The following is a 144,179-nucleotide window of genomic DNA, read 5'->3' as shown; positions in this document are numbered from 1 at the left end:
AACAATTTTATTTCTTGATTTTAGAGAGAAAAGAGAGAGAGAGAAAAGTGGCAGTGGGGAAAGAAATGGGAAGTACCAACTCATAGTAATTGCTTCTTGTATGTGGCTTGATCCAGCAAGCCCCGGGGTTTTTGAACCAGTGACCTCAGCATTCCAGGTCAATGCTTTACCCACTGCACCACCACAAGGTCAGGCTGTATTTTAAATTAATTTTGGAAAATTCTTAGTTATGATCTCTTAAAAAAATTTTCTACTCTTCTCTCACTCTCTTTTTCTGGGACTCCAATTCCATGTATATTAGTTTGTTATTATCCCACAGGTGTTCTTTTTTCCCTTTGTTTTTAATTTGTATGGTTCCTATTAGCTTATTTTCGAGTCCACTAATTCTTCTGTGGTTTCTAGGCTTCTATAAGCTCATTGAAAGAACAATTCATCTCTAGTCTTATGTTTATTAGTTGTAGCATTTCCACTTAACTGTTTCATGGTTTCTGCTTTTCTAATGACATTAACTTTCTGTTAATGCTCATTGTTCACTTATTTCACTAGATCTTTTAGCATTTTAATTATGGTTATATAAAATTCTCTGTCTATTCCAACATCTTGGTTATCTCTGAGTCTGGACTTATTGCATGTTTTATTTTTTTGAAGGTGGGTTGATTTTTCTTAGTATTTGTAGAATTCTGTAAATCTATGGTGAGATTTAAATCCATCTAGGTTAGCTAACAGGAAATAAGAGCTCACCAAGAAGGAAGAGATACTCTGTACTGGGGCCTCAGTTTTCACAGAAAAGCTTGGATGTCTTGGGTCAAGAGCTGTGTCTGCTCTAATATACAACAGACAGAAAGAGCCTCTGAAACCAAGGCGCACAGAGAAGACAGTCAGACTTTAGGGGAAAAGCTAAGTGTGTGAATATAAAAAATTTAAAACACCCAAAATAAAATGTCAAGTCTAAGACACTCTGCAGCCTACAAAAGGATTCAGACATGTAGCAATATCACAAGTCACAAGGATACATCTGGCTGTATAGAAAGAGTTTTTTGTTTGTCAGATTTCATTTTTAGGACATGTTGAGTTTATAAAAAAAATTGAGCAGAAAGTACAGAGAGTTCACGTATATCCCCTCTCCTCACAGTTTGTCCTATTATTAACATCCTGAATTGATGTGGTATGTTAGTCATAATTGATGAGCTAATATTGATGCACTGTTATTTTAAGAAATAATATTAACTAAGTCACTGTAAAAGGGAGTTGGAGCTACCATTCTAAAGAAACTACTTTGCATATCATACCCCTTAAACCTTTGGAATGTTGAAGCTGGGCAAAATAACCTTTGCACTGGGCTTAAAGCAGCATAGTATTCCACAGAACTATTTGCAAAGCTAACAGAAAAGCAGATATGACCATGGGCCTGAAAATCTTAAATATTCTTAAGAATTGCATTGCTATGTTATCTTATCTGAACCCACAGACATTCCTTTCTTCTACTCACATAATTATTCCCTTTCCCTTTCTTACAAATACCCCTTTGCCTTCACCTACTAACTGGAAAACTATTTGGGTTTCTGCTTGAATCAGCACTTCCCAAATTCTTTTGACTCTCCAATAAATACTTGCTGCCTCTCCCTTTGGCCTTTTATTTTTAAGTTAACATTATTCATTACAGTTCAAAGCTTACATTGGGATTCACCCTTTGTGCCATGCAGTTCTATGAGTTTTGATGAAGCATAATGCCATACGCCATAGACCCATCATTACAGAATCAGATGGATTAGTTTCATTGCCCTAAAAATCCCTCCAGCTCCTGCTCCACCTATTCATTACTGCCTCCCCTACAAATCCCTGGCCACCATTGATCTTTTTATTGCCTCCATAGGTTCTCTTTTTCCAGAATTTCATAGAATTAAAACCATATAGTATGTAGCCTTTTCAGATTGGCTTCTTTCACTTACAATATGCATTTCAGATTTCTCCATATTTTTGCATAACTTAATAACTCACCTCTTCATTGTGTCGATGTTGTGAAGGTTAATTTCATGTGTCAACTTGACTGACAAGGTGTCAGATACTTTCACTTAATTCTGGATGTGTCTGTGAGAATGTTTGTAGATGAAATTAAAAATTGAATAAATAAAATGAGTAAAGTTGATAACCTTCCCTATTGTAGGCAAGTCTTTTCTGGTCCATAAATGCCAGAATAGAACAAACAATTGAGTAAAAGAACATTTACTTTTTCTGCCTGAAGATCTCCAAGTACTTTTTAGTCTTAGGACTCAGTGTGGAACTTACACCACCAGCTCTTTTGGTTGTGTTTCTGAAGAAAACTGATAATACAAATGGACCACAGTTTGTTTATTCATTCACTTGTGCAAGAACATTTTAGTTGTTTCCAATTTTAAGCAATTATGAATAAAACTACTATAAATATTTGTGTTCCAGTTTTTGTGTGGACACATTTTTAACTCATTTGGAAAAATACACAAATGCATGATTATTGGATAATATGGTAGACTATATTTAGCTTTATGATTATTAGATAATATGGTAGATTATATTTATTTAGGCAAATGGTCTTCCAGAGTAACTGTACCATTTTGCATTCTCATCAAAAGTTCCTGTTTTTCCACATTCCCATCAGCTGAAATCAGTTTTTAATAGTGCTATAATGAATAACAATGATGTTTTAAAACTAGAATCCACTGGTAAACAAGTGGGTTTTTGTATTTGTCTTTCTGTATGGCATTTGTAGACAAGACTAACCCCTTTGGATTAAGTGGGTCCTTTGAGTTCTTATATCTTGTTGATGAGAAGAACTTACAATAGGATACTGGACGTCCTTCTATTTTAGACAGGTGGTCACTTGAGTAATTAATTGAGGATATAAAAGTGATATTGGCATAACTGTACCTCAAACAAGTAAAGGAGTAATGTGTCAAGAGGACTTACTTGGAAAGAGATTTTATATATGCTACTAAAATTCTCTCCTTTAAGAACTTAACTGAAACTTGAAGGTTTAGGCATCTGACTGCCAAGTGAAGCCGTGGTTACCTTCCATTTGCCTTCTGGCCCTCCAAGCCCCACCCTTCCTTTCCCAGTTGGCAACTGTCTTATAATAACTCCAATACTTAGCTGTTTATGACTAATTATAAATACTGACTCACCCTAGATTTTGGATTTTTAACTTAAGAAAATTTTAAACTGAGCTTCAAAACTCTCTATTTTTGCCATTTATTCCCTAAAAACAGGAGAAAAAATACCTTAGCAATGTTCATTACTTTTAGATAGGTGAATATAAATAATGTCTCCCCCAAATCTTTGAGCAAGTTAACGATGACGTTTAAATTTCAAGCTAAGAATAGATAACTTAGGGTAGAGGGATAACGGGTATGCAGAGTTTCTTCCCTTTTTTTCAAAATTTCTACATAGAATCTGTGTATCTCCAGGTTACACTTGCCTGGGAACTCAGTAGACAAACAGTAACTGTAACAAAACAGTGTTTTCCTGGTTTATATTCTACCCTGGAAATTATGGGTTTTCCTAATTCATCCTCCAACGTCATCCTCCCAACTCCACAAACCTCAAATTTCTCCCAACTTTACTTACTTTGTGTTCTAGACACTAAGTTGGACAATTAGAAAAGGCATTGATGAGATATCTGGAAATAAAAGTGGGATATGTGCCAGTTATAGTCAGTAAGGTAACCAGCTTTTGTACAATGAAAAGGACGACAAAAATAAATTGAAGAAAACAATATCGTAAATAAAAAATATTTTATTCATTGCAACAATAATACACTTGACTATATATGATAAATGCATAATAAAAACATTTTTAATATTTTATATTGTAATTATGCTTACATGCCTATTAATTTGTAATAATTGTAAGAAAAAAATGAGTACTAAATGAGTACTTTTCCATTGGATGAATATTTTTGTCAATGTATCATAACAATCTGAACAAGAAATATTCTTCATATTGAATTTTATGTGAATTGTGCTTACCTGTCTATGATTGAATATTCCCTGAGAAAGAAATAATCATGAGTCTACAATGTTGTATGTGCTGTGTTGTGTTTCAGTAAGAAGTACACAAAGCCATTTGCGTCTCGGTATATCACGCATTCTCTCAAGGTCTTCCATGCAGAGCGCATGAATCTCATAATCACGTCTGGCCGCACTGTACGAATCATGTCAAATACAAACACGTCACATCACACTCAATGGATTGACTTTGCATTGATCAAATATGGACATTTACAGATTAGTCTTTCAATATCAAAAAGGAGGACATGTAGGAGGACATTTTTCAAGGGAGGACAGAACTTACAAAAAAAGGACTGTCCTCCCTAAGGAGGATGATTGGTCACCTTAGGTCTCAAGGGTTAGGGAGCACTGCTTGTCATTTGCCTTCAGTTCTTTTCCAGCTCCTATATGGACTTGTGGATATCTGGTTTCCTGGTTGTCTCATACGGAGGAAGGAGGTTAGTCTTGCTCCCTAGACAGGCAGCTTTGTCCTTCTCTCACTGTAGTTTCTGTCAATCTTTGATCTGTTCTGCAAGGTTGGCTAACCTCCACCCATATTTTTACCAAAACTATTCACAAGATAGAAAGCTGTCCCACCTTGTGTTTCCAATATCTATTAGACAATCTTTCTATCTGGCTAAAGAGCAGGATCTTCTCTGCTAAGAATTTTGATTAAGACCCTCAAAGATGGGATCAAAGAACAGTTTGCTTTTGAGTGTATGAGCTTCTATCTACTCTGTCATTAATATTTCCCAGAGGTTTCTCAGTCCTACATTCAAACTGATCCCTACTGATCTATCCTAACACTACTCACATGGCCAAGTACATAACGTACATTTTCTATTCCACTTTTGTTCTGATAATAGAACTCAACCTTTCCCTTAGGAGTTATGTCTTTCCATTTAACCTATATACTTCACAGAGGCTGCTTCCATTAATGGTTTCTGTAGTAGATTAAAAGTGGCTATTATTTCCAGGTGAGAGACATGAAGGCTAATTCTTTTCCTGTTTAGTCTGGACTGTCTTATTGACTTGTTTGACCAATAGAATGTGATACAGCCTGACCAGGAAGTGGCACAGTGGATAGAGCATTGAACTAGGATGCAGAGGGCCCAGGTTCGAAACCCCAAGGTCACTGGCTTGAGCGCAGGCTCATCTGGTTTGAGCACAGCTCACCAGCTAGAACTCAAGGTCGCTGGCTTAAGCAAGGGGTCGCTCGGTCTGCTGTTGCTTCCTGGTCAAGGCACATATGAGAAATCAATCAATGAACAACTAAGGTGCCGCAACAAAGAATTGATGCTTCTCATCTCTCTCTTCCTTATTCTTTATCCTTCATTCTTCTAGCAACATCCAGAAATAGTGTGTCTTTTTATCTTCTCAAATATAAAAATTGAGGATAGTTTGATTTCCCTCCTCCTGGTATCTAAGAATCTCCTGTGTAAAGATCATTTATAATTTAAGTTCCATTTTGTTATCTTAAAGCTTTGGATATTTTCACATCATACACCAATAGTTAGAATTAAATACATATTTTGCTAGTATTACTCATCACTCTTTTTAATATTCCACATTTATATCTCACTATTTTAGAGTAATTGTTAAAGTTGTTTTAATATACATATTCTCAAACAAGTCTTTAAAAAAAAAGATGTGTAGATGTGGCCTTAGCTTGTTTATCTTTCAATGCTTTTCAGTTTTTCCAGAAGTCAGCCACCTGAAGGATTCCTGGCTTATCTCACTGCAGTTTCCACACTCAGTGTTTTACCCGTGAGGGGGCTGTGACTGCCCTTTGTCTACACGGGAGGAAGGCAAGGGAGAGCAGGAAGTGTGCGTGCTCTGTGTCCCCATGAATACTTCTGGCAAACACCCTAGTGCTTCTCCCTTGCTTGTTTAATTATTCGGGCTTGGGGTTTCTGTGAAATGTGTAGGCCTTCAAATTAGAAATCTGCATATCTTTTGGGCTAAAATATCCTCTGTAATTTTTTTTTTCTGGTGGGGCAAAAAGCCATCTCAGCACCTCTGCCCATTACTATGGTGCTTCCGAGTGTCCCAAGGGAGGAGTCTGTTTACCTAGGACCTGCTTCTGTGGGCTCACAGCAGCAGAGGACGTGCCCAGAGCAGTTGAGTCAGATATGGCTTTGGTGAGTTGCTTCTGAAGCAGAAAAGTTAAACAGTGTCTTGTTTTCATAGTGGCCTCATGTGCTATGTTGATGTAATAGACAAAATAATGACTTTCCAAAGATTTCCATGTACATACTAATCCCCAGAATTTGTGATTATGTTCATTTACATGGCACAAAGGTTTTGCAGATGTGATTAAGTTAAGGATCATGAGGTGGGAAGATTATTCTGAATTATTAATGTCCACATAAGAAAGAGCCAAATCTGCAGAGAATTTATATGAATTTGAGCCAAAACTGACAACATTGCCAGGAAGCAATGTCTCAAATGCTTCAAGAATGGCAGTTTTTGCAGTTTCTTTTATTCATTTGAAATTAAGGAGGGAAGTAAGGAAGATTAAGTGAAGCTAGGAGAAAGTAAAGCCAAGTCAGGGATTGGATTATAGAATAATGATGATTAAATTGCTCTCTTGAGGGTGGTTACGACTTCAAGAGGTATTACTTCTGACATTTTAACCTAGATGCACAGCAATGGACAGGGCTTGCTTAAAAACTTTTCACTAAAGAAGTTATAGACCTGAGATATGACTGCCCACCATGACCTGCCCAGTTTGGAATTTATGATTTATTGCAGCACTCTTTTTTCAGCACCAAAGTGGGCCCAGTGTAACCACAATGGTCCTTATATGGAAGAGAAAAAAGGGTTAGAGTTAGAGAAGTAGATGCGGTCGCAGAAGCAGAGTTCGGAGTGATGCTCCTTGAGGATGGAGGAAGTGCTCATGAGGCGAGGAAGGCAGGCAGCTTTAAAAAGACAAGGAAGGCCCTGGCTGTTTGGCTCAGTGGTAGAGCATCGGCCTGGCATGCAGGAGTCCCGGGTTCGATTCCTGGCCAGGGAAAACAGGAGAAGCACCCATATGCTTCTCCACCCCTCCCGCTCTCCTTCCTCTCTGTCTCTCTTTTCCCCTCCTGCAGCCGGGGCTCCATTGGAGCAAAGTTGGCCCGAGCGCTGAGAATGGCTCTGTGGCCTCTGCCTCAGGCACTAGAATGACTCTAGTTGCAACAGAGTGACGCCCCAGGTGGGCATGCCAGGTGGATCCCGGTCAGGCGCATGCAGGAGTCTGACTGCCTCCCCGTTTCCAACTTCAGAAAAAATACTAAATAAATAAATAAATAAATAAATAAATAAATAAAAAGACAAGGAAATGAATTCTCCCCTAGAGCTTCCAGAGCGAACAAAACTACTCCACCTCCTTGAGTTTGGTGCATAGACCCATTTTTTTGTTTTACCTCTGACCTCCATAGCTGTAAGATAAGAAATTTGTGCTGTCTTAAGGAAGTAAGGTTGTTGTATTCTGTTATAGCAGCAATAGGAAACTAATACAGATGGAATCTTGCTCCAGTTACAGTGATTCTCTTTTGGGTGTGGGTTACACATTCCCTACACTGTCTTCAATGAAGGGTGGTCTCAGCCAAACCAGATCTCATTGGCTGCTGGAAAGGCAGAATGGTCCAAGCATATTATGAGAACTGGTGAACAATGAAATACTGTCCCGGAATGTGGGGGGAAAGAAACTAGCAAAAGGAGAGTCATCTGCTGAAAGCTGGGTGGAAGGCATGTACCTACTGGCTAAGTCCTCCGCCCTGTTTGCTCCCCTAAAGAGATCCATGGCTGTGGGTTATTAGGGAAGTAAATTTCCAAGCTATGTCCTTGCAGTTCTGCACTCCTATTCTGATATCTAGGAACACCCTACCCTTTCAGATGTGCAGGAATTTCCAAAGCACAAGTTGACTTCTGGAGACTGGGCCAGGTCCAGTCCCAGGACACAACATCACAGGACCCAGATACACCCATCCTTCACTTCTCTCTCAGACTTAGTATCAGAGCTGACCTACCCTCTAACTTTACAATAACTCTACTTCAGGGACCCCATTTCCTACACCTAGCCCTGAAAATTTATCTTGATCACCCTTGTTAATTATGGAAGATCTCCATAACTTCAAATCTTAGAGAACAAAGATTAGATTACAGCTTGCTTTCCTCCAAGATGTCTCTGAGTTCTTTGAGGGAATTGGCCCCTATTCCTTCCCAGAATAAAAGAATCTGCTTCAAGGTGATTTTTTTCTGTTCCCAGGTATGATTGTGAAGCAAGTGGCAATATTGTTATACAGAGATAAAGTAAACAATTGTAATTTTTGGTGGTGTACTCTGAGTAGAGCACCCTTCCATAACTGGACTTGAATCCATGTCCTATTATTTACATGAATTCTTTTTTAACTTTTGAAAAATTACTTATTGATTGATTGATTTGAGAGAGAGAGAGAGAGAGAGAGAGAGAGAGAGAGAGATGCACTGATTTGTTGTTCCACTTAGATGTTCATTCATTGGTCGCTTCCCGTATGTGCCCCGACTGGGATCGAACACGCAACCTTGGTGTTTCAGGATGACATTCTAATGAAATGAGCTACCTAGCCAGGCCCTATACCATGAATTCCTAAGTCTAACTTTACACATCATATTGTCATATATCTTTAATGGTAGAAATCGAATTTCACTTATTTTTGACACAGTTCCTGGTACATTAAAAATGCTCAAGACATATTAAACATTTTGAAATAACACTGGCAAACAATGCTGATTGCCTCACAGTATTCATTCTCCCTTCTTTAATAATGGAACTCAGCAAATGTGCTTGGCTACAGAACAGTATTTCTTAGACCCTCTGCAACTAGATTTTACCAATGAGATACAATTTAAGCATTCTCTGAAGCTTCTAAGAAGGCTTCATAAAAGAGGAGGATTTTTGCCTTTCTGCCCATCTGCTCTTCCTCCTTCCTGCTGCCTGGAATGTGGATGTGATGGCTGGGACAGAGCAGGAATTTTACATCATGAGATGGTCTTACTTCCAGACTTCTTTCATGTGAGAAAAATTAATATCTATTATGTTTAAGCCATTTATTTTAGGTTTCTGTGTGCAACTGAAGACTATCATAACTAAATCAATTATCTTTTCTTTGCTTGTACAAAGAAAAAAAAAAGAAAGAAAAGAAATATAAAGAGAAGATTGAGGAAGTGGGGTCGGGAAAGCAAATCACAACAGTGGTAGGATTCTAGGGGTGGTGTATTCATTCCCTAAAGTCTTTCAGAGAACAGAGCCTAAGGTCTGTTCTGCTGTCCTATGTGTTTCAGCAATGTGAATTAGCTCAGACACTATTAATAAATGAGGAATAATATCAGGGTAATAATGCTGAAATTGTATTGGCAAATACACAATTTTTCTCATCATGTGATTTTCAAGAAATTAGGAGCAAATTTTCTCCACAATTCAAGAAAAAGCCTTAACACCTTAAGAAAGAGGTCCTACAGAGTTGACTTCCTTTGGAGAAAGGAAAGGCTGGGTTAGCGGTTTCAAGAAGAGCCATGCATTTACTGGCATTATGCTGTCTGGTGGAGCTGTAAAGACAGATAAGGAAGTTGCAAAAGATTACTTCTGTGCTTAAAAAAATGATGAAGGTGCCTGAATCAGATTTTAAATTTTGATAAATCTGGTCCTTTGGATGTAAATGCTCCTAGATCTCAAAGAAGAAATGTGCAAACCCAATGTCAAGAGCTACTAGTGGAGGAAAAGAAAAATAGATGTTTATTGTTTTTGTTAGTGCTCTTACTATAAAGTTGAGCAGCGTGGTATGTCCCAACCTATTTACTCAATATGCCTTGTTATTTTTAGTGCAAGCTTTTGTAGAGCACAATGCTTTAAATGAATTCATGCACGATGTTATAAAGAACTGACTGTACCAAGAAAATAATACCTTCAGAGCAAATTCTAACTAATAAAATATTTCTCTTTTACATCTTTACACCCATTCTTCAGTCACACTTGGCTTTCTAATCCTCTTTCTTCCATAATTTTATTTTCTTTCATCATCTTGAATAAAATCTTCAGAAACACCAAGCCTTAAACATTTTACTTTTAGTGATCCTTTTCTCTGGCAGCTACACGACTAGAAGGTGTGCTTTTCCAGAATGAGAGAGTGAGTGAGGCGATGCAGGAGTTGAGACTCAGCCAAGAACGGTGGGTTAAGTTTGAGGACAGAGACAGTGAAATGATGAAACATCCTGGAAAGGTTCTACGGTGGCCAGAAGAGCAAACTGCTCAGACAAAGCTCCGAGGAGGTTCCCGGGGAGCGGCACTGGGGGAATATGCTTGAGTGCACAGAAAAGTAACATTGAAAGGTATTCCACACACCTTTGGGGGACACCAGAAAGATTTAGCTATAAGATCATAGTGTTGGTCAAATAAGTTTGTAAATATGATATATATGTTTGCTCGCTTGTGACTTATATTGGGTGTGGGGGACAGGCTATAAGCAGGCCAGGTCATTGTAGCCTGGGGTTTGGTTTGGGGACTAAGCTTTTCCCCACACCCTTGACTGATTGTATGATCTGGGTGGTGCACTCTCATGAGGAATCCAATTATGCCTTGGATAAGTGACTTTGTATCGGGGACTTCCTTGTTTGTATATTGGATTAAGGGATTTTGGTTTTCTACACTATAAAGTGGGACAGACCAGGAGCTTGGACACACAGTTCCTGCTATCACAATTGCAGGGGCTTCCCTGATCCCTGGCCCTTCATGGGAAGAGCTGGTTTTCTGCTTTTCCCTTGTCTTCTTTTGTGGTTTGCCTGTCTTGGTGAGACACCAATAAATAGGATGGCCCCCCATCCTCTGACTCCGCCATTTCTTTATCGTCTGCCCGAATCCAATGGGAACCTGCATGTGAATGGCCACGATGGCGGCTCCTGGCCTTACACATAGAGAGCCAGTTCTAACTTGATTTGAGACGCAACAGATAGGACAGTGTTTGTCCTTTCTTCTATGGACAGATTACACATCCCACATTGGCTTTTAAGTTTTAAGAACTAAAAAGTGGGCATTATCCTGTTATTTTTCAAGAGTTCCAGTAATATCCCTATAACTTTCAATAGGAGATTCACTTATACTGAGCACACTGAGTACTTTCTGCTTTTGTGCCAGTGGCAAAGCTCAGAGAGCTGGTTGCTGTACCTCCCAAAATTCTGGCCAGCAAGCTTCATCTCTACACCCCTCGCACAGGCATACAATTCTGGTTGTCCATGCTGTTCTTCTTGAGTATCCTTATCTAGACCTTTGGCTTCCAATAACAACAGTATACCTATTTCTCCTAATTTCCTATGTCCAGCCTAGATTTTGGACCTAGAAGATTTCCCCTGCTCATTTTATACAGCTGTTTAACAGATGTTAGGTTTATTGTGATGTCAGCCTCCTTTGCAGAGGGTGGGGCCTTCGCAGAGTCAATCACTGGAGAAAAGACTAATCGTGAGAGAGGAAACTAGACCTCCTAAAACATGTGCATGATGAGATAAGGAAATCCAGTCTCTCTCTGGTCTTGTTTTGCTGTCTTTAGTTGTATAGGCAATCTGCTTCATACCTAGTGGTTTTGAATTACTCCATTATGTAATCTTTTTGAAGACATTTTCAGTGACAACAGGAATTTTAACTCAAGTTAAAAATGTAGCAGTTAGAAGTGCTATGAATGCAAATGGTGTAACTAAATGACAGTCCGTTCAAGGGGTAGTCTTTGAGTATGGCTACAGAGGATAGATGAGCCGGTAAAGAAAACTGTCTCAACTTACTCTTAGGTCTGCAGCTGAAATAATCTGTTAACATTGATTATGACAGAAGGCTTAAGTTCTAAATAGTTAAAATGTGAAAAATAATGTGAGTCCTAGAAACAAGATAATACTGTAATTCTTGAATTCTGAAAATCTTTTTTGTTCCTCAGGCAATGTGCCAGGCATTAAAGACCATTGAAAGCATAGCCTCAGCCCTCAGGAAGTTTCTATAAGATGAAGTAATGATTAATACAGAAGAAACAACAGAGACAAAAAGCAAAGAAAAACCATTTCTTCTTACATGTAAATTTTTATGGTAAAGACAAAAACAAGACCTGAAGGATGAGGGTGGGGATCCAAAGGTCACTTTAATGTAGTCACCCCATCACCCACACAACAAGAAACTGAATGAATAAAAGGAACTATAGTAATTTTCTATATTAATACAATTCAGAAATTATGCATTTTCTGGCTGGGTAAATACAATTAATATAGTTGATTCTGAACATCTGGAACACTTTTGGCCATGTGTAATTTGGACAGAGCATTTGGCATCCTTTTTAAGGGTGTGTGTATTCACACCTTAGGGAAAAATCCCAAATAAAATTCCACAGTTAAAAGCAAATAAAATTTCCAACATACTGAAAGAGTACTGTCCTATGCGGTAGGGAACACCAGCCTATAAATTTTAGAAGCCACGGCAACCCAAATGTCAATGTTGTGCATCTCTGGTGGAAGGTACGTGTATTCAGAGGTCAATGATTTACTTTCTTAACAATATCCAGATGTTCTTAAATATTCCAGAGAATATTAAAAATTAAACTTAATATAACTGGCCACAAAATATTGTAGTTTGTGTTCCTATAACAATCATTTTGAATCCTGATGTAGAAAGAGCTGTATCTTTTTACCAACATGGCTATTTCAATTCTACTAGAGTATTTCATGTATATTATCAATCACTCTTTATATTTTCTGTTAGAAGGATCCTGCATCAAGTAGGCTAACATATACTTAAATTTCTCTCCTTATAAGTATCAACTGACGGCATTGGTATCAATTTAACACCAACAAGAATTCCCAATTGTGCTGAAAACAGCTTAACTGTGAAGAGGCTTTAGGGCTAGATGACCCTTAGGCCAGGTCCCTGTCTGGCTAGACAGGTGTGCTCTACTCCCCACTGGTCTGCCTTGCTGAGCCCTGGTCTGCACTGGTCTGCACTGATCTGGTTATTCTGCTTTGCTCTGCACTGCTCTTCTCTGCTTCTGTGAGACATCTTGGGTGTTTCAGCTTTAGCATGGGAAAATGCACTCTTCACTCCTGCCTGGAAATGGAAAGTGCACTCAAAGCCAGAGGGGAACGTATACAGACAGAAGTTCCTGCCCCCTGGTCCCTGATTGGTCTGGACTCATGCAAATGAGAACTCCAAGTCCTTGCAGTTTGATTGGTCCAAAAGGCACTGTCCAGATTGGTCAAAATGGAACTGTTTTGATTGGTTGGTTTAGAAGCTGATGGGACTATACCTGTGGCAGTTCCAGCTGGATGGGGAAAGCCTCAGCCTTATTGGGTGAAATAATATTCCAGGAGCTCTGTAATAAGGGCTGGCTCAGATGGTAGAAACACAGCAGAGGCAGGCAGTGCAGTGCAGACTTCTCTTTGAGGTGCAGTTTGCATGAGTGGCAACCTGTGTAGAAATGGCTGCTAGGCTCTGTTTTTGTTTTTGGTTTTTAAATTTCAGCCCAGTTAGCCACCAGGACCCCTCCTTAAAAGGTATCTTCTTTCTTAGGGTTCGCATAAGTGTTATTCATCATGGCCAGTGCAAGGAAGGAGAAAACAGAGGTTTAAAACAAAATAATTACTCAATTGACAATTGAAAGTCCCTTTTTAAAAAAAAAAAAATTGTAAGTCACTTTACATTTGCTTTAAAATCTTTTGATAAGCCCACAAAATATTTTCTTTTGTGGGGGAAAGAATTTTCTAATTATGGTATAATGTATTTTAATTGTTTAGGAAAGTAGGATTGAACACACACCTTTGAAAGAGAAGCCCAATGCCACACTATAAATTAACTTATATTTACAACTTATATTTAACTTATTGGTATGTCAACCAACCATATGTTTACCAACTGTCAAAGGTGAGGCTCATGGTTGTGATGGAATGTTTAGTACAGATGACCACTTCACTATGGCAAGCCATCTATGATGAAATAACGTAAAAATAGCTTTGTAGACATTGTAAATACATGGGGAAATGGTAATTTAGAAACAGAGACTATTATTATTTACAAAGGAACGTTCTATTGTAAAATAAGCAGCGACACATATCCAAACTGAAAAAGTGATTTTTACTAAAGAATTACTTATATATTATTTACTCTCACAAATGTCTAGGTTTTACAAAATAATTTATTTCAATGTTCTTTTTAAATAGAGAGCACCCCTTGTAGATCTAAAAAGTGATTGAACTGACAAAATATAAATTGCAGTTCATAATTTTTCAGAAACATGTTCTCTTTTAAGTGAGAGTCTCCAGAATGTGCATAAACCAGTTGGTTCCAGGAAAGTCAGCTGCAGAGTGTGTTAAGTGGTGGTTTCATTGTTTAACAAAACATTGTTTGTAATCTTGTTGATAAAAACCCTAGGAGAGAAATATGTTCCGGAATAAAGGCTAACATTATAAGAAGTTCAGGGCAATTGGGTTTGCCATGTGGCTGAGATTTCTAAGAGGGAGTGGAAGTTACATAATTCGATTGAGCAAGTGACCTGCAAATGATCTCTTTTTTTGTCTTTATATTAAAATTAAATCTTTAGAAATAACAGTGCTAATTGTGATAATACTATTCACTATTAATGTTTTAGGAAGCTTAAAAGGACAAAATTCTCAGTTCTGAAAATGAAATAAAAATATAATTATTTTCATCTTTACTCTTACCTATAAGCAACATTTTAAACCAGATACAATGAGACATCCTTTTAAATAAGAGCACTGTACTTCGGGCATAGCACAGCATATTAAAGAGATTTTAATATTTAATTCTCTAATAAAAAGATAATTAATATAATCTTTGGTTAGTTATAACCTACCATGGTAATTGTTAGAGTGTATTTATATTTGTAGATCTATTTTTGTATCAGACCACTGAAAATCCTAAAGAAAGTAACATGTTCTGGAAAATAACTACATTAGCATCTGTAGTTAAACTAAACTAATATGTTGATCTAATTATGCCTACATAAGTATTATTAAAAGATGAGTCATCTAGAGTGATATAATTACATTTCTTTTTGGTCAGTTTGCCTCAGGTTTTTTTTTACTGCTCTTTAGTCTAATTTCTTTTTTGTTAAAGCTTTTATTTATGCATTTCAGAGAGAGGAGAGAGAGAGAGGGAGAGAGAAGGGGTGAAAGAGCAGGAAGCATCAACTCCCATATGTGCCTTGACCAGGCAAGCCCAAGGTTCTGACCCAGCAATCTCATTGTTTTATGTCGACGCTTTATCCACTGCAACAGCACAGGTCAGGCTAGTCTAATTTCTTATCATTAATTCATCTCCTCACCAGCAGGAGCAAGAATTTTCCTCTATTTTCAAATATATTACTTTTCTTGGAGATATCCCTCCTAGAACTCTTTATCATCGAATTTCAAATGGGACTGCTGTTTTCCAGGTTTCTTGGGTAGCTGTCATCTTTTTTTTTTTTTTTTTTTCAGAGACAGAGAGAGTCAGAGAGAGGGATAGACAGGGACAGACAGACAGGAACGGAGAGATGAGAAGCATCAATCATTAGTGTTTTGTTGCGCGTTGCAACACCTTAATTGTTCATTGATTGCTTTCTGATACGTGCCTTGACCGGGGGCCTTCAGCAGACCTAGTAACCCCTTGCTCGAGCCAGCGACCTTGGGCTCAAGCTGGTGAGCTTTGCTCAAACCAGATGAGCCCTCGCTCAAGCTGGAGACCTTGAGGTTTCAAACCTGGGTCTTCCGCATCCCAGTCCGACACTCTATCCACTGCGCTACTGCCCCATCAGGTAGTAGCTGTCATCTTGTTACCTGATAGGGAGTGGGAACAGAGCAGGTCTGCCTGGGCCTGCAGATAGTGTGCAGGTTCTTGACTTTATGTAGGAAAGATTTCACAACACGAGTCCAGGTGATTTTGAGAGTACGTTTATTAAAGCTGCGGACAATGTAATAAAGGAAGGATTAAGCTAGAAGAATCAACAGGAGAGCACCTAGGTGGAAATGTTTTGGCTCTCTGGAAAGTTAGAGAAAAAGGGGACTTTTGAGACAGGTTCAGAGGGTGTAAAGCCAGTAGCCACGGCCACCATCACAGCCGCCTGGCCCGTGCAGGTTCGCATTTGATTGGGACAGATGATAATGAAACAACAGAGTCAAGAACTGGTGGGCGCCAGGACATGGAAACAACCAAAAAGCCCATCAATAGATGACTGGATAAAGAAGATGTGGCGCATATACACTATGGAATACTACTCAGCCATAAGAAATGATGACATCGGATCATTTACAGCAAAATGGTGGGATCTTGATAACATTATACGAAGTGAAATAAGTAAATCAGGAAAAACCAGGAACTGCATTATTCCATACATAGGTGGGACATAAAAGTGAGACTAAGAGACATTGATAAGAGTGTGGTGGTTACAGGGGGGAGGGGGGAGAGAGAGAGGGAAAGGGGGAGGAGGAGGAGGGGCACAAAGAAAACTAGATAGGAGGTGACAGAGGACAATCTGACTTTGGGTGATGGGTATGCAACATAATTGAACGACAAGATAACCTGGACATGTTATCTTTGAATATATGTATCCTGATTTATTGATGTTGCCCCATTAAAAAAATAAAATTATATAACAAAAAACAAACAAACAAAAAAGAACTGGTGGGCCATTAGCTTTAATCCTAACTCGCACTCGGTGGCCAAGAAATACACACAGTGGGGAAACACTTCCCTTTCCATTCAGGGCTCCCAAAGCCACTGACTCATCCGAGTTTCCTAGAATCAAAGTTTTCTACCTCATCAGCCTTATTAACCTCTGTTCCCCATCTCCTTCTCTCTTCACAAACTCTCTTCTCCTTCAACACTCCGCCATCTTGGCTGCTTCTTCTCTCCTCCATGTGGCCTTTCTCTGCTTTCCTCTAGCATGGGCTCCTCTGCTCCATGTTATAGTGTAGAAATCAAAACCTTTAATCCAATATCCAAACAAGGAAGTCTCTGAAACAAAGTCATTTATCTGAGGCATAATGGGATTCCTCATGAGAGTGCACCACCCCACATCATGCAACAGTCAAGGGCATGGGGAAAAGCTTAGTTTTGAAACTAAGCCAGGGGTCCCCAAACTACGGCCCGCGGGCCACATGTGGCCCCCTGAGGCCATTTATCTGGCCCCTGCCGCACTTCTGGAAGGGGCACCTGTTTCATTGGTGGTCAGTGAGAGGAGCATAGTTCCCATTGAAATACTGGTCAGTTTGTTGATTTAAATTTACTTGTTCTTTATTTTAAATATTGTATTTGTTCCCGTTTTGTTTTTTTACTTAAAAATAAGAAATGTGCAGTGTGCATAGGGATTTGTCCATAGTTTTTTTTATACTCCGGCCCTCCAACGGTCTGAGGGACAGAGAACTGGCCCCCTATGTAAAAAGTTTGGGGACCCCTGAACTAAGCCTTAGGCTATAACGACCCTGCTTGCTTAGTCTGTCCCCCACACCCAATGCAAACTATAAGCGAGCAAACATATACATCATATTTGCAAACTTATTTGACCAACAGGCATGCTTTAGAGCAGTGGTCCCCAATCTTTTTTGGGCCATGGACTGGTTTAATGTCAGAAAATATTTTCACGGACCAGCCTTTAGGGTGGGATGGATAAATGTATCATGTGACCGAGACAAGCATCAAGAATGAGTCTTAGACGGATGTAACAGAGGGAATCTGGTCATTTAAAAAAAATAAAACATTGTTCAGACTTAAATATAAATAAAACGGAAATAATGTAAGTTATTTATTCTTTCTCTGCGGACCGGTACCAAATGGCCCAGGGACCAGTACCAGTCCGTGGCCCGGAGTTGGGGACCACTGCTTTAGAGTGTGCCACTAGGTCCTTTGCCTTGAAGTTTTTTATCTTCCTTTTGCCGCTGGGTATCCTAGGGGAGACTGAAGGGCACAGCCTTAGCAGAATGTTCATTAGCTTTCTAGGTGTGTCATTCAATATGTTGATTCATAAGAATGTGCGAAAACAAGTATTAGAGTTATCTATTTTCTAGTTAGTTTTATCTAAAGAGCATGATTGAAGAGGAACCAGGACTTAGGCCAGCCTATTCTTGGACAGTCTTTGTGTGTAAACTATTTGCTCCTAAGTGTCCTTGGTTAGAAAAGATAAAACTATGTGACTCATTAACTGGCTGTAAATTCTCAGATTGGCCTTGTTTCTCTTATTTCACATGTGAAGGAATTTACCTAGCTTCTTATTATCCTGCCTCATTCCCCAGATCTCCCTTCAACATCATTCTTCCACTATTTTTGCCTCTCTTGTGCTAAAGCCTCTGTGTTATAAGAACTTTCCCACCCCGTTTTTTTCTTGTTGTATTCTTACTTTGTGCAGAGACTACACATTTACCTAGTCATTGTTTCCTGACAAAGAGAGCATAAGAGATATACTTTTTGATTCCTTGTGTATATAAAAATATCCTCATTCTATCACACTTGAATGATATAGATAAACTTCTAATATAGACTTCAGTATAGACACCTAACTTAGAAATCACTCGGCCTTATAATTTTTTTTATATTTATTTATTAAATTTAATGCAGTGACACTGATAAATCAGGGTACATATGTTGAGAGAAAACATCTCTAGATTATTTTGACATTTGATTGTGCTGTATACTCCTCCCCCAAAGTTAAATTGTCTTCTGTCACCTTCTATCTGGTTTTCTTTGTGCCCCTCCCCTCCCCCAACCCCTCTCTCCTTCTTCACCCCATCCCCCCTCCCCCCACCCCTGTTGCCATCACATTCTTGTTCGTGTCTCTGAGTCTCATTTTTATGTCCCTTCTATGTATGGATTCATGTAGTTCTTAGTTTTTTTTCTGATTTACTTATTTCACTCCGTATAATGTTATCAAGGTCCATCCATGTTATTGTAAATGATCCGATGTCATCATTTCTTATGGCTGAGTAGTATTCCGCTGAGTAGTATTCCATAGTATATATGTACCAAAGCTTTTTAATCCACTCGTCCTCTGACGGACACTTGGGTTGTTTCCAGATCTTCGCTATTGTGAACAATGCTGCCACAAACATGGGGGTGCATTTCTCCTTTTCGAGCCATTCTATGGTGTCCTTGGGGTATATTCCTAAAAGTGGGATAGCTGGGTCAAAAGGCAGTTCGATTTTCAGTTTTTTGAGGAATCTCCATACTGTTTTCCACAGAGGCTGCATCAGTCTGCATTCCCACCAGCAGTGCAGGAGGGTTCCCTTTTCTCCACATCCTCGCCAGCACTTATTCTGTGTTGTTTTGTTGATGAGCACCATTCTGGCTGGTGTGAGGTGATATCTCATTGTGGTTTTAATTTGCATTTCTCTAATGATTAGTGATGTTGAGCATTTTTTCATATGCCTGTTGGCCATCTGTATGTCCTCTTTGGAGAAGTGTCTATTCATCTCTTTTGCCCATTTTTGGATTAGATTGTTTGTCTTCCTGGTGTTGAGATTTACGAGTTCTTTATAAATTTTGGTTATTAACCCCTTATCAGACGTATTGTCAAATATGTTCTCCCATTGTGTAGTTTGTCTTTTTATTCTGTTCTTATTGTCTTTGGCCGTGCAAAAGCTTTTTAGTTTGATATAGTCCCATTTTTTTATCCTATCTTTTATTTCACTTCCCCGTGGAGATAAATCAGCAAATATATTGCTCTGAGAGATGTCCGAGAGCTTACTGCCTATGTTTTCTTCTAAGATGCTTATGGTTTCATGGCCTACATTTAAGTCTTTTATCCATTTTGAGTTTATTTTTGTGAGTGGTGTAAGCTGGTGATCTAGTTTCATTTTTTTGCAGGTAGCTGTCCAATTTTCCCAACACCATTTGTTAAAGAGGCTGTCTTTACTCCATTGTATTTCCTTGCCTCCTTTGTCAAATATCAGTTGTCCATAGAACTGTGGGTTTATTTCTGGGTTCTCTGTTCTGTTCCATTGATCTATATGCCTGTTCTTATGCCAGTACCAGGCTGTTTTGAGTACAATGGCCTTGTAGTATAACTTGATATCAGGGAGTGTGATAACTCCCACTTTATTCTTCTTTTTTAAGATTGCTGAGGCTATTCGTGTTCTCTTTTGGTTCCATATAAATTTTTGGAATATGTGTTCTATATCTTTGAAGTATGTCATTGGTATTTTAATTGGTATTGCATTGAATTTGTAGATTGCTTTGGGTAATATAGACATTTTAATGATGTTTATTCTTCCTAACCATGAGCACGGTATATGCTTCCACTTGTTTGTATCTTCCTTGATTTCTTTTATCAATGCTTTGTAATTTTCCGAGTACAAGTCTTTAGTCTCCTTGATTAAGTTTATTCGTAGGTACATTATTTTTTTGGTTGTAATTGTGAAGGGGATTGTTTCCTTAATTTCTCTTTCTGACTGTTCATTGTTGGTGTATAAAAATGCCTCTGATTTCTGAGTATTGATTTTATATCCTGCCACTTTGCTGAATTCATTTATCAGGTCCAGTAGCTTTTTGACTGAGACTTTAGGGTTTTCTATATACAATATCATATCATCTGCAAATAATGATAGTTTTACTTCTTCTTTTCCCACTTGAATTCCTTTTATTTCTTCTTCTTGTCTGATAGCTGTGGCTAGGACTTCCAGGACCATGTTAAATAAGAGTGGTAAAAGGGGGCACCCCTGCCTTGTTCCTGATCTTAAGGGTATTGCTTTTAATTTTTGCCCATTGAGTATGATGTTGGCTGTGGGTTTCTCATAGATGGCTTTTATCATGTTGAGGTATGTTCCCTGTATTCCCACTTTGCTGAGAGTTTTGATCATGAATGGGTGCTGGATTTTATCAAATGCTTTTTCTGCATCTATTGAAATTATCATATGGTTTTTCTCCTTCTTTTGTTTATGTGATGAATCACATTGATTGATTTACGAATATTGTACCATCCTTGCCTCCCCAGAATAAATCCCACTTGATCATGGTGTATGATTTTTTCCATATATTGTTGGATCCGGTTTGCTAATATTTTGTTGAAGATTTTAGCATCTATATTCATCAGAGATATTGACCTATAATTTTCTTTCTTTGTGTTGTCTTTGCCTGGTTTTGGAATCAGAATTATGCTCGCCTCATAAAAGGAGCTTGGAAGTCTTCCTTCCTCTTGAATTTTTTGAAATAGTTTGAGAAAGATAGGAGTTAGTTCTTCTTTGAATATTTGGTAGAATTCTGTTGTGAAGCCATCGGGCCCTGGACTTTTCTTTGTTGGGAGTTTTTTGATAACTGTTTCAATCTCCTTTGTTGTAATTGGTCTGTTTAGGTTTTCTGATTCTTCCAGATTGATTTTTGGAAGATTGTATGTTTCAAGGAATTTGTCCATTTCATCTAGGTTGTCTAGTTTTTTGGCATACAGTTCTTCATAGTATTTTCTTACAATATTTTGTATTTCTGTTGTGTCAGTTGTTATTTCTCCTCTCTCATTTCTAATTTTATTTATTTGAATCCTCTCTCTCTTTTTCTTGGTGAGTCTAGTTAAAGGTTCATCAATCTTGTTTACCTTTTCAAAGAACCAGCTCCTAGTTTCATTGATCTTCTGTATTGTTTCTTTAGCCTCTATGTCATTTATTTCTGCTCTGATCTTTATTATTTCCTTCCTTCTACTACATTTGGGCTTTACTTGCTGTTCTTTTTCTAATTCTTTTAGATGCAGGGTTAAGTTGTTTATTTGAGCTTTTTCGAGCTTCTGAAAGTGTGCCTGTAGTGCTATGAACTTCCCTCTCAGCACTGCTTTCGCTGTGTCCCATAAATTTTGAGTTGTTGTATGCTCATTGTCATTCGTTTACTAGGAATTTTTTTATTTCTTCTTTGATCTGATTCTTAATCCATTCATTATTTAACAACCTGCTATTTAGTTTCCATGTGTTTGAGAATTTTTGAGCTTTTCTGTTGTGACTCATTTCTAGTTTCATGCTGTTGTGATTGGAGAAAGTGCTTGATATGATTTCAGTCTTCTTAAATTTGTTGAGAGCACTTTTGTGCCCTAACATGTGGTCTATCCTAGAGAATGTACCATGAGCACTTGAAAAGAATGTATATTCTGCTGCTTTAGGGTGAAAGATTCTGAAGATATCTATTAAATCGAGTTGATCTAGTGTTTCCAATAAGTCTGCTGTTTCTTTGTTAATTTTCTTTCTTGAAGATCTATCTAGTGATGTTAGTGGGGTATTGAAATCCCCTACTATTATAGTATTGCTGTTGATCTCACCCTTTAAATCCATCAAAGTCTGCTTTATATATTTAGATGCTCCTATATTAGGTGCATAGATATTTATAATAGTTATATCTTCCTGTTGGATTACTCCCTTTATCATTATGTAGTGGCCTTCTTTATCTCTTACTATATCCTTTGTTTTAAAGTCCAATTTGTCTGATATAAGTATTGCTACCCCAGCTTTTTTTCATTTCTGTTTGCATGAAACGTTTTTTTTTTCATCCTTTTACCTTCAATCTATGTGTGTCTTTTGTTCTAAGGTGTGTCTCTTGTAGACAACATATGTATGGGTCCTGTTTTCTTATCCACGCAGCTGCCCTATGTCTTTTGATTGGATCATTTAATCCATTTACATTTAAGGTTATTATTGATATATAGTTGCTTATTGCCATTTTCTTCTTTAAAGGTGTATTTCTTTTTTTTTGCTGTATTCTTTTCCCACTTTGATCTGTTTACACCAGGCCCCTTAACATTTCCTGCAGCATTGGTTTGGTTGTAATGAATTCCTTGAGTTGTTTTTTGTCTGGAAAGCTTTTTATTTCTCCTTCGATTTTAAACGATAGCCTTGATGGATAAAGTAGTCTTGGTTATAGGTTCTTGTTCTGCATTACTTTGAATATTTCTTGCCATTCCCTTCTGGCCTCAAGTGTTTCTGTTGAGAAGTCAGATGTCATCCTTATGGGGGCTCCTTTGTAGGTGATAGCTTTTTTTTCTCTTGCAGCTTTTAATATTTTCTCTTTATTACTTAGCTTTGGTATTTTAATTATGATGTGTCTTGGTGTAGGTTTCTTTGGGTTTCTCTTTAATGGAGTCTTCTGTGCTTCTTGGATTTGTGAGAGTTTCTCTTGCATTAATATAGGGAAGTTTTCAGCTATGATATGATTGAACAAAGTCTCTATCCCTTGTTCTTTTTCTTCTTCTTCAGGAACCCCTATGATGCGGATGTTATTTCTCTTCATGTTGTCACAAGGCTCTCTAAGAGTTTCCTCTGACTTTTTGAGTCTCTTTTCTCTTTTCTTCTCTGCTTTCATGCCTTCATTCCAGTTGTCCTCTAACTTGCTGATTCGATCCTCTGCTCTATCTATCCTGTTTTTAATTCCTTCCATTGTGGTCTTTATTTCTGATATTGTATTTGTCATCTGATTCTTTTTTATACTTGCTATTTCTTTATTTAGGTTTTCATACTGACCCTCCGTTGTTGTTCTAAGATCCCTAAGCATCCTTACAATCATTATTTTGAACTCCGCATCTGGAAGTTTGATTATTTCCATATCACTCAGTTCATCTCTCTAAGGTGTCTCTTGTGGTTTCATTTGGATTGCACTCCTTTGTCTTCTCATCCTCTTTTTTTTGTTTGTTTTATTTGTAGAGTTGGTTGAGTCTAGGCTTGGTGTTGTCTGCCTCCAGTTTTCAGTTGTGTTATTTGTAGGTCTTCTTGGGTTGGTATCAGCTGTTATCTGTAATCCACTTTCGGATTTGGGCAGCTTTGAAGTCTTGATTTGTTTGTTTTCTTAACAGGTGATAGTCTTGTTTACTGATCTCAGCAGGGGGCTTCCTTGAAACTGTATCCAGGAATGCGATGGGTGTAACCTGAGACTCTGAAGGCCTCTTTAGCCAGCTAATCTCACTGGGGGCAGGGTGTTTTCTCAGCTTCAGTAGGGGGAAGTGTATCTCAGATCTCCATGGAGACCTGAGTTACTGCCCCTCCTCCCCACTTCTTGTTTTCAACTGTGTCTTGTTGCGCTGATTGGAGCTGGAGAGATGTCCGGAGATCTCAGATCTGGAAGCACTTCAGCTCTGTTTTGTGAAGGGTTCCGTCCCTCCCCCAGCTATGGCCGCCTCCAGCACGGATGAGTCAGCCCTTTTAGCTCGTCTCCTGCATTCCTTATCCCCTCACAGTCTGTCCCTCTCCCTGTTCTCTCCACCTGGGAGATAAGCTGGTCCTTTCAACGCACCTCGCTCCCTGGTCGCCAGGCAAGTGGCTGTGAGCAGTTGTTTCTGTTCCCCTCCCTCCGAGATCCTCTCTGGGCTCTCAGCCTCACCACCCCCCTTTGTTCCAGCAAGCAGAGGAGGTTCAGGCACTCCCTACCAGGACTCCTGTGGTTTCTTCTTTGCTCCTTGGTTTTTGAGAGCCGTTCTTGCAGTTCAGAGTTGGTTTTTCATGCTGATTTTTCCTAAATTGATTTGTATTCCAGTTTGGTTGTGAGAGCTGGGTGTCTGTGCATCCGCCTACTCCACTGCCATCTTTTTCTCTGGCCTTATAATTTTAAAAGGCACTGTTCCATTGTCGTCCAGCCCAAGCATTTCTTTTATCTATTTCTAAAAAAAGTTTCTTTTCCTTCTGTTCCTCTCTCCCTCCCTCCCTCTTTTCTTCCCTCCCTCCTTTCTTTTCTTAAATAATTTTTCAAAGACTTTATTTTTATTTATTCAATTTTTAGAAAGGAGAGAGAGAGAGAGAGAGAGAGAGAGACAGAGAGAGAGGAGAAGGGGGAGGAGCAGGAAGCATTAACTCCCATATGTGTCTTGACCAGGCAAGCCCAGGGTTTCGAACTGGCAACCTCAGTGTTCCAGGTCAATGCTTTATCCCACTGCACCACCACAGGCATTTTCTTTTTTCTTTTCTTTTCTTTCCTTTTTTTTCTTTTCTTTTTTTCTTTTCTTTCTTTCTTTTTCTTTCTTTCTTAGCTTCAAGCATTTCTGTTGAGAATTGCAATGCATTCTAATTCTCAGTCATGGTTTTATGATTTATTATATTTATTCTGTATGGCAACTTTGAGGATCCACTCTAATATTCTAAAATTTTACAGGGATGTGTTATGGTGTGAATCTTTTCTAAAATTAATTGTTCTGGGCATTCAGTGGGTCCTATTAACCTGGAAACAGCTGTTCTTTGGTTCTGGTACTCTTCTTGCATTAGTTGTTTGATAATATCCTTCTTTCATTTTTATCTCTGAAACTTTTAGTATTTGAAGGTTGGATTTCTTGGACAATTCTTGGTCTTATCATTTCTCTTCTATTTAATATTTTTTTGTAATTTTAGTTCTTTCTGGAAGATATCACTGACTTTTTATTCTAAACCTAGAGTTTTTTAATGTTTTTTTTTCAAAATACATTTTAATTTCAAAGATCTCCTTTTCACAATGTAACATTTTGACTATTCCTTAAAAATATCACTGTTTTCCTTTTATTAATGCAATAATTTGTTGATCTCTCTAAAAAGATTAATGATGAATTTTTAATATTTTTGGCACTGCTTCCTCCCATTTCCTTTTCTTTCTGTTTGTTTCTTCATAGTAGAAGCTTCTTCAGACCTTTGGAAATCTTCAGTATCTGCTTATTTTTTATATGTGAACTAAAAACAAAGATGTGCATGTTAAGTGAAAGACTTCATTACAGGGTGATTAGGTCAACTGTCAGAATCTTCAGGTTTTTTTCACTTGAGTTTCTCTGGAGAGGTATCTTTCAATCTGCTGCCTGTACAGGGGCAAGGAATGGCTACAACCCTGACCATGAGCTTCCTTGAAGCCAATGAACAGATGAAAAAAAGGGACCAGGGGTTCATTGTACAGATTTTCACTCACACTCCATTTGCCAGGGAGTAAGTCTACTGTGTACTGAGACATAGGTGATGGGCACTGTAAAGCCAGTTGCCGCGGCCACCATCACAGTCTCCTGGCCCACTTAGGTTCGCATTTGATTCAGACATACAGTAATGAAACAATGGAGTCAAGAACTGGTGGGCCATTAGCTTTAATCCTAGCTCGTACCCGACGGGCAAGAAATACACACAGTGGGAAAACACTTCCCTTTCCATTCAGGGCTCCCAAAGTCACTGACTTATCCAAGTTTCCTAGAATCAAAGGTTTCTAGCTCACCAGTCTAATTAACCTCTGTTCCTCATCTCCTCCTTTCTGCACAAACTGGCTTCTCCTTCAACACTCCGCCATCTCAGCTGCTTCTCCTCTCCTCCACGTGGCCTTTCTCTGCTCTCCTCCATCATGGGCTCCTCTACCTCATTTTATAGTGTAGAAATCAAAACTTCTAATCCAATATCCAAACAAGGAAGTCTCTGAAACAAAGTCATTTATCTGAGGCATACTGGGATTCCTCATGAGAGTGTACCACCCCACATCATGCAACAGTCAAGGGCATGGGGAAAAGCTTAGTTTTGAAACTAAGCCTTAGGCTATAATGACCCTGCCTGCTTAGCCTGTCCTCCACACCCAGTGCAAACTATAAGCGAGCAAACACATATCATATTTACAAACTTATTTGACCAACAGGCACATCAAGGCGTTCCTGCATTTTAAGATGTTGACAGGGCTCTTTCTTTTTGGAGTTTCCAGAATATAATCTGTTTCTTATCTTGTCCAACTTCTAGACTCTGTCTACATCCTTTGGCTTATGGCTACATCATTTTCAATCTTTGCTTACTTCCTTACATTTTCTACTACTAACTTTAATCCTCTAGCTTCTTTCTCTCTCTCAAGGCCCTTGTAATTGCATCACGCTCAGCTGGATAATCCAGAACAATCTCCCAACTCAAAATCCTTAACTTAATCACATCTATAAACTCCTATTTACCTTATAGATTTTGAAGATTAGAACATGGGCATCTAGTGGCCACAACTGGTAACTAACATGCCACTTCAAATATTCTAAAAACAATTTTCTAATCTTTTGACCTCCTTTCTAATCTTTTGGCACAGTGGATAGAGAGTTGAACCAGAATGCTGAGGTCCTTGATTAGAAACCCTGAGGTCGCCAGCTTGAGCATGGGCTCATCAGCTTGAGAACAGGTTGCTGGCTTGAGTGTGGGATCAAAATGATCCCAAGGCTTGAGCCCAAAGTGGCTTGCTTGAATCCAAGGTTGCTGGCTTGAGCCCAAGGTCACTGGCTTGGGCAAGTGGTCACTGGTTCAGCTTGGGCTTCTCGGTCAAGGCACATATGAGAGGCAATCAATGAACAGCTAAAGTGAAACAACTACAAGTTGTTTCTCATCTCTTCTCCTCCCTCTCTATCTGTCCCCTTCTTCTTCTTCTTCTTCTTCTTCTTCTATCTCTCTCATAAAATAAAATAAACAAAAATAATCTACCTACCTCCTATGTCTGCTCATCTTAGTGTACCTCCACATCAGCATGTGTGCCAATAGCTACCTATTTGCTCATGCAAGAAACCTGGTGCTTATCTTAGGTACCTCCCTGAATTTAATTCATATTCTACCAACCACTAAGCACTCCTCACTTTTTTTTAATTGATTCATTTTAGAGAGAGATAGAGAGAAACATTGACTTGTTATTTCATTTGTCTATGCATTTATTGGCTGATTCTTATATGTTTCCTGACTAAGGACCAAACCCGCAACCTTGGCGCATTGAAGATAATATTCTAATCCAGTGGTTTTCAACCCCTGCTCTGCCAGAAATTTTGTGTTGGTCCATGAAAGAGTGAAGAACTCTGATGTTGTATGAAGATTATTGACCCCATGAGTTAACCACCCTGATGCTGTATGAAAATTATAAACTGGTGTATAATCTTCATACAGCACCAGAGTGGTTAACTTTTTTGTGGACAGGCACAAAATTTTTGGCCCACCGGCACCGGTCAGCTGATCAGAGGTTGAAAACCACTGCTACCTGGCCAAGGAAAACCTTCATGATTGTTTATCCTAATGTTTGTTTTGGGGGGTGTGGGTGGATTTTTCTTAGTTTCTCCATTTTTACTGTAGTAGTCTCCTGTTATATCTCTACATCCCAGACATCTAAACATTCAATCTGTCTTCCAAGCAGTAACCAGAGTAATCATTTAAAATGCAAATCTAATCATATTACTCTTTTCAGTTAACTCTGTAGAGACCTGACTACTTTTCTAGCTTTGTCTTAGCTAATCCTCCAACAAATGTGTTCTGGCCAAAATGTGCTTCCAGCCCTGAAATGCATCAAGCTTTTGCATTTGTTATTCTTTTTGCCTGAAATGCTTTTTCTCCATTTGTCACTTGGCCAATTCTTACTCTTCAGCTTGAAAGCCTCATGTTCAAGGAACCTTTCCTTAAACTCCTAGACAAATTTTGGTTCTTATAATATCTTTCCAAAGTCTCCTGAATATTTCTTCAATCACCTATCACAGTTCTTCTTGTATATTCATTATATTTTTAATTAATAGGTTTTATTTTTTTTATTTATTCATTTTAGAGAGGAGAGAGAGAGAGAGAGAGAGAGAGAAGGGGGGGAGGAGCTGGAAACATCAACTCCCATATGTACCTTGACCAGGCAAGCCCAGGGTTTCAAACCGGCGACCTTAGCATTTCCAGGCCGACACTTTATCCACTGCGCCACCACAGGTCAGGCCTAGGCTTTATTTTTTAAAACAGTTTTAGGTTTATGGAATAATTGAGCAAATAGTACAGTTCTTATGTATTCCTATCTCCCCAAACACAATTTAACCTATTCTTAATGTCTTTAAAGTTTTTTTTTTTTAACATTGATTTTGGACAAAGAGGAAAAGAAAGAGAAATTAGCTTATTGTTCCACTTTTATGCATTCATTGGTTGATTCTTGCATGTGCCCTGACCAGAGATCAAACTCACAATCTTGGTGTATCAGGACAATGCTCTAACCAGCTTAGCTATCTGGTCTGGGCTATTTTAATATGTTGTATCACTTTGTACATTTGTTCTAATTGATGAGCCAATATTAATATGTTATTATTAACTGAAGTCACAGTTTACTTCAGGGTTCAGTCTTGGTGTTGTACAGTGTATTCAATTCCATGAACAATTCTTTGACACCAGCTGGATGTTCTACAATTCAATTCAATTTTGACACTAACAATCCCAAGTTAGCATCGGATGCCACAAGTTATTGACAATATCTCTAAAAAACAACTCTCACTTTAGACAAGTGGCAAATGGGGTCCTCGTGATATGTGCATTTCTAAGTGGGCTACAAATTTGGTTGTTCCAAAAATTCCCAAGTTTTATAATTAGCTGGAATGACTAACACTATTCATGAAATCACTCTGTTTACAATTATAATTTTATTATAAAGAATACAAACAAACTGCCAGCTAAAGAAGTACATAGGGCAAGGTCTGGAAGAGTTCCAGGTGAAGAAGTCTCCATCCCCACAGAGTCAGGGGTGTGTTAGTTTCCTGGTACATTGACATATTCAGCAAGCTCCATCAAGCCTTGGTGTTCATAGTTTTTATTTGAGTTTTATTTATTTTTTCCCTTTTTGTTTTTTTTTCAGAGAGAGGGATAGACAGGGACAGGCAGACAGAAATGGAGAGATGAGAAGCATCAATCATTAGTTTCTCATTGCAACACCTTAGTTGTTCATTGATTGCTTTCTCATATGTGCCTTGACCGTGGGCCTTTAGCAGACCGAATAACCCCTTGCTCGACCTAGTGACCTTGGGTCCAAGCTGATGAGCTTTTGCTCAAACCAGATGAGCCTGCACTCAAGCTGGCAACCTCGGGGTCTTGAACCTGGGTCCTTGGCATCCCAGTCCAATGCTCTATCCACTACATCACTGCCTGGTCAAACTTTTATTTGGGTTTTAATTACATAAGTCCAATTGATTAAATGAATAATCCCATGCATAAACTCAGTCTCCAGTACCCTGGGTCTGAAACTACCAACCCTCTAATTACATGCTTGGTCTTTCTAGTTATAAGCCTCCTAACTTGAAGCCGCCTCATTAACATAACAAGGATATATCTATCATTCCTGAAACACCAAGGGTTTTTGAAACTCTGATCCAGGAACAAGGAATAAAGGATAAATATATATATTTATTTATATCACGTACTGTATTAGGGCTTTTGACAAATACATAATGCAATGTATGTGCCATTAGTGTTATACAGTATAGCTTCATCACACTAAAAAATCCCTGTGTTTCATTTATTTATTCTTCCTCATATTCTCCAAACCCCTGTCTACCATTGATCTTTTGACTGCCTCTATAATTTTACTTTTTCCAGAATGTCATAACATTAAAATCATACAGTATGTAGCCTTTTTAGACTGGCTTATATCACATAGCACTATGCACTTAAAGTTCCTCTATGTTTTTGCATGACCAAATAATTCATTTCTTTTTATTGCTAAATTACATTCTAGTGTATGGATGTACCACCATTTATTTACCCACTTACATATGCAAAGATATCAGGCTTGCTACTGGTTTTGGGTAATTAAATAGAATTGCTATAAATATTCATGTGCAAGGGTTTGTGTGGACATAATTTTGAAACAAATTGAGCAAATATCCACAAGCTTGATGACTGGTTCACATGGCAAGACTATGTTGAGTTTTGTAAGAACTTCCAAATTGCTTTTGAACGTTGCTCTACCATTTTTCATTTCCACTAGTGATGAGTGGGAGTTCCTGTTGCCACACATCCTTATTGACGTTTGATGTTGTCAGTGTTTTGGATTTTAGTCACTCTGATAGGTGTGTAGTGGTATCTCATTATTGTTTTAATTTACTTTGGAGACTTTTTCAATACATTTATTAGACATTTGTATATCTTCTTTGGTGAAGAAGATCTTTTGCCCAGTTTTAAATTGGGTTGTTTTCTTATTGTTGAGGTTTAGTTGTTCTTCGAGTCCTTTGTTGTATACAAGTCCTTTGTGAGATATGTATTTTGCAAGTACGTCTAGTTTGTGGCTTGGATTTTTATTTTCGAAACAGTACCTTTTGCATGGCAGAAATTCTGCATTTTAATGAAGTCTAACTTAGTTTTTTCTTTCACTGTGTTTTTAGTGTTATATCTAAAATTTATGGACCAAAGCAAAGACCATCTAGATTATTTCTTACGTTATCTTCCAGAAGTATTCTTTTTCATTCATCTGTTTGTCTAGTCTTTGGTGTCCCAGTAGAGCCCAAGCTCTATGTCGATCAGGCGTCCTTGATTCGACTTCCACGAGCAGTGGGACACTCCTGCTTATTAGCAGAGCTGGCAGCCTCTTCGAGACTACTCTTTTTTTGTTTGTTTTTTTGTTTTGTTTTGTATTTTTCTGAAGCTAGAAACTGGGAGAGACAGTCTGACAGACTCCCGCATGCGCCCGACCGGGATCCACGCGGCACGCCCACCAGGGGGCGACGTCGAGACTACTCTTGAGGCAGCTATGAGGATGCTACTGTTAAATGCCACAGAAGGAAAGACACGACCGACACACAAATTAGTTGCAATAATCACACAGGCAATTTATTACTCACAAATCCTTTTGGCGTGCCTGGGTACAGCTTAAGGGGGCCCCGTCAGCGTGCTCCTCTCGGCTGGCTTTGGTCAGAGCTCAGAGTGGCGTGGAGACAGTCCACATCAACGTTGGAGTCTGGGCAACTACTGCAGCAGGGGGCCCCTCAGCTTTAGTACCCTTTCTGACCAACGCCTTCTAACAGGTGTAGATCTACAGGATTATCACCTCAAACCACCTTTTTGGGAGTTCCTCGCAGGGAACCCCCTTTATGTCAATCTACTGAAATGTTTACATTAAACCACTTTTTAAGATGTTCTTATTTTCATTAATTTACAAAGTTAATGTAAATAACACCAAGCCACTTCTTATCTATGTATAACTTCACACACATACTAACTGGGCTCCGCTTCAAAGTAAGACTCTGTTTATCACATTACAGAGTTATGGCACCAAGTTACTTCTTATCTATGTATAACTTCACACACATACTAACTGGGCTCTGCTTGTAAGTCAGTCTGTTTATCACATTACAGAGTTATGGCACTAAGCCACTATATTAATTCCTACCCAATTGGCATAACTTTACTTAGTTTTAATAATTATTTTTAATATCCTTTTAATTACTTTTATATATCTTCCATATTTTTATATTTCTATATATTTAATTACTATAACCTTATATTACTACAACATTTTGCCAAATCCATACTGTGTTTATCATTGTTATTTTTTAGTAAGTTTTGGTGTTGGGCATTGTCAGACCTGTAACTTGGTTCCTTTTCTTCGATATTGTATTAGTTCTTTTGTGACTTTTGTATTTTCATATAAACTTTTGTCTTTAGTGTTTTGATTGAAATTGTGTCAAATTTATCAAGTTAGGAAGAACTGACATCTTGATAATATTGAGTCATCCTATCCATGATCATGGAATATCTCTCCATTTATTTGGACCTTTTGATTTCTTTCATCAGTACTTTATTTTTTCTCATATAAATCTTGTATACATTTTGTTACATTTAAATTTAAGTATTTTTGTGCTAATATAAGTGATATTGTGTCCTTAATTCAAATTCAAAGGTTCATTGCTGTTATACAGAAAAACAGTAGGTTTATGTATATCAAATTAGTATCCAGCAACTTATTATAATTGCTTAGTAGTTTTAGGGTTGTTTTGTTTTTTTTTTTGGTCTATTCTTTGGGATTGTCTGCATAATCATGTCACCTGCAAACAAAAACAGTTCATTTCCTTGTTCCCAATCTGTTGTGTAATTATTTTTAAAAGCTTTTTTTATTGGCTAGAGCTGCTAGACCATAAGCTCTTATAGTCATCTCTTTTCTGTTACATTTTTATTAGTTTTATCAGAGAATAAATTATTGTAGTACTAAATAACTTAGCTAGAAATAAAATGCTTCTAAGTCAAGCTATTTTATATTCCATGCTACTCCATGGTAACTACGATAAACAGGTAACTTAAACTGTGCCTCAGTTTGTGTGCTAATGCAGATGTATCTCTATCTTTTAGATTGATGTTAAGGACCAACGTAGACTATACATATCAGGGTCATAGGTTAGTGCCTGGAAAATAATTAGCCCTCAAGAAATACAATTTTTCAGTTTTTGTATTAGGACACAGCTATTACTTTTGTACAATGCTACATAAAATCTTCAACAGCCAATCAATGTTCGTTCAGATGTACAAAGAGCGATAAAAAGACAAAGAAAGGAGTTATAGCACAAAGAAGGCAGAAGTTGAGAAGGATTAGTAGGAGGAATATTTCGGGGCCTGTGAGTGGAGAGAGTATGACTACAGTGGTGGAAGTCCAAGTCTGGTGGAGGAAATCTCCAAAAGACAAATTCTTAGGAGTTCTTGTATTGGAGGTGATGGGATCCACGTGACCCTAAGCTCGGGCCAACACAGCAGTGAGCAAGTGGCACCAGGACCTTAGGCACGAACTGCTGGCAGGGTGGACAAGGTGGTGAGCAAAACCGGTGGCAGCGTGGGTAGCTCTACGTTCTCCAGTCCTGGGAGAAGCCGGAGTGATCCCGCACACTGCACTCACATCCCATTCCCATCCCGCTGCCCTGTTACCATGGGAACGGACCACCTGACCGGACGCCGTGCGCCTGCGCGGGCGTGGGGCGGGGGCGGGGCCGTGACGCGCCTCCAGGGCGGTCCTTCGGTGCGCGCCGCTTTCTTCGGCTAGGGTCTCGGAAGTCCGTGCTAGTGACCGGAGGCAGCGGCCGTGGCAGCGGTTACCTGCGGCCTAGGTAGGCAGCGCTGGGGTGGGGGCAAGGGGGACGCTCCCGCCGCGGCCTGGGCGCGGGGACGAGGGCCGAGGCGTGGGAGCCCCAGGTCACTTAGCGGCGAACGTCTAAGCGGTGGTAACGGTTTTGGGGATGTGGCGGCGGCGACGCCCTCTCCTCAGTGGGCTCTGCGCCCCTCTGTGCGCTCAGCCGGGCCCGCGGTGCAAGTTGGCGCGAGCGGCGCGCCCTGCCGGCGACCCCGCGGGTTCGTGGTGCTGACCCGGCCGGGTCGGGGGATGCGGCTGGGGACGGAACCCTGAGGCCGGGCCGGGGCGCCGCCGTCAGCCCCGCCGCGGCTCTGGGACTTGCTCGTTCCGGTTCTTCCCGACCCTTTTTGTTCCTCTTGCGGAAGAAGGTCCGCTGGCTGCGGTTCACCGCGGAGCCCCGCATTCCTGGGGCTGTGCTTAGTCACCTTCCCCGGCGGCGGATCGGGACGTCCCGGATTCGGTAGGAGGAGGAGGTGTTTGTAGAGTGGGCGCAGCCTGGACTTTCTGGAGGGGGTGGGGGAGAGCGGTTCGCTGCGCTTGTTGCTGGAGAAGTTGGAGGGACGGGAGAAACGTTTCCAGCAGGGTGTGTTCAGAAGGAAACGTCCCTTGAGATCTCATGACTCAGAGCTTTCGTTTAAGGATTTCCTGGTATTAATGGGAAAGTGGAGGCATATGGACGTAAAAAGTTTTTCTTTTCGCTAAGTGGAATTATTTAATAATCGAGTCTGATAACGTGCCAATTTTTTTTTGAAAGGAATTGCTAGGTTCTCTAGTCTGTAAATATTACGTGCATACACATTTACTGTTACAATTTTCCATTATGTAGGTCCATTACTTAGAAAGTACATTTGGCTTACCAAACTCTTAACATGCACTAGCTTCAAAGGAGAAAAATTGAAAAGGAAAATGACATTGAGAAATAGTTGCAGTCTGTTAGCTTTATTTTCCATATATACAATTGATTAATTTAAACTTAAATTTGTCCAGTCTTTAGATTTTCTATTTGCAGTTGTGGATTAGGAGTAAAACAAAAAAGAGTTTTCTTTTACATTTTCTCAGTTACCAACTTGGTTGTATAAACTTTTGTGCTTTGAATGCTATGTAACTAGGATAGATCAAATGATTTATGCCCCAGACTAAAAAGGAAGTGGACTTTCTTTTTAAAAGTTCAGGAAATAGTCACTGCATTTATCTAAATACAGCTTTGGCAATATTAACTTTTAGTTATGTTTGTACATTAGAAGAAAGGATATAAAGATCATGACCAAGAAGAAGAATTTTCAAATAATTGGTGTTTGAGTGTGTAATGTTCAATTAAAAAAAAACAACCACTTCCTTAAACTGGGCGTGACTCAACTATTTTTCCTGTTTTTGCCAGCTTTAGTTACCTTTTTTAGGTACTAAATGTTAGAGTTCCTAAAAAGAAAGATTCCCCCAAACAACTTATTATTATTGTTTTTATTGATTGATTTTAGAGAGAGAGAAAGGATGGAGAGAAAGAGGAAAGGAAGGGAGGGAGGGAGGGGAGAGGAAGGAAGAAAGGGAGAGAGAGAGAGAAAGAATCGACTTATTGTCCCACTTATTTAAGCATTCATTGGTTGATTCTTGCATGTGTCCTGACAGGGTTTGGAACCTGCAACCTTGGTGAATCAGTACTACATTAACCAACTGAGCTATCTGGCCAGGGCATTTTTCTTTTCTCCTTTCTTCCTCCCCCTCCCCCTCCTTTTTATTGATAGCAGGTATTCTTGTTGGTGTGAGGTGGTATATCCCGCTTTTGATTTTATTTCCATAATGATTGGTGACGTTGAGTGTCTTCCTGAGCTTGTTGGCTATTTTTCTATCTTGTTGAGAGAAGTGTTTATTGAAGTTCTTTGCCAATTTTTTGTTGTTGTTGAGTTTTAGGAATTTTCTAAATATTCTGTTTATTGATCCCCCTTATATTATATGATTGCAGATATTTTTTTCCCATTCTTTGGGTTGCCATTTTATTCTGTTGATAGGCCTTTTGCTGCACAAAATTAAAAAATTTTCATGAAGTACAATATGCTTACATTTTCTTTTATTACCTATGCATTTGGTGTCATAGACAATAAATCATTGCCAAATACAACGTTGTGAATCTTTTGTCCTATGTTTTCTTCTAAGGGTTTTATTGTTGTCTTACATTTAGGTTATTGATGCATTTTGAATTAATTTTTTTATATGGTGTTAGGTAAGGGTCCGTACAAGGTCATTGTTTTGCATGTATATTCAATTTTCCTAGCATCTTTTGTTGAAAAGACTACCATATATCTGCAGGCTTATCTCCAGGCTCTCTATTCAATTGGTCTATATGTCTTTATGCCAATTCCAGTACTTATTTATCTTATAACTGGAATTTTTCACCTTTTGATCCCCTTCACCCATTTTTTCCATCTCTTGCCCCTGTCTCTGGCAACCACCGGTCTATTCTTTGTATTTATAAATTCAGTTCTTTTTTTGTCCTCGTTGATGTTTATTTTTCACATATAAATGTGAGATCATATGGTATTTGTTTTCACATGATTGATTTCATTCATGTTGTAAATGGCATGATTTCCTTTTTATGGCTGAATAGTACTCCATTTTATCCACATTTTCTTTCCTCATTCATGTATCAGTGGAAACTTAGGTTGCTTCCATGCTATTGGAATTTCTATAGAGATTGCATTAACTCTGTAGATTGTTTTGGGCAGTATGGCCATTTTAATAATACTAATTACTCAAATCCATAAGCATGTGATATCTAACGATTTATTTGTGTCTTTAGTTTCTTTCATCTGTGTCTTACATTTTCACTGTATAGGTTTTTTACCTCCTTGGTTAAATTTATTCCTAGGTATTTTATTCTTTTAGATGCAATTATAAATGGAATTGTTTCCTTAATTTCTCTTTCTCATACTTTATTAGTGTATGGAAATGTAACTGATTTATGTATAGTAGCCCCCCACCCACCACCCTGCCCTTTATCCATATTGTTCCAAGACATACAGTGGATGCATGAAACTGAATAGAGCTGAATCCTAGATATATCCTATGGTTTTTCCTATTGGTATATACATATGGTAAAGTTTAATTTAAAAATATGGCAATGTAAGAGATTAACAATACCTAATAATAAAGTAGAAAAATAATCACAATATACTGTAATAAAAGTTACGTTTTATTGATCTTTCTCTTGTCTCAGAATATCTTCCTATACTCACTATTGTTATGCCGTGAGGTGATATATGCCTTTTAAGTTGAGAATTTTCACTTATAAAGCATGCACCTTACGGCTTCTCTTTGATATATCCAAATTACCAGCATCGCTACTCTAGTACTTTGGGGCCATTAAGTAAAATAAAAGTTACTTGAACACAAGCAGTTCGATAATTCAGCAGTCAGTTTGATAACTGAGATGGCTATTAAATGACTAAAGGGTGGGTATATAGTGTGGATGTACTAGACGGATGGGTCAGATCCCAGGCAGAGTGGAGTAGGACAGTGTGACATTTCCAGCAGCACACAGTTTAAAATGGTGATGGAAGAAGACTTGATTTGGGGTAATGAGCATCCAATACAATATACAGATGATGTGTTAAATTGTACAACTGAAACCTACATAATTTTATTAACCAATGTCACCCCCATAAATTCAATAAAACATCTTTATAAATAAAAGTAAAAGAAATACAATGGAATGAAACTGTAACTTTTTGAAAATTAATGAGTTTATTATGATACTAAAAAAATAATTTGTCACCAGTAAAAGAAGTTATTGCATCAAATGTTTACACTAAAAAGAGTAGTAATTAAAGGGAAATAATTTATTCTGACCTAGTCAGTGAGGGAAAGAAACTCTTCTGTACAGAAGAACACCAGCTCAAAAATGTTAAAAGAAGGATAGTATTAGAATTTTGCAACCCCAGATGAAATAGTGACTCAGGCTACAATACAATCATCAGTGGATGCTGAAACTGTAGCATGCACTGGGTACAATAACAGACGTCAGAGACTTTCAGGAATATAGATGTTTCTTTATTGGCCAGTTTAACCTGCGCAGGGGTGAATTCCCAGGTGTCCGGAGACACCTTACTCACAAGGAGCCACAAACTGGAATCGCACCTGGCGCTTACAGCTAGTTCCTTATATATCCTAAGTCAGCAAGCATATACAGAAGCAGATGTGGCGGTTACCTATTCGCTAAGGGGGCTGCACATAGTATAGCAACAGGGGCTGGGTCTAGCTCATTAGCGAATTCCAAACATAAACTTCTGATAAGGGTCTTTAACCAATGGAATGCAAACGTTTGTCTTTCTTTGTTCTCAGCCTCACAGGGTCCCTATCTGTCTCTGCTTCTTGAAGGACCTTGGGCATGGTATTCCTAACAGAACAGGAGCAGGACTTGCCTGTAACCCTTAAGTTCCCTGTTCCATCAGTGCCCTGCCTATATCCTATTATTTTAGATATTCTGATCTTCTCTTGGTCCTTACAGAAACCACGGGGTGAAAGGTTCAAGGAAGACTGGGTAATCACGTGTGGCAAATTATTAGCCCATAGAGAACTTCTTAACTGGTTATAAGAAAAGAAATGACTTCACAGTGGAGAGGTCAGGATGTCACCACTGTTGAACCCACTTCACTAATGAGTCAACCAGTCATAAACCTCTGGTTTGATGTAGTAGAACACTCACAGCACCATCTGGGAGGAATTTTTGCCAAAAATGTTCAGCTAAAATCATATCAAACCTTTAGATCTATCTTCTAGTTTACAGGAAATACAGGAGATTTAAGGACATGTTAAATAGACCACAAGGAAGCAGTCAGACAAAGTCAAGAAAACAGCATTCTACCAGTAAGTCAATGACTTTGGTTTCTTTAATAAGTCAATTACTTGGAAAAAAGGGAGAAGGAATGAGATGAGAGGTAGTTCTGGACTTAAAAGAGACTTATGAGATGTGATCACATATAACTTGTAGACTTGATTGGGTCCTATTTTGAAGCAAATATAAAAAACATTTTGGAAGCAATTAGAGTCATGTGCATATGAAAGAATTCAATGACAATAGATTTGAGGTTCATTTTGTTAAATGTTATAATGGCATTGTGGCTAAGTAAAGTCTTTTTTTTAAGGATGTGTACTGAAGTATTTAGAAATAAAATGCCATGTTGACTAACAGCTAAAAAAAGAAAAAGTAGATGAACAAATATGGCAAGATGTTCACAATTATATCTAAATTATGTGTTATGGATGTTCATTATATGATTTTCTCTGAAAAAAATTATGAGTTGTTTATTTCTGTGTAATATTTCTGGACCATAGTTGACTGATTATGGAAAACTCACAAAGTGAAATCTTCAAATAGGTGGGGAGAATACTGTATATTATTTTTCTTATCCTGAAACATTACTGAATTCATTTATTCTAACAGCTTTTGGTGGAGTCTTTAGGATTTTCTATAAATAATTTGTCACCTGCAAATGGAGACAGTTTTACCTATTTGCAATTTGGATGCCTTTTATTTATTTTTTGCCTAATGGTGTGGCTAGAACTTTTCAGTACTATGTTGGATAAAAGTGGTGAGAACGCATTTTTGTCTCTACATTTTAATCTCTCACATTTTATGTTTTTGATATCACAATTTATATTTTTTTGTTATATGTATTCCTTAACAAATTATTGTAGTTATAATTATTTTTACTTTTGTCTTTTATCCTTCATACTAGCCTTATAAGTGATTAATCTACCACCTTTACAGCATTAGATTATTTTGAATTTTACTATATATTCCTGTTACTAATTAGTATCCTTTTTATTTTAATATCAGAGTCCCTTTAACATTTTTTGAAAGGCTGGTCTAGTGTTGATGAACTCCATTAACTTTTGAGTGTCTATAAAACTGTCCTTCATTTTTGAAAGACAGCTTCACTGTAAAGTTATAGAGTGCTTTTGGTGACAGTTTTTCGTTTTTATTGTTACTTTTTTTTTTTTTTTTAGCATTTTGAATATATTATGCCATTCCCTTCTGGCTTGAAAACTTTCTGATGAAAAAATCTTGTCTTATGGGGCTTCCCTTGTATGTAAGTATTGTTTTTCTCTAGCTGCTTTTAAGATCCTCCCGATATCTTTAACTTTTGGCCTTGTAATTACAATGTGGCTTTGTCTGGGTCTCTGGATTTATCTTATTTGGAACTTCCTGGATTTTCTGGATCTGGATGTCTGTTTCCTTCCCCAGGTTAGGGGAATTCTCAGCCATTATTTTTTCAAGTAACTTTTCAGCCCTTTATTCTCTTTCTGGGACCCTTATAATTGTGAATGTTGTTCTGCTTGATGTTGGTTCATGAGTCCCTTGAGCTGAATTCACATTTTTAATTCTTTTTTCTTTTTGTGGTGCTAATTGGATGAGTTTCAGGGTCCTGTCTTCAGGTTCACTGATCCTTTCTTCTGCTTCATCTACTTTGATATTGAACCCTTCTATTGTGTTTTCCTGTTAAATTATAGTATTCATTGGCATTGTGACTTCTATTTGGTATTTTAAAAATATTTTCTCTATTTTTTGAAATTCTCACTTTATTCTCTTCTTGTTCTCCTAAGCTTGGTGTGAGAAACTTTATAAGTTATTTTGAACTTTTATCAGCTAAATCTCATACCTTGGTTTCATTAATATTTTTTACTGAGGTTTCATCTTGGAACATATTCCTCTATTTCTTAATTTTCCTTGGACTCTGAATTGATTTCAGTGATTAGATGAAAGAGCCACCTCTCTTAGCCTTGAATCTTAGTTTCTTGTAGGAAATAAACCTGAACCATCCAACCTACCCTCTCTTGGTTGTCTCATACATTTTTAGTTATCCCAGCAGACTGCTTTATTCCTCCTGGCTCCCAGTGCTTGAGGGTGTGCCGAGACCTGTCAGTGTCTCAGCTGAGATCATCTCAGTCAGCATATAAACTCAATCTGACTGGAGGCAGACCTGCAGGCAGCAGCTTTGAGAGGATGCTAATATATATAGTTCTTTCAGAGGAAGACTGGGAGATGGGCTTTTCTGTCTACTCCCTCTACCCTGAACCCTGGGATAATAGGCAGTTAAATGTTTGTTTCTTTGCTACTGCCCTGCTGCACCTGGAAACACAAGCTGGCTGCCAGAGCCAAACTATCAAGGAACATGCCCTGTGGGTGGCTACCACTACAGCCAGAGTTCCATATGTGTACACTCGCTCCTTTCTCAGAGACATTGGTGACCTGGGGGAATGCTACAGCCTTTCCCCTGGATCAGGCTGAGGGAGAATGCAAAGATGGTACCCGCTGATCTTGCCTTCTCTGGAGAGAATTGTAGTCAGCCCAGTGTGTGTTTAATTAGAAAACTACCCTGCAGGCCACAGCTTTTAAGATAAGTTAATAGGTCTCTTTCACAGAGAGTTTTTAATTTTTAAAGATCAGTGATTTTGTAGTCCTAAATTTTCATCATCCCAGTATTTCTTTTTAACTGCTTAGGTTAAACAAACAGACAAACAAACATTATTTAAACTTAAACAGTCACATCATTTTATAAAAGTTGTTGGTGGTTTAAGAGAAGGAGTGAGGTCAGCAACTCAGAAAATGATGAATATTGACATTTTAGTTGATATTATCTGGAAAACTTGACTAGTATGTTTCCTACATCATTAATCATAGTGTCTCAGCTAGAGATCAAATTAATTAGATGTTTCAAAATATCACGTACAGTATTTGAGTTCTGGAGGCCTTTGGTCTGTGCACATATTTAAAGACTTCAAGGAAGTATCCCTGCCATTGCTCTGAGGGTGTGGAGGGTCGGATGGGAAACTTGGTACTGATGCGGAATAGTCAGGTATATTTTATCCTTAGATGTTCTAAAGAAACCTGAAAACTACTCCAAGCACTAAGAAACTTCTTAGTAGAAATGAAGGCATGAAAAAAAGAGGATTTTGAAATACTTTTGTTTAATAATTAACTTTTCTAGAATGAGAATATTTTAGCATGAGCATGTGTTATTAGATAACTAAAGGAGATCCTGTAATGACTAATGTTTCTGCTGTAGCTAAATTGTTAGTTTTATATTAAGTTCATGAATAAACAGTTTCTAGGTCAGCAATTTCCTGGGGAAAAAAAAAGGAAAGAAAATCAAGGTGGTTGCAGAAAGCTATAGTGTACCAAACTTGATTTAGGGGTAAATGTAGAGCACTTCTCCCACCCCCCACCTCCCAGGAATTAGACCAATGAAACAAAGCTGTTAAAGTCAGGAACGTAGTGCTCCAATTGTGGTAGAGTGATGATGGCAAGATGTTTTGCCTACTGATCTCAGTAATACAGTGTTTGATGGGAGTTTTAAGTGAAGGTAAAATAAGAATTTGCACACTGACCTAATAGAATTATTTCCACAATCGCCTTAAATCTCATTGAAATTCCAACCATATTGAAAGGATAATTCAAGAGTAGCTTTGTGGTTCTTTAGAGGAGCTAAATATTTTTGACTCTTAGCATAAGATGAAAGATTTACATATAATATACGAGTGAGCTAATGGAACCCTTCAGAAAAATAATACAAGAATTTATTATTTTCTTAGAAAGCTTTTAATAGTGCTGTGTTCAAAATCATACACCTTGAAAATAATACATTTTGAACTTTTTTTTTTTAATCTTTTTTTTTTTTTTTTTTTTTTACAGAGACAGAGCGTGAGTCAGAGAGAGGGATAGGTAGGGACAGACAGACAGGAACGCAGAGAGATGAGAAGCATCAATCATCAGTTTTTTGTTGTGGCACTTTAGTTCATTGATTGCTTTCTCATATGTGCCTTGACCGTGGGGCTATAGCAGACCGAATGACCCCTTACTCAAGCCAGCAACTTTGGGACCAAGCTGGTGAGCTTTTTCTTTTTCTGCTCAAGCCAGATGAACCCGCGCTCAAGTTGGCGACCTCAGGGTCTCGAACCTGGGTCCTCCGCATCCCAGTCTGATGCTCTATCCACTGCGCCACGGCCTGGTCAGGCCATTTTGAACTTTTTGACAAATGTTTTTAAAATGTCTTGTTTATTGTTATTTCAATAATATTACTCAAAATACTTAATAAACATTTGATTTCTTTTGGGATAAGGCATTGTTTTAGATAAATAAAAAATTAAATGTTGGCTCTGTCCTCAAGTAACAGATAAACATAAATTAACTGTAACATAAGGCAGAGTAAAACTGCTGAATTGAAAAATATAGTATTAAACTGAGGTCATTAAAGATGCCCTCACACAGATGTGTCTATTGACTAGATTTTGATGGAGAAGTCCTTAAAGGACATATTCCAGGAAGAGTAAGCAGTTTTTGCAAAGATAATAGACTACAGAAGCTTCTTGACCTGGGTGGGAAAGAATGAGTAGTTTGTGGCTAGAAAACTATAATGCTTGAGAAGAAATGGAATGAAATGAGGCTAAGAAAATAGTTTGAAGTAAAATCATTGGGGAATTCTTTGTATTTTAAAAGAGAATTAATTAAGGTTAACCTATATAGAGAGCAATCCTGAAACTAAATTTTTAAGAAAGTGTAAGATAGGATAATATTTATTATTATTAAAGAATTCTGTGAGACCCAAGATAGCGACAGAGTAGGTGGAAGCTACACTCACCTCTTCCCAGGACCAAACTGGAATTACAACTAAAATATAGAGCAATCAACTTGAATAACTAACCAAAGACTACCTGAAGAGAAGTTTTGTAACCAAGGATTTATAAACGCCACATCGAGACTGGTGATAAGAAGGGCAGAGGTGTGAAAAGGACTGGCCCCACACCCACGGGCAGCTGCTGAGATTCTGGACAGATACCTCAGCTGCCGAGTTTCTTCCAGAGAAGTGTGGGGTCTCAACCCAAGCCAGATTCCCCAGCCCAGAGCACCAGAGCTGGGAAGAGGTGCCCACAAACCATTTGTCTATGAAAATTGGCAGGGATTCTGTCTACCAGAGAGAGAGAGTAATCTGTTAGGTACTCTCTTAAAGGGCCAACACATAAAATCCCTTTCATGGCCACACCCTGGGCTCAAGCAGAGATAGGACAGAATGGACCAGAGTGATGTGAGGAGAGACTGGGTTTCGTGGCTCTGGGGAGAGAGCTAAAGATAGAGTTTCCAGGATCCCTGTGCAAAGTCATTCACACATGCTGCAGATGCCATTTTTTTTGGGGGTAGAGTACTCCCCATATGGTATCAGCCTGGGGGAATGCAGTCGCCACACCTGCTGGGCTCCTTGTCCCCTACCATGTTGAACTTGCCCCTGCTGAGGAGTCAGCTGTCTGGAAGGGGTGTAAAGGTCTGGAAAGACTCAGTGGGTGTCATTGACTTGAGTTGTGTGGCTTTGGGGCCAAGGCCACAAACCTGAATGGTACTTTCCCCCATGGGAAGTCTGCTAGCTCCATTCTCCCAGGCTCCTGGAGACCCCACCTCCACACAACTGGTTGGCTCCACCCTACCAAGGTCTGGGCAGAATCTGGGACAGACTGAGTTGTGTGGCTCAGTGGATGGGGGCCAGGTTTTCCCTCAAACCTGACAGGTCCCTCCCCCTCACAGAAGATCTGGTATCCTTATTCTCCTGACTTCTGGTGCCCCACCCTGCTGTGACTGGGCTCTAGGGAGAATCTGGGACAGATTGTGTTGTGTGGCTCTAAATGGGGGCTATTTTTCCCTTGCATGCTTGACATGTGTAGTGCTGTCCCTTCACATGAACACATCTTGGTCTGTTTGGGCCTGGTAAACTCTGCTGGCCTCACCCTGATGACTCACTGAGACCCTTATCCCACCACAAAGGTTTGTGAGCACCCAGTGGGTGGCAGCTAGACTGGGTACTACCAGGGAAATATTATCCTAATTCCAAAACCAGATAAAGACACTACAAAAAAGAAAATTATAGGCCAGTATTCCTGATGAACATAGATGCTAAAATCTTCAACAAAATATTAGGAAACCAGATCCAACAATACATAACAACAAAATCTGAAAAGCCCATTTCTAGACTTGAATATATGAGTGTTAACTCAGTTGTTTAGACAACTTCAGTTAATATAAATATTTGTTTGAAAAAAAAGCTTCTATGGGGCAAAATTTAGAAACTTACTCATTGTATTTTGAAATGAGCCACTCATACAATTAATTTTTTTTAAATGGAAATGGGGTTTTGTGGCAGAACTAAAACCGGAAATGGTACTAGGTTACCAGCCAATATTTGTTTTAGTGAATTTAAAGTGACTTTTTTTCATGATGTTGATAAAACAGTTGAAAGTTTAAATAAAATGTTTTTAAAGGGAAAGCTTATTCACCAAAAGCAGAGCTGACCCATTAAGAGACGGAAAAGTACTGAATTTTGTTTTCCTAGGTTAATAGGATTAAGCCATGTTTGAGTGTGCTTTCTCAAGAATTTGCATTTCATTCACTAACATCGTTTGTATTTTCCCCTTAAAAACTATATCAGTCCACTTCTATTTAGCACTTTTTTTTTTTTTTTTTTTTTTACAGAGCCAGAGAAAGAGAGTCAAAGAGGGATAGATAGGGACAGATAGGAACGGAGAGAGATGAGAAGCATCAATCATCAGTTTCTCATTGTGGTACTTTAGTTGTTCATTGATTGCTTTCTCATATGTGCCTTGAGCAGCAGACTAAGTAACCCCTTACTCAAGCCAGCGACCTTGGGTCCAAGCTCATGAGCTTTTGCTCGAACAAGATGAGCCTGCACTCAAGTTGGCGACCTCAGGGTCTCGAACCTGGGTCCTTCTCATTCCAGTCCGATGCTCTATCCACTGCGCCACCACCTGGTCAGGCCTATTTAGCATTTTTTTGGAGTTTCTAGCCCAGGTCAATTAGGCAAGAAAAAGAAATAACATAAGCAAAGAATTTTAGTGGACATTTCTCTACAGAAGATATGGCACGTGGAAAGATGCTTGATATTATCAGTCTTTAGGGAAATACAAATCAAAACTATAGATTCTGCTTCACATCAATTAGGATGGCTGTAATATGTAAAAATGACAGGTAATAGCAAGTATTGGCGAGGAGAAATTATTCAATAGAACCTTCCCTCATGTTGCTAGTGGGAATGTAAAACATGAAAATGTTAACAAACTTAGTAGCCAGTTTGGTAGTTCCTTAGAAAGTTAAATATAGTTATTGTGTCACCAGCAATTATATTGCTAGCTGAATATCAGGAGAATTAAACATGTTTACACAAAACTTGGAGATATATGTTTATTTCCATTGTTAGCAACATTATTCATAATAGTCAAAAAGTGTACAACAACTAAAGTGTCATTAACTGATGAAACCAAAATGAGGGATATCTATACAACAGAATATTATTTAACCATAAAAAGGAATGAAGTGCTGGCACCTGCTACAACATGGATGAACCTGAAAGCAGTATACTAAGTGAAAGAAATCAGGCACAAAAGGCCACAGGGTCTGTGATTATGGGTTAAATGTCCAGAATAGATAAATTGAGAGGCAGAAATTATATTTGTGTTTGCCTGGAGCTGGAGAGAGGGAAGAATAGGTAGGCATGGTGTTTCTTTTTGGGGTGTGGATAGTGTTTTACTATTAGATGATAGGGATGGTTGCACAACTTTGACTTTAAAAAGAACAATTCAATTGTATACTTTAAAAGAATTTTATGGTTTGTGAAGTATATGAACTTAAAAATGTTATTTGGCATTAAACCAAGAGACAGAAACCATACAGTAATTTGAAAAGGGAAAGCTTAATGTATAGAATTAACTATAACATGATTGAAGAAACAAGATTGGCTAGTAGGAGTAAAAAGAACTTGAATGAATACGGTAGAGCAGATTTAATAAGTATTTTAGTAGACAGGACTGAGACAGAGTATTCCAGCCCAGGAAGAGGCTGCTGCCTTGCTGTGTCTGAGATCCAGGCCTTGGAGAGAGTGTACTCGTCACTCAGTGGATGGTCAAGTTGCTGAGTTACTAAGCTTATTGGAAATTCTCCTTTTGCGGTACTGGGCAGGCCTTTCACAGGGTGGTGCTGCAAGCCACGTGAAGGTATGTACTAGGGCAAGCTATTCGCGGGGAAGTGCTTTGCTGATGGCACCATGCTGGAAGCTACTGAGCACTGAGTGCTGGGTCAGGGGGCTTCTGTGCACTGCGGGAACTAAGCTGCTCCCTGCAGGAGAAAGGTGGTAGAGAAGCAGCTGCATACTGCAGAAGCCTGGCTGAAGAATAATCTCTCCTCCAGTGTACCTCCATCTCCCTTTACTGACAACAATTAACACCCTGCTAGCTGGCAAAACAGCAATATGTCAAGGGCCCATTTTCACACGGCAGCCAATAATGGGTAGATTTGGATGTGAGAGGTGACAAACTGATAACCGGCTCAAGAAACAGTATTAAGTCCTATACAGTTTAGAATACATTGTTATGTTGGGTTTAAAGAAAGTACCAGATATTCATCTCAAAATAGCTAAACAAAATTTTGATGTATATATCCTTGTAATACTTTTAGAAAGTTGTTTTAAACTACAGAAAGCAATTCATGGTTATTAAAAAATACTGAACAATATAGAAATGTTTAAAATGTAAACATTTTTCTTATCCCTCAGGCCCTTACTATCTATTTTGTTCATATCTCCTGAAGATAAAACTATTAGTAACAGTCTCTAATGAATATAGTTTGATAGTAGTAGTAAGGGAGAGAGGAGAGGTAGTTTGGTAGCCATTTATCAGTTAACAATTTTTATATAACCTAAATATTCATGTTTTCCCATGTGTTTTGCAATTTAAATCTTTCTCATTGTTTTTATCATTTACATATGTTTATATGTACATTGCTGCTGTAATTTGAATCATGAAAATTTGTTTTTTTTTCTTTAGAAAAATTCTGCAAAAATGTCTCTGTACCCATCTCTTGAGGATCTGAAGGTAGACAAAGTAATTCAGGTACGTTTATGTTGTTTAAATACTCCATCCCCATGTACTGTGCTGTATATTTTAGTTACAGGTAAAGTGAAGCAAGAAACTTAAATACAGTGTGTCCGTAAAGTCATGGTGCACTTTTGACAGGTCACAGGAAAGCAACAAAAGACAATAGAAATGTTAAATCTGCACCAAATAAAAGGAAAACTCTCCCAGTTTCTGTAAGATGATGTGGCAGCATGTGAGCATGCGCAGATGATGATGTAACATCGTGTATACAGCGGAGCAGCCCACGGCTGTGCCAGTTGAGATGTGGATGGTACAGAGGAAAGTTCAGTAGTGTGTTCTGTGGCTCGCTAAATTCGAATCCGTGACCAAAGTGCAACATGAATATCGACGCGTTTATAACGAAGCGCCACCACATAGGAATAACATTACTCGGTGGGATAAGCAGTTGAAGGAAACCGGCAGTTTGGTGGAGAAACCTTGTTCTGGTAGGCCATCAGTCAGTGACGAGTCTGTAGAGCAGGGGTCCCCAAACTACGGCCCGCGGGCCACATGCGGCTCCCTGAGGCCATTTATCTGGCCCCTGCCGCACTTCCGGAAGGAGCACCTCTTTCATTGGTGGTCAGTGAGAGGAGCACATTGACCATCTCATTAGCCAAAAGCAGGCCCATAGTTCCCATTGAAATACTGGTCAGTTTGTTGATTTAAATTTACTTTTCTTTATTGTAAATATTGTATTTGTTCCCGTTTTGTTTTTTTACTTTAAAATAAGATATGTGCAGTATGCATAGGGATTTGTTCATAGTTTTTTATAGTCCGGCCCTCCAACCGTCTGAGGGACAGTGAACTGGCCCCCTGTGTAAAAAGTTTGGGGACCCCTGCTATAGAGGCTATACGGGATAGCTACCTAAGGAGCCCTAAAAAATCTGCATGAGCCACATTGAACTGTACTGAATAGGTATGAAACTGGGAGAGTTTTCCTTTTATTTGGTGCAGATTTCACATTTCTATTGTCTTTTGTTGCTTTCCTGTGACTGGTCAAAAGCGCACCATGACTTTTACAGACACACTGTATATATTTTCGCTTTTTTACAACATAGACTTTTTTCAATTTATTAATTGCAGACTACACAGTTATAAAAAAGCTGGTGATTCCTTTTCATTTTACTGTGAATGGGTGTGGGATGTTATTTCTTTAAAACTGGACTTAAGCTATTCCATGATAAGTAGATTTTTTGACTAAAATTTAAATACAACATACACAAGTTGGTAAAATACACGCCAACTTTTTGTTGTCCTAGTTTTGTTTAAAATTAGAATGTTGTTCCTTTGGGTCTTTTGCTTTAAACAGTCTTTAAAATAATTCTTTGCCTTTTTGAAGATAAAAGTCTCAGAAATGTACAGAAAGGATGAAAACAGAGATTAGTCATTTTTCCAGATCCATATGCAAATCCTTAACGCTTAGTGCTCCGATGTCATTAATGGCTTAATTTTTATTCTTGAAGGCTCAATATTTCCGATAAAGAATTTTTAAACAGAAAGTGTGTTTGTTCAGATGCACCTTGTAGAAATAAAACCACACGAGAAAAAATACTGACAAAATACTGAAGAGAGCAGTGATAGAGCATTTAAGATGAACAGGCCACTTAAAAAGGTGAAATAGATTTCAGAGATTTTTACAACCTATTATTAAATATCAATAGTGGATCTATGATGGAAAGTGTATGTTCACTGATTTCCCCATATTTAACCAATCAGTACTACCAGCTTAAAAATTCCAGCCACGTGTTTGTTACTATCTTTGCTGGGATTTTTTCACCCTTAAAAGGCCAACATTTTGCCTAAAAACACTTGAATTCTTGAAATAACTTAAGACTTCTCACAAGTTTAAAATAAGTCGTTTATTTTCAATAAATATTATGAAGTAAATCTCAAAATAAACTAAGGTCAAGGCCTCAAGTAAGTAACATGATCTTTAGAGTAAGCATCTCTGAAGTATCAAACCACGCAAAAAAAATTCTGATAGATACATGAACTTACCAGGAATTACAATTGCCCTTTTGCTGTTCTGCTTGGCTGCCTGACCCCACCCTTAATTATTGGACAATGGCCGCTGGGACAGAGGGGCTCCAGGAAGCTGGTCATTCACCCCAAGAAGTACTCAGAAAGCCTAACATACCAGCACACCCTTGCTTGAGGCTATCCCCAACCCTATAAAATTTTGCCTCAGTCTGTTTTTGGGGCCCTTCTTTCGGAGAAGTGCCCCTGCAGGTCTTTCTCTTCTAATGAAGCTGCACATCTGATGTTCGAGTGCCTTCTCATTCTTACATCTGGTGCCGAAACACAGCACGGGGTACCGGCTGCCTGGACGATCCCCTTGCGGGCCAAACTTACACAAACAGGAAAGCAGTGGACAGCGGCAGCTCGTCCACAGTGTCGTAGATGGGGCTGATGGCCCTGGGCACCTCAGCCTTCAGTGGCAAACCCCAGCATTCTGGGCAAGGTTAGGTCATAGGTGGCTGGAGCAGGGCTGGAAGAGACTGAACCCTCCCTTAGAGGAGTGAGGGGGAAGCCTACCTTCCAGTGTCCCTGTTTCCTCACAGCAGAGGCATGTAAGTCTGGCAGGCTTTAGCTCAATGACCTTCCTTTCCACTATTGAAGCAGGACCCAGATGGCATCCTATGAGACCCCTTTGGGGCGTTGGAGCCTTTAAGGGCATATCCTAAAAGCTGGTAGTTCCCCTGATATCTATTGGGGTATCTTAAAAGCCATGCTCAGAAGATCTCGCTGAGGGGTTTGAGGATCCCCATCCGCCTATATAAATCTTTTCCATATATCTGGAGCTATTTGGAAAAAGACAAAACGGTGTTATTAGCTGGATCAAATAAAGAAGGTAGTAGTTTGCAGGCGAAAAAGATTTGGTGTCTCCTGTTCATCAGCATTCAAAAGAAATTTAAATTATCATTTTTTTTAAATAAAAAGCATGATATGGTAGACCCGTAGGAGTTCCAGGATATGACTACCCCCTTTTAAATTTTTTTAAATTGACCTTAAAATGTTTGCTGGGTACACTTTAATAATACCTTAACTTTAAAGATTGTAAGAATGACAAAATACGGTAAATGCTTTTGCTCCATATGCAGGAGAATTTTCAGTTTAACCAGTTTAGGAAATTCAATAATAGAACAATGCATACAGACAATGAGCTATAACATACTTAGCAGCCTCTCCTGTTCTGACAGAGGTTACTATAAGTCCAGATGTGTTTGTGTTTTTTAATGCTCACAAGATTTAAAAGTATCCTAGCTATTCAAGTCTTGGGCTGTTTTGTCTGTGTATGCAGTTCATTTTTTTTATTTTTTAAAAAATTATTGATTTTATAGAGAAAGGAAGGGAGAGAGAGAAACAGAAACATCCATCTATTCCTGCATGTGCCCTGACCAGAGATAGAATTCGCAACCTTTGAGAATATAGACAATGCTCTAACCAACTGAGCTATTTGGCCAGGGCGTGTATAGTTCATTTTATATAGTAGCTGATAACTTAGATTTCTTTTTGCTCTGGAGATGCCCTTGGTGATACTTATTTTCTAATCTTATGTCCTTTTACACCACAATAAAGCTAAATGCAGCAGTGAACTGGCAGTTCATATATCGTAAACTATTTTTACAATAGTCATTAGGCTGTGGCTTTCAACATCATATAATTTCTAAACCTCTTTGTCCATTACAAATCCTTAAGAGGAGCCTGTGGTTGCTTTTCCTATGCAAAATAGCTGATAAGAAACAATGATCCAGCCTGGCTAGCGGTGGCACAGTGGTAGAGCATTGATCTGGGACACTGAGGACTCAGGTTAGAAACCCTGAGGTCACTGGCTTGGGCATGGGATCATAGACATGTCCCCATGGTTGTGGGCTTGAGCCCAAAGGTCGTTGGCTTGAGCAAGGGGCGTCACTGGCTCAGCTGGAGCCCCCCCTCCCCCATCCCCACATCAAGACATGTATGAGAAAGCAATCAAGAAACAGTTGTAGTGCTGCTGCTACTCGTTGATGCTTCTCATCTCTCTCTCCTGCCTTTCTGTCTTTCTGTTTCTGTCTCTGTCTTTCATTTAAAGAGAAAGAGAGAGGAGAGAGAGAGAAAAAGAAAGGAAGGAAGGAAAGAAAAGAAAGACAGACACAAGATCCAGTGCTCTTTAGTTTTCTAAAGCAGTGAGCAGAGGTTGGCTGTGGTGGCTCCATGAGTGTGTTTTCTCCACGTGCTTTCTGTAATGGCAGAAACAAGATGCCCGCAGTCTTTGCTGTGTGCTTTTTGGAGTCCCTGGTACTGTGTGCTTTTTGGAGACACCCTCCCTTCTTTTTAATAGTTTGAGATTCCAAATAAGTGTGGATTTATTTGCTACTTTTTATGATTCATAGTCTTTGTTAAACCCTGTTGTACCATCTTTCTTTTATTACTCCAGGTTACATAGTAAATATGTCTGGTTGCTAAGAACTTCCTATATATATTCCTTGGATAAGAACAGTAGCAATAAATGAAATAATAGAAATAATAACCAATCTAAAAAGGAATATTTTTAAATTAATAAATTGTACCTTTTAGAGTAGTTTTTGGTTCACAGCAAAATTGAAAGTACAAGGAGTTGCCATTTTACCTCCCCTCTCTCTGTACACTACATATCCTCCCTCACAGTCAGCATTCTCATCAGAGCCCTGCATTGGTTACAGGGTTACCTACACAGACACATTATTACCACCCAGAGTTTGTAGTTTGTTTATAGTGTATATCAGGGTTCACTCTTGGTGTTGTTCATTCTGTTGGTTTTGACAAATGTAGAATGACATATGTCCACCTTTCGTAGTATGGGATACTTTGCTCTAAAAATCCTCTATGCTCTGTCTCTTCTGCCCTCCCTCCCCCCTGACCCCTGACAACTGCTGATTTTTTAACTGTCTCATAGGTTTGCCTTTTCAACAGTATCATGTTTGGAATCACACAGTGTTCAGCCTTTTCAAATTGGTTTCTTTCAGTTAGTAATATTCATTTAAGTCTCCTCCATGTCTTTTCGTGGCTTGATAGTTCATCTCTTTTTAGTGCTGAATAGTATTTTTTCTTAGAGTCATCCATGGAGTAATCAACCAGCCATTAGCGTCTTTCAGCTGATAGTTGGTGAGAGAGCTTTCAAAACTCTACATAACACTGCTCACAAAAATTAGGGAATATTTCAAAATGAATATGCAGTGATAAAATATCCACTAATTTTTTTGAGCAGTATACTTACAGTTTGTGGAGTATTATGTAGAATTATATTTTCATGCTGCGTTCCTTTTTTCTTTTCTTTTTTTCTTTTTTGTGATAGGGACAGATAGGGACAGACAGACAGGAAGGGAGAGAGATGAGAAGCATCAATTCTTCGTTGCAGTACCTTAGTTTATTAATTGCTCTCTCATATGTGCCCTGACGGGGGGGGGGGGCTACAGACTGAGGGACCCCTTCCTCAAGCCAGTGACCTTAGGCTCAAGCTGGTGAGCTTTGCTCAAACCAGATGAGCCTGTGCTCAAGCTGGCGACCTCAGGGTTTTGAACCTGGGTCCTCCATATGCCAGTCCGATGCTCTATCCACTGCGCCACCACCTGGTCAGGCTCATGCTGCATTCTATTTCAGTTTAGAATGTGACAAGTTATAAAGAGTGAATATTGAAGAATGACTCGATAACAAGCATACGAGAACATTTATAGACCATGAGTAAAGTACCATTCAATGCTCTTGTAGGCCATACTTAGTTAAATTAAGCTTCCATCTCTCCAAGATCTTTGGGACTACTCTTGGCATTAATATCAGGGCTAGGTTGAGATATAGGTATAAACTTCATTACTCAGTCGACAAATTTATGATTATGTAAAAAGTGTTATTAGACATGGGTCATACAACTTATTACCAACCTTGTCTCTAAAAGACAGCTATTTCAGAAAGTCAGATGTATCTGTAAAGGAGAAAGGATTTCCATCAGTGGTTACTTAATACAACGTGGGCTATGAAGACAGCCCCGAGAGGAGTTCCAGGCATACCTGAGCATGAGTAACCCTGCTAATGTAGACACTGTCACAGTGATTTTGGAAGGTTAACAGTTAAAAATTATACTATGATTTTTTACATCAGTGATAAAATATGTGTTTCGCATACTTGGTAATGATTTTGTATTTAGTGTAGCATAGTGACTTCTTATGCTAAAATAAAGTTTATTTCAGGATGGTAGGGTAAAATGGCAAAATAAGTTTTAACAACTTAATAAGTATTTAAATTTATAGGTGTTTATCTGATATGGGACTTTCAACATTTTTTAAAAAGACTTTATTGACTTTAGAGAGAGGGTAGGAGAGAAGGGGTGGGGAAGGAGTGGCAATGGTCCACTCTGTACTAGTTGTGTCTTGTTTGTGCCTTGACCAGGCAAGCCTGGGGTTTTGAACCAGCGACCTCAGCATTCCAGGTTGAGGTTTTATCCACTGTGTCACCACAAGTTGGACTGATATGTGACTTTTACATGAATATGATTGAGCTTTTTTTCTTACGCAAATAACATATTTTTAGACTATTAAAAGAATAATGAAACTGTAAAGTGGTACATTTTATAAAATTATTTATTTATTTATTCTTTTTAGAGAGGAGGGGGGAGGGGGGAGAGAGAGAGAGAGAGAGAGAGAGAGAGAGAGAGAGAGAGAAGGGGGAGGAGCAGGAAGCATCAACTCCCACATGTGCCTTGACCAGGTAAGCCGGGGTTTTGAACCAGCAACCTCAGTGTTTCCAGGTTGATGCTTTAACCACTGCGCCACCACAGGTCAGGCCTAAAGTGGTACATTTTATAATGCACTTTGAAAATGTTAATTAGTTTTGCAGCTGCACTATGAAATAATGGTTATAAGATGTAAAATGGTTAGTCAGATTTTCTGTGATAATGTTAAATATTTAGAATATGAAAAATGAAAAATACTTTTGATTTGCAAGGTTTTTTTTTTTTTTGAAAAATACATTGCTGAAATGTTTGAAATCAAACTTTCTTGAGTACAACTTCAGTGTTGTAGTTTCTTTTTGGAAGTACTGAATTTAACTTATAAGTCATGTAAGAATTTTAAGTACATATATGACATTATTGTTAGAATTTTCTTTTCTTTTTCAGGCTCAAAGTGCCTTTTCTGCTAACCCTGCCAACCCAGCAATTTTGTCAGAAGCGTCTGCTCCTATCTCTCAAGATGGAAGTAGGTTCATATTTTGGGTTCATTCTCCTTAAACAGAAATCTTTAAGCCTTATTTTGCTGAAATAAGGAATCCATGATATAAAAAAAATTATGCAGCGAGACCTGGCTGGTTGGCTCAGTGGTAGAGCGTCAGCCCGGCATGTGGAAGTCCTGGATTTGATTCCCTATCGGGGCACACAGGAGAAGCGCCCATCTGCTTCTCCACCCTTCCCCCTCTCCTTCTTCTCTGTCTCTCTCTTCCTCTCCCGCAGCCAAGGCTCCATTGGAGCAAAGTTCTAGCCTCTGCCTCAGGTGCTAGAATGGTTCTGGCTGCAATGGAGCAACGCCCCAGATGGGCAGAGCATCACCCTCTGGTGGGCATGCCAGGTGGATCCTGGTCGGGCGTGTGTGGGAGTCTGCCTGACTGCCTCCCCGCTTCTAACTTAGAAAAAATACAAAAAAAAAAAAAATGCAGCTTAAAATTGGTGATTAAAGCTCTAGTAGTAAGAAGAAAAATATGTTTATTTCAAAACCTAAACCTTTAATCAAGAAAGTGAACTACGAATATCAAACGTATTTTAAGGCTTAATGGAAATTAAGTTACATTTTAGCCCTCATAAGTTCCTAACTTAAGACTGATTCATTTAAGTGAACTGTGCCCATACTCCTGCTCTTTAACTTCCTTAACTGTCCTCTATATTGGGGGAAGGAGGAATGGTTGGAATTTCCAACTGCGTCCCTTTGGGGGATCTTCCCAAATCCTGGAATTTCTACTCAGTCTCCATATCCTTCTCTTTGGTCCCCTCTTCCTTCTAAATTCATGGAGATTCCGAGGAGAACCCCTAAATATGTCTTAAGTAAGATACAAAAGGAGAGTTAAATATGTTTTTGTGGCCTCTTATAACATTTATAATATTGTTTCTGTTAGAAAATCCATTTTAAGTCACAAATAAATCATGTAAAAAAGAGCTTTTGGAAATAGTATCTAACTCGATCACTAAGTTAAATACTGTTAATAGTTAATATACTGTTTCCAAGATTTCATTGGAATGTGGTTAACATTCTTAAAATAATGACACTAAATAAATAGACAAGCATTGATTTTATTTTTTAAAATTGTAGCTTGTTCAGAAGAATCATTTCCTAGCCATGTTTACTAAATGAGTTATAAAGTAGCTGCCTTGGTCAGTTGTTCTATAGTGGAGAATCAGTGGTTGTTCACAAAATTGCTTATCAAATCAGTTAAGTTAAAGGAAAGGTAAGACAATTTATTTGGCTAAATTATTTGTACTTTTCTGAATTTTTAGAAGTCTCAGATTATTAACACAAGTAGAAGCCCATTATAACAATAGTTTTTATTTTGACTACCAATGTTTATGTCTTCATTCATTTATTTATTTTAGATCTCTATCCTAAATTGTATCCGGAACTTTCTCAGTACATGGGCCTGATTTTAAATGCAGAAGAAATACATGCAAATATGGCCATGGTCTCTGGAGCACCAACTCCGGGGGTATGTATAATGTAATTAATTTTGAATTATATAAGATGATACTGTATACATAAATATAAGCTCATGTCTCTGTGGCTAATATATATTTATAACTTTAGCATTGACCTCTCTTCTCAGAAATTTTAGACTCTTACCACTTTTCTAATTTATTAGGAGTTAAAAATTCAGATGCTTCTGACTTTTTAGTTCATTTTTTTGTCTTCTGCATTTAGTCAGTTACCAAGATCTAGGGGTTTTGTCTCTACTGTGTTTCTTGTATTCTTTTTATCCTTTCCAGTCCTAATATAACCTTATTCAGAGTTCCTATATTTCTAACCTAGATTATTACAGTAGTCTTACATTTCCTCTATTAACATGTTAAATAAACAGTACTAAGCTGCTGCTCGAGGAATCATTACAAAGTACAGGTCTATCATAGCTTTCTATTGTTCATAATTTTTTTAATGTTTTGATGTCTAATGTTCTTTGTAATTAGACCCCAAATTGTATGCTTAAATATGTATTATTTCATAAACTTTTGTTAAGGTCATGGCCACAAGACCATAGCACTTTATAGCACTTATTATACTGTATTTCTCCATGTATAAGACGCACCTTAATTTTGGGGCCCAACATTTGAAAAAAAGACAAGTGGGAAATGCAAGTAAAAAACCTACAGCAACAAGAGCAAAAACAAGTGGGAAAAAGTGGGAAATGCAAGTAAAAAAAACTACAACCACTGTATAAGACACACAATTTTTAGACCCCAAATTTTTCAAAAGAGGTTGCGTCTTATACATGGGAAAATATGGTAATTATAGTAAATACTTTATGAAGACAGGGTCCATGTCTGTATGTTGCCATAATCCCAGCGCTTCATAAAGTACCTGACATTTATTTATTTATTTATTTACCACATATTTATTGAAAACTTGTTTATATGAGTTAGGGTTCATTTGAGAAAACAAATCACAAATATTTCAACAGATAATTCAAGAAATTAGATAAAGAGGTTGAAGAATTGTAACAAACAAAAATGGAATACAGTTGTAATTTCAGAAAGTAGGACTGGAGAAGCTAGGGAAGAGTGAGTTGAGTTACTGGAACCTGGAAGCTCCGGGGAAGAGGAGCTGCAGGGAGCTGGGCGTCTGACCACGGACCTCTGAGGGGCTGCAGGGAGGCTGCTTCTGGGAGTCAGCCAGAGCTGAAGGACCGGATTAACTGCTGCCCCCAAGGGTCAGGGCTAGGCCCAGGCAGTGATGACAGGAACCAGAAGCAGACAAGGAGCAAGGTACTTGTCCCCCTCCCAGCCTGCCAGCCTCCCTCTAGTGCCTTGTGTGGAAGATTCTAACCAGGAACCGCTGACAAAGGAACCTGTGATTTGCACAGTTAACACCCAGCATGATTACATAGAGCAGGGGTCCCCAAACTTTTTACACAGGGGGCCAGTTTACTGTCCCTCAGACCGTTGGATGGCCGGACTATAAAAAAAACTATGAACAAATTCCTATGCATACTGCACATATCTTATTTTAAAGTAAAAAAACAAAACGGGAACAAATACAATATTTAAAATAAAGAACAAGTAAATTTAAATCAACAAACTGACCAATATTTCAATGGGAACTATGCTCCTCTCACTGACCACCAATGAAAGAGGTGCCCTTCCAAAGTGCGGCGGGGGCCGCATGTGGCCCGCGGGCCGTAGTTTGGGGACCCCTGACATAGAGTCTACAAGTGTGGGTTTGGAGCTGACGGACAGTAGTTTATCATCTGACACTGCCTACTGTGTGACTACCCAGTATGTTTGACAAATATTCTAACTTTACATGACAGCAATAACAACTTTCTAATTTCCCTTAAAAGATACAGATCTTCATAAAATTGAGATTCAGCAAATATTTTCTATTAAGGAACCCACAGCAAATATTTTAGGTTTTGCTGGCTTACACATGGTCTCTGTCACATATTTTTACTATTTTCTTTGTTTGTTTGCTTGTTTACATATTTTTAGAAATATAAAAATCATTCTTAACTCAAGGTGTATGAAATTAAGCCAGTTACCACTAAAAATAATGTTCCTCTTACCTTTTCCCTAGACAGACAACACCAGCTATCCTGGCCATCTCAGGGCAATGGTCCCTGCCGTCAGTTACTGGGCGATGTTAATAACTCCTCTAAATATTCACATTCCCAGCTGAATATTGTTAACCTAACGACAAAAGTATAAAGTTAACCACTATCAATTCATATATTAAAGTAAAAGGTGGGGAGGAATGAAAAGATTAGTTGCTACATGTATAGAAAGTTTATACTTAAAGTCAGAGAAGAAGACAGTCCTAGGTGCTGCAATTCTTTTTTCTTTTTTTTCTTCTTTTGTGACAGAGAGGGACAGATAGGAACAGACAGGAAGGGAGAAAAATGAGAAGCACCAATTCCTTGTTGTGGCACCTCAGTTCATTGATTGCTTTCTCATATGTGCCTTGATCAGGGGCTACAGCAGACCGGGTGTCCCCTTGCTGAAGCCAGTGACCTTGAGCTGAAGGTGGTGAGCTTTGCTCAAACCAGATGAGCTGCGCTCAAGCTGGTGACCTCAGGGTTCCAAACCTGAGTCCTCCACGGCCCAGTCCGACGCCCTGTCCACTGCATCACCGCCTGGTCAGGCGGTGGTGTGATTCTTATTTTGCTAACTCGTCAGGAGGCCATAGGGAGTATTGTCCACTCCTCCTTCCCTTGTCTGGCACTTCAGCTGCCTTTTCTTTTCTCCTTAATACCTAGTGGGATGACCTAAACCTTCATCTTTGAAGTGTCCAAACTAGGGCTTAATGCCCTACCTTTTTTTTTTCTTTTTGTTTTATTTATAGTTAGAGGTTTCTGTGAACTCTTCCCATTCTAGTGAAATTCACATTCTAAACAAATAAGCTGATACTTACTACACGTTGAAGAACAGTAAGTAAAGACAGTGCCAGGGCTGTATTTCAGCATGGTAAGCTTGTGCCTTCTCTTTGACAGGTTGACATTTGAGCAGAGAGCTGAATGAAATGAGGGAGTGAGATATGTGAATGTGTGGTGAGAGAACATTTCACAGTGTATAGACAGACGATTTGAAAGCCTCAGGCAGAAATGAACTTGGTAGACCCAAGAGTGAAGGCCTGTCTGATGGGCAGAGGAAAGAAGGCAAATGTGGTAGCAGATGACATTGTAGGATGGTCAGGCCAGGTAGTCTGGGACCTTCTAGACCAGGGGTCCCCAAACTTTTTACCAGGGGGCCAGTTCACTGTCCCTCAGACCGTTGGAGGGCCAGACTATAAAAAAAAAACTGAACAAATCCCTATACACACTGCCCATATCTTATTTTAAAGTAAAAAAAACAAAATGGGAACAAATACAATATTTAAAATAAAGAATAAGTAAATTTCAATCAACAAACTGACCAGTGTTTCAATGGGAACTATGCTCCTCTCACTGACCACCAATGAAAGAGGTGCCCCTTCCAGAAGTGCGGTGGGGGCTGGATAAATGGCCTCAGGGGGCCGCATGCGGCCCTCGGGCTGTAGTTTGGGGACCCCTGTTCTAGACCATGGTAAGGGTTTGGGATCTGAGTTGTGGGAGGGGTGTATAATCTGATTTTTTAAAAAGAATTCTATGTTTACTGTGTGGAGAATGGGTAGTAGAACAAGGAGTTCTAGAAGCAGAGACTATCTAGAACAGTGGTCCCAACCCCGGGGCCGCGGACTGGTACTGGTCCGCAGAGAAAGAATAAATAACTTATATTATTTCCGTTTTATTTATATTTAAGTCTGAACGATGTTTTATTTTTTAAAAATGACCAGATTCCCTCTGTTACATCCATCTAAGACTCACTCTTGACGCTTGTCTCAGTCACTTGATACATTTATCCATCCCACCCTAAAGGCCGGTCCGTGAAAATATTTTCTGACATTAAACCGGTCCGTGACCCAAAAAAGGTTGTGGACCACTGGTCTAGAAGGTTCTTGAAGTAGTTCTTGCCAGAAAGAGATGGTTGCTTACAGAGAGTGGAGGAGAGGGCAGACATAATAACATGGTGTTGGTCATAATGGCCATGGTAAGTAAGAACACATTTAGGTAATTTTGTTGGAAATTATTTTTTGTAAAATAATTGTAGAAATAAAACCCACTTCAAAACTTTTTTTCTGTAATCCAGCTGAACTAAATAATTCATTTGCATCTGAATTTTTTTCTTTTCTGTCTCATTACTTGATTTTCCTGTCTCATAGCTGTTATTTCTTTTGAATCTTTGTAATTCTTCATAAGTAATACAGACATTGTTCTGATTTCTCGTATAGTTGTGTTAGACTCTCAGCTTTAGAATATGCTGTCATAATTAACATGAATTCTGGACAGAAGTTTAACCTGTGGTGTGAGTGTAGCTGAGGCTTCTCTTTGCCTATGATAGCCGCTCTGGGCAGCACAGTGCTTAGGTAGAGGAGAGCTTTCATGACAGATTCCAGTTAAGCCTTGGTAAGCTCTTCCCTCACTGTCTTATTGGTTGCGGAAAGGGTCCACGTAAAATAAGAAACCAGTTTTGGTCAAGAAAACTTGAAAACAATGGGAAACTTGTAATATGGTACCTGACACGTGCCCCTGCTATTCTTACGCAGTTTGGTTTGTGCCTATATTTGTCTGATCCATAGATGTTTGTTAAAGGAAACATTCAGGGGCACAAAGAAAACCAGATAGAAGGTGACGGAAGACAATTTGACTTTGGGTGATGGGTATGCAACATAATCAAATGTCAGAATAACCCGGAAAATAAAAGGGGGGAAAATAACCTGGAGATATTTTCTCTGAACATATGTACCCTGATTTATCAATGTCACCCCATTAAAATTAATAATAATAATAAAAAAATGGGTCAGAAAAAAACAAAACAAAAAGACAGGCAGCTATGAGTCAAAAAAAAGATGAATGCTAACAAAATATTAATAATAATAAATATGAAAGCGTCTCTGATGAGCACCCCCCCCAAAAAAAAAAAAAAAAGAAACATTCAGCCTGGCCAGGTGGTGGCACAGGGATAGAGTGTTGGACTGGCATACAGAGGAACCAGGTTCGAAACCCTGAGGTCGTTGGCTTGAACGTGGGCTTATCTAGCTTAGGTGCGGGGTCGTTGGCTTTACCGTGGGATCATAGAGATGACCCCATGGTAGCTGACTTGAACTCAAGGTCGCTGGCTTGAGCAAGGGGTCACTCGCTCTGCTGTAGCTCCCTGGTCAAGGCACATGAGAAAGCAATCAATGAACAACTAAACAACGAAGAATTGCTGCTTCTCATCTTTTTCCCTTCCTGTCTGTCCCTATCTTTCCCTCTCTCTGTCTCACTGTCACAAAAAAATAAATAAAAAAAATAAAGGAAACATTCATATAATGTGGACTTTTATTTTAATCCTCACACTGGCACTGTGAGTTAAGGTTGCCCTTTTATAAGCAACTTGAAAGGTAAACAGATTGCTAAATATCAGAGCTGGAAAATATTTCCTAAGTTTCAAAACTATGTTATGGCCTGTAAGTTTAAGGATCATACATTTGAGTTGAAGACAAGTCAAAGTACACATGAAACTAATGGCAGTGAACTTAGGAGACAGTAAGGAGAGTTAGTCATTGAATCTATTAGAGATGATAAATGTTGGAGTACATTACCTGAGGAATTAGTAAATGAAAGCCAGGGTCATTTTGACATAAATCAAACTACCTGAAGGAAATAATTTATAGATTATTTTTTGGGAAATCACAGACAAGTACATTCAAGTTATTTTAGAATTTTTTTTTATGGAAAATGTTTGTAAATATTGACACGTATATCTTTTTGTCAGCAGTTGGTAGCAAGACCTTCCAGTATGAACTACATGGTGGCTCCTGTAACTGGTAATGATGTTGGGATACGTAGAGCAGAAATTAAGCAAGGAATCCGTGAAGTCATTTTGTGTAAGGATCAAGATGGGAAAATTGGGCTCAGGCTTAAATCAGTAGATAATGTAAGTATTTTTAATATCTGTTTAAATTAGTTTAAATAGCTTATAGGCTATTAAATGATCAATGTTAGAATAATTTAAAATGAAATGATTTAATAAACTTTAATGGTATATCTAAAATCAAGAATACTTTAAATTTGTTAAACTTAAATGTTTTCCACTTGGAGATAACCTATTCTGAAGAGGCAGAGTTAGGACTTCCAACAGTACCTTTTTTTTTCTTCTTTGAGTCCTTTTCTGGAATACAGTTCACTTGTCTGCGTATATTATAACAGTTTACACAAACAGAATTCTGGCACTGAAATAGGGCAACAGATGTGGAAGTTAAGAAAAGACAGACCAATGAAAATGAGTGGTCTTAATGATGAGTATTTTTAAATGAAAGGATGATCATTTAACTTGTGAAGTGGTTTTTACAGTTTAGTTATTTCCATCCTTCAATTTGAGTTTAATAGTCATTAGGAAGGTGACTTTCTAATTAGGGTAGCCATTACTTTACTTTATCATTGCTTCCTGTCTCTCCTTTGCCATGCTGAAGGAATTAAGCAGGGATACTCACTGAAGAATCATGCAGGATTGTCAAGAACTTGCCAAGTTTTTACCCCAATTTATGGCTTTAGGCATTGCCTTATTGGATTCCCTTTAAGTCCTGAGGTTGCACTCAGCTCATTGTATCCAACCTTTTCACGTAGAAAATAAGGAGCTTGGCACATTGTGGTAAATGGCTGTGGCTGATCTTGGCAGGAAGCTCCAACCCTGCCTGCCTCCACAGGGGGCTGAGGGCATTGATGTCTTTGTATGCTGTAGCTTACTCAGGATATCAACGTGCTTCTCTGGGAAGCTCTGAGTCTGATGCTCTCCCTTCCTTTTCAGTGAATAAAGTATTTGTTGCCCCTTGTGCTAGGGTTTCTTCCTGCCTCTCTCTCTGCCCTAAAGAGACAAGATACTCTTCATAGGCACCTTATTCATTTTTTTAAAACTTAATTTTTTAATTGAATTTATTGGGGTGACACAGGTTAACATAATTATACAGGTTTCAGGTACCCTATTCTGCAACACATCTCTGTATACTGACTGTATTGTGTGTTCACTGACCCCCCAAGTCTCTCCGTTCATCACCATTTATCCTTCCTATACCTTCCTCCACCCCCTCACACCACACTGTGTTCATGAGCTTTTTTTGCCCAATCCCTCCTCCCTTCTTACATAGCACCCCACGTAGCTGTCAGCCTGCTCACTATCAATGAATCTGTCTCAGTTTTGCTTGTGAGTTCATTAGAGTCCACGTATGAATGAAATCATATAGTACTTGTCTTTCTCTGAATGGCTTTTATTTCACTTGACATAATGTTCTTCAGGTTCATTCATGCTGACACAAGGGGTAAGATTTCCTTTTTTATGGCCGCATAGTAGTCCATTGTATCTAATATAAACGCAGCTTTTTTATCCACTCATTTACTGGTGGGCACTTGGGCGGGCTTCCAAATGTTGGCTATTGTAAATAGCACTGCAGTGAATATAGTGGTACATATGTTCTTTTGAATTAGGGATTCAGGTTTTTTTGGATATAGTCCCAGAAGTGGAATCACTGGGTCATAAGGCAGCTCCATTTTTTATTTTTTGAAGTAACTCTATACTGTTTTCCACAGTGGCTGCACCAGTCTGCACTTCCACCAACAGTGCAGGAGGGTTCCCTTTTCTCCACACCCTCACCAATACTTGTTGTTTGTTGATTTATTGTTGATAGTCATTCTGACAGTTGAGGTGACATCTCATTGTGGTTTTAATTTACATTTCTCTGATGATTAGTGAGGTTGACAGTCTTTCTATATTAGCATCTGTATGTCCTCTTTAGAAGTGTCTAGTTAGGTCCTTTCCCATTTTTTAATCGGATTGGGTTTTTTTGCTGTTGGATTTTATAAGTTCTTTATAATAAGTTTGCATATTAACCCCTTATCAGACCTATCGGCCAATATGCTCTCCCATTCAGTGGCTTGCCTTTTCATTTTGTCGATGGTTTCCTTTCCCGTGTAGTGGTGTTGAATGTGCCACCTTTTTAGGCTGTTAAATAAACCCCACTCTACTTGATTGTACACAATTTAAGAAGTGAGTAAAGGAATCCTTCAACTCAAAAGGTAGAGTTATGACCTTATACTGTCATTTTTTAAACTATAAAAAATAAAAAGACTTCTAACACTTGTCTTGCTTTCCCCTCAATAGTGATCATGTGGTAATACCTATTCAGTCTTGTCAGACTCACAGAAACTTACATGTATTATAGCAATCCTACTTTGTTTTCCTTAGTCTTTATTTCAGGATGAGGGTAAATGATTTAAGGTATAAAGCAATATTGAAATCTTACCATTTTTGCCTTATTTCTTGGGATTTTTGCCTTGATAAGCTTTTTAATTTCTTTTTAGGGGTTAATAACACATATATTCATATAATTTTATTTTTTATTTATGAGGGTAGATCCCCAGATATACTGCTCACAAAAATTAGGGGATATTTCAAAATGAATATAAAGTTGTAAAATCTCCCCTAATTTTTGTGAGCAGTGTAGTTGCTTTCTAATTTTCCAGCATTTTCAAACTATGTCTTAATAGTGGACTATGACTAAAGTTGCTTTCTTATTCTCTAGGGTATATTTGTTCAGCTAGTCCAGGCAAATTCTCCAGCCTCATTGGTTGGTCTGAGATTCGGGGACCAAGTCCTCCAGATCAACGGGGAAAACTGTGCAGGCTGGAGCTCGGATAAAGCGCACAAGGTGCTCAAACAGGCGTTTGGAGAGAAGATCACTATGACGATTCGTGACAGGTAAGCCGACTGAACAATTCAGATGGGATCAAGACCAGTTTTCCATTTTCTTATGCTTTTCAGATTTTGTAAATATCGTATTCTGTTGCAAGAAATAATTAAATGTTATTGATGAGCCTTAGAGTCTTAAAATTGTGTGGAGCAGAGTTTTCTTACATAGTTTGATTTTTTAAAAATAGCATATACTTTTATTTTTGCATATACTTTTTATTTCAGAGCTTATAGAAATTTATTGCCTAAGGAGTTACTTTCCTGTCTTAATCTATTTCTCTAGAAAATAGAAAATGTATGTTGGGAAAGTAAGCAGCGTGGCGTCTATGGCCTCACTCTGCCCTTTGCTGCTTAGACATGCGGTGTAGTATGAGTGTCAGGGTTCCTGCAGAGCTCCAAGCGGCTGTGAGTTCTGAAAACAAATCTGGGTTTTTAGGTGACTATGAAGCTCTAGTTGTCAAGGTCAGGGGATGGAACATTTTATTTAGCAGTTAATTTATTACTAAACATTTAGTGCATGAAATATGGGCCTCCATTTATTTTCTTGCCCCAACCCTCACAAATATTAAGGGTGGACCTATGTCATATTGTTCCAGTTAGCTTTGGGTTTTCATTCTCAGTTAAACTTTTTGCTTTCATGTTTCTAGTTTGTCACACATGGGTAGGTATTTAGTAAACATTCGTAGATGAATGCCATTTTTGCTTTATATCTAAGGAAAAGAGTAACATGGGCCAACAGGAAGATATTACTGTTCTGAATTTTTAAAAACACAGGTTTATAGAAAATCCATATATTGACATGACGGCAGAATTATAGAGTGGTAAGCGAGTATAACTGGCATGACAGCCTTTGAGACAACTGGCTGCCTGGTTATCATAATTATATGCCTTCCTTTCTAAAAGAACTTTCTAGAAGCCAGTTAAGTATTTGATACTTAAAAAGAAAATCTTGATTAGTAATTTAGGCAAACCATAATGGATAAATTAAAAAAAAAATACAGTTGAACCTTGAACACCATGGGTTTGAACTCTACGGGTCCAATTATACACAATTAATATGCAGACCTGAGCAGCTCAAACATGTTGTACAAGGGCCACTGTTTTGAGCCACTGTTGGGAATCTATGGATGTGAAGGGCCAGCAGACTCCAAATTTCCCTGCAGATTTTTTTTTTTTTTTTTTAGTGAGAGGAGGGGAGGCAGAGAGACAGATTCCTACGTGTGCCTGTACCAGGATCCACCCGGCAAGCCCACTAGGGGTGATGCTCTGCCCATCTGGTGCTGTTGCTCTGTTGCTTAGCAGCCAAGCCATTTTTTTTTAGTGCCTGAGTTGGAGGCCACAGAGCCATGACCAACTCACTGGAGCCAGTCGAGCCATGGCTGTGGGAAGAAGAGAGAGAGAAGTGGAGGGGAGGGATGGAGAAGCAGATGGTCACTTCTCCTGTGTGTCCTAACCGGGAATCTAACCCCGGACATCCACACATCATGCCGACGCTCTACCACTGAGCCAACCGGCCAGGGCTGCAGATTTTCTGCTGCACGGGAATCAGTGCTCCTAATCCACCACATTGTTGAAGAGTCAACTGTGCTTTTTTATGCTAAGATGCTCTATAAATGTGCAATATCACAGCCAACCCATACTTGGTTGCTTGTATTAGAAACACTGAGTTTATTATAACAAAGTATCCAGTAGGGCAGAATAGAAGACCATTAAAATGTTTAGTATGTAATTTTTAATTGAACCCATTGTGTTTACAGGCCCTTTGAACGCACCATTACTATGCATAAGGATAGTACTGGACATGTTGGTTTTATCTTTAAAAATGGAAAAATAACATCCATAGTAAAAGACAGTTCTGCAGCCAGAAACGGTCTTCTCACAGAACATAACATCTGTGAAATTAATGGACAGAACGTCATTGGATTGAAGGTGAGGAATAGAACTTGTGTCTTGTTCTGCTGTTATTTTAGCAAATGTCTTTTTTATTTTTCTATTTAAGTGATCCTGTTTTCTTACTGACCTCCAAAATACAGAAACCAGGGGGAGACCGGTGCCAAGGACCTGGGGCTGTGCTCTGTACTAACTGTATTCCTGCCTGAGTTCCTGTTCCTGAGAAAGGGGGCTGGACTAGATGATCTCTGAAGAACTAGAATTTTATGGAGACATAGGCATTGGAGATTTTTATGGCATTTAGCAAGAATGATTGCCCTATTTTTCAATCTGGATTGTAGAAAATGAGTAATAGTTCTTATTCATATTAGTACTTCGTTTGTATATATTTTTTCCTTCCACAAATTCCTAAATAGGGATTTTTTAAGGTCTAAAGTCTTTCATTACAACCTGCTTTTTTTTTTTTTATAAACTGGTTGATTTGAGAGAATGTGGTAACATTGTACATGGGGAAAATTACTTAAGCCATAAAAAGATATTTTTGTTTTTTTGGTAATATTTTCAACTCAATTTACTTAGCAATTTTGCTATTGCCTATAAAATTATGATTCTACAGAATTAAACCTGGTAGGAAAACTTACCAGAAAAAATTGTTGTATCAAGGGTCAGGATTTTAGAGGTAATACCAAAACATAAGAGGACATATATATATCTTTACCAAGAATAACATATAATTTTATGTTTAGTGAATAAAATATCTGTGGAATTTTAAATTATGTATTTTTCAACAGGACTCTCAAATTGCCGACATATTATCAACATCTGGGACTGTAGTTACTATTACAATCATGCCTGCTTTTATCTTTGAACATATTATTAAACGGTAAGTAGACAGTTCTTTAACTTGATGCTTATAGTCATATAACTTAATATAATCACTGTGCTTTTAAATTTTATTTTTACTTATTTTTTAATTAACTGAGAGGCGGGAGGCAAGGAGGCAGACAGACTCCAGCATGTGCCCAAACCAGGATCTACCTGGCAAACCCCCTACAGGGCAATGCTCTGCTCATCTGGGGCCGCTGCTCCATTGCTTAGCAACCAAGCTATAATATTTCAGCACCTGAGTCAAGGCCATGGAGCCATCCTTAGCACCCAGGACCAAATGCTCAAGCCATTTGAACCATGGCTATGGAAGGGGAGGGGAGAGAGAGAGAGAGAAAAAAAAAAAAAAAGAAAGAAAGAAAGAAAAGGGGGAGGAGTGGAGAAGTAGATGGTTGGTTCTTCCTGTGTGCCATGACCGGGAATCGAACCTGGGACTTCCACGTACTGTGCCAATGCTCTACTGCTGAGCCAACTGCCAGAGCCTCTGCTTTCTTTTAATTCCTGAACTTTTTGGTTCTTTACGTAAGGGATGACATTGGTATTTATCTAAAAAATGTGTAGTGATTTATTTAAATCAGAGGAATTGGTTAACGTGGATGACACATTACAACTCCCAGGTATGCACCGACAGTTTGACATTTCCTAGTAGGAAAGGGTGTATGGGCAGAGGCGGGCAGGCTTTCATTCCACTTCCAGTTTCAGTACAGTGGACTACAGCTGCACGCTACCGTGGCTCCTCTGTGGTTCATGATGGCAAATTCTTGGAGTCGGTTTGTATTCTCTTGAGCATCTAAGGAGGCTGGCAGAGGTGTGTGGGGTGTAGTGTATGGAGGATGAGGAATGGGAGGCTGGGAAGGGAGACTGGAAAAGGGGCAGCAAAGGTTATCTTCCCTGGAGCTTTTAAAATCCTGGCTTTAGCAGAGCTGTTTTTGCCAAGCCAGTTTAGGATCCTTTCAGAATCTATCATGCATGTGGAAATAAGATCAACAGATTCAAAAACATAATACCTAGAATGAAATTGTTAGTTTCAGCTTAGGGGTAGAAAGCAGGTAACTACTCTTCAGGTATAAAAATAGGAATTACTGTCAGGACTAACTGTTCTAGAGTTCTCTCTTAAATGAGTGACAGGCGCCCCTTCCCACTCCCATTTCCCTCCCAGTTCATAACAGCCTTCTCATTCTCTTTCTTTTTAAAATCGTAAGCCTTAGATGCAAAGACTTACTTGCATCTTACCTAACTTTTCTAGTCAAGATACAGATAGTCTTTGACACTGGATATTTACAAAACAAGTAGATTACATGAGATTCTTAAATCAGAACTCATTATAAAGAACTTCCCTCTTCTTCTTCAACATCCCACTTGATGCTGACAGGTGCTGAGTTTGAGGTAGAGTTTTCTTTCATCAACATAGCATAATTGAAAAAAGGAACCCAAACTTCAGTATTAATACAAGCGACTCTCTTGTAGGATGGCACCAAGCATTATGAAGAGCCTGATGGACCACACCATCCCTGAAGTTTAAAGGTCATGACAGTGGAAACCTGGCTGAACTTCTCCAGTTTACTCCTTTGGCAACTTAACTTTACATTATGCACACGAAGCTTTCTAGGAGCCAGAGAGCATATGCTGCATGAGGTCTTCTGTCTTATTGTATAGCTGGGAATATTAACTGTTTGATCTGATACCTTGGTCAGACTTCAAAAGAGTTATAGCCTTATCCTGGTTTTACAGATGTGAAACTTCAAAAAGATTTACTGACTTTCATAGATTAGTTTCTGTACTGGAAACCTGATGCTTTCACAAGCCATTATGATTAGGATGACGGATGCAGGCTTAGCTTTGTGTTAGAATCAGTCACCTTTATCCTAGAAATCAAGTAGTGCTGTTCATATTACTTTAATTCTAAGATATATTTCCATTTTACTCTGTTACCATAGTACTGTTAAAATGATTGCTTTTGATAAATTTCTTGTGTGTGTGTATGTATTGTGTGTCTGTAAAACACCAATTAAATAACACTGGTTTCATTCCACGTAAGCATTATACAGTGTATGTTGGTTGCAAGAGATTGTATTAATTATCATTAAAGTTTAACTACCTTCATTCACTTAATATGTTTGAGCTGTAGCCTTACCTATGTTAAGCATCTAGAATAAAAGCCAAAATATAACTATTGCTGCCTTTCTAAAACCCAAACTGCAGTTCTGTATGAAACTTAAATGTATACTCGCCCAGAACATTATGGTACACACTGAGCGATAGCATAGCTGCTTAGTTGCATTTGAGATTTTCTAGTCATTGTATAATGGGAACTTCTTCTCAAAATTACTAGTGTCATTTTCTGACAAATGAATCACTATATATTTAATGTAAAAATTCTTATACTAAATAGGATGAACTTTTGACTTTCATTTGTAGATTAAGTGGGATAATACCTAATTTTGACATTTTACTCTAAGCATTATGTAACCTAGCTACTTTGGAGTGGTCTTACAATGTTGTCCTCGTAATTTGTTCTATTTCCTAACTCTTCCCTGCAAACAAAATGGCATTGACACTTGATCCTGATTTGTTATTTTTGGTGTATGCCTATTCCAATTAAACATGTATAAATAAAGTTAAAATTTAGTCAGACTGTCTTATTGCATCATTTGGACACTTTTCTCTGGCTTTCACAAAACTAGTGCCTGACGCAGAAAGAATGTGAAATTCACCTGGGGACAGGCGGACAGGGGCAGACATCCCTCAGCAGCTGACATCAGGGCCTGAGCAGAGCCCTCCATGCTAGGAAGGGAGGAGCACAGGAAAAGTGCTTCCAGCTGTGAACCTGACCTACAGGAACTGAGTGAGGCAGCAGATTCCTTGGCAATACCTAAGACCAAGTAATGTTAATGACATTTAAAACTGACTGAAGCCTGACCAGGCAGTGGCGCAGTGAATAGAGCATCAGACTGGGACACGGAGGGCCCAAGTTCGAGACCCCAAGGTCGCCAGCTTAAGCGCGGGCTTAAGTGGTTTGAGCAAGGCTCACCAGCTTGAGCCCAAGGTCACTGGCTTGGCTTGAGCAAGGGTCACTTGGTCTGCTGTAGGCCCCCCCCCCCCAAGACACAGGAGAAAGCAATCAATGAAAAACTAAGGTGCTACAATGAAGAATTGATGCTTCTCATCTCTCTCTCTTCCTGTCTGTCCCTATCTGTCCCTCTCTCTTCATCTGTCTCTGTCACAAAAACAAAGAAAAAAAAACTGAAAATTAATTCTACCATCCTGGTCTGACGCAAGTTTTCCTCCTGTGCTATATATACTACCTACAAGATATAATAATGTTTTTAAAGAGTATAGAAAAAGTTTAAATCACATCATTACTGTGGTTTAGAAAAGAAAATCAGTGTTACTGCTTCACAGCTTATTTTGTTTGAAATTTGGAAAAACCAAACAGTATTTCCCAGTTTATCTGCTTTACTGTCTGGACTTGGGTCCGAAGATGGTTCTAAGTGTAAGAACAACATTCACATCACTAAGTATGGTTTCCTAGAAGGATTGATACTTTAAAGTTCTTAAAAGGTGCTAGTTTTTATAATCATTTAAATAAGAAAATGAAAACTAGTTTCATTACAGAAAAATATTTTTAATGTTGTAGAAAAGATGAGCATTTAATAGCTATAATGAAATATAGCATTCCTATACACAGTAAACTTACTGTTGTTATAAGAACTGCTAATCCTTCCCCAGGTTCTTAGAATCTGGGGACAGTAGGTTATAGAAAGTAACCACTCCATGAAAACATACATACCAAAAACCCAGTGGGCAGCAACTGTGTAGATCAGGAAGACAAAAAATAGTGACTCGGTAGTAGTAGAGAATACTGCACATTTGGAAAATTCAACATTGTTAAGAGCTCTCAAAAAGCCTCCCCAGCCCAGTTCAGTATCTCTTAGCTACTACTATCTTTGTGACTCAGCATGTCTTCTGACCATCATCATACCGGGACGGTCATGTGCCTTACAATGTAATGTTTTCTCCCTAACACTGCTGTATCTGTTTGCCTTAGAGGATGGCAACTAATAGTTTTCAATGAAGTTACCATGACTTAGAAAGTTGAAAACCACAAATTTCTTATGTGGTAAAACTTCTAGTTACTATCATTGCACACTGACCAGTTCATTTAAAAGTTCAGTTTAAAAATACATTAAATAGAGTCCGATTTAATATTCAGGAGTGGAAAAGGCACTTAATACTGCAATTTCCAGAACAGGATTTGTCTGTCTTCCCCTCCCGTGATGATGCTGCTGCACTGTTCGTTCATCCATATACAGGTCACCGCACCTAAGACAAAGAGACGTGGTTAGGGAGTGAGCTGACCAGGAGGTCCCCAAAGATACCCTAGTGAGGACTACATTGTCTTGTCTCATCCTAGAATATCTTTATAGAAATTAAAAATAACTTCCTGGTACAAGAAACTTGTGAGGAATAGGAAACCATTTCAATGTAAAACTGAAACAACCGGGAATTCTGGGTATAGAACAGAAGACAAATATACAGCTAACAAAAGGAAGGAAGCAGATGAGGGAGAAGGGGGATTGGTATAAATGTGCTGATTTACATGCATTTCTACTGGAAGGGGTAAAAATTATCTAAAGCTAGTAGGGAATAAAATGCATAGTCACATCGCTTTATAAAATTAAGAACTAACTGTACAAAACTGAGTGACAGGGAAGAGATGAAGGTGAGAAGGTACTGCTCACAGTGAGAAGTTAGCAGAAACTTATAACCATAGATAATAGAAGAATTAAAAGCCATAAATCCTCCACATAATCTGGAGGAAACCATGTAAAATGTAAGCAATGTAGTGAACCTCCAAGATACTGTAAGTGAAAAAGGAAAACAATCATATCCGTTTGCAAACACCCTCAATGGGAGGACGCCCATCCAGGGCTCAAACTGGAAAAAGCCCTCTAAGGAAGAGAAGTGGGAGCTAGGAGACAGTGGGAACCCAACTTAGCTTTTTTCATTGGAATTCATTACTTTCATGTTTGTTTTTTAACTATTAAACTATTGCAGCTTTTACTATGGCTTTTCATTCTCTGTCAAATGTCTGTCAACATAAATCTAAATCTTGAAGGTCCCAAGAGATGCTGACCATCTGGCCAACCAGGATGCTGGAGGGGACTGCTTACAGCATGAAGGGCACATGGCCTATTTTCACCCTGAGAATAGTTTGTTCCCTGAAAGGAAAGGTTTGAATATTAACATTGCAACATTGTATCTGCTGCTGTACTGAATTAATTTATCTGTTCTAATAGCAGTTTTGTGAATCTTCAGGATTCTCTATATATAGTCATCTGCAATACAAATTTTTAGATAAATACCAATGTCATCCCTTACATAAAGAACCAAAGAGTAACAGTTTTTATGTAGTAACAGTTGTATTTCTGCAAGATGGATGCCTTTATTTCTCTTCCTTGTTTGACTGATGTGGCTAGAGCCCCTAGGAAAACAGGTTTGGGTTCTGTATTTTAGGAAGAAAGGTCAAGTCGACTGAGTAACTCTTTACCTTTATGTCCCTGAATTCTCTCACTGATTTTTCCTCCTAGGAGGTCCCAAACAAGCAGCTCACCAGACTGACTTCCAGATAAAACAGTATTTCCATCCCAGATAAAGCACCTGCAAGCAAGGTTTAGAAAGAATCATTTTATTATTCATCATGAAGGAGGGACTATATTACACTGGCCAAAGCAAGCCCAAAGGCATGCTCATGAACTTGTGTGTAAACGTCTTCACCGCTAGTAACCTAAAAAGTATACCTCTGGGGCTCGTCTGAAGTCATGGAGGAAATAAGCATTCCTGTCTGCACGTCTATGACATTTAGACAGCCGTCTTCTCCTGTACTGAGCACATGGCGACTGTCTGTAAATGAGAGAAAACACAGATACAGGTTACAGCTTCAGTTTGTTTTAGATTATCCTGAGATTTTAATTCCTTTTTAAAATTTTTCTAATGATTTGAGAGGAAGAGAAAGACAGAGAAATGCAGTAAGTCGTTCCACTTAGTTGTGTACTCACTGACTACTTCTTACACGTGCCCTGACCAGGAGTCCAACCTGCGGCCGTGGCATGCGGGTCAATGCTTCATGCACTGAGCCGCCGGCCAGGGCCTTGAGATTTTATTTCTGAATCCAGTGGCCTAGTGTTCATTTTCAATTTCCTTAAGCTACTTGTTTTATTTAACCAGTGACTACCCTTTCCTTGAAATGTTTGTTTTGGAACAGTTGAGATCTTGCTGCCCAGGGTATTTCGTCAGTTTGGTTCAAACTCCTATGGAAAATAAATGTTTCTGTTTCATCAGCCCATCAGAGGTTGGGCTGCTGACTCTTTGGTGTGAGTTCCTTTACATGTTATAAATTAATTTCTCTAGTAAGTTGAGGAATAAAGAACACTATCCAATACTTTTTTCTATTGGGCACAGTGCCACAGTAGACCATATTCTGCCATGAAGCAGCTTTTGCTATAGGCAGAACTTTTTTTATCAGCCATGCTTTCTGTTTACACTCTGTTATTTCAAAGTAATCATTGTAATCTCCCCCGTGTCATCTGTACTAAAAAGGATAACACTACCTGGACTAAAAGCAGCATCACATACAGTCCCTGAGTGGCACGGAATCTGGTGCAATATGGTGGCCGTGGTGAGGTCCCAAATATTCACTGTGCGTTCTTTGGTGCCCGAAACCAACAGTGTACCTGCAGCATTTAAACTGATTGTATCCACCTAAGGAAGACAATACATAAGTTATTCCATTTACAATTACGGTCATAAGCTATGTTTCTCTAGGCTAGTTCAAGTACATATATGGGGATGTAATAATATGGATCAAACCAGTAATTTTTAGCCACTGGTCCACAGATCGGTCCACCAGAAATTTTGTGCTGGTCCGTGAAAGAGTTAACCACCTGGATGTTGTATGAAGATTATAGACCCAATGATAGTTGAATTTCCTTATGCTTAGGGTGATTTTTGCCTTAGTGGTCCTGAAGCAATTCTATTTTCACCAGTCCCCAAGTCTGAAGAGGTGGAAAACCACTGGATAAAACCCTATGGTACAGTATACTGGTGTGGTCAGTGCAGATGTACTTCAGCATCACTTGAATGATAACTTACTTAAAAACAAAACTCTTGATATGCTAATGAGTTAAACGATGTATTGCTAGGAGAAATGTACTGCTGGGTTAAAACAGCCTAAACTTGTCAGTCGAATTCCATGAATGGTAAGTTGTAGGGAAGTGCCCAACTGCCTGAACACAGCTCACTGGTGAGATTGTTAGAGGGGTTTGGGAGAAAAGGGGGAGGGGTTGAGGTTATACCTGCATATCCATCTTGAATTACATACTAAACTATTTCTCAACTTCAGCTGACCTGTCGACCATGCAAAGTAGGTATCAGCTCTGAGCCTCAGAGAAGAAGCAGCGCTGTGAGCTGTGGCCTAAGATGCAGCAGTGGGCCCAGTGGAAAGAACAGATGGCCGGGGCCTCCCCGGCCCTGCCCGCTCATGCACGTGGCAGGTCCGTGTTCTCAGCTGGGGATGTGCATCATCCTAGGGCCCTGGCTGGCAACCCGCAGCTCGCGAGCCACATGCGGCTCTTCAGCCCCTCCAGTGTGGCTCTTCCACAAAATACCACGTGTCCGCCACCTCAATAAGGAATGTACTTAAAATTTGGCTCTCAAAAGAAACTTCAATCATTGTACTATTGATATTTGGCTCTGTTGACTAACAAGTTTGCCAACAACTGTCCTATTTTTTTTTTAAATCCCTTCTATCTTGTGTGTCAGAAAACATGAATGACAATGGGCCACAAATACTCTGAGAATACCCAAATATTCAACATTACGTTCCAGGAAACAGCAAACTGGAAGAAAAGAGACGAAGTAGACTTGGAAGCCAGAGTCAACACAGAGAAAAGAACTGCGAGTTAGCCTATGTCCCCAATAAGCCAAATAACACAAAACAAAAGATCAGAAGCACTTAAGTAAAACCAAGAATCTCCCCAGAACCCTGGACTTTGAAGCTCAGGTTTCGTGCACCTTTGCTGCTGGTACTCACACTGACATCATGTTCCAGCTCGGCCAGCATGTCAAACTGGTGTCTTTTGGTGCCTGTCATTTCTGCAGAAACACCAGACCATACCTAGGAGGGAACACAGTGCAGAAGATATTTGCAAACATGTAATATAAAAGCATTTCTGCCTGACCAGGTGGTGGCGCAGTAGATAGAGCGTCGGACTGGGATGTGGAAGACCCAGGTTCAAGACCCCAAGGTTGCCAGCTTGAGCGTGTGCTCATCTGGTTTGAGCAAAGCTCACCAGCTTGGACCCAAGGTTGCTGGCTTGAGCAAGGGGTTACTCAGTCTGCTGTAGCCCCACGGTCAAGGCACATATGAGAAGGCAATCAATGAACAACTAAGGTGTCGCAATGAAAAACTAATGATTGATGCTTCTCATATTTCTCCATTCCTGTCTGTCTGTCCCTATCTATCCCTCTCTCTGACTCTCTCTCTGTCTCTGAAAAAAAAAAAAAAGTATTTCTAATACACTGAGTTAGAACTCTCTTGACTAACCAACTTCCACTGAACATACCTGCCAACAAATGAGGCTGCCTAATGGTCTGGTTCCTCTCCGAGTGCCTGCGCCTTCATTCCCACCATCCTGTGCTGACTGAGAGTCGCCTGGACCTGTGCCTGTTTCCATCCTTTGCACTTGCTGTTGTAATCAAGTGATTTAAGTATTGTGTGACTAAGGAAACAGGAGTGCATAAGTGTTGTAGTGTCTACTAATGTTTAGAAAGATTTAAAAAGGCAACTCATCAAAATAATTACTAAAATTATGTGTCAGCAAGAAAGTTATCTACAAGAATGGGGGGGAGTTTGAGTAGGCAGTGGCACAGTGGATAGAGCATCGGACTGGGCTGCAGGTTCGAGACCTCGAGGTCACCAGCTTGAGCGCAGGCTCATCTGGTTTGAGCAAAGCTTTCCAGCTCGGACCCAAGGTTGCTGGCTCGAGCAAGGGGTTACTCGGCCTGCTGTAGCTCCACGGTCAAGGCACATATGAGAAAGTAGTCAATGAACAAGAAAGGTGTCGCAACGAAGAACTAATCATTGATGCTTCTCATCTCTCTCCTGTCTGTCTGTCCCTATCTATCCCTCTCTCTGACTCTCTGTCTCTGTAAGAAAATAAAAATAAAAATAAAAAATACCCTTAAAAAAAAAAAGAATGGGGGGGAAATCTTGAAAAATTTTGAAGGAATTCTAGTTGTTTTAGGATTTTGCTTTCTTTATACACAAAGGTAGATTGGAAACCAAAGATGATAAATACAGGCGTTTTATATATGGCCCTACATCAATAGAATGGTAAATAAATGTGTATGTGTATGTTTAAACTGGCAATAAAATGCATTATCTTTTCATGATTCCCCACTTTAACTGGACATTTTCTGATTAACTGATCAGCTGCTAGTTCCAACTGAGTTAGATAAAAGGGTGTGCTACTGTACATTTCTCCATAACTGCTGTCTAACGAATACTGGATCATTCAACCCCAGTTGAACAGAAGTAGAAAAATCATGAAGACTTCCTATTCTATTGTGTACATATTAAAAAAGAGCAGTAATATTCAATATCCTTATCTATCACTTACATGCTTTGTGAAAAATATTGAAGTAATTGAATACGTTAACAGGTTCTTAAATGGTTCATAATATTTTTATTATACAAACATAAATTAGAAATTATATAAAAACCTTCACTGTAGAATCCCACGATGCAGAATACAGCTTGTTGTCATGCCAACAGATCTTACTAACAGCATCATCATGTCCCCTCAGTGTATCTTGGCGTCTTCCAAATGTTATGGAATAAAAATAGCTAATATAAAAAATAATGAGAACTATTAAAACAGCATTCAGCTTAATTTAAAACTCTTAAACCCATATTCAAGAAACATTGCGTTGTTTAATTTTATACTTACTAAGGTCCACTAGAATTACAAATTACTTGTTCTAATGTACCAAACCAAAAAGCTGAAAATTTTAATTTAAAATTAGAAATTTCCAGGTCTGGCTCATCTGTTTTCACTTCAATTTAAAACTTAGAGGAAAAGAGAGTCCAATTGGAGAAAGTAGTAGATTCAAAAATCATATTCAATCTGACAGTATTATCCTCAGCTAATGTTTGCTCCTTTTTGCAAACAACAATGTCCTGCCAGCGGAAGGTGCGCCCTTTCCTCTGTCACAGCCACAAAAGTAGCTCTATGTACGTGGAATGACAAAGGAGCACGCACACATACATACACGTTATTATCCCATGAAGAACTTATGACAGTGCCATCTCCTGGTAAAAGTAAACAAGATGATAGTGCCTGAAATACAAATGATTCACCATTAATAATTTACATTAGTAAATCCCCAACATGGTAACACTACCTTATAAGATCTCTCCAAAATGAATGCGCAAATTCTTTTGATGTTAGCCTTCTGGTATTTACAAAGTTTTTTTCAACTGACCAATTCCGTATGCCTTGTTTCCTCCCTACTGTAGGAAAGTCAGAGTGTGTGCAGTGTGTGAGGACGGATCTAGCCTGATGGATTTCTGGGGCTCTGACAGGCCCTCACCCCCCTCCCTGGGTTGGAGGGACCCCAGTCACGGGGGAGGCAGGGAGGGACCAGGGATTATCCTCAGGAATGCAAACTCCCCTCAGGATTACAGATTTGTATGGGTAAGGAAAACTTCCAAAATTCTTTAGGGAATTTCAAATCTTTCGGGTGACATACATTAACAATAAAATGTGCTTTTTCAGAGTCATTAGTTTTCTAGTATTAGGTATCCACCAACTCAGAAAGGCATAAATTTCTAAGTACCACATACACATTTAGTCTAAACATATATGCAGTTCCAAAAAACGATTTATTAAAGAGAATTCTACGAGGTAGCAGCCCAAGTTTTTTTAGAGTACAAATAAAATCACATTAATACGAGAGACAACTTGCAAAAAATTTAAATTTAATTTAGAAGTAATCTAAGGCATTCATTCTGTCAATACCACACAGGAACAAACCCCATTGTTTTGGGAGAAATAAAATGTCATTATATGTGTTTGTATAAAACAAAGTGCTACATGAATTTCTATCATAACTCTGATTTAAGATTAAAATGAACTCACCATATTTGAAAATGATATACTTCTTTGTAGCATTTTGGATTCTTTAGAAAACATCTTCAAGGTAGAATCTAGTTTAATGAGAAGGCAACTACGTAAGAAGGATTTCCTGACTCAGAGACGACAAATGCCCGCGACCTTCTTGCTCAGGGCTGCAGGCAGAGCTCCTGCATACCCTGGGCAGTAAAGGGGGCCGAAGACCTTACTCTTCACCTAACATCAAGACTCTAGGATCTGCGACTCCCTGACAAGGAAATCAATTTAAAACCCAGTGCACACGTAGCTGACATTTCAGCATGACTGAACGCAGAGTTAAGTCTGGTCATTGATATAAGCTCAAGTTAAAGAGGAGTAAAATAACAATTTTAATATTAAAAAAAAGACTGGCAGTATAAAAAATTTTTAAACAAATAGCCCAATTTTGTTGTGATACCTTGTACTGAATGAGCATTTATGGAAGAGAATCACTAACTTTGTAAATAATAATAAAATATGGATTAAAATGTCCAAGCTTTTAATTTCCCTGTCTAGAAGTTTTAGAAGTATACCAAAATAACCTCTTAAAAACTAGGATTTGCAAAGGACAGTGTGCTCCAAACATTCCATATTTGAAATATGTAACATCTACTAACTTGTAAAATATATGATAAATAAAAGAATAAAATAAAATCTCAGAATGAGATTTAAATAATTTTTTTGTATCGTAAAATTTAATATTTGTTTTGTTGTTATTATTTTAGTAAGAAGAGGGGAGAGAGTGAGACTGACTCCCGCATGTGCCCCAATTGGGATCCACCCAGCAACCCCAGTCTGGTGCCGATGCTCAAATCAACCGAGCTATTCTCAGCACCCAGGGCCAACACTTGAACTGAGCCACTAACTGTGGGAGAGAAAGACAGAGAAGCAGATGGTCGCTTCTTCTCCTGTGTGCCCCGACTGAAGACCAAACATGGGACATCCATATGTCAGGCTGACGTTCTAACCACTGAATGAACTGGCCAGGGCCAAATTTAATACTTCAATTTAATTATTGCAACACTAACATAGAGAAGTCTTGAGACTTCATAAACACAAGTTTAACACATTTTCTAATTAGCTTGAAAACAAAAACAAGAATGAACACAGTATCACCTGAATATATCCCTGAGAGGTATTAGTCATTCTGATATTCTTCCCAACCTTGCTTTTGATTGTAAAGAATGACCTTTCTATTGGGCAATCTGAAAATTCACTACAAAGCCTGCTTAGCTTATTAATTTGGGGCATCCCATAGAAAACCATAGCCAGCCAGATAAGTACTGATGCCTTTCTTGAAATCAAAGGTTTCCTCCCTGTACCAGAGGTGAGACCATGTCACAGACGGCTGAAGAGCTAGTCTCACCATGTATTCCCATCATGCCACATACATAAACATATATGGCATATCTGGGGAAGAAATGTAACTTTAGGATAATGATCAGGATACATATAAATCATTAATATGAATTATTAAAGAGTGAGAACAAACAAAAATACAAAAGCTTATTACTTAAAGAAAAACAAAGACTCATTCCCCTTTATTTGGCAAATTCACAAAGAAGCAATATAATGGTTAATAAACCTCAGGGGTCTATAGCCTTAATGATCCTAAAACTCATGATTTCCAGGGTCATACAAGTACAATAGACCTAAGGACCTAATGGACCATCCATTAGGCAGACAAATCCATTTAAAACACAGCCTTTACTTAAAGGTAAAGCATTCTGTCTTGTGTTACAATGTTGGCAAACTTGACAGGTAGAAATCCTGGTAAAACAGAGACTGCTTTCTTCTACCCCAACATGGCCCAGTGTATATCCTGCTTGCTCATTTCCTTCGGTCTACAGTAGAACAGTCTTCTATGCTTTGTGAAAAATTCTGTTGTATGAAATCTGAGACTGTATATGAAAGAGAAAGAAATGACGTGCTACAGATAATAGACCACAATTATGGAATCTCAGTGTAGTAACTGATTTACCCCCTGGAAATGTTTAGTTGGATAGCACTATTTAACCTAATGAATGAAAAATATAATTTGCTATGATAAAGACTAAAGAACAAGTAGTCTCAAAACAATCAGCTATTAACTTTGCCAGAAGCATTTGTCTTAAAGCCCAAGCGGGACAGCTAACATATTCCCCTTTTCATCTCTACACCTTACACAGTGCCTGTCACCGTGCTGTGAATGGAAAAGGACAACATGTTTTAATTAATTACATACTGTATAGATTGCCAGGAAATGCAATGTTGTGTATAGGAAGAGATTTATGCTTAGTCCCTTTTAAAGATCAAAACAATACAATTTTAATGTGTCATTCATTCCAACATAATTATTATAAGTTATACCAACAAGCCACTACAGAGTTTTTCATAATTTTGATAAATGCATAAGCACATTAACAATGTAGGAATTAGACTTCCAGCTAAATGTTACAGTAAACACCCTGAATATATACTGAATGCCAAAAATGAAACCCTTATCAGTCAATCTGCATTTCAACATGCTGACACACACCAGGACCTGTGACGCCCCTGGTCTCACCCAGCGGCTCCCGCCCTCCGGCCTGTTCCTGCTCTGGCCCACTCACCAGAGAGCAGACGCGCCTCCCATGGAGATGGGAAAGGCCCCTTCCGAGCCAGAAGATGGGAACCACGCTCTTTCTGCCTTTCCCCTTAAATTTTGGGAAAATTTCTCAGCAACAGAAAGGCATTTTTCATGACTTTCTGACAAACGACTATAAAATTGTATGTAATATACCACAAATGTATTGCTCAAAGTTTATTTTATGTGGGGGCAGCGCATGCAAGTACAGTCCCTGACTGAGTCAAACCTGGACACTATGATTCTCGGTGAGCCGTTTTTCAGTTGGGAAAACATACCTTGTGAGGTTGTAAAGACCGACGAGCCATTGCAAGAGACTGCTATTCCAGTAACTGCCCTGTTTAAAAACAAAGTTTAATGAATTACCATCAGTCATGCGCTTGGACACCAGTCTCTTTCCGGCCCTTGACTTAATTTTACTGAGTTTCTGTAATGTTTCTCTTCATAACTTGTCTGCTGGATCTGGCCCACATACCTGCCATTACAAACCATCGCTTGGCAACTTCCAATTTTGTTCTGGCAACCCCTGTGGCTTGCCAGAACACATTCCCACTCTGAGCTTCCTCTAGCTGCCACATCTGAAGTTTAACTCATTTCTAACAACTGCAAAACTACAAATGCTTCTCCTTCAGTTCCACTTTGCTTGACCATCACCCAACTGACTGAAACTCTTCTTTATAATCACTTCTCTGACTTCATGACTGAACCGAGTTTACCTAGCATCTGTGCAATGATGATACCACTGTCTGGTTCAGTATGTCCTACCAAAGGCTCATCATTCATGTCTTCACTGCTTTGGATTACAAGGCCCCTTTCTATGTGCGATTTGGAGAAGTTGAGAAGAAAGGCCACTGTGATAACGAATAAGCAGAAACTATTCTTTTCCGGAGGCTGTGCTTTGATTTGAAACCACTGATCTAAAGTAAACTGACACATTCTGTTTCATCTATGACCAATGGTGTACGTGAGATTACACGTCAGACAGGATGTCTGTGGTCATGGAGCGACAACGAGCCTTGTCTCTGGGTCTGTGTTTTCTCATCTGGAACAGGATGGATCAGGTGCCTTCAGTGCTTCTCAAGTCTTTCCACCACAGTATAAAAATATCCTTCATAGCAGAAGACAGACAACCCTCAGAAGCCCTCCAGGTCCAACAGCGAGCCTCGGGTCTTGGAAGGATAGGTATTATCTTTAAATTTCTAGAATGACCAACTATAGAAATGACAACATTAGGCTGACAAATCCATTTTGTGTCAAAAGTTCCCTTGCTACACTGACTGACCTCAGGTGGCCGATCACTATGGATATTTTGGGAAGATAAAAAACAAGATAACATTGAGAGAGAACGATCTCCTTGATTCAACTTAAAATGATTTCACTCCAGGCCAAGACCCCAAGCCCTGCAAGCAAAGCAGAGACAGCCTTACTCTTTATGGAGTTTATGTTGCTCGTGTAACTGCAGCTTTGCTATGTTGTTCCAGGCCAGTGTTCTGCTTTCCTCAGTCAGGTCTTCAAAAGACTCTTCACCTGGAGACACTATGTTGGTCAAATAAGTTAGTAAATATGATATATAGGCTTGCTTGCTTATAGTTTGCATTAAGTGTGGGGGACAGGCTGTAAGCAGGCAGGGTTGTTATACCTAAGGCTTAGTTTTAAGACTAAGCCTTTCCCACCCTAAGTGACTTTGTATCAGAGACTTCCTTGTTTGTATATTAGATTAAAGGTTTTGATTTCTGTACTATAAAGTGGGGCAGACCAGGAGCTTGCTCTCTCGGTTCCTGAGATTAGCATTAGAGGAGAGAGCAGAAAGCAGAGAAAGGCCATGTGGAGGAGGTCAGGAGAGGCAGCCAAGATGGCGGAGTGCTGAGAGAGAAGCCAGTTTGTGCAGAGTTTGTGTAGAGAGAAGGAATGGGGAGCAAAGGAGAATGAGGCTGGTGAGGCAGAAACCTTTGATCCTAGGAAACTCGGATAAGTCAGTAGCTTTCTGAGTGCTGAATGAGTGGGTTTTGGAGCCCAGTGTGTGTTTTTACTTGCCCATTAGGTGCAAGCTAGGATTAAAGATAATGGCCCACCAGTTCTTGGCTCCATTGTTTCATTACCGTCTGTCCGAATCTAATGCGAACCTACATGGGCCAGGCTGCTGTGATTGTGGCCATGGCTACCGGCTTTACACACTACATTAAATCATTGCTAAGTGAGTCAGCTAAATCACTAACAAGCATCCAAGTCACAAAGAATATCCCACCAAAACAGGTTTGAAATGTACTTGTTAGGTAGGTTAGGTCCATGTTAGTCAAGGAAAAATAATAAGGTATATAATCTAAACAAAATAAAAATCTTCTGGAGTCAGATTAAAATGTATATTTAAATACTAGAGTAATTCTATATTTTTATCAATGTTTGCAAAGTTTTCTCTTGCAGAAATGAACTTCAGGAAGCCAGAAGACTGAATAACCGGTTCCTTGTCAGTAATCTTTGCAAACATCTGACGGTTCCCTAAGAGCGCGGCATGTTTCGGTGCTGAGGGGGAGAAAGCAGAGGTGAAAGCAGTTACCCCAAACGCTCCTGGGCAGGACTAGCTAAGTAATCCCTTCACTTCTGTTTTAAGGAGGGTTGGGACAATTACCCTTTAAAATAATCACAAGACAGTGGTATGAGCCTGCTGAGTAAACAAAGCACGGGTTTAAGAGGCACCAATTGGATAATCCTATGGTCTTTATGACTTCACCCTGCTGGGTTATCTCTTAGAGAACTAAGTACTCCCAGGCAGTGCTGGGTCATGTGACTTCAGTGCACTACTCCTTCGCATTTGTGAGCACGCTCAGCTGTGTGTGCATAAGAAGTCTGAATGTGCCTGGAACAGATAGCAGTATTGTAAACAACAAGAAATCCAGAGCGCTAGCTGATTGGCTCATAGGTAGAGCATCGGTCCAGAGTGTGGAAGTCCTGGGTTCAATTCCCAGTCAGGGCACACAGCAGAAGCAACCATCTGCTTCTCCAATCCTCCCCTTCATATCTCTCTCTCTCCCTCTCTCTCTCTCTCTTCCACTCCTGTACCCATGGCTCGAGTGGTTCGAGCAAGTTGGCCAGTTGGCCCCAGGCATTGAGGATGACATCATGGCCTCACCTCAGGTGCTAAGATAGCTCAGTTGCCAAGCAACAGAGCAGCTGCCCCAGATGGACATAGCATCGGCCCCAGACTGGGGTTACCAGGTGGACCCTGGTTGGGGCACATGAGGGAGTCTGTCTCTTTACCACCTCACCTCTCACTTAAAAAGGAAAAGAAAAGAAAAAAGGAAATCTAGTGATTCTGCTACCGAAGTTCCACATAGTGTCAAACTCCTGAGAGCCGGCAGGTTGGAGGCTCTATGAGAGTCATAAAGCAGAGATAACTGGGTGAAGCTGCGGCTCATCCCCCCCTTTCTAAACGCTAGATGTGAGAACAGGGTGAGTTTAGTTTAGTGCCTAGCACACTCCTGGCACAGAACAGATACTTAGTAAATATCAAATGACTGAGTAAGAAAATACAATCAAATAAAACGAAAACAAAGCGCCATGAACTCAAGATCTGTCATTTGGGGACGGAGGAAGTTAGAGATGGAGGGAGTAATTCTGGGGAAAGAGCAGGGTGGAGGGTGCCCTTAAGGGTGAAGGCAGCCATGCCGGGACGTATCAATGAAAATGGAACAGCCAGCACCGGAACAGCAGCCTGGAGAGCACAGAAAGGAAACAGAACCACAGTAATAATCATGACAATAAAAGTACTGCCTGGGTTCAGATTACCAGAAAATAAAAGTAACTTGATTTCCTTTCAAGTAAATAGTTAAAAGCAAATCAAATGAGCAAACACAGGGTTCTTTCCCCAGGAACCCGCAACGTGGTGGTAAAGCAACTGTGACCACGCAGCACAATAGTTCCCGTTTCTTCTCCCCTTCAGAATCGTCAGATACAGCTTCATCAAAGAAAAACAAAAGGTGCTCACATTTATTCTCTTTGCAAAATTTACCTGGAGAATCTGTTAGGGAAGCATTACAACTGGAGGTTTGGGGCCAACTTTTAAACTTTTGGGTGATCCTTCGAGGATGTGGTGTCACGAAGAGCTGTTTTGGTGTCTGCCCAAATTCCAAGATTTGGGTTAGCATGGCTACTTTCTCATCAGGATCCTCAATGCTTTAGGACAGAACACAAATAATGCAGTGAACCGCTCGGTCCAAGTTTCTTAAAAGCACACATTTCAAATAACACAGTCAATAGGACCAAGAGGAGAGAGATTAAATTTCAAACACTAATAGCAACTACTGGTCAGGATTGTCTGAACTTTATCATAGATTTTTTGAAAAGTCTCTGAGGCTCAGTAACTTACATAATGATAAAAGCAAGATATAATTCATCGTAAATTTTCCATACCTTAACATTATCAAGTAAGTGCATTAATTGATTACTTAATGACTACCAATAAGTGCATTAATCATTTAATTAAATGAGGTATTTTGTAACTCCTTATTGACGAAAGTACCTGTTCAAGTTGACACCTCCTTCATAGGTCAGGGGATGAAATACTGAAAGAGAGAGAGAAAGATGTACTGTTCAGTTATTATATAATATACACTCCGTTCAGAATTTTAAAACCCAATAACAACTTTAAACTTTAATGCAAAGAAACTGATTTTTACTTTGCAAAAGAGACTAATAATATCCAACTTCAGTAAATATCAAACTGAATTATTATCTTGCTGAGCAGAAATCTAACTGGCAGGTGAGCTTCTCGGTCAGCAGTGTTTTCCCCCGAGGGGAAGCAAGGTAGCTCTGCCCTCTGCCCTGGCCTGAACTTCCAGCTCCACTTTCTCGTGATCAACAATGAGAAACCCAAGCAGGTAAGACCTGAAACTCACCAGGAAGTATATTACTGATGGTTTCTTTCAGCTCAATTAAAAAAAACAAACAAACACAAACTTGACCCTTCACAGCAAATGAAGTACCAGCTCTATCACGTTCCGATTGAGTTTTAATTGCAATCGATAGAGAGTGCATGCTAAAATTAGAAGAATGTAGAAAAAGACCTTTTGGGATCATGGAGCATTAGATGTTCTTTAGGTAAAAATACTTCCTCCTGTTACTTCATACCTAATTCAGGGTCACTGAGCCAGCAGAACTGTTTGCTGACATAAGATGCTTATGCTGAAGAAACAAGCTTGACTGCTTTGCCCTCATTTCATTTTTTGATTTGTTTTGTTTTCTTCAAATGCTAAATGAACTTTCAATGACTATCACATACCATTATAGGCCCCAACAGCCTCACTTCCTTTTTGCTTGTAGCCAAATATGAGGTCAATCCATTCGTGAAGGTGCTCTGACACATAATTGCTTTCTAGTGCTTCTCTGCTCTTCTGCAGGAAGTCCTTGGGACCTATGACATAGACGTGATCAGAATATGGCAGCGTCCATTTTATTCTCTCTCATTTCTTTCATCTATCCACATGTACATAAATCTTCTAGGGATAAGCAAGAGGCACACATTTCCTTTCTTTCTTTTTTTTACAGAGACAGAGAGAGAGTCAGAGAGAGGGATAGATAGGGACAGACAGGAACGGAGAGAGATGAGAAGCATCGATCATTAGTTTTTTGTTGCGACACCTTAGTTCTTCATTGACTGCTTTCTCATATGTGCCTTGACTGTGGGCCTTCAGCAGACCGAGTAACCCCTTGCTCGAGCCAGTGACCTTGGGTCCAAGCTGGTGAGCTTTGCTCAAACCAGATGAGCCCGCGCTCAAGCTGGCAACCTTGGGGTCTCGAACCTGGGTCATCTACATCCCAGTCCGACGCTCTATCCACTGCGTCACTGACTGGTCAGGCAAGAAGTATCTATTTTTTTATGAAAAATTTCCCGCATTGCATAAAGTATAAATTCTGTGGGGGAGAAAATGGCAAGAATCATTTTCACAACATTTATGTCTCTCAAATATATATCAGTATTTTTATAGCACAGACTTATAGAATATTTTTTATTTAGAATAGGACTGATATTGCCTCTTTTTTATTTATTTTTTTAATTTTTTTATTTTATTTTATTATTATTTTTTTTTGTATTTTTCTGAAGCTAGAAACGGGGAGAGACAGTCAGACAGACTCCCGCATGCGCCTGACCAGGATCCACCTGGCACGCCCACCAGGGGGCGACGTTCTGCCTACCAGGGGGCGTCGCTCTGTTGCCACCAGAGCCACTCTAGCGCCTGGGGCAAAGGCCAAGGAGCCATCCCCAGCGCCCGGGCCATCTTTGCTCCAATGGAGCCTCAGTTGTGGGAGGGGAAGAGAGAGACAGAGAGGAAGGAGAGGGGGAGGGGTGGAGAAGCAGATGGGCACTTCTCCTGTGTGCCCTGGCCGGGAATTGAACCCGGGACTTCTGCACGCCAGGCCGACGCTCTACCACTGAGCAAACCGGCCAGGGCTATATTGCCTCTTTTAGGTAGAGAATTATGCTGTTATTTTTTTTAAAAAAAAACTTTAGGCAACTAAATAATAATACTGAAATTGCACTATCAAGTAAAGAATTTCTATAATGCAACCTTTCTGAGGTGGTACTCACTCTGTGCCCAAGGGGGAAGTTCTACATCATCAACCATCTGTCCTCCTTGTTTCTTCCCCAAATCCAGCTCCAGACTATTAACTAAGAAGCTGATATCATCACCATAGAACTCTGGAATCAACTGAAAAAAAGAACAGCAACAAACAGTTTTTAAAGCAGTTAGAAACCACCAGCCCAGTGAATCATTAGCTTTTTAAACAGCTTACCTCTTTAAAATCTGTGGCACCATCCAAACAGTTTTTCCAAGTTTCTGCAACACTAAATAGAAAAAGAAATTAAACTGATTTTAACTGCAGGGTATAGAAACAGCAACCACAGTGCTTTCTCTGCACCTAGATGTTGTTCTACATTTTACCTATATCAACTCGTCTCTCATTTACACAGAATTCTCAACACCCATATGTGTATACCCCTTTCACAGGAGAGAAAAGTTCTCTAGGCTCACACGGGAGTGAGCATGGACTCAGGACGCAGCCCCTGATGGACCGTCTCCAAGTCCAGGCCGAGAGCCTCCACACAGGTCTTGCCTTACTGAAAGGCCAACGGACGCAAGTGCTTAAACGCTGGAAAATTAACACAACAATTTTAGTAGTTCATTTCAAAAAGGAATTATAAATAAACCTAAGGATAGAGCTTAAAAACAGACTGGAAAGACAAAGGTCAAACATTAACAATAAGTATCATCTTAGTATGCTCGGATGCCAAGTGAACTTTATTTTCTTCTTTAAATTTTCTGATATTTTACTGGTAAACAAACGTTACTTTTATCATTTAAAAATGTTATTTACATAACCACAGGGAGTAGTATTCAATTTACAGAAGAATTATTTAGAATAATGAAATGCTGGACACAGTCTAAATGTCCAACAAAAGAGAAACAGTTAAAATATATTCTGGCATACATTAATTAGGGTGTGATATAATAATTTTTAAAATGATACTGTTTTGAAGAACATCTAATAATATGGGGAAAACTTTAAGATCTAATATGAGGCTACTAAAGACTGGACAAAAGAATTGTATTTAAAATATGGTCACACATTTACACACACAAACACACATGACCAAAAAAAGCCTGAAATGAATAGTTATAACAATTAGTAATTATTTTGCATTACGTTACATTTTTGGTCATGTATAGTTTTTTGAAACAGACATACTGTGCTTATATAATGAGGAAGTTTTAAAAATGGTAGATGAGGCGTTTATGTCAAACCTGTTGAACATTCTATCCGCATTATCAAATCTTCCGTTCTGTAGGCACAGCATATACTCTGGTGCTAGAGGGGGAAATCGGAGTAATGAGTTGCAGATTCACTGAATAATCCACGTGAGATAACAGTGACTTGGGTGATGACAAAGACGCTTACCAATCCTAACAAGATAAAAGAGCACGTAACCCGGGGAAGAGTAGTGGCTGCCGTACATGAACTTTGCGGCTGTCATCTCCCGGTAGCGTGTCTAAAATATGCGGGGGGAGGGGGGGAAATATGAAGGACTGGCTATGAAAATAACAAATGACTCAAGTAGCAAAAGCCTAAAAGAAATCATGCTATGAATACATTATACCCTTAATTTCATTCTTAAATAGGAAAAGAAAATATAAAAAGAAGGGGGAAAAATTCTGAGAATCAAGACAACATTCCTGTGACAATGACTTTTGTTTTCTTGGTGCAGTGGTAACTACAGTGGAGCTGGATAGAACAGCAGGGATTTTATGCTTTTCCTGTGCAGTTTACCAGAAAGCACCTCTATGAAGATAAGTTAGTAAACTCATGGGGTTAGCTTCCTAGTTACTGAATTGTACGCAAAAAATGTAAATGGTGAGCAACTAAAATCATGGGGAAAAAAATACACACACATAATCACTCTGAACATAGTTCCCCTAAGTCTTGAGATGAGTTTCAGCTACTTGAAGAACGTAGGCCATGGTTCAGGAAGCTCCTTACAGACCAAGGATCCTTAAATCCACGTACCAGTAGTCGCTCCAGTCGCTCCTTATTTAGGGCCCCAATTGGCTTACTAAGATCCCGGAAGGTTCCTGGATTTGACAAATCTATATAAACACATTTTTAAAAAATTAATTAATTAGAATAAAGTAAGCAAACTTATGCCTAATAACATTATCTCCCTGAACTAATTCCCATGCACACATTTATTTATTTATTTCCACAAGATTGTTTTTTAAAAACTGAGACAGATCCATTATAATTATAGTATTTCTGATAGTTATTGATATAGCTGTAAAGGTAAGAATTTATGAGTTTAATTTAGCAACAAGCATTCAAGAGTAATTACTAATATGAAAACACTATGATACTGATTTTTTTAAAAAGGACTATGACAAAAAAAAAAAAAAAACCCAACAAGAAAATAAAAAAACCCTATATTCCAAGTAAAATAGCAAAAACAATTTTTAAAGTCATTATTTTTCCACTAAGATTTAATTTAACTACAGTGCATGTATTATTCTGTAATAATAACATAATTTGAGAACTGGGGACCTGAATACCATCAGAAAAATAAATGATCATATTCCTAGAAAATCTGCTATCTCTTTCAAGGATAAGGGTTCAATAAATGAACTGTCAAAAGGAATTTATTGTTCACAATATATAATTTTAAATTACAAAATAAAATTACAATACAATTGCTATTTTTGTTAAAATAATTTGAGGGAAGTACATATATCAAAAAATTAAAATGGGTATCTCTCAGTGTAATTATTAATGATTTTACTTCATTTTAAAAATATTTCAGTAGATTCTAACTCTTCTATTATGAATAGTCATAAGTTTGGCAATCACATTTTTAATGTAAATTTTTAAAATAATAGGATATATCCCCTTTTCATTTTGCCAATTGGACTTATGTCTTTATTGGTCATTCAAGTGGGGCAAAGGAAATATCCTTCTAAAACTCAAGCAAACTGATGTTTTCCATCCTGTCAGAGGAAACAAACTGAAAAAATATAGGATATTGAGAAATTTTTCAAAGTGAAAAACTATAGTATTTCAAAACTTGGTATTTATGGGTAGTAATGATAATATGGTTTACAATTATATGCACATTTCCTGGACACGTCCTTTAAGAAGGATGTGAGTACTTTTTTTTTGGATTAAAAAAATTAAGAGACAGTAGGGAAAACAGATAATTTAAAACAGATAATTGAGGCTTTCTGCTCCTCCTGTTGGAGAGACAGCGCGTCTTCCTGTGCCGTGCCAGGACAACCCTGAGACGCTGTGGTGAAGGTCGGAGGGAATGGGTGCCTGGTCACCAGGACTGTTTGTGACTCTGCAAAGTGGATACTGTCACCATCAATGACCCCTTCATCGACCTCAACTACATGGGCAACATGTTCCGGTATGAGTTAACCCACGGTCAGTTCAAAGGCACAGTCAAGGCTGAGCATTGGAAGCATGTCATTAATGGCAAGTCCATCTCCATCTTCCAGAGGTGAGATCCCACCACTATCAAATGGGGTGATGCTGGTGGTGAGTATGTTGTGGAGTCCACTGGTGTCTTCACTGCCTTGGGGGCAGCTGGGGCTCACCTGAAGGGTGGAGCCAAAAGGGTCATCATCTCTGCCCCTTCTGTGGATGTCCCCATGTTTGCAATGGATGTGAATCATGAATAGTATGACAACTCCCTCAAGATTGTTAGCAATGCCTCCTGAACCACCAATTACTTGGACCCTCTATTCAAGGTCATCCATGACAACTTTGGCATTGTAGAGGGACTCATGACTCCAGTTCACACCATCAGAAGAGTGGATGGCCCTCTGGGAATCTGTGGCATGATGGTTAAGAAGCTGCCTAGAACATCGTCCTTGCTTCTACTGGCATTGCCAAGGCTCTGGGCAAAGTCATTCTTGAGCTGAATGGGAAGCTCACCTGCATGGCCTTTCATGTCTCCACCCCCAATATATTGGTTATTGATCTGACGTGCCCCCTGGAGAAAGCTGCCAAATACAATGACATCAAGAAGATAGTGAAGCAGGTATGAATGGGGCCCCGTAAGGGTATTCTGGACTATCCTGAGGACCAGGTTATCCTCTGAGACTTTAACAGTGACACCCACTCCTCCACCTTCGATGTTGGGGCTGACATTGCCCTCAGTGACCACTTTGGTATGACAATGAACAGCAAGAAGGTGGTAAAACTTATGGTCCATGTGGTTTCCCAGGAATAAGAGCACCCTGGACCACCAGCTCCAGAGAGAGGAAAAGAGACTCTTAGCTGCTGGGGAGTCCTTGCCCCATACCCACCCCCGAACACACTGAAAATCTCCTGACTCCAGTTTCCATCCCAGACCTCCTGAAAAGGGGGAGTGGCTTAGGGAGCCCTACCTTGTCATACACCATCAATAAAGTCCACCGTATCCAGAAACAAAAAATAAATAAAACTTAATTTATATAACATCCATTATGTTGAAATGAAAGTTGGCAATCTTTAGTAATAAAGTCAGAACGGGTTCTAATCTGTTCAAAGATCACATGATAATTCTACAACAGAATGTATCTCTTCTTTGCTTTGTGGCATTTACCCAGCTCCGAACTGCAGTAGTCGCTGATTACCCACGGGAACACCGGGTACTGAGACAGGTCGTTGCAGCTGCGGTCGGCCAGGTTGTTGAGGTGCAGCAGGTACTGGTAGTTGGACAGGTGCCCGCGCTGCCACTGCAGCGTGTAGCTCTCGGCTGTGCGCTCCGCCACGTGGTGCTCTGAGGAGGACAGGGCCCAAGGTCACCACTAACTTGGCAAAAGCTGGCTGAGTTTTACTTGGCACGTAAACACTGGGTGCTTTCAAAGTATTCCCTTCAATGCACTGAGAAGCATTAATACATTTTCAGAAAAACAAAAGTACGGTAGAGTTTGTTTTCACTAAATAGTTGTTCCATTAAGTGTAAATATCTCAAAGATTCAGGAGGAAAAAATTATTAAATGTATGATATAAAACATATACATGCATAAACATATAAAAATATATAAAAGTGATGTAGAAAAGATATAAACATTATATAACAATATGTAACATTTGCTATATTATATGTAAGTGATAGTATATGACTAACAAAGAATCTTTCCAAATGTGCTTTAACGCCTTTAAGAAGCCATGACCATTTGTAAAACCTTATTTTCTTCATTTTTTATGAGACCAAAACAAAACAATCTTTTAATATTTTTCAGACCTGGAAGAGGTGCACTCCTGCTAATTTGTCAATGACTATGTCATTATGAATGTGAGGAACAAGAAAACTGTTAATGGAGAAAAAAGACATTTGACAGGAAGACACGATTTTGCAAACTAGAACCAGAAAGATCACCCCCAGAAATAACTCAGGAAACTGGAACCACAGATTACATGGCACCAATGACAACTCTCCTTTCGGAGAGTAGAAAATGAGTCAACTGTTCTATCTTCTTAAAAATATTCTGTTTTCAATTTTTTATTAGCAGCATCAAGCAACTTATCTAACTCATTTTACTGGTTCAACATTTATTCTTATTTACTTTTTTTTAAAATAAGTTTCTTCTCTAATGAGATACTAGAGAAAGAATTTAAAAATAAAAAAACTTATTCCCATTTTCAATTCTCAGAACACCTTAAAGGAAGTCTGAATAACCTTAGAAATAAACTAGAAAAAACAAACAGCTTAATAGAAGACAGATTTTTTTAGGTTATAATAAGTTTTTTTATTTCAAATTTTAGGACTCACTATTGGAAGTTCAATTTTTTTGTTATAATCTTGTTATAGTTAGAAAATAAAACATAAAAAATTAAGTAAGGAGGCAGAAGATAATAGTAAACTTGTACCAAAGCTCTACTTATGTATGCATTAAGTGAAACTGAATAGCTTAATGTGAGAAGAAAAAAACAAACTCTAATCCTACAATAGGATATATTCCTCATTGAAAATTATTCCTCCTTGAGAGAAAATTTTATTCCTAAAGGAATACTATAGATCTAATATATGACCTCACTGTACAACAAAACAACAAATAAAATTAAGATGGTATTAATAAAATCCCAACATCTGTTTTTAAAAATCATTCTATTCTAGTCATCTGGCAACTTTGTAAGTAAGAATAATTTCATTCAGCCATACAACTTAATATACTTATGCTTGAAAAGAAAAAAACCAGGCATTCTCTTTAATAAAGGAGGGAAAGTTCACACTTTCCATGAAAGACTGAGGAAATACTATTTAAAAGCAAATTCAGTCCACAGGTATTACATTGAGCTTACAGGTTCATGTGTCTTTTTTATATTATTGTCCAGCTTTGTGATTAAGACAACAATTAATGATCACAAACATGTAACTACAAACCCACTGTCTCATATTAAAAAACTTAATTTTGGTTCTCAAAACTAATATGAGACATGACTGAACATAAAAGTAATTAAGTGGAGTCTTTATAATCCATTCAACTTGTGTGTTAAAATGCAAAAATGTATATATATATTTATGAAGAGTTTTTAAAACCACAATTGGAGTGAACTATTATACCAAAATTCATTTACATTTCCCCTTAGCTTTTAAAATGCTATCTTGCCAACCACAGTTACTGATAAGAAGACACAGTTACTAATGAGAAGACATGAGCAGAACCACAACAAGGCAATTCTAGATATAGCATTTTTCTTTTTTTCTTCTCTTATTGTCTATCTCAGTTACGTAGGAGTTGAACTACCTTCACATGAATAGATACAATGAAAGGTGAGCACCAAACCTAGATACGTGGCGATGTAAAAATAGAGGTCATCTCTTTCTTGAGGGTCATAGAACTTTAGGTAGATGTCAGAACACAGATCATCTTCTGTGCAAAACACTTCCAAGCCCTATAAATCCAGGAAGAATAAAATAGCATTTTATTAATCTTGCAGTGCAATATAAGCTACACAATTACAAAAGCCTTCCGATTAAACATCTTCATTTTTTACTAGTGGGCCCCGTATTCACACTGTCCAGTTATAAATTTGATTCAGTGATGCATGTGCATATAAATATATATAAGTTTCCTGAGGACACTACTCACATCTCTACATTTTAAAAAATCGTGTTTGATATTGAATATTTTTATTGAGGATAGCTTTTGTGAATTCAGTATTTTGAAATGAAAAGTGGCTGATCCATGTCTTCACATATGTTTTTCAAATACAGATGTTTAGCTTTCTTTTATAATGAAATGATTATGTCAATCCAACAAATTGATAACTGAATAACAACCCAACTAAAAACTTGCAGTTATTCTTATGAAAACTCTGAGCTTTGTGAATGTTGTGTTGGTAAGGCCAAGCTGGGGCAGAAATAGACAAAAAAATGATGAAAGCAGGGCTGTCTATGGTTCAAATACTGGCTTTCACAATTTACTAGTTAAGGAATAGAGGACATTAGCTCTTAAAATCTCAGTTTCTTTATAAACTAGGAGATCGTCTATCTCACAGTGATGTCATAACAACAAAATATTGTATAGAAATTGCCCAGTACACAGAAGGCACTTAATATCATTTCTTTCTCTTTTTCTGACTATATCTCTATACCTAAAGGAAAAGATTTTTAAGTTACCTATTTCCATAATCCTCTATTAGCACTAGAAATGAACAGCAGTCTTTTAAGTTAAATAGATAGAAAAACAGGTAAATTTCATAAATATGAAACAAAAATGAGATGCTTAAAATTCCATAGTGCTTTTGTAATGCTACCCAGTTACTGGTTAATCCACAAAGGAGAACAAATGAATTTATATCGATATCAAATTAAACTACTTTGGAATCACACGTCATGTGGGGACTGGTTTCCAAGGTCTGCCTATAAAACTAATATAAGTATGGACATATGGTTATTTAGGGGAATGGTGGGAAGAACTGCCCATATGATTCAATTGGTTATTTTATTCATTTCTTTCACTTACCAAGATAAAGTCTGAATTAATATAAGCTAACTGTGAAGATAATACAGTTCCACTGAAGAGTTAATTTTGTACTAGCTTCCAGATTTTACTCTGAGATCTAGCTGCTATGAACAGATGGTGGCAAATCACACTGGATTGTTCTGCATACATTATCCCTGCATAAACCCAGAAACTTTGAGAACAAGGAGTAAAAAAACTCAAGGCAACACATCCTATCCCTCTTGTGCTTGGAGCCAAAAACATTTTCACAACAGCCTTCTAATGTAGTGAAAGAAGTTATTCCTTTATAAATTTCTAGCTCATCCAAAAGAAGGAGCAGCAGGACACAGGAGACCACTTGCTTACAATGTAACATACTCTTTTTCAGACATGCCATGGGAGTTGAGAAGTTAATAAAGCATTGGTTAAACTGAAAATCGGACTTTTACCCAGCACTGACATTCCACTTGCACTCACCAATGGCATGAGGCCGTGCCTCCTTTTGTAAATGCGGCGGACATCTTGGAGTGTTATCTGGACCACAGGTTTCTTTAAAAGTAAAAAGACAATCTCAAATGTCAACATTTTGACAATTACAAGTTGATCTTTAGTATGAGAAAGCAGAAAAACTGCTTTTTTGACCAAATATTGCCTTTCCGATGTGTTACAAAGTGAACAATTGGAAAAGGAGACCTTAAACAAGGCAGGTCTGGTTTTACATTCTAGTCTACCCTTTTTCTGCTTTATGACCTTGGTCAGGTATCCCTATCTTCATTCGGTACTAAAAAATATGGCAATACATTCATCTTTCAGGTTATTGCAAGGCTGTTGAGTGATATGGAATTACAAAGGATTGTTATAAATAACCTCTCAGGAATTTTTCTATTCTTTTATAGAGCAATGGTTTGCTTAGTACTGATTCATCTTTTTATATAATCCTGTCTTTTGTCTCCTTAAAAACTACAGTGTATGCCTGAGTGGGTGGTAGCGCAGTGGATAGAGCATCGGACTGGGATGCGGAGGACCCAGGTTTGAGACCCTGAGGTCACTAGCTTGAGCGTGGGCTCATCTGGTTTCAGCAAAGCTTTCCAGCTTGGGCCCAAGGCCTCTGGCTTGAGAAGGGGTAACTCGGTCTGCTACAGCCCCACGGTCAAGGCACATATGAGAAAGCAATCAATGAAGAACTAAGGTGTCACAACAAAAAACTAATGATTGATGCTTCTCATCTCTCTCTGTTCCTGTCTGTCCCTATCTATCCCTCTCTCTGACCCCCTCTGATACTGTAAAAACAAACAAACAAAAACTACAGTGTATTAAGGCTTGTAAACAGCTATAGTATAAAACAGGGCCTCTAAACTTTTTCTTTCTTTACGAGGAGGGCAATTTAATTGCTTCTCTAGAACCTTAAAATGCTAGTAAGAGAGAAATGAGGTTAGAAAAGGCAGTGAGATTGGCTAAAAGGTGACAAGTTCATTTTCCTCTTTTCTGAGTGGGAGGGCTCAATCTCATACTATGGATCCTGAAGCTCATACTATGGATACTTTTACTCTGGTATTTTTCCAAAAGTTTTTGACCCCAAGCTGCAGTAACAGTACTGGCCAAGCCAATTTATTACACCACCAGAGAACGCACGTCAGCGATGCAGTGCTTGCATGGGAGGGTTTGGTGAATGCGCCCCACCACCTGGTGGACAGAATTATTATAGCACCATCTTTCACTTAAAAAGTATTAGAAGTTTTAGTGACATGTAATGACTGACCAGCCTGGAGAATTTCCAGGGTATGGCTTTCTGTAGCAGAAAACACCCCCGCTATTTAAGCTGCCCTGACAAATAGTTCAACAGCCCCACCAGAGTGTATTAGGATTCCTCTTCTTTTAATTAACCACACCCAAAAAGGGGCCAGATCTAGATAAAGCAACAAATCTTTACAAGATTTACTGTAGATATGAGTTTATCTTTACTTACTGGCCCACAAAGTCCCCGTGAGGGAGAAGACGGCCCTCCCTCACAGCAGGAGCACGGCAGCGTCTGCACGCCCACTGCACTAGCTGGGCGCGGAGCACTTGGGAAGGATTCAGATCTACTGATTTTGTTGGTAATAAAGGAAAAACAAAAAGTACCAACATAGGCATATATGTAAGTAGATAGAAAAGATTCATTTCCTCCTAATTTTAGTATACTTCATTTGTCTCTTCCAGAAGTGCCTCCGAGGAGAAAGGTGTAAAACTCTCATGATTCTTCACTGAAATCGGGAGGGCCAGGGTTTCCTTTCATCACACTGAGAGCAAGTGACCCCAGAATGAAAACAGATCAGAAGAGCTCAAACTCAGACTACTTAAGATTACACAGGGAGCCTGCTAAAGGCACAGATAATGGAGGGGACAGGGGTTGTTATTTTGATCCTCACCAAAATGTGAGACCACTGTGATGGTGACGTCAAGTTCCCAGGAAAGAGAGCATAGGGGAATACCCCGCTGCTAAAGAAGCTCTCCATCCGCCCCTGCAGTCCTTCCTTACCGGGTATCCATTGAGAGGCTGAAAATACAGGTTGGTGTCAGTGATGCACACGTGTCCAGGGTTTGTCACCAGGGGGGTCACCATTTCTGCTTTGCATTCCATGTGCAGCTTTTCAGAAACACTTTGGAATCTGATGATTTTCAGCAAAAGCAAAAAAAGAAAAATCAGAAACCAATCTACTTTCTGGGTTTAACTTTATCTCAGAGAGTTATAGTGTGACCGCATAAAATTTGTCTAAACACCGATTTAATAGAAAATAAGGGGTAATATAAATTGGTTGCTTAAATAAAACTGACATTTTTATAAATGGTATAATGAAAATTCAATTTTTAAAAATGAGATGAGGTTGTGTATTGCAGAAAGGAAGACAAGTGAAGCCAAATAACTCTTCACCTCAACTCTCATTCCTTCCAAAATAAACTGACACTGCAACTATTCCTAAATTAACAAAATTTTCTTTTTGTGTGTCATTAAGGCCTATTTTTATAGCCATAAAGGCCATTTTTGCATGGGTAGAATTTATTTCACAGTATATTTCATAAGGCTATGAATACACAATTATAATTACTTAAATGCCAGTTCCAAAGTACAGCTGACCCATGAGAAACACAGTTTAAACCGTGAGGGTCCACATATATGAGCATTTAAAAAATAAATATTATAAATATATATTCTCTTCCTTATGATTTTCTTAATATCAGTTTCTTTTCTCTAGCTTACTTTATTGTAAGAATATATAGCATATAATACAAATAACATACAAAATATATATTAATTGATTGGTCAACAACAGTAGCTAGGAGTAGTTAAGTTTTTTGGGGAGTCAAAAGCTATGTGTGGGCCCTGGCCAGTTGGCTCAGTGGTAGAGCATCGGCCTGCCATGTGGAAGTCCTGGGTTCGATTCCCAGTCAGGGCACACAGGAGAAGCCCTTCTGCTTCTCCACCCTTCCCTCTCTCCTTCCTCTCTGTCTCTCTCTTGCCCTCCTATAGCCAAGGCTCCACTGGAGCAAGTTGGCCTGGGCACTGAGGATGGCTCTATGACTTCTGCCTCAGGTGCTAGAATGGCTCTGGTTGCAACAGAGCAATGCCCCAGATGGGCAGAGCATGGCCCCCTGGTGGGCATGCCAGGTGGATCCTGGTTGGGCACATGTGGGAGTCTGTCTGACTGCTTCCCTGCTTCTAACTTTGGAAAAAAAAAAGTTATATGTGGGTTTTTGACTACATGGGGTTTGTCACTTCTAACTCCCCTATTGTTCAAGTGTCAACTGTATATTCTTCTGTAGATTTACTACAGTAAAACGAACCAGTGATGATTTCTCTACCACCCCCTTGTAAATTAAACAGTCAAAAAAGCCCACTGTCTTTTTGCTTTACTAATTAAAAAGAATATAGAGAGGAAACAACCGAATAATCAATATTTGAAGGCAACTATTTAGTTACAAAACTGGGTTAAAAAGAAATCTCCATTATAAGTAACAAGACAAAAGGATACAGGGGCAGACTTCCACTTCTAGTTAGGATATAAAGGAGACCTTGTACTATTACCCTAGCAAAACCCAGCTAGATAAGTTATATAAGTCTCATTATTTTTTTAAAAAAATTACTAGAAAGCTGCAGATGCAAAGAAACCTAAATAAAAGGACCAAAGTTGCACCGCAGGAGGAGGAGCAACCTCTCATAGAAGGCTAAGGGCTGAAGGATGAAGACAGATCTGCAGAGGAGCAGAGAGCCAGACCAGGACGGGAGAGCAGAGGTGCAAAAATACTAAAACCAAAGGAAGCCAAAGGGAGGCAATCGTGAGAGAGGAAATCAGTTTCATATAAAATGGAAAATTGAGAAAAATCAATAAAGTCAAAAATAGGTTTCTTGAGAAGGTTAATAATATTGGCAATACCCTAGCAATAGCAAAACTTGACAGATACATAAAAATTTACAGAGCAGTATCTCTCCTGATATATACTAATTACAAAATATTAGTAGAGCAATTCTAACCATATATTAAAAGGATAATAAATCATGATAAAGTTGAATTTATCCCATGAATACAAGTTTGGTTTAACATAAAAAAAAATCAATCAATATAATTCACAATATTAACAGAAGGAGAAAAATATGATCATCTCAATAAATACAGGAAAATTAGTTAACAAAATTCTAAACTTAATATCGAAAATCCTTTCAGCAAACCGGGAATAAAAAGGAACTTCTTCATTCTAATAAAGGGCATCTAAAAGAAGCTACTGCTAGCATCATTCATTAATAGTGAAGCATTAAACCGTTTTCCTGTAAGAGCAAGCACAAGGCAAGGATGTCTGCTCCCACCACATCTATTAATTAAGCAGTGCAATGAGGCAGGAAGTAGGAATAAAAGCCATAAGGATTTCTGTGAAACAGTCAATATTCACAGATTAAATGATTATGTACACAGAAAACTCTATGGAAATATAAAAAATCCACTAGGACTAATGGGTGACTTCGGAAGTCAAAAGATACAAGGTCAATGTAAAAACTAACCCAACTATATCTTTATAGACCAGCAACAAATAATTGGAAAATAAAATTTCAATAGCATTAAAAAAAGATCAAATCAAAGAATACATCCAACAAAAGATGATGGCAGCATTGTCATTCTAAACACATAACAATGGGGGGAACTGGGTGAGGGGTAAAAGGACTTTGTATTATCTTTACTTCTCTTTTTTAAGTTTGAAATTAATCAAAAGTAAACTATTGCAAAGAAGACATTTTGCCATATAAGTGGGGAAACTTTAATATGGAGCTATAAATTACATGATATTATAAAATTACTGCAACTTGAGTATTCTAATGTATGGAGGATTGTCAGAGAATATCCTTTTAACAGATACCTGTTGAAGTAGTTATGAGTGAAGGGTTATGATGTCTTGTAATAAAATTTCAAAAGGTTCAGAAACAATTATATTCATATATGTTATACATACTACAAAACATATACATAAATATATTATCTATACAGAGTGGGGCAAAAGTAGATTTACAGTTGTGAGGATGCAAAATAGTGTTTATTCTTATATTATTTATTTATTATTGTAGTATTTTCCATTTGAACTATAAACCTATTTTGGCCCTACCTTGTATATACATACATAAAACACATCTACATATATATATATTATGTATATATATCTATATGTACACATACACACACATAAACAGAGCAAGCAAATGAAAATATAAACATATAAGAACTAAGACAAATTTGGAAAAATGTTAACAAATTAATACCTGGTAACTCAAGAGAATCTGTGATCACTACATTATTCTGGCAAAGATTTAAAATTTTCAGAATGGGCAGAAAGAAAAAAATAGTTACCTTTTATTTTTTTAATAAAAAGTATTTCCTCAGAAATATGATAAAAGCCTTTTTTAAAGCAAAATTTTATCTTCTTTCTTTCAAAGGAAGCATAAATACTGGAATACTTCATTTTCTACTTTAAAAATTTCTTCCCCAAATTACTCAGTCTAACATCTTGGGAGACTGGATAAATTAAATCTTTCATAGTGAACAGTTTTTTAAAACAACATTATGCTGAAGCCCAGGATTGAAGCTAAAATCACAACTTAGAAAAATTATGTATTCTAAGTAGGTCAAAAGAAGCTAATTCTTCTTACTATTCCTTTTCCCTTCTAAAATGGAAGCTATTCTTCAGAGTAATTCACTTACCTAATATATCGTACAAGCATAAAAATAGAGAAAAAATTAGTGCCAGATAAGTGAAACAGAAAAAGAAGCCAACATAAACACAGAAAACACATCATTGGCCAGATGGCTTTATTGGCAAGTTTTAAGGGTCACAAATCTCACAAAGATAGCAATAAAACAGTATTACAAACTAATCTCATTTATAAACATAAGCTTCTAGTAAAAGCCTAGCACACAAGAATCTAAAAATGAATCTATTCAACTAATACTTTCTACTTTGTTCTAAGCTGGAATGATTGCAAATGCAAAAATCTAAAATAAAAATGATACCTAGTAAACAGAGACTGCAATATTTCATACATAAGATTCTAAACATATCAAAGAACCTACATAATAAAATTGACTGCAAAGTTTAGTAGGGTTGTTGAAAATAAAATGAATACAAAAAAATTACTGCATTCTATATATCAACAATACACAGAAAATAAAAATCCCCTAGGATAGCATTTACAACACCATTAAAAATATGAAGTACTGGAATAAATCCAGCACACTGAGGAAAGGCTGCCCTGGCTGGCTAGTTCAGTTGGTTAGAGTGTCGTCCTATACAGCAACATTGCAGGTTGGAGCCCCCTTCAGGGCACATACAAGAATCAACCAATGAATGCATAAATAAGTGGAACAAATGGATGTTTCTCGCTTTCTCTCCCTTCCTCTCTCTCTCTAAAATAATAAATTAAAAAAATTTTTTTAAAAAGGGAGGAAAGACCTTTATAACAAAAATCATAAGGAAGATACTACAGAAGACCTATAGAAACAACATCACAATCAAAATCCTAGTAGGCTTCCTTTTATGGAACTTGACAAGCTAATTCTAACTTATATAGACATGTATAAGGCCAAGAATATTGAAAACAGTTAAAAAGGCAATAAACTATGGGGCCCTATACTACCAGACATCAAGTAATAGCAATGATAAAGCTATAGTAATTAGTACTGTAGTACTGCAGATGGAGACATAGACAAATAGCTGAAATCTACTTAATATAATGAAATCTATTTAACGTAAGGTAAGAAACAAATGAGAGAACAGGTTGATATTACAGTATAATTGTTTTCAGAAAATATACTGTATACTTAGAAAAGCTAAGGAAAAAATAATTAGACTAGTAGAAATATAGTCTCTTGTTCCCTATAGGATACCTCAGGAAGGTACCTATCACAATTTGAAGAGTCAGGAAAGACATTCCAGAAATACTGTCAGCTAAGCTGAAATGAGAAAAATAAGGAAGAGCTAGCCAGGAGCAAGAGGTAGAAGGTCAAGTTCCCTCAGAGGGAACACTTGTACTAAGGCTCAGAGGTGAGAACCCCTGGTACACTCCAGAACTGCCCGTAATTCAGAGAGCTGGAGCCCAGAATTCAAGAGCAGTGGCTCGGACTGGAATGGAAGTGGTCTGTGTGCCAAGTAAGGCTAAGATTTCCCCCTGAAGGCAATAAGAAGTCTTGAAGAATTTAAACAGACAAGTGATACAATTAGATAAGTTGTTTAGAAAGAACATAATTTAATGGTACAATAGATAGGTGGAGAAAAGAAGATTGGAGAAGGGAAGACTGGAGTCAGGCAGACAAGCTAAAAGCTGTCAGGGTGTTTAGTGTGAGGTGATGGTAGCCTGCACTGAGACGGTAACAGCATGAAAAGCCAGAAGCTGACAGACAGAAACCTTAGAGGGCATCAGTCTACGGGCCTTCCTGATTGACAAATGCCAATGACAAATCTCCTGATGACGGAGAGTGGAGGAAGCCCCTGAGGGCTTCCTGAGCTGAGGGGCCACTCCCTAAGATAAAGCAGGTTGGGGCTGAGGCTGATGATAACATCAGTCCTGGACATGCTGAGCGAGGCAATCAGATAAAGATGTCTGCTGCTTTTATAACCAGTAAACAAAATCATTCAAAACTTACCTGTTTTTGTCAAAAGATGCTCTAGCCAAACGTGACTGCAAAATAGCTGTTATCTATTAAAAAAAAAGCACCATTTAAAGAGTATGGATATAAGTATAAGCAAAAATCAATACACAAGTTAATTTATAATAAAGACACAGATCTTTAGAAACTTACCATAGCAGTTTGGTCCCCTAGCTTGTCAAGGCAGGATGCTCTGTGAAGCTATAATATTATAAATATACATGAATTTATTTTTTCCCTCAGATGACATGAAGGCACAGTATTTCCTCAGAAGCAATGAAAAGCAGCAATCACCCTGCTACTTAGTAACAGTTACGATCACTTCTGATATATGTATGGCTTCTTCCTAATAAACAGCTTTCAAATTCAACATAATCAAGTAAATCTGATTCATATTTCTAAACGAGATTAGTATTTCAGTAAGATACATAAATATAAAATTAAAAAACAAGTTTCTGCCTAAGTGTGTTTTGAATTCTTTTCCCAGTAAATACCTGAGGAAGGCACTGGCTTACCTGAAGCAATGTCTCCACAACATCTTCCACTTTCCCTGAAACGTCCAATTCAAAGACATATTCCATTTTGCCCTAACAAAAAGAGAAAAAAATAAAAGAAGAGAAGAAGCATGCTAAAACATATTACTTGAAGAGCACTTGCAAATCCCTAGCCGAATGCTACATGCATCTGCCTGGCGTGTCCTTCCTTACCCCACCCAAAAATGAGCGCTCCCGGAAGCACAGCCCACTGGATTTACTGCTACATTTATATGTCCTTGCTTCTGCTAATGTTGGGCTTAGTTTGCTCTTTTTTTTTTAGCTCCATGAGGTGTATACTTAAGTTTTAAATTTTGAGATCTTTCTTCTTTTTTAATGTAGGTGCTTAAGACTATAAACTTCCCTCTTAGTACTGATTTTGCTGCATCCTATAAGTTTTGGTATGTTGTTATTATTTGTTTTGTGATATTTTAAAATTTCCCTTTGTATTTCTCCTTTGACTCATTGGTTGTTCAAGAGTGTTCATTTCCACACACTTGTGAATTTGCCTTCTGCTATAGATTTCTATTTTCATTACCTTGTGGTTGCAAAACTTACTTGGTAGGATTTCAATTCTTCTTAAGTCCATTAAGATTTGTTTTGTGACCTAACATGTGATCAACCCTGAAGAATGTTCCATGTCTGCTTAAGAAGAATGTGTGTTCTGTGCTTTTGGGGAGAACGTTCTCAATGTGTCTGTTAGGTTCGCTTCATCTAGTGTTGCTTAAGTCCTCTGCTTCCTACTTATATCGTTTCTCTGGATGTCCTACCCATTACTGAAAATGGGGACAGAAGTCCCCTATTACTGTGATGCTGTCAGTTTCTCCCTCCAACTCTATCAACATTTGCTTCATATGTGTAGGCGCCTGTACTGAGGATGGGTGCATATATGTTGTGTTGGTTAATTCTGTGTGCCCCGTGCTCTCCTCTCCTCTTTCCCCTGGGGGAGAGTCTGCCTTGTGGCAGCGGCCTGTCTGCTGTACACAGGCCCTCTAGAGCAGCAGCAGGATGCCCTGCTCTTTCTTGCTTTTGGTGGTCCCAGGCATCTAGAGTAAGCCTGGTCCTGTCAACACTCCAAGACAAGCGAGACATGTCACTCCTTCAGGCAGCTGCCCCCAAAGGTCAGAACATTGAACATATGGTCCAGGGGTTGTCTTCCCCGCCCAGAGAGAAGCTGGGAGCTGGGAGTTTCCTCCCAATCATATGGCACTGTGCTGGGGGGAGGCTACAAACTTTCCTACTAGCTTTAGTGAGGCTGATTTCATGCTAACCTGGTGTGTGGCGGGCTCTTGATTAATTTTTGAATTCCTCACAAAGGAAATTGGGCCATGTATGGTTGTTGAAGTGTGTCCACGAGAGGAACGAGGGTCTGGGGCTCCCTAACCTGAGGTCTCTCATTGTTGTCACTGATTTCACTATCTCCCTCTTCTTCAAATCTGAGAGTCCTTTGGTTTTCTAATTCACATCGGAACAAAACACCTTCTCTTTGCTTCAGACAACCTCATTCATTTCCTTTCATATAATTTTTCAGTGGACCAAGGGCAGCATTTCAGGTGCCGATCAAGAGAGACTTTGGAGGGTAGCACCCCAGGCAGTGACTCCCAACCTGGGGGTATGTGGAGGGGCAGCATACAATGGGGGGAACAGTGTATTAGGGCATTGAGTGGGTGGTAACAGGCTGCTAAAACATACTACTTGAAGAGCAAGTAGTATGTTTTGAGGGACAGTTCCACACAATACAGAACTATCCTGCCCAAAATGCCAACAGCACCACCTGAGAGTAATTAAATCTCAATATTTATAGTTTCTGACTAACTGGTATATGTAACTGTTTCTTTGACATAAGCATGCAGTTCCCAAGCTGCTGTCTGAGGACCTGTGGGCTGGCCTGCAGGGGGACAGCGATTCAGCCTCTGAGACTGTGTCTCACAGGAAGAATGGATTTTTCCTAACTCACAGAGGTGTTATTATAAAGAACATTGGCCTTGTCTCTTGGTCTTGTAGAGATTCTCTTCTGGTAGAATTTCCCCTTTACTATACATTAAGCTGACACATAAAGAATTAAATAAAACACAGCATGGTTAAATGTAATGTCTATGCTTATTTGACAAGTCCTAGAAAACCAGATACTGTATTCAAGTCTACTCATAGCTTCTACCCAATTAAGAAAATTTATCAATTATTATTGAGCTCTCAAATAAGAGTATTTAGTAACCTATTTTTCTCAAAAAAAAGTTCTCAATGATATCCAGTAAATAATCTTATAAATGATATATGTTCTGATTTCAATTTTTACTCTAGTGCTTTTTTTTTTTTTTTTGCCTATTAAACAATTTTTTTAAAATCAAAAAGTTAGCCTGACCAGGTGGTGGCGCAGTGGATAGAGCATCAGACTGGGATGCGGAGGACCCAGGTTCAAAACCCCGAGGTCGCCAACTTGAGCATGGCATCATCTGATTTGAACAAGGCTCACCAGCTTGAGTCCAAGGTCGCTGGCTTGAGCAAGGCGTCACTCGGTCTGCTGTAGCACCCCCCCACCTGCCCCAGTCAAGGCACATATGACAAAGCAATCAGTGAACAACTAAGGTGCTACAACAAAGAATTGATGCTTCTCATCTCTCTCCCTTCCTGTCTGTCTGTCCCTATCTGTTCCTCTCTCTCTCTCTCTCTCTTTCTCTCTCTCTCTCTCTCTTTCTCTCTCTCTCTCTCTCTCTCTCTCTCACACACACACACACACACACACACACACACACAGTTAATTGAAATCTCCTGTACTAAAATCTCTGATTTCCTTGGGTAATTTTGTTATATCTGCTAGGTAACAAGCTTTTAAATACCCATTAATATTATATTTTATTAAAGATTAAAGATGTTAATAATCACAAAATCTTAATGTTCAAAAGCACTATATTAATTTCTGGAAATAAATAGAAAACTTTACTTACTCTTTCTATTTTATATGGTGCTACAATGTTGTGTTCTTTAATGAAATATACCTGAGAAAGACAAATGAATATTTGTAAAATAAAAATTTTCACAGCAATGTTATTATAAATTCAAATATTATTAATTGAATTTAAATCATTGTCACATAATCTTCAATTTCCAAAAGCACTTATATTAATATGAATATAACTTTAAGATTCAGTATTAAAATAACAAATATTAAATTAAAAAAAGATACATAAGGCCACAAGGCATCAATCATTACTAGATAGATAAAATATGTACAGTACTATATAAATGCCATCATTTGTACCAAGTAACCAAGTAGACAGGTGAAGGTAGCTAATCTAAGTGCCAGTTTTCTAAAAAATGGGTAAAATAAGTCATTGTGGCATGAATTAATTCATCAACAAGAAGGAACTTTCCTTTTCTAGAGGTGATCTGGACATACAGAATTCTTACATGCACCAGGTCACCTGTCCTTATACTGTGTTAGTAACTATATATGTCAAACAAATAACACCATCTGCCAGAACCAACAATCTCCTTACACTTGTACCTCTCTCCCTGCCTTCTCTCCTGTTATGATGGAGGGACTGCCCGGACACTCAGGAGACCAGTCACTCTACTAGGGCACGGAATGTGGACCTCCCCACCCCCCATCAGCAAGTCAAAAGCTTTGCTCCCATGATTATACACTGCACTCTGTCCCATTTGAAATAACTGTAGTAGAAAACTCTCCATGGTCTCACATCCTCCTTTGGCCATTCTGCTGTTCCTTGTTGTGGCAGAACTCTTTACAAGAGCTGACTTTATCTTCTCTTGGACTCAGGACAGGTTTTCACCCCTCCCATGTTACTGACACCACTCCTGAAAAGGCCATAAAAGATGCACAAGATCTCCATGTCACCAAATCCAAGGGTCCCTTCTGAGGTCTTCCTTGACTGTTTCTCAGAGCATGTGACCAAGGCGATGGCTCTTCGGTAGCAGTTCTCCACTTGGCTCCCCAGCCTCCTGCTCCTGGTCTCCTGAACTCGCCAGCTGCTCCTGTCTTCCTTCCGGCCCTGCTCTTTCCAAGCCCTACTGTCACAGAGAGCTGTGGGGCCTCCTTAGGCCTCTCTGTCCACACTCAGTCTCTGGGAAACCGCATCCAGCACCAACGTTTAAAAAGTATCTGGAAACTGCCGACCTCCCATTTATCTTTCTAGGTACTTCTAACTGCCTGTTGGTTCTGAGAGGCCACATTCTGAACAAAGCCTGCTTCTTTATCACAATAAAGGGCACTGCTATCCACCCAGCTGGAGTCTTTACTGACTGTTTCCCTTTACACCTCTCAACTGGTCCATTAGCACATCCTGTTAGGTTTTGCTTCAGGATGTGTCCGGACTCTGACCACCCCTTCCCTTTCACTGCTACCATCCGGGTCTAAAGCACCGGTTTCTGAACACCCCTACAGGGTCTCCGAGCTTGTACACTTCCCCCTCCAGCTTGTCCTTTCCTCAGCCTCCAGAGAGATTTACAAATACACACAAACCAGACCATGCTCCTTCTCTGTCCGCTCTCCCGTGGCTTTTCTCTTCCGTGCTTTATTCTAGCTCCTTAGGGGCCACAAGGCCCTCTGTGACAAGGTCTCGCCACCCCTCACCTCCCTCCCCAGCACTCTCCCCTGCCCCGGTCCAGGCACACTCACTCTCACTGTGCCTGCCACCTGCCCAGCACACTCCGGGTCTCAGGCCTCTGCCCTGAGATGCCGTTTCTCATAACGACGCACGGCTCACTCCCTCACGCCTTCTGAGTGCTGTGCCTTCAAGTGGGATCTTCTCAGTGAGGCATCCCTGACCATTCTATCTGTAGTAGCATGTGTATCCTTTATTGTATTCTATCCTTTTGTCTGGTTTGCATTTTCTTCGTGACATTTATCACTACCTGGCATTACAGAAGGTATTTGCTACTTGTCTGTTTCCCCCACTGAAGAGTAAAATGCATGGTGAGGAGGGCATGTTGTTCTTCCCTAGATCTCTAAAACCTCGCATATAATACTCATTAAGTGCATGAATTAAAACTATTATTTACAAATACACAAAACCTCTATTCTACCAGTAAAAGCAAATTTGGAAGCAAAACTCTCTAAATTTTAAGAAACCTAACATACAGTAGTCCTCCCTTATCCATGGTTTCACTTTCCATGGGTTAAGTGACCAGCAGTTAACTTTGGTCTGAAAATATCAAATGGAAAATAAACAATTCATAAGTCTAAAGTGTGTAAAGTTCTGAGAATCATTATGAAATCTCATGCCCTCCTGCTTCAAACCAGCCAAACATGAATAATCCCTTTGTCTGCATGTCCTCAGGTAGCTGCCTCGGTCATCAGAAGACGGTTGTGGAATCTCAGTGCTTGTGCCCACGTCACCCTTATTTCACTTACTAAGAACCCCAGCACAAGAGTAATGATGCAGACAATTTGGATATGCCATAGAGAAGTTGTAAAGTGCTTCCTTTAAGTAAAACTATATGATGTACAGGAAAAAAACATGTATATATAGAATTCGGCAAAATCTAGAGTTTCAAGCATCTACTGGGGGTCCTGGAATGTGTCCCCTAGAGATAATGGGAGATTACCATGTTTCTGTGACCTAGTAAATAATCAAAAACCATAAAAGCTGTATTTGCTGGTTACGTTCTTAACCCAGGGAGCTTAAAATGACACTTGAAAGAGTAGCTTGTGTCTAGTCACCCACTGGTATTAAGCTGATTTTGAGTCTGTTTGATATATTGGACTTTATATATTTTTGAGTCTGTTTTGATATATTGGACTTTTGATATATTTGGACTTTATTTCTAAGTCCAAACTTATTAAAATTTTATCAAAATATATGGTTTTCTAATGGAAACCATACTTCCAATAAAAAAGGTGGTTCTTTCAAGATACAGACTTTCTAGAATATGGCAATGATGTGGAAGGATACTATAGAAATAATGAGAGGATAGGGGCAGGCCAGAATTATTAATGTGCTCCTTCCCCAAAGTAATGGATGGCTGTAACTGTTTTCATTTATGCCAGTTAAGACTGTAAAGTCAAAGATAGCTTGTGAAATGTCTTCTTCCTTAAAGATAATGGAATCAGGATGCAGACCTAAAAAATCACCTAATCTAATATTTTCATAACATTATTTTCAGTATACATGAAAAAGCACTCCATGATCAAAGGGTTCAGTGATCTGAAAACTGCTCGGAGCGCTTTTGGCTCCTAACCATTCACCTCCTTGAGACTCAATGCACTTCTGTATGTTAAGCCTTTGAGTCGAGTCCTGAAGTACAGAAATCCAAGTGCCTTTCTTTCCCACAGCTTTTCCTACTCTTACTTGATCACAGAAAGATTTTTTTTTGAACATGTCAAGAAACTAGGGCCCTACTTGGTAGCTGAGGCAACACTGATCTCCTCTAATCTTTTCATTTAGAGATAAAGAGGGTGAAATCCAGAGCCAAAGGAAGTGGTAGATAATCTCTACTCCTTATTTACAATTTTTCCAAAATCTACAAGTTAAGTATATCACAGAAAAAAAACAAGAAGACATGTTTTAGTTTATCTCTGCATTGCCAGTATTAAGCACAGTACTGGATACATAAATGTATACCAAGTAAATCTTGAAGGAATGAAGTGTCATAATCATACACAAGCCTACACATCCTGAGTTGCAGCCGTGGTTGTCACCACGAGTCAAGCTGAGATCCATTTAAGTGGCATGCTGCTGGCCTCCCACCTTCTAAATGCCGAGGAGGACACAGGAGACACTGCCCTTTTATCTCAACTCTCGCCATGGCCAAGGCTCCTAAAGATGAAACCACAAGCCTGCAGGTGTCATACACTAAATAAACGTTAGGGATCTCACTGGGAATCACATCTCTTTTAAAAGTACATTTCTCAATGATTTAATTGTTTTAAAGGATTGAAATGTCTATTCTAATGGCCTTAATTTGAGATTCCTACAAATAATTGAATCATGAGTAAATACAAACACACACATAACACACACAAGTTTATTCAGGTTAGGACAAAATGTTTACTATGTGAGACTTACCTGACTGAAAATGAGTGAAATCCCCCCTGATTTTGTCCTAAAAGGCAGAGAAAAGTTATTAAACATATATAATATTTTGGTAGAAGTAAATTTAAACAGTTATTATAATGACATACTTTGCAAAGCATCTATTGGCTCCGTTTTCTCCATATTTTCCTATGTTTATACAATCCCTCAAAGGAATCTAGATAAAATTGAGAGAGAAATAGAAAAATAAGCAAAAGTAAAAGAGACACAAACAATAGAAATGACTCTATTTTTACAGAGCATTTACCTTAATGATGGGCTGGGATATTGCATCCGGTTCAAAAATAACTGATTTTGAACATATTTTTAAGGAGCCTCTGATTCTCCTAGAGATCAAAGTACAAAAGGAGAATTATTAATGAACATTAACAAAAGTCACAGAAGAATCCTAATACACTTTAACTAGAAAGTAGATGACTAAAACACCAACTAAAAAAAGATCAACAACAGAATTAAGAGAAGGGAATGAAAGGTTGTAAAATATAGCAAAATAATTCTGCATATCACCTGGAGGTTAACAAAATCTGCATATATTATAATATGGTTTCATATAGTGAGCACTGTCCCATGCATTTCATTAGTATTATTTCATTTGGTATTCACAACTACACTGAAAGGGAAACTAGGGATCAGAAAACTGATCCTCAAGAAACATTGATTCTATCCTATGTCCAGTACATCTTTTTGACTTTTAATGCCCTATAACTGAAAGAACTACCGTATTTCCCCATGTATAAGACGCACCTTAATTTTGGGGCCCGAAATTTGAAAAAAAAAAGTGTATTGCATTAAGTTATTGAACTTAAGTTTTATTCATCATAAAATTCATACAACTCCTCATCACTGTCAAAACTCCCATCCATTAGCTTGTCCTCATCTGTGTCTGATGACAATTCACTGTCTTCATATATTGCCTCATCCTCAGTTCCATGGTATTTGAAATGCCACACTTCTACAACCACTGTATAAGATGTGCCCAATTTTTAGACTCCAAATTTTTTGAAAAAGGTGCATCTTATACATGGGAAAATACCGTATTCAGAAGGCAATATAAAATATCTACAATTGACTATGTAAGAGGTTGTTTTCTTAACTTATCACAATGGAAAAATAAACAGAGTTTGAACTCAGCACATAAAATGCTCTTAACAGTGGTTTGGGGTATATAAGAATTCAGGAGAAAAATCTGTCCCATAATGATAAGCAATTTCAAAGACTATCAATTCAAATGTTAGATTTAGTATTTTTAATTCCACTTCTTGGATTTATATCTGCATCTCTATATAGTTTAAATAATCTATTGGTTGGAAACTTACAGTATCTAAAAAGAAAAAACACACTAAAAATATACTCTTAAAATCTGAGTACTGCCCCCCTACACCTGTCCTTCCTCCTACCATCACCAGAGTAACACTCCCTATTCTTTTGTGGATGGGAAATATTGCTTTAGTTTTCCACTTTCAGTGCTCAGTATGTATACATTTAATGGATGAGAAGACTCATCATGCTGAAAGTTTATGGTTTAGTTTGCAATTCTTCTTCCTCAAAGGACTTTTTACATTGTTGATTTCATACCATTTTTCCATGCTATTAACTGCATTTACTTTTCTAATACCCTAAATTACCTAATAATAACTTAAGAAAAGTACTTTTATAAAAATTTCTTAGCATACACTAATAGACAATAGAAAATTCGTAAGTATCAATCACCTAGCTTCTGCAACTGTTAACATGTGGCCATTGTTTTGTGTATAACCACTGGATTACAGGGAAGATTCCACACATCATACACTTCATCCATAAATAAATATGAAAGATAGACTCATTAAATAAATGGCCTATCATGATCACACCTAAAAAAATAATAATTCCTTAATATCATCAAGTATATAATCAGTGTTCAATTTTTTTATTCCCTAAATGTGTTTTAATAGTCGGTTTGTTCAAGTCAAACCCTGAAGTCCATATTATATTTAGTTGATAATGTCTCTTATATCTCTTAATCTAAAACAGAATTCATTTTCCCACATTACGAATTTTGCTGACTACATCTCTGGTTTTCCTCTATGCTATTTCCTTTAAATAAATGGCAAAATTCAAAGACCTGACCAGATTCGGGTTTGCACTTCTGGCAAGAGTGCTTCAGAGGCAGTGCTCATGTGCTTCCTTCCTATCTGGAGGCACCAGTGGCTATGGGTGGTGTCAACCGTAATATGTCCATTATAAAATTTCTCAGCAGCTTTTCACCTGTTGGTTTAGCTGTCATTGAAAATTCTGTCTACATCAGGGGTTAGCAAACGTTTTCTGTGAAGAGCCAGATAGTAAATATATATATATATTTTGTATTTTTCTGAAGCTGGAAACGGGGAGAGACAGTCAGACAGACTCCCGCATGCACCCAACCGGGATCCACCCAGCACGCCCACCAGGGGCGAAGCTCTGCCCACCAGGGGGCGTCGCTCTGCCACAACCAGAGCCACTCTAGCGCCTGGGGCAGAGGCCAAGGAGCCATCCCCAGCACCCAGGCCATCTTTGCTCCAATGGAGCCTTGGCTGCGGGAGGGGAAGAGAGAGGCAGAGAGGAAGGAGGGGGGGGCGGTGGAGAAGCAAATGGGTGCTTCTCCTATGTGCCCTGGCCGGGAATCGAACCCGGGTCCCCCGCACGCCAGGCCAACGCTCTACCGCTGAGCCAACCGGCCAGGGCAGATAGTAAATATTTTTGACTTTGCAGGCCATATGTTCTCTGTCACAACTATTCAATGCTGCTGTTGTAGCAGGAAAGCAACCATACACAATACATGAACAAATGAGTGTGGGTGTCCCAATAAAACTTTATGAAATAAGTGGCTGGCCAGATTTTACCCAAGTTCTGTAATTTGCATCTACATAAAGAATGTATATCCATTATTCATTAGGGATTGAAATTTTGATCATTCTGCTGTGTTTATTATCTAGAAATTCTTTACAAATAGTAACTTTACTTATCTATGATTTGGTTACCCTGAAGAATAATTTGTAGATGGGAAACAGAAAAATTGCTTAATTCTTTACTGGATAGTTTCAGAAAAATGAGTTGGCCTCCTAATATTCTTCAAAAGCAATATATATATATATATATATATATATATATATATATATATCATTATGAACTGATAGATTTTAACAGTTCTAATATATTTTAATCCATTGCAGTCATTATTATATTTTATGCTCAATTTGTCCCAGTTTTTTGCTCTACTCTTCAAGTTGACCTTTGTGTACTTTCGATTCAAAGTTCAGTAGTTCCTGATACCTTCCTTACTTGCCAGGATGACAAGATGCTCCAGACTCATCTCATACCTTTTCTGCCCCAGACAGACTCAGCCACTTTTCTAAAGAGCCATCATTCCTCTTAGTAGGAAGCAGTACTCAGAGAGCATAATCTCTGAGCTCATTGCTACCGAGTTGTTTCTAGGCCTTTTTAGAGGAAAGAGCTAGAAAATATCTCCTTTTAAAAGAAAAGTAAATGAATAAACGTATTTCCAATTCAAATGTAAAATTACAAGGTTTCTACTTAACTCCTTCAATATTAGATTTGCATCTCTTTTGTTCTGAAAATCTAGATATTGGCATTAACATATTACTCACTTGCTTTATTTAACTATATAAATCTATGTGAAGGTGTGCATAAAACAGTTTCAAAATAACATCAAAATTATTAACAATAATATTTCTACTAAAATAGTCCACAACTTTTTTGCAATTCATTTCCAACTTTGGATATATCTTACCAGAGACACGTCAAATTATTATGCTGTGAAGTTTATTAAAACAATTGTTCCCTGAGGTCAACCCGCCAACTTTATATACAGTTAAGTTCATTTGTTTCATTTTCTTTTTAATTTTTAGAATTTACTATTTCTCTTGAAATTTAATTTTGTATCAAATGTATAAAGACTATCTCTATGCCTCAAAAACCAAAGTTATAAAATAAGGTACATCCAGAGAAGTCTAGTTGTCATCTCCGTATTAATGCCTCGATCCCCCCTCCTAGGTACAGATAACCATTTCCATTAGCTTTTAGTGTATGCTTTTAAAAAAACACAGAATTTAAAAAGTTTTTAAATTTTAAAAATATAACCAAAAAGTTATTCCCCTCTTTCTCATATGAAAGATAGCATACAATACCCAGTATTCTGCCTCTTATGCTTTGCACTTAATATACGCTCATCACTCCAATGCAATATAGAACTTCCTCATTCCTTCGCTGGTACTCTACTGTATGAGCATTTCATGGTTTATTCAATCAGTTCCCTATTGGACTGCTCCCAGTCAAGTAGCGCTATAATGTATAAATTTGGACATATGTCCATTTATATTTTTTCCAGTGTATATTTAATTTGTACATATGTCCATTTATATTTTTTCCAGTGTATATTGTTTCCTAGAAGCAGCATTGCTTCTAGGTCAAATGGGTTAATGCACATGCAGTTGTGCTAGTTATTACCAAAGTCACTTCTATGGGGTTGTACCCTTTTACCCTAGTGACAACTTTGAAATTATAAAACTAGGTTTCAGTTTGCTAGCTTATATTTATATTTTAATAATAAACAAATATATTTAATTTTAAGCAAGCCATTAATATGATATAAAACACAGGAGTGTTAGGAGAAAAAAGAAGGCATGAAGTTAGAGAAAAGAATATGAGCTAAATTCCGGGGCAAGAAGCAAGGTGCTGCTTTCAAGGAATAATTGTTTAATTTGATTGAATGCTAAGGAAAGATACATCCTAAGGTCCCAAACAAAAAGCTAAGTCATTTTCACTTTGGCTTGTATTTAAACAAATACTACATGGCTTTGATCCTTTCAGAATAAATTCTGAAAAATACTAAAAATTCATGTGTTTAACATCAAAGCATGTTGAAGTTGTGGCATATAGTTGTTAAGTAACATTCCAAAGGGAAATCATTAGCAGAAACATTTTTTTTAAATTTTTATTTTATTTATTCATTTTAGAGAGAAGAGAGGGGGAGAGAGAGAGAGAGAGAGAGAGAGAGAGAGACGGAGAGAGAGACAGGGGGGAGGAGCTGGAAGCATCAACTCCCATATGTGCCTTGACCAGGCAAGCCCAGGGTTTCAAACTGGCGACCTCAGCATTTCCAGGTCGATGCTTTATCCACTACGCCACCACAGGTCAGGCAGCAGAAACATTTTTGCTGGAACAACTTTCATGTTAGTTAATTCCAAGTTGGCATCCTTTTTTTTTTTTTTTTTTTTTTTTTTTTTTTTTTTTTTTGGTGACAGAGAGACAGAGGGAGGAACAGATAGGGACAGAAAGGAAGGGAGAGATGATGAGAAACACCAATCCTTCACTGCAGCTCCTTAGTTGTTCATTGATTGCTTCCCCATATGTACCTTGACTGAGGGGCTACAGCAGAGCAAGTGACTCCTTGCTCAAGCCAGCGACCTTGGGCTCAAGCCAGTAACCTTGGGCTTCAAGCCAGTGAGCTTTGGGCTTCAAGCCAGCAACCTTTGGGCTCAAGCCAGTGATTATGGGGTGATGTCTAAGATCCCACACTCAAGCCGGAAACCTTGGGCTCAAGCCAGTGACCTTGGGCTTCAAGCCAGCAACCTTTGGGCTCAAGCCAGTGACCATGGGGTGATGTCTATGATCCCATGCTCAAGCCACCGACCCACGCTCAAGCTGGTGAGCCTGCTCTCAAGCTGGCAACCTCAGAGTTTCCAAACTGGATCCTCCACATCCCAGTCCAGTGCTCTATCCACTGCGCCACTGCCTGTTCAGGCCCAAACTGGCATTTTAAATAAAAAACTTCATTGTATACTTTTGTACATAGCTTTCAAAAAATATGACAAAAGAAACAGAACATGATTTCATAGTAATAAGTAGCAGTTATTAAAATATAGAGAAAATTTTGCTTCTAGTTCAAATTGAAAGTAATGGTTTTTATACCACCATAACCCAAATAACTGAGAGTGTCAGTATAAAAGGAATGCGAGAAAAAAGTGATGAAATGAATCAGAGTCCTAACCAGCTGATCAATCCGAGACACAAGTTTGAAGGAGTTAGTACACATCAATTCTTAGTTTTGGAAAATATTTGAAGTATGACAGCAACTTATAAATCCCCATCTTCTCATTACTTTCTCAATACAAAAAAAAGGAAAAAAAGAACCTATTATGATGTACACTAAATTTTTAAAGTATCAGACAACAGAAATATTTGCTAGTTCACAGAGATCCAAAAGTCGTCCTTACCTTTCATTCTGACTGCCCTTATGCTGAATATGATGCGCTGTATGCTGTTCAAAGTAGTATTCCTCTAAGTTAAGCAGGAGCAAGGAAAATCTAAATTTTGAGAGAGAAATACCTCGTTTATTTTTTTAAAAAGAAAGAATATATAAAGCATCGATTCCCAAAATTCTTTCCTGTTCATTAAATTAACAAATGCTTATTAAGTGTATATTCTATGCCAGGCACCCCTCTCTATGCAGTGGGGAGGAGACTGTGCCAGGTGGCTGTGCCAAAAATACATACTAACATACATACATACATACATACATACATGCATGAAGTTGCTTACCAGGCAGATTTATTATTTCTTTTCAAAACATCGAAATTTTATGAAATAAAATTTATTCTTGCCTGAACAAGCTGGGAGCTTTCCCGCCTGTGGTAGTTTGACCCTGTTTCCCCTGAGACACCAGACTCCCCCTTTCCTTCCCACCACACATAACCCCTCCCCATCAAGTCTCACAGAGGAGTTTATCTTGCTACTCCCACAATACTCCCTGTAATAACCAAGCTAATGTTTGTATACAATGTATTTTTAAAATGCATAAATTTTCTTCAAAGTTTAAGAAAAATGTATGTTTAAAAGATAAATAAATAAACTGAACTGAATGGGATTCAACTTTAGTTCTTTTCAAAGTTTCAAGTGCTTTAAACTTTTAGAAACAAAATAAAGTAATTATAAAAAGTGTAAATTTAGTTGTATGGCCACAGAAACAGATACATGACAAAGAACTGCAAATGAGTGTTTTATTTATTTTATGATAGGAAGCAGGAAATATCAACAGCATCTAGAGTTACACGGAAAAGCTTTCATGAAAAGTGTGGCACTTGACATAGATCTTGAAGTTCTGGTGTGTGATGAAGGAAGGTGCTTAGATTAAATGTGGTAGATTAAACATATATATATTTCTGCTCCCTCGGGAAACACCACTAAAGAGGGAACAAAAATATTTTTAAACCGTAAAAGCAGATGAGAGGTATTAACAAATGTGTAAGAGATGGAAAGCTGACTGATGGGAGGACTGGGGAGTGACCTAAAACCAGAGTGGCAGATGCCTCCAGGGAAGGTACCACTGAAGAGAAAACCTGCACAAGTCACAGGACTTCCAGTCACAAGTCCAAAGTTGCAGGTGTCAGGTCCAAGAAGGCAGGGATGAAGCATGGAGTGGATGAGTGAATGCTGGGCAGGGATGAAGCATGGGGTGGATGAGTGAATGCTGAACGAAGTTAATAGCCTGGATTTCTCTCCTGATGGTCATCTCGATCTCACTCTGGCACATCGTTTTTCTATATAAAGACTGAAAAAGAGGCTCCAAACTAGACATCACACACATGGTAGGGTAGCACTATGGAGGAAAAAGAGTGTGACTCAGCAGAAAGCAGAAAGACCCGTACCACTCCCAACAGAGGTCTGTCAGATTAGTTTTGGAAAAAATAGAGAAAAAAAACTATGGATTTTTCAAAGGGCCAGGTCTCTACAACATCATCCCATAGAGAAGCCCAACAGAAATGGCCTGCCGACTGTGACAGAGAACTGTACACTTCACACTTAATATAAATGGACAACTTAAGATCACCAGCCTCTAACATGAAAGAACTAGACCAAAACAAGCAGAACAACACAACTCGAAGGACTAGAGACAATGCAGAGGAAAAAAGGTTAAAAGACTATAATTAATATCCTTACAAAGAAGAAATTATATCTATGAAATAAAGTATTACTCATTAAAAAAATCTGAGCCAAAGAAAAGGAAAAAAAAAAAAAAGAAAGAAAGAAAGGAAGAAAGAAAGAAAGAAAGAAAGAAAGAAAGAAAAAGAAAGAAAGAAAGAAAGAAAGGAAGGAAGAACTCATAAATATCATATAATGAGAGCAGAAACCAGATTACCATCCTAATAAGCAATTTGTATTGGCTTGTTCTACATTTTAAAATCCATGAACAAAAATTAATCATAGGCTAACCTGCCAAAGCTCAATGTAAAATGCTCACTATTAATACTTATTCTGAATTTCAATATAATCACAAGAGTTAGGATTGCTAGGAACAGTCCCTGTATACATCAGATACTTTCCAGGAAGGTATAATTCAGAGATGCCTTGCCCCTTAATTTTAGTTTGTAACTTAATAACTTGAAACCCTTCGCTTGGGCTGGAACTATGCAATCCTTCCTTCTCTCTCTTTATGTCCTCACTCTCCCTCTTAGAGAGGATAAAATAAAATAAGTATTCTTTAATAAGACAATGGCATAATTTTATTGCTTTGAGTGCAAATACCCTTCACAGACAACCAGCTCTTCTATATAATTATTAAAATATAATCCTACACTTAATATTATTAAAATGTACATATTAACCAAAGCAATCTATAGATTTAATGCAATCCCTTATCAAAATCTCAATAGCATTTATTGCAGAAGTAAAAAAAAAAAAACCCTAAAAATCATATGTAATCAAATAGCCAAAACAATTGAGAAAGAAAAACAAAGCTGGAAGCATCACAGTTCCTGATTTTAAAACATATTGCAAAGCTACAGTTTCAAAACAAGTATGGTAGTGGCATAAAGACAGACAAACACACAAATGTAACAGAATAAAGAGCTCAGAAACAAACCCTCATACATAAGGTCAAATGATCTTCAACAAGTGTTCCAAGGGCACATAATGGGGAAAGGATAGACTGTTCAACAAGTGGTGTTAGGAAAACTGAATATCCACATTCAAAAGAATGAAGCCAGACCGTTACTTTTTACCATATACAAGAATTAACTTAAATGTAAGACCTGAAACCATAAACGCCTAGAAGAAGACATAGGGGGAAAGCTTCATGACATTAGATTTGACAATGATTTCTTGAATACTATACCAATAGCACAGGTAACACAAGTAAAATAAACATGGGACTATAGCAAACTTAAAAACTTCTGTTTAGCAAAACAAACAAACAATCCACAGAAGGCAACCTATAGAAATGGAGAAAATATTTGCAAACCATATATCTGATAAAAAGTTAATACCTAGATTATATACAGAACTTTACAACACAACACAAAAATTAACCCAATTAAAAAATAGGCGAAGGACTTACCTGTATTTTTTGCTCCTTAAGATGCACTTTTCCCCAAAAGTGGAGGGAAAATACCTGTGCATCTTATGAAGCGAATGCTCATTTTTTTAGCTGCTGCGGGTTCCCAGACAACTAGAAGAGTATTTGAACATTAAAGTCTCTTCTCATTTGTTAATAACAGTGTTAATGGTTGTTAATACTGCTGTTGAGTTTACACTCTTGAAATATTATTGTGGTATATTTTATTAAATATTTTAACACACCATTTGGTTCAGAATTTTTTTTTTTCTTATTTTTCTCCTTAAAACCCTAGGTGCGTCTTATGGTCAGGTGCGTCTTATGGAGTAAACTACACGGTAAGTAGACATTTCTTTAAAAAAGATACACAAATGACCAAAAAGTATACGAAAAGATGCTCAACATCACTATCATCAGGAAAATGCAAATCAATACTATAATGATATATCACCTCACATGCTATTAAAAATAAAAAACAAAACCGAAATTAACAACTGTAGACAAGAATGCAGAGAAATTGGAACCATTGTGCAGCACTTACTGGGATTGTAAAATGGTGTACCTACAATGGAAAACAGTATAGAGGTTCCTCAAAAAAAAAAAGTAGAGCTACTATATGATCCATCAGTCCCAATTCTAGGAATACACCCAAAAGAAATGAAAACGGGATCTGAAACTGGTATTTGCATATCCATGTTCATTGCAACATTACAGTAGCCAAGTTGTGGAAGCAGCTTAAATGTCTAAATGTCTATTGACAGATAAATGGATAAAGAAAATGTTGTATCTACATAAAGTAAACTATTATTCAACCGTTAGAAGGAAGGAATCTTGGCCTATGCTATGACATACATGAATCTTGATGGCATCATGCTAAGTAAAATTAGCCAGTCACAAAAAGCCAAATACCACATGATTCCATATTGAAGCATTTACAGTGGTTGAACTCTTAAAGAAGATAAATGCTTGCCAGGAGCTGGAGGTAGGGGGAAAAGCGGAGCTGTTGTTCAGTGGGTACAGAGTTTCAGTTTTGCAAGATGAAACAGTTCTAGAGATCTGTTGCACAAAGTGACCATACTTAACACTTCTATACTATAGACTTAAAATGGTTAAAATGGTAAATCTTTGTATATGATTTTTACCACAATAAAGATATAATTATATGAACTATTGTAGAATTCAGCTCATTATTTTGGTAAATGAATCCTCTTTTATTTACCAATATACATATTTTTTAAGAAATGTAAAAGACACAATGAAGATATAAAACCAAATCATATTATTCAAAATTAAAGAATGAAGGAACTTTTCTGACTATTTTTTCTTTATTTTTTTTTTATTTATTTTTTATATATATATATATATTTTTTTTAATTTTATTTATTTATTTATTTATTCATTCATTTTTTAGAGAGGAGACAGAGTGAGAGAGAGAGAGAGAAAGGGAGGAGGAGCAGGAAGCATCAACTTCCATACATGCCTTGACCAGGCAGGCCCAGGTTTTGAACAGGTGACCTCAGCATTCCAGGCCGACACTTTACCCAGTGAGCCACCCCAGGTCAGGCATATTTTTTTTATATTTTTAACAAGAGAGACAGACAGTAAAGAGGTGATGAGAAACATCAATTAGTAGTTGTGTCAGTTTAGTTGTTAATTGATTGCTCCTCATCTGTGCCTTGGTGCCTTGACCAGGGGGCTCCAGCTGAGTCAGTGACCCCTTGCTCAAGCCAGCAACCTTGGACTCAAGCCAGAGACCATGGGATCATGTCAATGATCCCATGCTCAAGCTGGTGACCCTACACTCAAGCTGGTGAGCTCTCACTCAAGCCTGCGGCCTTGGGCTTTTGAACCTGGGTCCTCAGCATCCCATGTCCATACTCTATTCACTGCACCACCACCGGGTCATGCTATTTTTTCTTTTTATTGAAGTGTTCAGTTATATCTGTTTTAAAATTATTCCATATAAAAATTATGATAAAGATTCATGTTATTTTGTTTTTTTATTGAATTAATTGGGGTGATATTGGCTAATAAAATTATATAGGTTTCCAATATACAACTCTTTTTTTTCTCCGGAAGTTAGAAGTGGGAGGCAGACAGACAGACTCCTGCATGCACCTGACCAGGATCCACCCAGCATGACCACCAGGGGGCGATGCTCTGCCCATCTGGGGTGTTACTCCTTTTTGGCTGGAGCCATTTTAGTGCCTGAGGCAGAGGTCACGGTGCTGTCCTCAGTGCTTGGGCCAACTTTTGCTCCAATGGAGCCTTGGCTGCAGGAGGGAAAGAGAGAGAGAGGAAGGAGAGGGGGAGGGGTGGAGAAGCAGATGGGCACTCCTCCTGTGTGCTCTGGCCGGGAATCAAACCTGGGACTTCCACACGCTGGACAGATGCTCTACTGCTGAGCCAACCGGCCAGGGCTCCACTATACAATTCTATAACACCTCATCTGTAAATTGTATCGTGTGTTCACCACCCCAAGTCAAGTCTCCTTCCATTACTATTTATCCCCCCCCCTTATCTTCTTCTACCTCCCCCCCAGCACCCTTCATGCTATTTTGAACAATGAATTTCAAACTACATTCTATGCATTAAAAATTCCATGATTTAAAATTTTAATCCCTTTTATTATTTTATGATCTTTCATTAGTATTATATCAGACTATAAATTCTTTAGGAGAGTCTTGGCCCTGCCCCTAGGTATTCCTTAGTTTATTCCATCTTTACAGAGGTATAGTGGCATTTCTTTAGATAAATTTACTCATTCAGCAGCTTAACTTTCCTAACAGATGCTGTCCCATTCTCATGTCACCTAAATTTTAAAGCGTAGTGTTCAACACTTAACCAAAAACATAAAATTAGTTTAGTTTAGGTAGCCCTCAGAGTAACCTTGCATTCACGGCCACTCACCATTATTCAATACTCTGTTAATGAAGAGTATTCATTATAGAACCAGATTTTGCTAGTCAAATCACTCCTCTAGATCAGAGATGTAAAACAGGTTCCACTGTGTTGAGGAGATGGTGACATGGGCTCACTGGGAGAAAGTACACTTGCCATTTCTACTCGGAATACCCAACATTAACCTAGGATTAAGCTAGACCAGTATTTTTCAACCACCAGTCGCAGACTGGTCCACCAGAAATTTTGTGCTGGTTAGCAAAAGAGTTAACAACCCTGATGTTATATGATGACTATAGACCCAATGATCTTAGCCGAATTCACTTACACTCAGTTGATTTCTGCCTTTGAGGTCTCCAAAGTAATTCTCCTCTTTTCACCAGTTCCCAAATGAAAAAGGTTGGAAACCATCAAGCTAGACTGTCGTGCCCCCACCTAAAGAGTCAGTTTAACTAAATTGGGCAGTTTTTGTAAGTTTCTTAAGGTGGGCTCTGAAACAAGGAGGAACTTAAGAAAAATGCTTAGGGTAAAGACACAGTCCTATGATCCACCATTAGAAACATTCCTCCAGTCACATGTGACAGCAACCTCTGACCAGAGTCATTCAAACAAGTATTACTCCACCTAATTTCTTCTTTCTCAAATCTGCTATTAAGGCATTACAAAACCAAATTTCATTCTCTGCCAAAATTCAGATGAACTAAATCTACTGCATTTTCTGGACCTACCAGTCAGAACTCTGTGAAAGAGATCAAATTAGCATGACAAGACTTCATAGTGAATTGATGACTTCTAGAGATATATAAATAATATGTCTGATCTAGAACTAGCATTAAACCTACTTATGCACAAATGTTCTTTCTGCACTTTTCAAAGTTCCAAGAACACTGAAACAATTTGGCAATTCTAAACTCACTCTCCCAGGAGTTTATGCCAGGAGGCACAAGATCAGGGCTGCCCTCTGAATCTTCTCCTATTTTATGAAAGTTCATCTGTCACTTTCAGTCTGATGGTCAGCATCATTAACAGATACAAAACAAAAGCCAATTTCTCTGTCATCAATCAAGTTTACACTAGTAGGCTGGGCCCTAGGCAGCAGCCAACTTTTAAACACAACTTCAGACTTTAAAAATTATTTTAATCTACAGCATTTACTAAAACCACCACTCATTTGGGGTTTTAAGTTTATTTTCCTCAGTAAGTTTTTTGATGCTAACTGTGCAAGTCTGTGACATCTCTTAACCTGTCCTTGTCTGTTGTTCTTCTTGCTTTACTTATATATAGTGTGTATATATATATATATTCAGAGGAATAGTACCCGCACAACCATTCTATGTTTTTTTCCTTGTCTCAGTTTATTTTCTAACTTTTCACCAAATGCCATGTGAACTGGATGTTCTGAATTATATTTTTGATAGTTTCACAAACTTCCTGGGTCAATATCCTTTCTAAAACTGTCCAGTAATAAAACCTATCTTTCTGATTTCCTTGTAACCTTCAATAACTGCCTTCTGAAAAATCTAGATTCTATGTATGACAGATTCTTGGGCTTACTATCCTTGGGCTTCAACAACAAGTAACTGGAAATGACTACCTTTTTTTTTTACAAGGTTTTACCAATGTTACTTGGTTAATTTCTCTTTAATATTCAGAATTTCATACAGTTCTCAAATTCACTGCCTTAAGATAAATTAAAACTTCAACAAGGGAAGTCAAGGAACTATAATTATATCTCACTAAGCATTGACTAAGTAAGGTCTCCTGTCATGTTTTGTATTACCACTTCCTACTTTCAATCTACATCAGGTACATATCCACCATTTTTTCTACCCACTAGGGGTGGTAACAAATGAATGTAATTACATTACTTCTGTTCCTCTTTCCAGTAAGTTCTCTGGTTTCCCCACTCTGGTTGATGGATCCTCAGCAGTCATGTTTCCATGACATTCAGAGCCTACTGCCTCACCACCTAACAGATCTTCCCTTTTGAATAGGTCTGTGGCTTTTCAGCACTAGATTCCAATCTTTCGTCCCATCCTCACAAGGTTCAGTGATACCTAAAACATTCATTAACCCTCGTTTGTAATAAAATTCCACTTGTTTTATTATCCATGTTTTACATATTTGCACAGTGCCAATCTGAGTGACTATTATTTCTAGCTGTGAACCAATTGTTTTCTCAAGTAAATTACTGGCCCTTCCTCCTCAGGACTAGCATTTCATCACATGCCTGCTGTTCTCTAGTGCATTGAATTTCACTATTTCATCTAGCCCTTTGACCCTTTGCTTGGTAGTAAGTTTAAAGCTCTCTCTACCACTGGAAAGAGCAGTGGTAGGAAATTACATTCTCCTCTGCCGATGTGAGATGCAGTTACTTCTGGCCAAGACATTTCAGACATCAAAATCACTTTTACTGACACCATCCATCCATAAAGCCATGTTTCCATTTTCAAGTCTCAACTCTCTATAGACTAAATCAAGGGTCAGGAACCTATGGCTCGCGAGTCAGATGTGGCTCTTTTGATGGCTGCATATGGCTCACAGACAAATCTTTAATAAAATAAATAACATTAAAAATATAAAACATTCTCATGTATTACAATCCATTCATTTCCTACCACTCATGTTCATGGTTGCTGGTGGCTGGAACCAATCACAGCTGTCCTCCGGGACAACACCAAATTTTTATTGGATAATGCATAACATACATGGATCGTTGTATGGCTCTCATGGAATTACATTTTAAAATATGTGGCATTCATGGTTCTCTCAGCCAAAAAGGTTCCCGACCCCTGGATTAAATGGTACAACTATCCCCCATGCTCTCAAAGACTTTCAATATCCTCATCAAGGATATAGCCCTGGGAAGAATGTTTTCATGAGCCTTCTCGATACCATTAAAATGAAGATGGAAGTATATTATGAAGGAAAGAAAACAGCAAACAACAACAAAGATAAATGCTTAATTACTCTTACCCAGAACATTGCTTCTCAAACCATCTGGAGATTTTGCAGATTTGGATGTAGTAGCTCTGGAGAGGAGCCTGAGACTGTGCATTTCTAACAAGCTCCCAGGACATGCTGATGCTGCTGGCCTGCCAATCACACCTGGAGTAACAGGTTCTAGTACTATATAATCCAGGCTTCCGATCATTCCTGAATCATTCTAAATTTCTGAGATACCACAAAAGTAAGTACTAGCTTAGTATTTAAAACAGAAGCATCACCCTGTTATGATGGAAAAGGGCTGGATTTGGATCAGAAAACATTAATTTTAGCCTTAGTTCAGTCATAACTTGGCTGTTGGGACTTTTTTGTGTGTGTGTGACAGAAACAGAGAGAGACAGAGAGAGGGACAGATAGGGACAGACAGGAAGAGAGAGAGATGAGAAACGTCAATTCTTCATTGATGTTACTTAGTCGTTCACTGATTGCTTTCTCATATGTGCCTTGACCGGGGTGGGGTGGGGCTATAGCAGACCAAGTGACCCCTTGCTTAAGCCAGCAACATCGGGCTCAAGCTAGTGAGCCTTGCTCAAACCAGATAAGTCCATGCTAAAGCTGGCGACCTCAGGATTTTGAACCTGGGTCCTCCACATCCCAGTCCAATGCCCTATCCACTGCGCCACCACCTGGTCAGGCTGGACTTTTAATCAAACCATTTTACTTACTTAGACCTCATCTATAAAAAAAAGGGGAGGGAGATATAGACTAGATTACCTCAAAAGTCCCTTCTCAAACCACTGTGTTTAGACTTATAAAATGAACCTGTGCTTAAAGAATTATCAGGGATTTCTTTCCAGTTGGCAGATTAGATGTCCAGAAAGCAATCTCTGTACAGTTTCTCCAATATTGCTGAATAAAATACTTAAAAGTATTCAAATGCCTGGCTGAGGTGATGAAAAAGTAAAGAAAAATCTTAGAAGAGAGAAACAAAGAAGTCAGCAAGCACTGCAGCCGTCCTTTCCCCGGGTGTTTGCCCAATCTGAGTAGTACGGAGCCCGAATTGAGAAGGACCATGCTCCCTGAGAGGATGGGGAAGGGGACAGCTATTTAGAAAAGCTAGGATCCATAAAGGTATCATCACCCTTTGAGGATGGAAATTAAAACCACCCACCACACCTTCCCCAGAGGAAGATGGTAGGACCGTGACTCTGGACTAGTGGCAAAATAAGTCTCCCTTGAGAATATGGCATCACAAGCCTGCTTTGACACACATTTGGAGCTAGAATTAACACTATCTGTTGAGCTCAATAAAACTCAAGACAAACCAATGTGACTTCTCCCCCACCTAAGCAAAAATAAATGCAAACACTTCCTGGAAATATCACTTTAAATCTAGGCCTTTAAAAACTCCCAAGGAATAAGAGGCTACAATCAAGAATTATAAAACAGTCTGAGCAGGAGGTGGTACAGTGGACAGAGTGTCGGACTGGGATGCAGAGGACCCAGATTCAAGACTTGGGCACGGGCTCATCTGGTTTGAGCAAAGCTCACCAGCTTGGACCCAGGGTCGCTGGCTTGAGCAAGGGGTTACTCAGTCTGCTGTAGCCCCACGGTCAAGGCACATATGAGAAAGCAATCAATGAACAACTAGGATGCCACAACGAAAAACTAATGATTGATGCTTCTCATCTCTCTCCATTCCTGTCTGTCTGTCCCTATCTATCCCTCTCTCTGACTCTTGCTCTGTCTCTGTGGAAAAGGAAAAAAAAATTATAAAACAAGTGAGGAAGTAAAATTACTGAATGAGGGCCAGTACAAACAACAAGATACTCAATCCAACCTGTTAAAGCTGCAGATAACTTATTTTCTGTATATGATTATTCCAACAAGTAAGTTTAAAGAAAATAAGGACATCAAAATATAACAAAAACAGACTTTTATTAAAGATGATGAGGCAATTATAAATGACCCACATGAAAAAAGATATATAAAAATATAATAACTGAAATTAAAGCTTAAAAAATACAATAGACAGAGAATTAGACAATTGGAGAGAAAATTAGTAAATTGTAAGATGGATTTAAATAACCCACGACACAGCACAGGAAAATAAATATTAAAGAATGGTTTGCTTGACTGGCCAAGGCGTAGTGGAGAGAGCATTGACCTGGGAAGCTGAGGTCCCAGGTTTGAAACTCCAAGGTTGCTGGCTTGAGTGTGGGCTCATCTGGCTTGAACACAGGCTCACCAGCTTCAGCACGGTGTCACTGGCCTGAGTACGGGATAATCAACATGATCCCATGGTCACTGGCTTGAGCCTAAGGTTGCTGGCTCGGCTGGAGCCCCCCACCCCCATTCACAGCACATAAGAGAAACAATCAATGAACAACTAAAGTGATGCAACTACAAGTTGATCCTTCTCATCTCTCTCCCTTCCTGGCTCTCTCACTAAAAAAATAATAATAAAATAAAAAAATAAAAAAGTGTGGTTATGAGATAAAAGAAAAGGGAAAGGCAGTATTCAAAGAGCTAAAGGCTCGTCTCCAAATTTTTCCAAACTGTTTCAGCTTCAGGAACCCCAATCAGGATAGATAAATAGAAAGAAATTTCTATATAGACAAACATCAAAACATTACAAAGAAATCTTAAGAGCAGCCAGAGCAAAGATATTACTTACAGGGTACAATTACACTTAAATGATATAGGTTTATTGCAGGCCAGCCTCCCAGAATAGAAGGGGGTCTTCTGCAAAGCCACATGGAAACCTGCTATGGTCTTATGTTTAAGGAAATAGTCTTGGTCAGCCACAAGGCAAGGACCTCAGTGTCTTATTCAAACCAGAGAAAGCATTGATGGTTCTATAACCATGAACACAGATAACAAATACTGCTCTGTCCTGCCACACCATACAGACCCAAGTGCAGGCCTTAGAGAGTCCCCAGTCAAATCAGAAAAAGAGCAAGACCAACCCACAGCCACAAAAGCTGAGCTGGACATGGTGAACCAAGGTTCAATCACAGTGTATCCTACGAGCTGGACATGGTGAACCAAGGTTCGATCACAGTGTATCCTACCCCAGGTCATTCCACGGGATCCAGGTTTCTCCTGGAGTCTGAAGCCTGACCCCGCCAGGCAGCTACGTGCTGCAGTGAAGGGGGCATGGCACATCTGTTACTAACCTTTTCTCTGTTGAGTTTCCTCCAGCGAATGTTGTTCCAGCAATCATATTCCCTGGTCATTTGCCTTCGCTTGTACAATTTTCAAAATGCTGAGAGAATTATACATCTAGCAAAACTAATTTTCAACACAAGGACAACACGAAGACATCTTCAGACAGACAAAAACAAACATAGTTTATTACCATTAAACCCTCATCAGGATAACTTCTAAAGGATATTCGTCAGGAAAGAGAAAGTAGTTCCAAAGGGAAGATATGATATACAAGAAGAATGCTAAACTAAATACGCATGTAAAACTATATATATATACATATATATATAGTACACATACTATATATATATGTAGTAAAACTATATATGCATTAACCTGACAATTATACAGTAGCCCCTCCCCCCCTCTTGTTAGCAATTTTACTTTCCGTGGTTTCAGTACCTGCGATTAACCATGGTCCAAAAATATTGAATGGAAAATTCCACAAATAAACAATTCATGAGTTTTATATGGTGGCACTGTTCTGAGTAGCATGATAAAATCTTGTGCTTTCCCACTGGGTCCTGCTCAGGACATGAGTCATCCATTGGTCCAACTTCTCCCACCCGTTAGTCACTGAGGAGCTTTCTCAGGTATCACATCAACTGTTGTGGTATTGCAGTGCTAGTGTTCAGTTAACCCTTATTTTGCTTAATAATGGCCTCAAAGTGCAAGAGTAGTAATGCTGGAAATTCTAAGTTGCCAAGGAGAAGATGTACAGTGTATGTACGTAAAGGAAAAACAGTATACAGTGGTACCTTGAGATACGAGCAGACCAACATACGAATTTTTTTTTTTTTTAAGATATGAGCTGTGCCTCAGTCTGTACTTTTTTCGAGATCCGAGAGAAATTCCGAGATACGAGTCGTGATTTGGGAACCTGCCACTAGTTGGCATGTTGGCACATGGGTCCATTACCGGCAATTTGATATACTTACGAGTTGACTAACTTATGAGCTCGGTGATAGAACGAATTAAATTCGTATCTCAAAGTACCACTGTATACAGGATTCAGTACTTTGTCAGTTTCAGGCATTCACAGGGGTTCGTTCAATTTATTTCCATGGGTAAGGGGGGACTACTGTAATGTCTAATTTGTAGATTTAAAATAGAGATTGGCCCTGGACGGTTTGCTCAATGGATAGAGCATCGGGCCAGCATGTGGACATCCCGGGTTTGATCTCCAGTCAGGGCACACATGGGAAGTGACCATCTGTTTTTCTTTCCCTTTCTCTCCTCCCCTCGCCATAGGCACTGAGGATAGTTCACTTGGTCCGAGTATTCGCCTCAGATGGGGGATGCCAGGTGGATCCTGGTTGGGGCACATGCAGGAGTCTGTCTATCTCCCCTCTTTGTCTATCTACATAAAAAATCTATATGTAGATACAGATATATAGATATGTATAAATTCTGTCCAATAACAGGTTATAATTTAGGATGGGCCAACAGGAATTAACTACTCCAAGGTCCTTATATTATTAGAGAGTAGGGTAAAGAGAATAGTTTCAGACCTTAAGTTAAATTTAAAAGTAAAAATTTCAAGGGTAAGTGCTAGAAAAACAGAAGCAGAATATATAACTTCCATATACTTCAGGGAAATGAAAGAGAACATCTGGGTGGGGATCTTAATTAATTCATACTAAGAAAAAATAAGACAAAATTAAAGAACAAAATAAAAAGGTAAAAATTCTAAATATATCTGTAATAGTAATAAATGTTAATGGACTAATTTGTCAAGTCAAAAATTATCAAAATAAATTATTTAAAAGTCAAACTATAAGCTTGAGAAGAAATATACCTAAAACCTATGAACACACAAAAGTTGAAAGTAAAAGAATAAAAAATTCTACATAATGCAAATAATCAAAAGAAAACTGATATAGTTACACTAATATCAGCCAAAATAGAAAAAAAATCATTACTAGAAGTCATTATATATATATATGAAAGATTCAACTAAGAAAATTTCAATTCTAAACTTACATAGACTTAATAACATACAGTACCTTGAAGAAAATATATAGCAACAATTTATAGAAATATCAGGCAAAGTTTGCATCATAGAGCATCTCTCAGTAATTGATAAGTCAATCAGAAAAAATTAAGAAATAAATCTAAATAAAATTAAAAAGCCAATGTAATATAATTTCTTTCAATTCAATAGCAGTCCCGACTAAGTACTGATTCTGCAATTTATCTCCATTTTCAACACTTGTTATATATTAAAATAATAGGATGATCAGTTTTAGAAATAAATGATTAAGCAGGAGTATAACAAATCACTTTACTCTCTAACAATTATTTTTAGCATAATGAATGCAGAATCAATGGATAAAATAAACATACGAAGTAAAAGATATTTAATATCAGCCAAGAAATTTAATATCAGCATAACCAGGAGAATTACACAGACAGAATGTGACACAAAGCTGAAGTCTAAGAAATGTCTATAAAATGGTTAATGTAGTATGTGTGCCTAATATAGAATACACGACCACTAATGCTTTATCCTGGAATGGCAGTTTACAAGACATAGCTAAGTAATTTGTCAAATGACATTATAGAGAGAAAACTGTGACTCCTCCTCAGTAGGAACATGCCTTAACTATCTACATTTCTACATCATCCAAGAAAATAATAGCTTTAGTTCTCCCATACCACTTCTAGATGTGAAGATAAAAATCATTTAACAATTATCCTACTCTTAATTCTTAAAATAGAAATATCATAAATAGCAGCAGTTTGTAGAATATTCTCATCTGCTAACCCACTATACACATCTGTCATGTCCAACAATTCCAAAGGAAAACATGTGAATTTTAAAAATCTTTTCCCTTTATCTTCATTAACATCTGCATAGGACATTTTTTAAAACCAGCAAAATCAATATGGTTTGTGCCATCTAAATCTTAACCAGGACACTAATATACTTAATTTGAATGGCCACATGTCTCTTCATTTTCTAATACAGAAAATTGCTAAAGCCTTTCTTTATAAACATCACCAATAAATGGCACAAATTACTATTGTTCAAACGAGAAACCTGGGAGTTTAGCGAATAAAAATGGAGGATGCCTAGTTGATTTTTTTTTCAGTGACAGGACAGAGGATAGACAGACTCTTGCATGCACCCCAAAGGGGATCCACTTGGAAAATACTATCTGGAGCCAATGCTCAAATCAACAAGTGACCTTTAGCACCTGAGGTCCATGCTTGGACCACCTAGCTATCCTCAGCGCCTAGGGCCAAACCTGAACCAATGGAGTCACTGGCTGTAGGAGGAGAAGAAGGAGAGTAGGGGAAAAGGGAGAGAGAGATAAGTAGATTGTCGCTTCTCCTGTGTGCTCTGACTTGGAATCAAACCCAGGACATCCATATGCTGAACTGATGCTCTATCCAATGAGCAAACAGGCCAGGGCAACATGGTTAAATTTGAATTTCAGATAAATTACAAAAAAAGTTTCAGTATAAATATGTACCAAATATTGCATGGGATACACTTATCCTAAAAGATTATTCGTTGTTCATCTGACAACTCAAGCTGGGATTCTTCCTCTATTACCTCCCACACACAATTTACCACACCAAGACCTGTCAATGCTACCTCCTAAAAACATCTAAAATCCATCCACTTTCTTCTGCCACCATTTGATCTAAGTCACCAATCCAGGAATCTCCCAGTCTCTACACTTCTACTTTGTAGAAATATCACTTATTCTAAATGCACTAGCACCAACTTAACAGTAAAAGAAATAAACACTACCTTCAAGTTTCCTTTTCTGGAGCCATTATCTGGTGGCAGTAGAAATCCAAAATCTCTAAAGCAGCATGAGATAGACCAATGAACTCAACTCTGAAGAGGTGAGGCCTTTCATGAAACAGTCCCAAGAAAAGTAACAGTGCTCTTGCTTGTGCCTGAGTCAATGACCGACATTAATCATTTTGCTAATTGCTATTTCTTGACACCAAAGGATTGAACCAGGGCAAATCTGGGCAAAAAAAAAAAAAAAAAATTAAATTAATGGCTCAATAGAGTTGGTTGAAATATTCTCGTCCTTCAGAATGAATTCTAAGATTTAAAAAGAGACTGCTTGATTCTAGCCCACATCTGACTGTGCGACAGTTTCCTGTCATTAAACTGATAATCTATGGACATCACCCTGGTTCAAATCTACCTATCCTGAAGTTGCAAAGCCATAGTGCAGACAGCATTAAAGAATTTGGGCAGTCAGCATGTAGGCTTCAAATAAATATAAAATATGTGGCACCAACTTTTTCAGAATATTGGTGCTCAGAACATTTGCTGCCTTCTGCCTGATGAATAAATGTTTTGGTTGTGAGACTGCTAGTCTGTCATGCCCTCTGATCAATGGATACCAACAAAGCAGACTATACTCAGAAATGTATGTTCAGACTTGTTTGACATTTGTAGAGCTGTATAAGCTAACCAAATTCAACACAAATTACTGTCATCAAAATAACTGGCAGATCTAAATAAAACAGGTCTTCCTGTATATCAACCAGGCAATGGAACTCTTACAAATGACTCTGAGATCATGGAACATGATGGCAATTCAAGTGTTTCCAAGTTCTTACAATGTAAATTTGCATATTCATCCATTTAACACAGAATACAATTATGTCCTAATATTGTTGGTACATATTGTCGGTACAGAACAAAGAAACTCTACTCAAGCTCTTTCTACATGAAACAATCATTACAAATGAAGTCAGAAGAGCATATACAAGTGTGAGTACTTTGTGGTCCAGTTATTATTGAATAAGCAAACCTTTCTGTTCTGCCAAACACGCCATATCCAAGATGGGTTGTTTTTTTTTGGTATGCCTTATCTTCTTTTTACACTATGGAAACAAATTTCAGGCTATGGGTATGCTGTCCAGGCCAACAGTAGAGATTAGAAAGGGATATGAATGTTTGGACAAAACAGGTGTAGTCAACAGTTATATAAAATGTTAGATTCAGGGAGTACTGGGACTGCCAAAGAGTGTAACTATTGAAGGAACAGGGAGTGTTGCAAAGAGTGTAACTATTGAAGGAACAGTAAGTGCTGATATGGCTCCTGTGAGGCTGAGAACAAAGAAGGTCAGAGACCCTTATTAGAAGTTTAAGTTTGAAATTCGCCACTAAGCTAAAACCGGCCCCTGTTGCTATGCTGTGTGTGACCTCCCTAGCCAATAGCTAAACTGCCACATCTGCTTCTGTATATGCTTGCTCACTTAGGATATATAAGGGCCTGGCTGTAAGCTCCAGGTGCGGCTTCCCTTTGCAGCTCCTTGTGGGCACGGTGTCTCCGGACATCTTGGGAGCTCGCCCCTGCGCAGGTTAAACTGGCCAATAAAGTAACATCTTAACTCCTGAAAGTCTCCAGCGTTTGTTCTCATACCCGGTGGATGCTACATAAAACAGGTCTATAAAACAAATGTGGACGCTGCCAGATCACACAACCCTTAAAGTGTCCACGTGTATTTGCTTGTATAAGCTGCTTTCTTGGTGTCCACTGATCACACAACATGACAGGTCAGCAGTACTCCAACCAGCTCCCACAACTAAAGTAATATATGTAAAATAATTCAACCCTAGTTCCTTCCGACACCTGGAACCCCAGGCCCAAGGATCAGCAAGTGTTTTTCGGTCATCATAAAAGCACTAGGAGGTGTAACTTGGGGCAGAAGTGAGCTTTCTTGTAAGACACTTCCCCTGGAGACAGAGGATCAGAAACTCTCAGAGCACTGCCCTGAGACCATTTTAGCTTCTGGACTGGACTCCCTCTCGGAATGCGGGTGGGGACTGCATTCTTTGCGTTCTAATGCAAAGCCTTCAAGGACACGTATAAGGTTTCCTTCTTAGTAGAAAACATTGGGGGTTGGAGGGAACTCTGGCTTTTCTCGGACTGAGGCCTCGTTTGCGGCTTTCCTCCCGGTAGGGCATCTTCCCTACGTCTGAAGTTCAAGTTGGCAGATAAAAAAGGCCCAGCGATGTGAGGCATCAACGTCTCGTCCCCTCCCCCGACCCGGGTGCAGGCTCGAGGTCGCGGACCCGAGAGCGGCCTGGCTGGAAGCCCGAGGCGCCGGGCCAAGCGCTGGGACCCTGTGCGGGTTCCCTGCAGGGACGCGGGGACGGGCGAGCGGGAGGGGTGTCCGCCCAGCTCGCTCACACACCCCGCTCCCGCCCCCAGGGAACGCCAGCTCACGCGCCCGGGCGTCCCCGCGCTCCAGAGCCGCACGCCGGCCAGAGCAGCCCGCTCCGCACCCGCGCGGCCTCTTCCGGGTGCCCGGGGGCCGCGGCCGCCGGGGCCGCAGTGGCCGGCGGGGCTGCGCTGCGGGATCCCACCCCGGCACCGGCCTGGCCCCTCGCCTCTGACCCCGACTCCGGGCTCCGGCCGCGGCCCCCGGCCCGGGCGCCGACCTGCTCCCGGCCGCGGCCTCCAGGCGGGTGCCGCGCGGGGCCGTCCCGCCGCTCTCTGCCGGCAACCGGCTGCTGCCCCGGGCGGTGCGGCCCGCCCCGCCGTCCCGGCCCGGCGCTCACCTCTCCTTGGAGTAGAGCTGCAGCTGCTGCTCCTGCTGCTTCTTCCGGATAAACGCCATGGAGGGCGGGCGGGCACGGGCGGGGGGCGCGCGCCCAGGAGTAGCCGGCCTGCGGTCCCGGCCGGAGGAGAGCGCGGCTGCCGCGCGGCTTCCCGTGCGCGCCGCTCGGCGGCCGAGAGCCCTACGCTGCGCCCAGGGCCCGCGGCGTCCCGGCCGCGCTCACCGCATCTCCGCGTGGGGACTCGGGCGCTGTGACTCAGGCCCGGAGGAGGGGCACCTGGTGACCCGAGGCGTCCCAGGTGCTCACCAAGGACCCGGAGGTCAGCAGAGGAGCGGTCCTTCCAAACTAAGTGTTCTAGCTTCTCCAGCCGCTGCACTGCTCCCTGATGAACATTTCACACCTGAAAACGGAGGATGCTTGCCCATGAAAGTTACCATTTTGTTGGCCTCCGGGACTCGAAATAATGTCTGGGACTCCCAGTCACTTGGTACCTGAAATAACTGGTCGCATGACTTTTTTTCTAAGAACTTGATTGAAGTATATATATTATAGGTCACACACCAAGCAATTACACCATTTGAAGTGTATCATTCAACGACTTTTAGTATGTTCATATATGTATAACTATCACTATAATTTGGAGATATTTTTATTGCCTCCAAAAAAAATCCTTACCCTTTAGTTATCACGCCCCCCCCCCCCTTAATATCATTCAGTCATCATCACACACACCCCAAGCTGCACACCGCGGCCCCGGAACACACGCAGCTTTCTGTCTATGATTTTGCCTATTCTGGACATTGCATATAAATGTAATCACATGACATATCGCCTTTTATGTCTGGTTTCTATCACTGAGCATGTTTTCTAGGTTTAGCCATGTATCAGTACGTTCCTTTCTATTGCTGATGAGCAGTGGAATAATGTTGATCCATTCACCAATTGATAGAAATTTTGGTTGTTTCTACTTTTTGGGTATTATGAATAATGCTGCTATGTACCAATATTTATGTGGACATATATTTTCATGTCTACTGATGACATATCTAGGAGTGGAATTGCTAGGTCATACAGTAATTCTGTGTTTAAACATTTGAGAAACTGTCTCAACTATTTTCCAAAGTGGTTGTACCATTTTAAATTTCCACCAGCAGTGTATAAGGCTTCCAAGTTCTTCACATCCTCGTCAACACTTGTTATTGTCTGACTTTTATATTATAGCTATCCTAGTTGGTATGACTGGTGTTTCACTGTGTTATGACTCCTTACTATATCCTGAGTGTGACCCTATGATTGTTTACCTTTGTGAGTGATTCTTCAATAATGAACATCTAAGTTGTGTAAGAGCTAACACATATCTTTTATTGCCTTACAGACCAGGTTCTACAGGGTTAGGTTTTTTTTAAAAGCTTCAAGGCAAACGTGTATTTGAGCTCTCTAGTATGTTGCAGGAGTCTGGTGAGAAAAGGGGGGAGCCAAGAATAAAAGTTGGGACTGGATCTTATAGAACTTGGGAAAATGAAATGCATACAGTGAGTACTCATTAAATTTTTTTTTGGAATGAAGGAAGGTTCATGGGTAGGTACAACAATAGCTTTCTTTATGAGAAGTACTATAATAGATGCTACTAGTTCAGAAGAGAAAAATCACTTTGGCTGGAATAAGGTGGGAAAACAGCATGCAAGTTTTGTCTTTTAATTAAACATTAAAGGATGATGTGATCGTGGTAGGTGGAGAATCTCCCTGACCAAATTCTAGCCAGGACTGTTTAAGCACTCTTCTCATTAGGCCTCAAACTTGGCCTATAAGAACTACAGATTCTCATCAGAAATGATTTTTGTCTACTAACCCACCCCCACCCCCACACCCATTCCCAACACACACACACATTAAAAGACTTAGCTAAGATAGTTTCTAACAGCTCAAGACCTTATTCCTAGGATGACCCAAAGCTCAAGGCTGCCCCCAAAATGCACTTTATTCTAGCCTACACTGACTGTAGGCCCCTGACTTCTTAAAACATTTATTTAAAGGGGCTTGCTGCCTGACCTGTGGTGGCTCAGTGGATAAAGCATCAACCTGGAATACTAAGGTTGCTGGTTCGAAACCCCGGGCTTGCCTGGTGAAGGCACATATGGGAGTTGATGCTTCCTGCTTCTCCCCCTTCTCTCTTTCTCTCTCCTTTCTAAAAAAATGAATAAATAATAAAAAGAAAAAAAAAAAAAGAGCTACCTTCTCTCTATAGCAGAAAAAAAAGGGGGGGGGTTGCTTAGTATTCCATATATGTACCAAAGCTTTTTAATTCACGCATCCACTGACGGACACTTGGGCTGTTTCCAGATCTTCGCTATTGTGAACAATGCTGCCATAAACATGGGGGTGCATTTCTCCTTTTGGAACAGTTCTATGGTGTTCTTAGGGTATATTCTTAAAAGTGGGATAGCTGGGTCAAAGGGCAATTCTATTTTAAATTTTTTGAGGAATCGCCATACTGTTTTCCACAGTGGCTGCACCAGTCTGCATTCCCACCAGCAGTGCAGGAGGGTTCCCTTTTCTCCACATCCTCGCCAGCACTTATTTTGTTGTTTTGTTGATGAGCACCATTCTGACTGGTGTGAGGTGATATCTCATTGTGGTTTTAATTTGCATTTCTCTGATGATTAGTGATGTTGAGCATTTTTTCATGTGCCTATTGGCCATCTGTATGTCCTCTTTAGAGAAGTGTCTATTCATTTCTTTTGCCCATTTTTTAATTGGATTGTTTGTCTTCCTGGTGTTGAGATTTACAAGTTCTTCATAAATTTTGGTTATTAACCCCTTATCAGACGTATTGTCAAATATGTTCTCCCATTGTGTAGTTTGTCTTTTTATTGTTCTTATTGTCTTTAGCTATGCAAAAGCCTTTTAGTTTGATATAGTCCTGTAGTTTATATATACTACGGAATACTACTCAGCCATAAAAAATGATGACATAAGATCATTTACAATAACATGGATGGACCTTGAAAACATTATACAGAGTGAAATAAGTAAATCAGAAAAAACTAAGAACTATATGAATCCATACATAGATGGGACATAAAAATGAGATTCAGAGACATGGACAAGAATGTGATGGTAATGGGGGTGGGGGGTGGGGGGTGGGAAAAGGGAGGGGGTGGGGGGAGGGGAGGGGCACAAAGAAAACCAGATAGAAGGTGATGGAAGACAATTTGACTTTGAGTGAAGGGTAGCAACATAATCAAATGTCAAAATAATCTGGAGATGTTTTCTCTGAACATATGTACCCTGATTTATCAATATCACTGCATTAAAATTAATTAAAAAAAAGAAAAAAGAAATAAAAGGGGATTGCAAGTGTGAATACTTTTTCTCGACTTTGAAATGTATATGTATCTCCTGTACTCAGTAGTACCTTTCACAGGGACTTGAAAGCCATTCCTTTGAAATGTAATCATCAGGCAGGATATGGCTTCTGTCTTCCAGTCACTGTGGGAAGATAATTGCCAACCAACAGACAGAGATATGGCATTTGCCTGTGATGAACCCTGAATAATTTTCCACATTCCTGTTTTCTTTGACAGGAGGAAGGGAACAAACTGGTCCAAAAAATTTTCTTGAATAGCTCAGAAAATAGATGCTTGTGCTGTCACACAGTTTGTGTTTGTGGAGAAGGAAGAGAAAACTGAGGTGGTAACTTCCTTATCCTCCCAGCACCAAATCATCCAACCTACTAGCATCTGTTCTCTTGTCTTCATTCCTGCTATTTTGAGATCTATTTGCTCCTATCAAAGATCAACTCTTTTCTCTCTCTTGCTTTGACTACTTCTATCAAATCCTTTCCATATGAATGTAAATATAATTTTCAAAAAATGTTCCCTTTATCCTCCATCTTCCTCCAGCTCCCCATTCTTAGCAAAACTTCTTAAAACATCTGCCTGTACATGCTGTCTCCATTTTCTCACCTTGTATTCTCTTCGGTCTGTTCCAGCTGGACTTCTGTTTCCACCATGCCACTGTAATGCTTCTTGTCAAATCACCACATTCATTGGTCAGTTTCCTAGCTTCAGTTTTCCTGAACTCTCAGTAGACTTCAGCATAGTTGACCATAGCATTCAATATAGCTCCTTGCTGGAGCTCCTTCCGTTTCCCTCAGTTACTTCCAAGGTCCCAGAGTTTCCTTGCTTTCCAATTACCTTGCTTCTTACTCTTTCTCAGTCTCCTTGGTTGGTTTCTCTCCTGCTTAACTTCTTAATATTGATTCTCTCTGCACTCTCTACAGGTCATTCCACTCAATCCATGACTGGGTGGGGGGGCAAAGAAGTAGGTAAAGTCTTCTGTTTAGGTGTGTGTAAATAAATTTAGTGGCAAATTTCCAGGATATTACCATGTAGATATCTACCACAGAAGACATGAGAGAAACATCTCACAATATACAGCAAAGGAAATGATGTCAGAAGAGGCTGAGTGAAAAATTACTTTGAATTGTACATCCCTCAAGAAACCAGTTTTGAAAGAAAAAAAAAAAAAGAAACCAGTTTTGAACAGAACACTAAACTTCCAATGAGGCTTTCCTCAGCCTTAAGCCAGTCTTACCTTGGTCTTTAGTCGCTGAAAATTGTAGTTTAGAGATAATATTACCTACCTCAAATGAAGTTGATTGCACATCCCAGGCACTGTGGTAAGCTCTGGGAGAGACCTCATCTCCTCACACACCCACTCCACCAATTCTTGTCCTTGTGAAGGTCAGAGCTTTGTTCTCTTGAAACAGTTTTCATTCAGAGCTATTTTGTAATCACAAAACACATCTTTGAGCTCTCAGTAATGGTTTGTTGTTTTTTTTTTCACTTTACAGACTAAGCCTTAAAAACTTCAAAGAGCTTTGTGCTCAGTTTTAAAATTGCATTTGATTGCAGATGAGGATATTTCTGTACCTTCCATTTACTAGGTGTCAGTCACTAGATAGCAATGTCTTTATTCGGTTTGTAAAATAAATGTCTTTCACTATTGCAATTTCTGAAGAATGCTTAAGTTAATTTTTAAAATTTTATGGAAACAGAAACATTTAATTATTGCCCCTTATGTTTTAGTAGTAGCATACATTTTTTTTAAATCTAGGTAAAAGAGTCAATTGCTATTCCCTTATTTATATGTTACGACTTCCATTATGCTTCCTGTTCTCTCTGCCTGAAATACTTTTTACCTTTCTCCCGCTGTTTCTCCCTGTTGAAATCCTACTCGTACTTTAAAGTTGTGACTCAAGACTTTGAAGTCCTCTCTGATGCATCCACATTCATCCACTCAGTACATGTTTGCTTTACACCAACATGTCATCATGGTGGGTAGTGAATTCACAAAGCTCACAGCCAGATGGGGATTTTAACTGATCCCATTCTACCTTACATTATTAGGATCTATCTCCCCATTTAGGTCGGAAACTCCATGGGGACAGGAACAGTGACTTGTTGGACTTAATATTAACATTAACTCTTACCACAGTGTCTTGCACTTAGTGTTTGCTCAATAAATGTTTGTTTAATTTTACACTTTCTTTTGTCACTACTGTGTCTGTTATTATTTGTTGCACTGTAAGTCACAGAAAACTCAGTCAACCGCTGAGTTCTTTTTCTCTTTGGCATTGTTTGAACAGCTCAGTAGTATGCTATGACTTTTCTCTTAGGCTTATAGCCAATGGTCGCAAGAGTACTGCTTCATCATTATGATCGTGCCTGTGCAGAGATAAGGAGAAGAGTCGGTTTTGTTTGTCCCTTTCACCAGGCATCCGAAAGTGCTCTCAGAGACACACTCCAGACTCCCACTTATATTCCATTGGCTAGAATGGTTCATATAGGCAACCCTGTAGCAGCAAAGGAGGTAAGAAAACAAGTATTTAAATCTTGCAGTCAGGAGGGTGGAAAGCAGCCAGGTAGAAGGGGTGTAGGGAATGGTGTATTCCCATTACAAAAATAAAAAGTAGGACTCTACATTGATAGTTGTTTCTAAGGAATGCCACTTTTTGAGATTACTACTTTCTTCTTTATTTTTTTTCTTCAGTAAATATTTATTGGCTGTTTATTCTATGCCAAGAAATGTTCTAGATGCTGGAGACACAACTGTGTATAACATAAGAACACAGACTTGCCCAGCCCTGGCTGGGTGACTCAGTTGGTTAGAGCACCATCCCAATACATCAAGGTCATGGGTGATCCCCGGTCAGGGCACATGCAAGGAGCAACCAGTGAATGCATGAATCAGTGGAACAACAAATCAATGTTTCCCTCTCTCTCCGCACTTCTCTCTCAAAAAATCAATAATAAAAAAAAATAAAGACTTGCCCTATGGAACTGACATTCTGGTGAGATTGACAGATGTAAAAAGCATATAATATATATCCAGGCAGAGATAAGTACTATGAAGAAAAATGGAGCAGAGTAAGGGATAGAGTATGAAAGGGGTGGGTACTGCTTTAGATAAGGGATGTTGCCTATCAGAAGTTAGTACAGATTAAATTAGAAGGTAATTAATATTTAAGCTGGTAAATGAATGAATTTGGAGACTTGAATGTGGAGATGTAGGAAAAAGGCATTCCAGACAGAAGGAAGAGGAAGTGAACCAGCACTAAGGCAAGAGCTGTAGCAGCTGGAGTCCACTCAGGGAGCTGGCGCTAAGACAGCAGGGGCCAGAGTGTGTGGAGCCAGGGACGGCACTGGACTACTCATTATTATTGTTATTATTGTCACTGTTAATAATGTGTGACAGCCTGACCAGGCGGTGACGCAGTGGATAGAGTGTCGGACTGGGTCCTATGTGGAGGACCCAGGTTCGGGACCTCGAGGTCGCCAGCTTGAGCGTGGGCTCATCTGGTTTCAGCAAAATCTCACCAGCTTGGACCCAAAGTCGCTGGCTTGAGCAAGGGTTTACTCGGTCTGCTGAAGGCCCATAGTCAAGGCACATATGAGAAAGCAATCAATGAACAACTAAGGTGCCACAACAAAAAACTAATGACTGATGCTTCTCATCTCTCTCTATTCCTGTCTGTCTGTCCCTATCTATCCCTCTTTCTGACTCTATCTTTGTCTCAGAAAAAAAAAAAATGTGTGACAGATGTCACTGGAGGATTAAGAGCAAGGGAGTGAC

At 38.8% G+C, this 144,179-nt stretch overlaps 2 protein-coding genes, 2 non-coding genes and 1 pseudogene across 6 annotated transcripts; 4 read left to right on the top strand and 1 right to left on the bottom strand.

Annotated features, from left to right (window-relative positions):
- Nucleotides 1-33,622: 33,622 nt before the first annotated feature.
- On the top strand, nucleotides 33,623-70,658 carry SDCBP (syndecan binding protein). Of its 3 annotated transcripts, none has more exons than XM_066379008.1 (9): nucleotides 33,623-33,766; nucleotides 47,662-47,727; nucleotides 54,881-54,959; nucleotides 56,342-56,451; nucleotides 62,288-62,446; nucleotides 65,085-65,260; nucleotides 67,009-67,180; nucleotides 67,933-68,024; nucleotides 69,494-70,658. In XM_066379008.1, the coding sequence occupies exons 2-9, from the start codon at nucleotides 47,677-47,679 to the stop codon at nucleotides 69,546-69,548; spliced, it is 894 nt and encodes a 297-aa protein (XP_066235105.1). In that variant the 5' UTR covers nucleotides 33,623-33,766; nucleotides 47,662-47,676; the 3' UTR covers nucleotides 69,549-70,658. The 3 variants fall into 3 exon arrangements, with proteins under 3 accessions (XP_066235105.1, XP_066235103.1, XP_066235104.1); XM_066379006.1 differs by having other exon boundaries at nucleotides 62,285-62,446; XM_066379007.1 differs by lacking the exon at nucleotides 33,623-33,766 and adding an exon at nucleotides 34,132-34,249 and having other exon boundaries at nucleotides 62,285-62,446.
- A 977-nt stretch (nucleotides 70,659-71,635) lies between these two features.
- NSMAF (neutral sphingomyelinase activation associated factor) lies at nucleotides 71,636-137,722 on the bottom strand. Its single transcript, XM_066379002.1, has 31 exons — nucleotides 137,043-137,722; nucleotides 118,323-118,412; nucleotides 112,316-112,394; nucleotides 112,158-112,225; nucleotides 112,042-112,078; nucleotides 107,962-108,012; nucleotides 104,999-105,070; nucleotides 104,637-104,684; nucleotides 104,481-104,533; nucleotides 98,840-98,969; nucleotides 96,799-96,870; nucleotides 95,161-95,269; nucleotides 92,973-93,149; nucleotides 90,404-90,483; nucleotides 89,798-89,888; nucleotides 89,644-89,707; nucleotides 88,634-88,685; nucleotides 88,428-88,548; nucleotides 87,120-87,251; nucleotides 86,361-86,403; nucleotides 85,851-86,014; nucleotides 83,272-83,380; nucleotides 82,123-82,181; nucleotides 79,228-79,295; nucleotides 78,359-78,426; nucleotides 77,810-77,933; nucleotides 76,119-76,202; nucleotides 74,638-74,788; nucleotides 73,828-73,930; nucleotides 73,578-73,687; nucleotides 71,636-72,349 (listed from the first exon to the last, which is right to left on the bottom strand). Exons 1-31 carry the CDS (start codon nucleotides 137,099-137,101, stop codon nucleotides 72,255-72,257), a joined length of 2,763 nt encoding a protein of 920 aa, XP_066235099.1. The 5' UTR covers nucleotides 137,102-137,722; the 3' UTR covers nucleotides 71,636-72,254.
- Nucleotides 91,268-91,389, top strand: LOC136401638 (small nucleolar RNA SNORA27). The gene has a single exon (XR_010750660.1). It is a non-coding gene; the product is annotated as a small nucleolar RNA SNORA27 (small nucleolar RNA).
- On the top strand, nucleotides 91,759-92,721 carry LOC136398014 (glyceraldehyde-3-phosphate dehydrogenase-like; annotated as a pseudogene).
- On the top strand, nucleotides 99,680-99,755 carry TRNAG-GCC (transfer RNA glycine (anticodon GCC)). Its single transcript has one exon. It is a non-coding gene; the product is annotated as a tRNA-Gly (tRNA).
- Nucleotides 137,723-144,179: the final 6,457 nt, after the last annotated feature.

This window comes from Saccopteryx leptura, chromosome 3, assembly GCF_036850995.1.
Source record: "Saccopteryx leptura isolate mSacLep1 chromosome 3, mSacLep1_pri_phased_curated, whole genome shotgun sequence".
NCBI lineage: Eukaryota > Metazoa > Chordata > Mammalia > Chiroptera > Emballonuridae > Saccopteryx > Saccopteryx leptura.
Note: the sequence above shows the minus strand (reverse complement) of the source record. Positions and strands in the feature narration are given on the sequence as shown.

Excerpts from the sequence above, each read along its gene's own strand:
- SDCBP (XM_066379006.1), top strand. The coding sequence starts at position 47,677 with ATGTCTCTGTACCCATCTCTTGAGGATCTGAAGGTAGACAAAGTAATT. Across the intron at positions 47,728-54,880 it reads AGGTAGACAAAGTAATTCAG|GCTCAAAGTGCCTTTTCTGC; the intron begins GTACGTTTATGT and ends TTTCTTTTTCAG. Across the intron at positions 54,960-56,341 it reads TCCTATCTCTCAAGATGGAA|ATCTCTATCCTAAATTGTAT; the intron begins GTAGGTTCATAT and ends TATTTATTTTAG.
- NSMAF (XM_066379002.1), bottom strand. The coding sequence starts at position 137,101 with ATGGCGTTTATCCGGAAGAAGCAGCAGGAGCAGCAGCTGCAGCTCTAC. Across the intron at positions 89,708-89,797 it reads CTTTTATCTTGTTAGGATTG|CACCAGAGTATATGCTGTGC; the intron begins GTAAGCGTCTTT and ends TTCCCCCTCTAG. Across the intron at positions 88,686-89,643 it reads GCGGATAGAATGTTCAACAG|TGTTGCAGAAACTTGGAAAA; the intron begins GTTTGACATAAA and ends TTTTCTATTTAG.